Here is a 141691-nt window from a genome sequence, read left to right on the forward strand (position 1 = left end):
ATACCTGGGAGTTAACATCCAATTCCCTCTGACTCATATGAACAAGGTCTTGAGAATGGGCATTCTCAACCCAAGAGATGGCAGCATGGCGGTCATGGTGGTGGATGGAGTTTCTGTAGAACATGGCCCAAGAGGGGAGTTCATGAACAAGCCTGTTCTTGTTTGGCCTTCCATGACATCAGGGAGATGATGCCATGATGTGTAAGTAAATTGGATTTTAAATGAGGGAGGGCCGTGCAGAGTCACCAACCTCACCTCCTTCATCTGGGTCCAGTGGGCAGATATTAGATCTGGATGACTGTACATGGCCCTAGGTGCAGTGGGAGACTGGCCTTTTTATGACAACCATGCATTTAATGATTAAGGATGGGTAAGAAATGAGGCAAAGAATGGCCTTTTTTACCTACTCAAAAATACATGAGGAAGGAATCTAGTCCTTGAACCCCAAGGTATCAAGGAAGACCACCGTGTTGCCTAGTCCTCAAGGGGGCCGCTTCATTCACAGAGGTGGTTGTTTGTTCTGTGTTCTCAAAGATCAGGGAGGTGATATTGTGACAAGAAAGGGAATTGGATGTGAGGGAGGAAGGGCTATAAAAGGTCCCCAGCCTCACTGACTCCTCTGTAGCCAGTTAGGTCCAATGGCCAGATATAGATCAGGATGACTGGAAAAGGTCCATTCCTCTAGCTTTCTAAGGAGCAGCCTTGGGAGTTTTCCTGAAAGTGATACCATGTTCGAAAGTTGAAAGAGTTTTTAATCAACCAATCAATCCATTGAAAAGCCTCTGTCCAGTACCTCCCATGTACTAAAGAGAAAGGGGCACTTGCTGAGCTGTAGACCATTTGGAGAATTATGATTGCTGTAAACAGCAAAGGACTAAAGCCAGAAAATCGGGGAGCAGAACACCTGTACTTCCTGATAGTACCATGATTTCAATAGCATATTGAAAGGGATTCCCTGTCTAGCTGTTCCAAAATTTGTTTGGTGGGAGACAGGGGAGGTAAATAAATCCCAGGGCCCACTACCACTCTGAAAGGATCATATGGGGAGTATCGAGTGGGAAAGATTCACCAGAAGGTCAGTTCAAATCCTTCCCAAGGGAACTACTTTTTGCAAAGAGTTTACATGTTTTCTGTATCTACGTTGGGGCTTCTGTGAGTTTTCTTATGTTTTCCAAATTTTCTGTGGCATAAAATATTGTCGGGTACTCAAGATGCCTTTGTTACCTCCAAGACTTATCTAGGAGATCAGGTTCACACCCGTCCCTTTTACTTACATCCGTGGAAGTTTAGTCATTCATTTCTAGCCCCTTGGAGAACCATGGCTGGGCCCACAGCAGAACACTTCTATACCCTGTGATTTTACAGAGGGCTGGGGGCCTTTATTATTTTGGGGCAAGGTCCTATCTATGAGTTGATTTCAATTTCACTGAATTCAGCAAGCACTTAATACTTTGTGCTACGAAGTAGGGACCCAAAGACAAAACAGTAAAAGACTGGGGGAGAGGGAAATTACATATCACACTCACAGGGGATCCCATTTCAACCCACCAACTCCAACATATTTCCTCCTCTACTATCCCTGCTCTCCCACCTGTTTTCAATCTCTTTGCCCACTCCCCCTCTCCCTATCCAGTGGCCCCTAATACCTCTAAGATCAAATAGAAAGCCCTCTGTTGGGCCTTCAAAGCCTTTTCTAGGCTTCTTACACTACATCCCTTCCCCCACCCCAACTAGGATTCTCCTTGTTCGTCCCACATCACACTTTGTCTCCAGACTCTAGGCCTTTGCAGTGGCTGTGACCCCAGTCTGGAATGCTCTCCCTTCATCTCTATCTCCTATCTTTCAAGCCCAGATAATGTCCTGTCTTCTATGAGAAGCCTTTTCCTTAGCCCTCTGAATGCCAGTGCCTTCTCTCTGTTGAATCTCCCATTTATTTCTGTCTCTTTCTTGTAACACATAATTTATGTGTTACCTCCCCAGTGGGCTGTGAGTTCTCCGAAAGCAGGGATGGTTTTCACCTTTCTTTGTATTCTTAGCAATCAGTAGGCACTTAATAAATGTTCATTGGCTTCCAGATAAACACATACGAAGTGATGTAAATTTTTGTCATGGAGACAATACTAATGAATGAAGGGGAAGCAGAAAAGGTGGCTTTTGACTTGAAGCTTGGAAAGGAACAAAAACTTCCAAGAGGAAAGGTAAGAAGAGGCTGGGAAATGTTTAACCATCAGCTCTAGGGATGAAGACAAAGGAAGCTTAATTGGCTTATGTGAACATTTCCTCCTTCACTTTTTTTCAGTCAAGACACACAACAGTAAATCAGGCACTGAATTCTGCTGGGTAAATGCTCACAATGAATTGAACAATGCGGGGCTCTGGCTCACCCTTGAGCGCAGTCTTTGCAAAGGTAGGGAGATGGGGTAAGAAATTGTGTGTGAGTCTGAGTGGGGGTGGGGTAAGACTAAGGCTCTCTACAGCTTTCAGTCTTGAATTCTGACTCTTGGTATCTATTGGGATCTCTCTGGGATCCCATTTGGGGTTTTCTTGGCAAAGATTTGTCATTTCCTTGTCCAGCTCATTTGGCAAATGAGGGAACTGAGGCAAACAGCATCACAAACTAGAGTGTCTGAAGCCACATTGGAACTCTTCTTCCTGATTCCAGAGCTCTATCCACTGTGCTACCCAGCTGTCTCTCCTTAAATACCTATCACCATTTAATTGCCTAACACCATTTTATAGGATTTCCCATAATTCCATTCACTCATTAATTCCATGAATATTTTTTAAATGTCTATTATGTGCAAAGCCCCTTACTCCAGTCTGATCTAAAAGGGCAGATATTTGAAATATTCCCCTGCTTTGGATGTGAGACAGCTAACAGGGGCCAGTCCTATTATTTTCATCCTACAGAGAAGTGTCCAAGCAGACCCAGTGGTGAGTATTGGGGGTAGAGTTCATTACTCCGTAGTCCCTGGGCTATTGCTAAATGCTAACCTGGAGGGTGGCCAGGCTTCGTGCTGACCATCTGGACTATGGCCCCGACTTTCCAGTTTGCAAGAAAAGAATGGGGAGGGTGGACATTTTCTCTTTCTCTGGCTCTGAAGAACCAGTCATGTAGAAAATGGGCCCAGGAATCCAGAATTACAGGACCTGAGTTCAAATCTCATTCCAGATGGTATTACCAGTATAACTCACTCTCCGGACCTCAGTTTCCTTATTTGTAAGAAAAGGAAGCTAGACTCAAAAATCTTTCTCTAGAACCTTTCGAACGAAAAACAAAATACTCTTTTGTGAACAGTTTAACTGAGTAAAGGAGTTAATAATAAAGTGAGTCAGGGTCCTGAGCTGGGGAACACAGCGGCCTTGGGGTGCAAATTCTTCCGTGGCCCAACTTCTGCGTCATGAGAACTTACCAAACTGCTTGGCCCAGGGGAGGGCATTCCTACAGCACCTACTATGGGCTAGGCTGCATTCAAATATTTTCTCATTTGATCCTCACAGGAATCCAGAGAAAGAGACACTCTTGTAATCTCCATTTGACAGTTGAGGAAATTGAGGCTGATTATCAGTGAACTTGCCCAGAATCACACAGGTAGGAAGTGAACCAGGCCATTTTCTGACTTGTGGCAGCTGTGTGATAGACTGCCTGGCCTGGGTCAGGAACACGAGTTAAAATCCAGCCTCAGGTGTTTTTATAAGCTCTCCCAAGTCTGTTTCTTATTTTCCTCTTTATTTTGCTGTAACCTCCTCTCCTAAATAAATGTCCCTTTGGCGAAGAGAACGGTCACTGTGAATTTGTCTCGCATGGATTTCGAACTTGGGATTGCTCCTCTGGCGGCCTCACTTTGCAGTGAAGTTAGTGAGATCGGGCCTGACCTTGGCCCAGACTGGAGCCTTTCCAGTTTGCTAGCACTTGCCCCAGCTTGAGCTTTGCTGGCGCTGCCTGTGAGAACCCCAGGTCGCCCATGAGCCGATGATTCACGGGAGGAAGCCTTCAATGGAGGAAAGGTTAATGGGACAGTAAAGGACCCATGTGCTCCTTCCCTGTGGGTGGGGGGTGGGGGAGCCTGCCCAGAGGATTAGTGTCCTATGGCTTCTCCACCCTGCCTGGGCACATTCCAGCTGCTGCTGCAGGTGCCTCTGATTGGCCAGTCCTAGGCCACTGAACGCCTGCGATCTGTGCGCGAGAGTTTGTGTACGTCCGAGGGGATATGAGAATGGATTGTAGTGTTCCAGTATATACGGGAGAGCAGGGATGTGTTTGTGTGTGAGGGTGAGTGTCTGTCCCCTCTCAGACTGACCAAGCACCCAGACACTCCTGCTTGCTGCTGACCTCTGAACCTTCCCAGCCTGCCACGCATGACCCTGAGGCTCTGGACAGAAAGAATTTGTCAAATTCTTTCCCTCTCTGGGTCTCAGTGGGGTCATCTGTGCAATGGGGGCAATAGTGGGAGGATCTCCAGGGACAGAAGCCTTGGGTCTCAGGAGGAGCCGGCTGATGGTTTTTCATGAAAGATTTTGCCCACAGAAAAGGAAGGCCCAAAACCTCCTCCCTGCCCCGCCCCACTTTTCCATTGGTCCATGCTTTGTATTCTTTTCAATAGCTCCATCATTTCCTAGACAGGTGTGAAGCTGGATGGGTTCTTTTTGATCCTTGAGTGATACCTAACGAGTAGTAGGTGCTTAATGCCTGTAGATAGATTGATTCACTATCAGCAGGAGCGGCTTCTCTTCTAGAAATCATTCTTACTGAGGGACATGGGACAGGTCACTGACCGTGTCTCAAATTCCTCATCTGTAAAATGGGTATGATAGTATCTGTCACTTCTTAAGCAGTAATTTGGAGGATCAACAGAGATAACATCTATAAATACATTACATCCAAGGCAGTTCCGATAAACTTTGGGCAGAAAATGCCATCTGCATCCTGAAAAAGAACTATGGGGACTGAAAATAAATCAGCAAATGTTCTGTTCACTTCTTTTATCTGTTTTTTTCCCCCTTTCCCTTGATTTTTTCCCTTTGTTCTGATTTTTCTCTCCCAACATGATTTATAAAGCAAAGAATGTATTTATACATTCATAAATGTATTTTAAAAATACATTATAAACTTTTGCTGTTGTCCAGTTGACTCTTCCTGACCCCATTTGGGTTTTTGGAGGGAGAAGATCCTGCTATTGCTATTTTCTTCTCCTCATTTGATAGATGAGGAAACTGAGGCAAGCAGGATTAAATGACTTGGCCAAAGCCACACAGCTAGTAAGTGTCTGAAGCCAGATTAAACTCGGAAGAGGAATCTTCATGATTTCCAGGCCAGTACTCCAACCATTGTACCACCCAGATGCCCGTGGTAAATTTTAAAGGTTATAAAAATGCCAGTTCTAGGGGCAGCTAGATGGCACATTGGAAAAAGTACAAGCTCCAAAATCAGGAGAACCTGAATTCAAATCTGGCCTCAGATACTTACACTAGCTGTGTGATCCTGGGCAACTCACTTAACCCCAACTGCCTCTAACACACACAAAAAAGCCAGTTCTTCTCATGATGTATTTTGTGTTTGTGGAATTCAATACATGCTTGCCAGTATTTATAAAGGCACATTGTGTTGTGCTCTGTATACCACTTCATAGTATATAGTACATATATGTATAGGATGGCAGGCAGGGTGGCAAGGTGCAAAGGGATTAGTGCTTAGAGTTGGGAAAAACCTGCATTTGAATCTTGCTTGCTAGCCTTTACACACAGAGAGACATTGGTCGAGTCATTCAACAGCAAAAAACTTTAGTGTTCCCCTCTGTAAAATGGGAACAGGAATACAGAGGATGTCACCTCCACTGGAAGATTGCTACCAACATTGAATGAGATGATATATTTAGAGAATTCTAAGCATCAGTTATTATAGTGTCCTGTGACCCTAATACTCCCCAGCATAATAAGATCCACAATAATAAAACACATGTAAAGTGCTTTTCCTCATGACAGTCCCTTGAAGCAGCACGTGCAGCTCTCATTAAAACCCTGATGAGAAGCTGCTGCTCAAGACCACAAAACTGCCCAGTGGCAGGCAGGATCAGAACTCATACCCAGGGCTCCCGACTCCTTTAAGCCTCCAGTTGCCTTTGGAAGAAGCCACTTGGGCCAATATCAACCATATGATATCACTTGGCAGAAGATTCTTTCCTGAACGCTTACTTTATACAAAGCACTTCTGAATCCTGACTGGATGAGGAAGGGCCTCGGTGCTCACTGAGCTGGACAAGAAGAGGCAGCTGGGCCCAGAGTTCCAGGGTTAAGGCCCATCTTGGCCACTCCATGCCCGGTGCAGGTTATTTGGGCTCTGAGCCTTTCTCCTGATCGACAATCAAAAGGCTGAACTAAATGACCTCTGAGGTGCATTCCAGCTCTAGGGTCATTTATTTTCACCTCATTCCCTGGGCAGGTTGCTCTGAGGCTCCTGGGAAGAAAAGCTAATTAACAGATTGGGCAAGATCCAAAAGGTGATCTGGAGGGTATGTGTGTGTAGGGGGGGAGATAGACAAAGACTGTGCCTTGTTCTCCTCCCTCCTCCGCTCCCCCACAGCACTCAAGGTCCAGAATGAAAGGCGCCCTCTTGAGGAAGCTGGGCCCCAGGCAGAGGTAAATGACCTGCCCAAAGTCCCACAATGCAGTTGGAATTCTTATCTAGATTTCCCAACTGGATCCAAGGCTATTACCCTGACATAAAGGCAGCTTGGCCTGGGCCTCTCGGGTCTGGCCGTAAGTGCTCAAGGGCTTCTGAATGACCCAGGGGATGGATGGTGATTGATAAACAAAGCTGGCCAGATAAACAAAGCAGGCTCCTTTCTAGGGTGGCTGAGAGCCAGTGATGACACAGCAATTATCCTGGAGACAGTCTGGACCGTGACATGCTGCAGGAAGTGAGGACATCCTATTTATCCCTTGGTTCACAACACGTCCACCCCTTCCTCTGTGGGGGTCCATGCAACTTGTAAAATACAGTGACTGCTCACTTGTAGGCTCATGGGAAAGGCCCTTGGAGATCATCAGGTCTTCCCCTCCTCTTTTTACAGAGGAGAAAATAGAGGGCAGGGAAAGGGAAGGGATTTGGCCAAAGCCACCCAGTGAATTGGGGACCGTGGAGATCAGAAACCAGGTTCCACAATTAACTCCAATGCTATATAAACTATTTGAAAAAATAGGGATTGAAGAAGTCCTACCAAATTCCTTTTACGACACAGACATGGTACTGATACCTAAACCAGGTAGGTTGAAAACAGAGAAAGAAAATTATAGACCAATCTCCCTAATGAATATTGATGCTAAAATCTTAAATAAAATATTAGCAAGAAGATTACAGAAAATCATCCCCAGGATAATACACCATGACCAAGTAGGATTTATACCAGGAATGCAGGGATGGTTCAATATTAGGAAAATTATTAGCATAACTGACTATATTAATAACCAAATTAACAAAAACCATATGATCATCTCAATAGATGCAGAAAAAGCATTAGATAAAATCCAACAGCCATTCCTAATAAAAACACGTGAGAGGATAGGAATAAATGGACTTTTCCTTAAAATAGTCAGGAACATATATTTAAAACCGTCAGTAAGCATCATATGCAATGGGGGAAAACTGGAACCTTTCCCAGTAAGATCAGGAGTGAAGCAAGGTTGCTAACTATCACCAGTATTATTCAATATTATATTAGAAACGCTAGCCTCGGCAATAAGAGTTGAGAAAGAGATTAAGGGAATTAGAGTAGGCAATGAGGAAACCAAACTATCACTCTTTGCAGATGATATGATGATATACTTAGAGAACCCCAGAGATTCTACTAAAAAGCTATTAGAAATAATTCATAACTTTAACAAAGTTGCAGGATACAAAATAAATCCCCATAAATCCTCAGTATTTTTATACATCACCAACAAAATCCAACAGCAAGAGATACAAAGAGAAATTCCATTCAAAATAACTGTCGACAGCATAAAATATTTGGGAATCTATCTACCAAAGAAACATCAGGAATTATATGAGCAAAATTACAAAAAACTTTCCACACAAATAAAGTCAGATTTAAATAATTGGAAAAATATTAAGTGCTCTTGGATAGACCTAGCGAATATAATAAAGATGACAATACTCCCTAAACTAATCTATTTATTTAGTGCTATACCAATCAGACTTAGAAAATATTTTAATGATCTAGAAAAAATAACAAAATTCATACGGAAGAACAAAAAGTCGAGAATCTCAAGGGAATTAATGAAAAAAAATCAAATGAAGGTGGTCTAGCTATACCTGATATAAAACTATATTATAAAGCAGCAGTCACCAAAACCATTTGGTATTGGCTAAGAAATTAGTTGATCAGTGGAATAGGCTAGGTTCACAAGACAAAATAGTCAACTATAGCAATCTAGTGTTTGACTAACCCAAAGATCCTAACTTTGGGGATAAGAATTCATTATTTGACAAGAACTGCTGGGATAACTAGAAATTAGTATGGTAGAAATTAGGCATTGACCTACACTCAACACCATATACCAAGATAAGATCAAAATGGGTCCATGATTTAGGCATAAAGAATGAGATTATAAATAAATTAGAGGAATATAGGATAGTTTATCTCTCAGATTTGTGGAGGAGGAAGAAATTTGTGGCCAAAGATGAACTAGAGACCATTACTGATCACAAAATAGAAAATTTTGATTATATCAAGTTAAAAAGCCTTTGTACAAACAAAACTAATGCAAGCAAAATTAGAAGGGAAGCAACAAATTGGGAAAACATCTTCATAGTTAAAGATTTTGATAAAGTCCTCAATTCCAAAATATATAGAGAATTGACTCTAATTTGTAAGAAATCAAGCCATTCTCCAATTGATAAATGGTCAAAGAATATGAACAGACCATTTTCAGGTTATGAAATTGAAACTATTTCCACTCATATGAAAGAGTGTTCCAAATCATTATTGATCAGAGAAATGCAAATTAAGACAACTCTGAGATACCACTACACACTTGTCAGATTGGCTAAGATGACAGGAAAAAATAATGATGAATGTTGAAGGGGATGCGGGAAAACTGGGACACTGATGCATTGTTGGTAGAGTTGTGAACAAATCCAACCATTCTGGAGAGCAATCTGGAATTATGCCCAAAAAGGTATCAAACTGTGCATACCCTTTGTTCCAGCAGTGCTACTACTGGGCTTATACCCCAAAGAGATACTAAAGAAGGGAAAGGGACCAGTATGTGCCAAAATGTTTGTGGCAATCCTGTTTGTAGTGGCTAGAAACTGGAAAATGAATGGATGCCCATCAGTTGGAGAATGATTGGGTAAATTGTGGTATATGAATGTTATGGAATATTATTGTTCTGTAAGAAATGACCAGCAGGATGAATACAGAGAGGCTTGGAGAGACTTACATGAACTGATGCCGAGTGAAATGAGCAGAACCAGGAGATCATTATATACTTCCACAAGGATACTTATGAGGATGTATTCTGATGGAAGTGGATTTCCTTGACAAAGAGAAGATCTAACTCAGTTTCTATTGATCAAGGATGGAGAGAAGCAGCTACACCCAAAGAAAGAACACAAGGAAATGAATGTAAACTTCTTGCATTTTTGTTTTTCTTCCGGGTTATTTTTACCTTCTGAATCCAATTCTTCCTGGGCAATAAGAGAACTGTTCAGTTTAGCAAACATATATTGTATCTAGAATATGCTGCATGTATAGGACTGTTTGCCATCTGGGGGAGGGGGTGGAGAGTGGGAGGGAAAAATCGGAACAGAAGTGAGTGCAAGGGATAATGTAAAAAATTACCCTGGCATGGGTTCTGTCAATAAAAAAGTATAATTATTAAAAAAAAAGAAATTAAGAAAGGAAGAAACCAGGTTCCAGTGCAGAGGGGCAGGAACTGCTTTTTCTGTGGCCTCTGAGCATTTGAGGAGCAGAAGTCTCTCAGGCAGAAGTGATGGTTGTCATTTTTCTTTGATCGCTGGTTCTAGACCCTCCGTCAATGCTTGTTAAGTTTAATGGAACTGAACGTGGGGGGATGACCGCGTTCTTGGCACATAGCTGGCTCTTCATGTTTGTTGACCAGCCCTGAAGGTGCTCCAAGTTTAGCTCAGGCTTGAGCTGGGCTCTGCCACCTTTTAACCTTGTGATCTTGGGCACCGCCTAAGCCATTCGTGGGCTTCAGCTTATTACTCTGTGAAAGTGAGAGTTTGGAAGGGACGCGCTCCAAGGCTGGTTCCAGCGTGCCCCAGAGTCGGGATTATTAGTCCTGGGTTCGAGCACTTCCTCGCTGTGGGAAAGTCACTGAATTCCTTGGGGTCTCAAGCACAAGAAAGGGGGAAATGCTCCTGGAAACGCCCATTCCCTTCTCGGGCCTCAGTTTCTCCAGTTATAAAGTTAGCTGGACGGTCTGGGCAGGCCGGGCTCTCAGGCCGAGCTCTCCGGCCTCGCCACAGCTCTGGGCTCCCACCCCCCCCCCCCCCCCCTTCCCCCCCCTGGCCCGGCTTCCACGTGGCCCGCTGGGAGGTGCAGTTGGGGGAACAAGCTCTGGCCCCGGGGCCTGGGGATCCCCCCTAGAGTGGATGCGGCCGGCCCTAGCCCTCCCAGCAGCGGCCTCCTCCGCACCGACCCTCGCCCCTCGCAGCTTCGCACACGCGGTTCAGCCCGCGGGAAGTCGGTAGGCGGGCCTCCGCTGAGCGCCAGCGTCGCCGCTCAGCCTCCCGGGATTTAGGGTTCCGCGGCCGACTAAGCGCCTAAGAGTCGCGCTTCCCCTCGCAGCGCCCGCTGGGAGTTGTGGTTTCATGGGATGCTCAGAACCCGAGTGGCCGCGAGAACGAGACTACGCTTCCCAGGAGGCCGTGGCGGGCGAGGATGCCCACGGGCCCCGCCCCCGGCCCGGGTGCGCGTGCGCAGCCCGTTTCTCCTCGCACCCGAGTCCCCGCCCGTTTCCCGCCCAGATCCGCCTGCCCGCCCGCTCGCCTGCCCGCCCTCCGGCCAGCCCGGTCCCGGCCCTCCCTCCTTCTGCCGCCCGGGCTGGTGAGGAGGCGGCTCCATGTTTTCTTTCCTGCGAGCGGCGGCGGCGGCGGCCTCAACAGAAAGCGGGGAGAAGGCAGGTAACCCCGCGCCCCCCGAGCCCGGGCCTTTCCTGCCTCAGTTTCTGCCCCTGTAAAACGGCCGGGCGGAGGGGTCTCTGGGTCCCCGCCCCTTCCCGCCCCCGCACCCTTCGTCTGGGAAGGGCGGGGCTTAGTCCCGGTGGTACCCAGGCCCCCTCCCGGCCTCGGTGTCCCGGTCCGTGCGACCAGGTCGTTGGACCCGGTGCTCCCCAGGGCCCCGCCCTTCCGCGGGCCTCAGTTTCCCCATCGGCAAAAGTTACCCTCGTTAGGGCCCGTCCCCACCCCGGACCTCGGATTACCCATCTGTTGAAAAGAGGCAAGATGAGGTGACCCTTATCCTCTCCGCTCCTCAGTTTACCCCGGCGTAAAATGACGGTTCGGCCGAGAAGGCACCTCTTGCCTCTGTCTCGGGGTTGGGGGAGTCGGGGGTCTTATGTACCAGGTGGTGGGAAAGCCTCCAGGGACACCCCTTTCTCCCCTCCGCGTGCCTCCGCACGTGCCCGGGACCGTGGGGGAGGGGCGCCTCCCCTGTGCCGCCTCCCCAGAGCACGGGGCAAGGAGACCCTCCCCCTGAAGGAGATTCCCTACCCTTGTCCCTCCCCATCCCCAAGAATTGGAATAAGGAGACCCTTTTTCTATGCCCTCTTGCCCAGAGCAGAGGGGTATGGAGACCCCTCCCCTGTGCCCCCTCCCATCAGAGCAGAGGGGTAAGGAGACCCCTCCCCTGTGCCCCCTGCCTGGAGCAGTGGGGTAAGAAGACCCCTTCCCTGTGCCCCCTCCCATCAGAGCAGAGGAATAAGGAGACCCTTCCCCTGTGCCCCCTGCCTGGATCAGTGGATAAGAAGACCCCTTCCCATCAGAGCAGAGGGGTAAGGAGACCCCTCCCCTGTGCCCCCTGCCTGGAGCAGTGGGGTAAGAAGACCCCTCCCCTGTGCCCCCTGCCTGGAGCAGTGGGGTAAGGAGACCCCTCCCCTGTGCCCCCCCCTTCCCATCAGAGCAGAGGGGTAAGGAGACCCCTCCCCTGTGCCTCCTGCCTGGATCAGTGGATAAGAAGACCCCTTCCCTGTGCCCCCTCCCATCAGAGCAGAGGAATAAGGAGACCCTTCCCCTGTGCCCCCTGCCTGGATCAGTGGATAAGAAGACCCCTTCCCATCAGAGCAGAGGGATAAGGAGACCCCTCCCCTGTGCCTCTTCCTGGTGCCCAGGAGTCAGCCCTCCTTGCAGCGGGGTGGGGTGGAGTTTCCCGTCCAGGCTTGATTTCTGCGGTCCCGCCTGCCCCACCCTGTTGGGCACCAAGACTGTGGTAGTGAGTGACCCCCCACGAGCTGATCCAGGAGAGGTCCTCCTTCCTCTGCAGACATTCCCACTCCTATTGGAGCGGAAAGTTTGCAGCAGAAGCTTTTTGCCTTATTAGGCTGGGAAGATGGAGAGGGGGAGATGCTGAGGCCCGGGGCTGGTTAGTGGTTACAGGCAGAACCCGTCTGGGAGGAGGGCAGGGTTTGGAATCCGGGCTCTGACCAGCTTCCTACCTGTGTGGCACCCGGCTCCCCAGGAGGGCTGATTGAACAGAGGCCTTCTCCGTGGCCGCCCGCGGTCCTGCCCCCACAGCCTGCTAGCTGTTACTCACTTTTTATTAAACCTGCCCTGGGAGCCGTGAAACTTAAATTATTTTTAACCTGGATCTCTCTGCCTCAAGGGATCAAAAATGTGGTAGGGATTTTGTTCTGTCAGGCTTTTCTCACACGACCCAAATAGAGGATGAACTTCAGCTGGAGAAAATTTTCAAAAGGGTTTCTTTTTTTGAAAAAAGAGCTGGAGGATTGTAGAAGTACCACCCATAACCCCTCCTGCCCCTCCCTTTTGCCTGTACCACGTGGAAGCTTCTCCAAGTTCCATTTGTGAACTTGCTGGACAGTGAGGAACTTGGTTGGACCAAGTTCAAGTCCCTGTTTGGTCCAAGGAGTTAAACTGTAGGAGAAAGAGAAACCGTGAGTGGGGGTACTCCAGGACAGGCCTTCTGCTTCTACTAGGGAACACATTGCTGAGGGAGTCCTTTTTAATGCATGAAATTAAAAAAGGAAGACTGTGGTTTTTAAAATGTTTCAAAATGTTATCTGTGTTCCCAAGCTGTGATTTAGAGAGTTGCCTGCAGAGCTGAGAGGTTAGTTAAGTCATTTGCTCAAGTTCTCAGGTCCACTGTCTGTGAGAGGTGAGGTCTGAACTGAGGTTTTCTTGACTCCATGTGCCACATGGCCTTTTCCTGTAAATATATGATAATGGAGAAAAAAGTTCCATAGGAAGGACGGACTATGGCATATAGTACGTAGTGCAGTGGTGGCAGACTCCAGCAGAAAGGGGGCTGGCAGATATTGACTTAGCAAGCCACATAGTAACACTTTCGTGTTTCATTGTATTTTTGTTTTGTTAAATATCTCCCAGTGACATTTTGGTCTGGTTTGGCAGCTGTGCCTCAGGCCCAGTCCTATTGTAGTGGGCTTGCAGCTGGGAAGAGCTGGATTCAAGTCCTGATTCTGATTCATCCTGGCTGTATCACCTTGTGCAAGTCACTTATCTGAGTACTCTAGGAGACACTTCAGTCACAGAGGAATCGCTATCTGTTGAGAGAGTTTTCTCATTTTGGAGGACTATAGACTTCATTTCATTAAATCATAGGCTCACTCCTTTATAATTCCAGATTGGATTCCATATTCACACTTTGTTTTATAAAATCAGCTTTGTCCTATGATGGATGTCTCTTACCAGGAGTCCAGAGGAAAGGAAACATTTCCTCACTTGGCATTTCTTTCCATGTTTTTGACATCATAACCTCAGGCTGCCTTCTGCGATCACACCGAGAAAGAAAGCACTTTGTAGAGCCTTCTATTATTAATGTTGGCTACTCTTATTTTAAAAGAATTAGACCAGGGCAAGTACTTGATGTTTTCAAAAGTCAATAAAAATAAGAAATAGAAACTGTGTTGGTTATAAAAAAAAAAAAAAGACAAACTCACCAAACAATAATTTATCTTTTAGAAAAGAGGGTGCATCAGCTGTGGAGACAGAGGGTTCAAGTTCAAAACTCAGCTCCTGATGTTAACTTATATGAATGACATGTAGCCTCCCTGGGCCTCCGTTTCTTTATCTGTTAAATAAGGGTTTAGGTTATATGACTTCTGAGGTTTCTTGGAGCGTTAGAGTGAGGATCCTGTTTTAAAGACATTTTATGCTAGTGGGAGCCTCATTTATTGGATTTTTTTTCTTTGGTGGAGAGGATGATGGGTGATGTAAAAAAATGACACATTGCTTCACTTTTTCAGAAGGCTCATTATGGACTTTCTAGAAACCATAGGGTCAGAGGGAGTGATTTGTACTCCTCATACTGATACAGAGTATATATATTTTGGCAAGTGTGTAAAGAGTTTATAGCCTTTGGGGATTTCTTAATATTATTAATCCCATTTTTAAATTTAATTTAAAAAATTTTCCCAGTTACTTTTAAATCAATTTTTTAACATTTGTTTTTAAAACTTTTGAGTTCTAGATTTCCTTATCTCCATCCTGAACCCTCATTAAGAAAGCACATGTGAAACTATGCAAAACATTTCTATAAAAGTCATTTTGTAAAAGAAAACATCTCCTTCGCTTGAAAAAAAAAACCCTTGAGAAAAATAAAGTTAAAAAAAAAAAGAGTATGCTTCAATCTATATATAGTCAGACCTAGTCAGTTCTTTCTGTGGTTATAGGCAGGATTTTTCACTATAAGTCCTTCACAGCAGTTGTGCGTCATTGTATTGCTTAGAATAGCAAAGTCATTCACAGCTGACTGATGGAATATGGTTTTTTTAAAAAAAGTTATGTATTTTCAAAACATATGCAAGGATAATTTTTCAGCATTGATCCTTGGAAAACCTTGTGTTGTCATTTTCCCCTTCTTCCCCCCATTCCCTCCCCAGATGGCATGTAATCCAATATATGTTAAATAGAGTAAAAATATATGTTAAATCCAATACAGGCATACATATTTATATAATTATCTTGCTACACAAGAAAAATAAGATCAAAAAGTTAAAAAAATGACAGAAAATAAAATTCAAGCAAACCAAACAAAAAGAGTGAAAAGGCTATGTTGTGATCCAGCCTCAGTTTTCATAGTCCCTCTCTCTGGGTGCAGGTGGATCTCTCCATCACAGATCTATTGGAACTGGCCTGAATGAATCATCTTGTTGAAATGAGCCACGTCCATCAGAATTGATCAATGGGATATGTTTTTAAAATGTTCTAAGTTATTCTAAAAATGTTCACTCCAGCCTCACTTTACCAAATGGTCCTTTGAAAAGAGATTCTGAGCCGTGATTTCATTTAGGGAGGTCCCCTTGGTGCAGATCTGTGATTGTCCACAGAGCTATTTGGGGGGCCTGGCCAGACTCCCACTGCCCTGTGTCAGCCCGGGCATTCGAATCCAGTGCATCTGCCCTAGGAAGTAGTTCTCCTGTCCCTAAGCCAGGCTTCTTCCTGGTCTCCATCGGAAAGCAGTTCTTTGAACTCTCTGGACACCTCACAGAAGTTAAGCAAAGAGCTTGGGCCACTTTTCAGGTTAATTGCTCCTGCCTCCACAGAGGGCCTGGGGTCAGCACACAGGCAGCTCTCTGAAATGTGGGAGGGTCTGTGCTCTTACAGAGGAGGAAATCATTGGCCACATCAGGCCATTGGGAGCAGAGCCAGGGTTTGAGCCCAGGTGTTTCTCTTGGTCCAGTCAGTCAGCAAGATTTAGGACCTGCCAGTGATGTGCCAGGCCCTGTACCAGCATCCACAGCCCCGAGATAGTGCCACCCCATGCACATTTTGGGGTTATCAAAGCATTTCCAAAGTATTGGTGGTGCAATTGTGAGTGAAATGCTTGTGAAATGGCATGGGTGTAGTTGTCTCTAGCCAGTTCCCAGATCTGTACCAGAGTTCCTGGAGCCCATCCTGTTCTGACCTGCTGTGTGTGGCAAGCCTGTGGCCACCTCAGGGTCAATTGCCTCCTTGGAGAGCTGGTGCGAGGACAGCCTCCAGAATGGCCCCATGGGTTCTAGGCCTTGGCACCTCATGTTCCTGCCTCCGTGTCCTCTCCAAATCAGTCTGTCCTCAGTAGAGCTGCCTACCTGATTTTCTTAAAGCGCACATCTGACCACGTCCTTCTCCCTTTCGAAACCTTCTGTATTTTTAGGAACAGACTAGTCTGTTTGACATCTGAAATCCTTCCCAGTCTGGCTCTCAGCATACTGGTTATTGGTTCCTCTTCATGAACTTCATGGTCCAGCCAAGCTTCCATCTTTTATCTCTCGTTCATTGCTTTCCCTGGGCCCTTGAGCCATCCCCCATGCCTGGAACCTTCCCATTCTCACCTTTTCCTTTGGAATGAGAATCGGAGCTCCCGAGGGCCCAGGCTGTTCTGTAGCCCAGTGCTTGGCGCACTGGAAGTACTCACGGAATGCTTTTCCATTCCATTTTCTTGCCCATACTTGGTGCCTTCCTTTTGGGTGAGCCAAAATATTCCTACAAGAGAAGAAGGTGCTTTGGGTGTCACTGGTTGCTCTAGTTTCTTGAATGACTTAGCCCAAGCGTCGCCATCCATTCAAGGCCTTTCTGGACTATCTGACCTCACCTCTAGCCAAGTCCCTTGCATTCATCTGGATATGTTTCTATATGTCCACATCTCCTTGGTGGAAGATGAGCTTGTAGAGGACAAGAACTGGCTTCGTTTCTTCCTTTGTTGTTTTCACTACCGAAGTACAAGAAGAATAAATTTGTGCCAAGTAGGGCAGCATCAGCATCATGGTGATTACCCTGATAAGTCTCATGTCTAAGACACTTTAAAGTTTATAAAGCATATTCCTTTTGCCAACCTTAGGAGGTAGGGAGTACAGGAATTTCCCGATTTTACAGGTGAGGAAACAGATTTAGAATAGTTCAGTGACTTCTTTTTTTTAAAAAGTAAGCTTATTATTTTTTCTTTTCAAGCAACAGGTATTTCAAACATTAACTTATCACTTCCACTATCCCTCTCTGCTGCGCAAATTAAAAAACAAAATGTAATGATGAAACCGCAAAAATTTCCTCCGGCACACATCTACATAGTTAAACAAAGCAAGTTCCCACGTTAGCCATGTCTGAACATGTATCGCTTTATTCCTCTCTGCCTCTGTCTCTCCATTTTAAGTTTGTCATTTCCTGTCAGGAGGTGAGGCCTGTTTCAACTTTATTCTCTTGGAATATTGGTTTTACTGAAAAAATTTGAAAGTTTTCAAAGTTAATTTTCGTCTACAATGTTGTCATTGTTCTAGGTTCTTGTCATTCTGCCTTAGCTCATCAAGAACTCTCAAGTTTTTTTCTGAAATTATCTTTTTCATTATTTCTTATGATACAGTAATATTCCATAATACTCACACATCACCATTGGTTTAGTCATTCCTTAATAGGATAATTTCCAAGTTTCCAATTTTGGGTTATCATGAAAGAGTTGGGGTGTGTGTGTGTGTGTGTGTGTGTGTATTCTTTTCCTCTTCCTTTGATTTCTTTGAAGTATAAGCCTAATGGTAGTTTAGTTGTATTCACTGTTTGATAACCTGGGACAGAATTCTAAATTGCTTTCCTGAATACTTTAATCAAGTCATAGTCCTACCAACAATACACCATTCTACCCGTTTACCTGTATTCCCTTGTAACACTGGTCATTTATTTCCTCTTTTGTCCATATGTTAGGGGTGAGATGAAACCTCAAAGTTGCTCTAATTTTTATTTGTCTAATTAGTGATAAAGAACATTTTTTCATTGATTGTTAGTAACATGAATTTTTTTTCCCCTTTAATAATTGCCTGGTCACCAAAAGAAAAAGAAAGAAAATTGCCTGGTCATATCTTTTGGCCTTTTGTTGGTTGCAGAATGGCTCTTAGTTTAATAATTTGAATCAGTTTCTCACCTATTTTCAATGAGACCTTTGGCAGAAACTTGTTGCAAAGATTTTTTTTCCCAAGTTACCGCTTTCTCTTCTAATCTTTTTTTTTTTTTTTGCTGAGGCAATTGGGGTTAAGTGACATGGCCCAGATCAGGTCCTCCTGACTTTAGGACTGGTGCTCTATCCACTGCGCCACCTAGCTGTCCCTCTTCTAATCTTTATGATAATTGATTTGTACAAAAGTTTGTATATTTTATGTCTAATTTATGTTGGTTAGAATTCTCTATCACTTCTTTATCACAGTCAGGAAGCCTTGACCTTTCTGTCGATCTGAAAGTTAATTTCCATCTTGCTCTTCTAACTTGTTGTGATCTGACTTTTTATTTCTAAGTCATATATTTATCTGGAGCTTATCTTGGTGTGTGGTGTGAGTACTGGTCTAAAACGAATTTCTGCCAGGCTGCTGTCCAATTTTCCCAGCAGTTTTGATCAAGTGGTTTCATTAGTGACTGGAATCAAACACCATGTTTCTGTGTTTTCTGCTGTGTGTGGTATATTTAATCTGTTCCACAAATCATTCTCTCTACTTTTTTTTTTTAAACCTGATTATTTTAATGATTACTATTACTTTGCAATATTTTTCAGATTTGGTACTGAGGGCCTCCTTTCTTTTCCCTCTTTTTTTCAGTAGTACCTTTAAGATTCTTGACTTTTTGTTCCTCCATGGGATTTGGGGATTATTTTTTTCTAGCCCTACAAAATAGTATTTTGTGGTATTTAGGTAGTATTGTCATTCTTAGTATATCAGCCCAACCAGGGTAAATGACTTGTCCAGATCTACAGAATTCATAGCTGGGACTTGAAAACCCAAGTATCCAGACTCTAAGATCTTGACTTTTAGTTTATGTAGCTGAATGAGAAAACCCATCCAAAGAGCATGTGGAAATTGCAGTAAAAGCCTTCATTAAGTAAGCAAAGTCTTAAATTCATGAGTATTTTACCTTATTTAGGAAACATGGATGAAATGGAAACAAGCAGTCAGATGTTCATTTTTCTTCTCAAAATTTCTGAACATTTCTTGGGGTTCATTTCTCCCGTCTCCTCTGGGTAGCATCATTAGTCTTTCTCTCTTGAATTGGAAGACCTCAGACATTTAGTCAGATCCCATCTTTTTTACTGAGACCTTTGGAGGGTTCTGATTCTAGGTTTATTCCAAAAGTTTGTGGCAGACCTAGATTCAGAAATCCAGATTTTCTGATGTCCAGGTTTCTACTTGCTTTCACCTTTACATAGTCATAATTCATCCTAAGGATGACTTTGCAAAGTTCTCAATCAACAGAAAAAGGAGTGTTGCTCTCTATAATGCAAAGGCAGGAAAACAGACTACTCCCTTTTGGAAAGATTTTCAAGTAATTGAAAGAAAAAGACTATTTTGCTCACTCTTCATTTTCTGAAATACTTGCTTTACCCTGACCGTTCAGATTTCTTGATGTTTCCTGTAGTGCTTTATTTTTACTGGAATCATTTTAAAATGTAAGTGTAACTATGAACATATAGGCCAGTAACAGATGTGAAAATATTTTTAACATTGAATATTTTTATTTTCTCCAGTTACACGGAAAACAGTTTTTTATATGTATTTTTTAAAACTTTGAGTTCTAGATTTCTTCCCTTTCTCCCTCCCTTCCCCCTCTCCCCCCATTAAGGAAACACATGTGAAAGTATGCAAAATACTCCTATAAAAGTCATGTTGTGAACAAAAACAGATCTTTCCCCGCCCCCCTCCCCTCCCAAAAAAACACTCAAGAAAAATAGCTTAAAAAAAAAGTATACGTCAATCTTTATTCAGACACAATTAGTTCTTTTTCTGTGATTTTTTTTTTATCACAAGACCTTCAGAGTAGTCTTGGATCGCTGTATTGCTGAGAAGAGCAAAGCCATCCACAGCTGATCATCCCACAGCATTGCTGGGACTTTGTGTGTAATATGTTTCACTTAGCTCGAGCTCATGGACGACTTTGCAGGTTTTTCTGAGAGCATCCTGCACAATCACATGCCACAATTTATTCAGCCACTTCCCCACCACTGGGCATTCCCTCGATTTCCAATTCTTTGTCCTGAGAAAAGAGCTGCTATAAATATTTTTATACCTATAGGTCCCTTACATTTTTTTTTTTAGTAAATCATTAAGTAAATTGTTAGGTCCAAGCATATGCATGATTTTATAGAAATATGCTATTTCAAAAGATCATTTCGAAAGTATTTTGAATCTGGCTTAGCCTCTCAGTTCCTGGGCTTAATTGTGTAACTCTGTTTTTTTTTTTTTTTTTATTTAATAGCCTTTTATTTACAGGTTATATGCATGGGTAACTTTACAGCATTAATAATTGCCAAACCTCTTGTTCCAATTTTTCACCTCTTACCCCCCACCCCCTCCCCCAGATGGCAGGATGACCAGTGTAACTCTGTTTTTGAATAATGTTTAAAGATTGTGAGCAGGCCTGTGTGGGGTATGTGTGGGAGTGTGTGGGTGTGGGTGTTTTCCTTGCCTCTTAAAAAAATATGGCATTTTAAAAAAGAATGGAAAATCTTGGATCATAATTTAGCCCTGAGTCACACACACACACACACACACACACACACACACCATGGTTGTGTTCATTAACATGTAGGAGCTTAGAATGAGAAGCTTTACAAAAGTTGTAGCAAAAGGCCAGTGAATGGTTTAATTCTGATCATGTGAGTTAGGGGGGTATCCATGGCAAGATATCCTCGAGTGGCTTGATTAGCCTCAGTCCACAGACCTGGGTGAATTCAGGAAAAAAGACTGTTAATAGTTGTCCATGATCCCTGCTTTTCTCCTTAGATACAAACCAACCTCTCATGTCCTGTGGATAGTTTTGCTGTTTTGACTTTTTACAGATGCTTTTTACCGACAGCTGATGTCTTTTGATTTCAGTCCTAGTTTTGTGCTTTCTTGTAGAACCAACTGAAAGAGCGGGCCGGGATTTAGCAGGCGTGTCCACTCCTCGGATCTGGCCTTTCTCCAGCAGCAGTGCAACAACACAGTTTGTATTATTTATTCATTTAAATATATTCACAATACTGAAGTAACCTTTCCCCCCTTGTTTCCAAATTGGATTAGAAATATTTTTTTTAGGCTCTGAAAAGCTAGAGGCCAATGACAATATGGGGCCGGCAAACGGGTTGGTTTTTGCCAGATGCCAGCAGGGCGGAGGAGGGAGTGCTGGATTCGGCAGTCAGAGGACATGGCTTCCAAGCTCTTCACGGGTTCCTAGTTACAGCTCCACGGGACCCTAGAAGCCGCCTAGCTCCCCCTGGAAACTGAGGCTCGGGGATCAGTCAGTCAGCAGGCCTTTATTAGACAGTGAGAGTGCACCGGGGGCAGCAAGGGCGCCGGGGTCGCTGCCGTAGACAGCTGAAGGTTTGTGTGTGGGGGGTGTAGTTGGAGCTTTGGGGGGTGGCGTGGGGATACCTTTGTGCCCCAGAGACCAGCCAGCAGGGGCGTAGGAGCACAGGCTGGGAGGTGGTCCCAAGGAGAAGTAGGTGTGCTTGAGAGAGGAAAACCAGCAAGGCTTGGCAGCAGGTGGGGGATGGGAGAGGGGAGGGTGAGAACTTGGAGGCGGCTCCCACGCTGCCAGCCTGGGTGAGTAGGAAGGCGCCATGCTCCCACCTGTAATAGTGAAGTTGGGAGAGCAGTGGGCTTCAGAGAGACACTGAGCTCTGTTTGGGGCGTGTGGCGTTGGAGCTGTCTAGGAGAGAGGTTAGGGCTGGAAAAATAAACTGAGTCTGAAGAGGAGAGTCGAAGCCCATGGGAGCTGTGCATGGTGGGGCCATCTTGCTGCTGCCCTTGTGGTCTCAGAGGGGGTAGAATGTGGTGCTAGAATTAATAGGGAACCTTTGGAGTTACAGGCGTATAAAAAACTTTACCATGATGTGACCTTGTGTTCCCTCCAGTCATTGCTAACACCCTGGTGCAGACCCTCATTGCCTCATCCCCAGACTTGTAATGGGAGGCCGGAGGGATGGCATATCAGGCGTGGGGCACAGCAAGGGCCGAGACAGGAGACAGGGTCTTATGGGCCATCACCGGTATAAGGAGCAGAGCGGGGATTTGGATCTGAGCCATGAAATAGGGGGTCTGTCTGCCCCAAGTCCCTCCCCACCCTGTCCGTTCTGCTCTCAGCTGTCCCATCTACTGTTACCCTCCCTACGTGGTAAACTCCAGCGGCTCCTTGTGGCCCCTCAGGATCAGATAGAAAATCCCTGGCCTTTGCTGCTTTTCTGGCCTTCTTAATCTTTAGATACTCATCTTGACTCTCTTACCTGCACTCTTCTAAGACCCAGCAGCCTCCCCACTTTAGCCCCCTCATTATTCCCCCCTTGTCCATTGTCTCTCTGTTCAGATGCCCCTGTTTTGGCCATTCCTTGTTAGCGTGGGCAGTGCCAGGCGTGGGGCAGTGCTGGTGGGGTAAGAGGCCGGGCAGCTTGCCTGTTGGCGCCCCCCACTGGCAATTAGAAGGTTGGCATCCATCTTTCAATCCCATGCCTCGCCCATGTGAGTCCTTACATGGCAGGGGACCATCAGAAAGCTAGTGGATGCCCCCTGGGTTTTGGAGGGCTAGAGAGTTGTCTTCTATGCTCAGGAGCAGCCAGCAGACCCTCATGATGAGCTCCAGGGAGAGTCTGGCCTTCTTGGGCCAGTCCAGTTAGAGTGGCTCAGCAGGGAGTCCTTAGTTGGCCCCAAGGTCTCCGGCTGCCACTTGCTTACTCAAACCTGTGTTCTCATCCTCAGGCGCATGCGGCCTCTGCTGTCCGTCGGCTCTTTGGGCTGGTGTGCACCATGGCATGGTCCAGTTACTTTATAAGAGGTTTTCTAGGTAACCCTGGAAGTTAGCCCTCCCTCACTGAGGTGGGTGGGTGAGGCAGGGACCACCAGGTTGAGGTACCTGCCAGTCCGGGGTGAGACCGCCGGGCCGAGGCACCTGCCAGTCTGGAAGGCTGCTGGGGCCTCTCCTTAGTGTCCTCATTAGAGCAGCCCTCTTGAGGAGGTGTGAGTGAAGCCCCAGGTTGGTCAGCAGCCCAGCAGGGGGGAGAGGCAAGAGTGTCAGGAGGCCCCAGGCACCGGCTAGCTGTGGGAGTTGTGGTTTCCTCAACTGGTCAGTGAGTCTTTCGTGCCCGCCTCGCTCTCTGTGGGAGTTGCTGGAAGGCTCTGAGGGTCAAAGGCACAGAGGGATCCCGTTGAGGGAGGAGCACCTGCCCCAGCCGGCGGCGATTACTCTCATCCAGGCTTTTAGGGCACAGGTCTTTACCGCCTACCTTGGGGCCTCTCCTCATCTGGAGATGCTGGTGTGAGAAAAGTGCCCCTTGCTGGTCCGGCCCAGGAGGAGAGCTTTCTGGCTTTTCCGTTCTGCCTCCCGGGCTGTGGGCCGCCCGTGGGGTCTTTCCTTCCCCAGCTTGTTGCCATGGCCCTCCCCGTCTCTCCCTGCCCCCACGAGTCATGGCTGAGCCGGATGAGCGGCCTCAGGGTGTCCAAAGTCTTGGGGCTGTAGCTACCCAGCCTGTGCTCCCAGTGTTCCCGTAGTCCCTAGGCGTGCGCTGGTGGGTCAATGGATGAGGCCTCCGGAGCCAGGCTCCCAACTTGGTTCCTGAATGCTGAGCATGGTTGGTGGTGATTCCAGCTCCTTGGCGCCAGGAAATGGAGGCTGCTTCCTCCCTCTGAAGAGCCCGGAGCCTCCTCAGAGCTTCCTCGAAGGCCCCTTGGACACCTGCTCTCCCACCTCTGGCGCCAAAGGACTCTCTCAGGGCTCTTGTTGTCTCTGCCCCACACAGGTGGTAACACCATGGAGCGCCCGGCCCCCTGCCCTGTGCAGATCGTCGTGGTGAACAAGGATCAGCACTCCTTCATGTTGGACGAGAAGGCCTTGACTCGGGTCCTCTTACAAGAGCACATCAGGGACCTAGACGCGGTCGTGGTGTCAGTGGCCGGAGCCTTCCGCAAGGGCAAATCTTTCTTCCTGGACTTCTTGCTTCGCTTCCTGTATAACCAGGTGGGCCATGATCCCTGGAGGTCGGGAGTCCTTGTGCTTGTTTTTCTGGCTTCCTGTTTAAGGGAGACTGCTTTCCCGTCTTGCAGAAGGAGCGTGACCATCCACAGTGGCTGGGTGACGAGGATGAGCCTCTCACAGGATTTTCGTGGCGGGGGGGTTCTGACCCTGAAACGACTGGAATTCAGATCTGGAGTGAAATTTTCATTATGGAAAAGCCTGATGGGAAAAAGGTGAGGGCTAAGGAGCATTTCCTGATACACACAGAACGCTGCCTTTTTGATCATTGTCTGAATCAATTCACACAAAACCTCTCTGTGTTGGGTAAATAAACTCCTTCTTTTAAAGTTGGATTTTTACTTCTGGGCCCTTCAGAGCACAGGTCATTTCCCCCTCCCTCCTATATCCCCTTTTCTTCTCTTCTTGGTCATGTTTTTCTATTTGTGGTTACATTTTTATTTATTCCAGTTCAGTTTTATTTATTTGCCTCCTTTCTCGTACAGACTATTTTGATTTTGATTTGATTTGAGTTACTTTACAAGAGTCTTTGCAGATTTCTTCCTATTCCTTATTTACTACTACATTATATCAATATGCCATGGTTTATTTAGTGATTCGTGTTTTTAAAATATAATCGTCAAACATTCTCTACTCTCTGTCCCTTCCACTCCTTCTCGAAATGAAAGGAAAAACGAGACCCTCGTTACAGAACAGCATAAATCAGCAAAGCAGATTCCTACGTCTCCTCCTGCGGTGGATTTCCTCCTGGTGATTACTTGTCCCGAGAAGTCGTCCCCGGTTGGTGCTGGCTTTAGGGGACGGCAAGCTGAAAGCTCCTTGGTTTTTCACCCGTTGAGCTGAAAGTGTGGACATAAAAAGCGATCGAGTCTGATAGAGACTTTAGGGACCGCATGGGCAGCACTGTAGAAATGGTAAAAAGGAGAGTGGCTCAGCTGAGCCTTCCTCGAGCTTCCCTGACTGTTCTGACTTTGATCTGTTTACATCTTTCCGTGTACAGTCAGTCGGTGCCTGGTGGTGTGCGGATGGTATTTGGCACACAGGTGCTCCAGGAGAAAGGGAGTGATCAGGAGACCTCCCCACCCCTGAGCTGACTGACATGTTTGCATCCCATGCTGGGGAGTTAAGGCAGGCACTGCCAGTCAGTGCCGGGCTGAGAAAGTGCTTGGGGCGCTGGGAGATAAGACTTTCCTATCCTCATGATTTAGCGGTTCCCAAGGGAAACAAAGGCAACTTTGGGGGGAAGGGCTTGCTCCACCCCTTCCACTTTTGTCCTTTTCCTGCACCTTTCCCCTTTCACGCCAAGTCCTTTTATCTACTTTCAGGCAGACTTTTGTAAAGTGGGAACTGTTGGGGTTCCACATTCATATTCATTTCTCTTGTTAAAAAACCCTAGATTTCACCTAAGTTTTGGGGTGTTGTGATCGTCATTGACAGGCTCCAGGTCATCCAGAGTGATGTAGAGCTTAGAATGAGGGCAGAGCTTCCTGCTTCCTGGCCTTTGCCAGTTCCTTTTGGATCTTCTGGGATCTGGTGCCCCTATGGACTATTTTTTCTTTTTTTTTTTTAATTAAATTTGATTACACATTGCTTTCTGAATCATGTTGGGAGAGAAAGTCCAGAACAAAAGGGAACAACCACAGGAGAGAAATAAATAGAAAAAAGAAGTAAACATAGCCTATGTTGATTTAGATTTAGTCTCCTTAGTTCTTTCTGTGGTTGCAGATGGCATTTTCTGTCCAAAATCTCTTGGGGTTCCTTTGGATCACTGAACCACTGAGAAGAACCGAGCCTTTCATAGTTGATCCTCTCACCTTGGTTCTGCTTGATTCACTGAGCATCAGTTCATATAAATCCTCTCAGGCTTTTCTATAATCAGTTTGTTCATTTTTTGTAGAATAATATTCCATTACCTTCATGTACCACAACTTGTTCAGCCATTCCCCAATTAATGGGCATCCACTCGTTTTCCAATTCTTTGCTACCACAAAAAGAGCTGCCATAAACATTTTTGCACGTGTGGGTCCTTTTCCCTCCTTTATGATTTCCTTGGGATACAGACCCAGTAATGGCACTTCTGGGTCAAAGGGTATGCACAGTTTCATGGCCCGTTGGGCATAGTTCCAAATTGCTCCGCACAATGGTTGGATCAGTTCACATCTCTCCCAACTCCATAGTGTCTCAATTTTCCCACATCCCCTCCAACATTTATCATTATCTTTTCCTGTCATCTTAGCCAATCTGAGAGATGTGAGGTGATACCTCAGCGTTGTTTTAATGTGCATTTTTTTAGTCAATAGTGATTTAGAGCCTTTTTCATGTCACTATAGATGACTTTAATTTCATCATCTGAAAATTGTTCATATCCTTTGACAACTTATCAATTGGGAAATGACTTGTATTCTTATAAATTTGACACAATTCTTTATATATATAAATGAGAAACATATATATTTATAGCCAGAAACACTGGCTATCAAATTTTTTCCCCATCTTTGTACTTGTTGGTTTGTGCAAAAGCTTTAATGTAATCAAAATTGTCCATTTTGCCTTTCATAATGTTCTCTAGTTCCTCCCTTCTCCAAAGATCTGATAGGTAAATTATCTTTCATTCTCCTAATCTGCCTATGGTCTCATCCTCTATACCCAACTCATGCACTCATTTTGACCTTATTTTGCTATGGATGTGAGATGTAGGTCTATGCCAAGTTTCTGACACATTATTTTCCAGTTTCCCCAGTAATTTGTCAAAGAGTGAGTTCTTATTCCAGAAGCTGGAGTTTGGAGGGGTTTATCAAATGCTAGGTTGCTATAGGCCGTGCTTATTGTGCTGTGTGTGTCTAATATATTCTACTGATCCATCACTCTTAGCCAGTGCCAAATGGTTTTGATGACTACTGCTTTATTAAGAGAGTTTTAGGTCCGGTACTGCTAAACCACCCTCCTTTGTATTTCTTTTCATTAATTCCCTTGATATTCTTGACCTTTTTTTCCAGATGAATTTTGTTATTTTTTAATAGTTCTATAAAATAATTTTTGGCAGTTTGATTGGTATGACACTGAACAAGTAAACCAATTTAGGCAGAACTGTCGTTTTTATTAGCTCGTCCTACCCATGAACAATTGATATTTTTCTAATTGTTTAAATCTGACTTTATTTGTGTGAGGGCTCTCCATTTTGTAAGGCGTGCTTGTATAAAATTATGTCATGCTGTTACAAATGAGAATAATGCTACCTGAAAAACCCTACAAATGAGAATGATGAAGACAATACTGCAAGTAATTACCTACCTTTAACATATATAATGTATGTGTGGTTTTATTACTGTGTTTGTAGGATTAAGAGAAATTATGTTAAGTTAATTAAATTAAGTCTGTAGGATTAAGAGAAATTAAATGAAACTTCTTGGTTTCCTGTCCAAGCACAATAAGAATTCTGGCTCTGAGTCTGATCAGAAGATTGTAGTGGCTGCCTTTGGGGTACCTTTGATGTCACGTCCTTGACGGAGGGGCAGGCGCCCCCTTCCTCCATGTTGCTCCATGTGCTTTCTTTCTCAAGCCGCCCTTGGGCAGTGAGTCAGAGAGGACTGGATCTTGCAGGGCTAGAACTGCCCGGCAGGTTTGTTCACAAGGTCTCTTTGTAGGATAGTTGGCTTTTCAGAGCAGCTTCTTTACCCCCAGGCCTTCATTTTTCACGTCCTTTTTGCATCTTGTTCAGGTTGCAGTAATTTTGATGGATACTCAAGGAGCTTTTGACAGCCATTCGACGGTGAAGGACTGTGCAACCATATTTGCCCTCAGCACCATGACCAGCTCCATCCAGGTGAGCCTGCCACCGGACGTTGCTGAATGGGACGCTCTGGTTGGGGGTGTCCTGAGGTCCCTCCGGTCTTTGGGACGACTCGTCTTCCTGGAGAGGGTCGCCTGCCTAGGTGGGAGGTATTGAGGAAGGATTTCCTTCGAAGAAGCTCCTTGGGCCTCTGTGCCGTGAGCCAGGCTTGGGCTCCAGGACGCGGCCCTGCAGTGGCTCAGACTTGGGCGGGGGGAAGGGGTGTTCTTCAGCTTAATTGTTCCTCTCTGGAGGGTGTAAATATGAAACTGCTTTCATTACAGATTTATAATTTGTCCCAAAACATTCAGGAGGACGACCTACAGCAGCTGCAGGTAACATGGCTCACAAGGTTTTGCTATGGGATTGTCTCACCTCTTTTTAGTCAATCAGAGCGTGGTTTTCTATGTGAGGCTCAAGGGTGGGAGGAGGTTGCTGCCCCGAGGCCTGCCCAGGTCCCATATTTGGGCTTTTCCACCTGGATCCTCTTCAGAAAACCCTGAACAGCCGGGCTCATCCCCTCCTAGGCTCCTTTCCCCGGTGCCCCAGAGTCCTTGGCAGCATATCCCCTCCTGCTTCCCTGTACCTGACCTTGCTTGGATACTGCTCTCCTATATCCAGTCCATGACCCGGCTTGTCATCCTCCTCTGTGTCCCCCATCCTTCCCCTTTGGGGACTAGAACACTACAGTAGCCACCAGTGCCTCCAGCTATTGGCACCTTGAGAATTCCTGGCATGGTGTGGAACCAGGATCCTGATATTCCTCTTGGCAGGAATTTGGGAGTGCAGCTCAAGGCTTGTCTATCCCCGGCAAGGCCTGGCCATGTGCCTTGGGTGCTGCTGGGCCCACAGGTGGATGGCTCTCAGGAAGGCTGAGAGTTCTCCGGGCCAGGGAGTGGTTTGGGACAGAATTTGAGCGTCATCCCCAAGCGTTGTCGACCTTGGTCTGAGTCGGTCTTTTCTTGCCTTATTTCTCAGCTCTCGAAGGACTGGCCAGGTAGTTGTTTGAGCTGAGTACCAGAGTGCATGACAGGGCTAGTCCCCTGAGCGTAACGGGAGCACCCCCTCCCATGTGATATGGATAACTTGGCTCCCTCAGCTCTCAGGGTCCCTAGCTGTGATCGCTCCCTCCCACGGGCTCACCGACCCAGAGTTTGAGAGAGTGGGCAGCTGTGTCAGCCAGGCTGGTGGGGGTGTGGGAAGGGCATATCCCAGAGGAGTATCTGCCCCTGGGGCCCAGCGCTGCCCACCTCTGGACTTCCACACCAGGCAGGGGGGAGCAGAGGGTAGAAAGGTCAGGAACTCCTGGAGCTTCTGGAAACATTTCAAAATGGAAAATTTGAGCAAACACCTCGGGAAGGAGGCGGGAGGTTCCTTAGAAGCAGTCGAGATCGCTTTCTGGAGAACAGGTTAGGTCGGACTCTCCTTTCTTTTTTGGACAGGGCTGTGAAAAGAGGAGATCAGAGGAATGAGGTAGATGTGCCTGGCACAGATTTTTAGCAACATTTTGGATTGATTATCTGCTCTTGTTCTTGTGGAGGAGATAGTAAAATGGGGACTGGGTGTTGAGGTCATTGTTGAGGTGGGAGAGATGATTGCAGAGTCGTTGTTGAGGACCCGACTTTCCCGTGATGGGAGACCTTGGGTGGGTCACCGCGACACCTGCTTGTCCCCTCTCACATTTTCACTAATGGCTTGGACTAAGGTTCAGATGAAATGTTCACCAGGGCGGGGAGAGTGGTCAGTGTCCCGGCTGGCAGCCCAATGGGCACAGGGAGCTGAGCCACTCAGGTGGGCCCCGTCACGGTCAGGGTTGGGTCTCTGTCTCAACCCCGGGCTCAGTAAATCCTCACAAGCCTATGTTGGACAATGAGAGGCTGATGGCAGTCACGGGGCTGGATGAGCTCTCTGAGAGGAGGAAGGAGGAAGGGGGGTGGGAATCTGAGGCACAAGGCCATGGCTGAGAGAGCCGCACCTGAGACCTGGCAGAGTGCTGGGGACCCCGGAGGGGCCTGAGCTCAGGCCAAGGGGTTCCTCAGGAAGTTGTCGCCATAGGTTACTCTTTAGTCCATTGGGAGTTGGGAAGGAAGCAGGGGCCGTGGCCCTCTCCGACTGTCTCCTGCTTCAGTTCTCCCCTCCAGTGATTGGCCACAGGTTGTTTAAGTCCCTGCTGGGGTCGGATACACAAAGGAAACATTTTCTCGTTGCAAGGAATTCCCATTCTGTCAGAGGAGACGACTGTGGTCAGACACGCAGGGAGTTAATACAGATGTTGGTGGAGGAGCTAAACTGTTAGGGGAGGAGGGCGTGATGGGGCCGGGACAGGGCAAAGGTAGGGGAGTGGGAGGACAGAGGAAGTCAGGTTGTTGGAAGCCGCTGGGGCAGGACCGGAGGCAGAGGCCGGGCTGTGGGAGCTGAGGAGCAGGGCGATGCTTTCTGGAGGCAAGGGAAAGGGCGGGCACTCAGTCCGAGCTTCTCTGGAAGGAAAAGGGGGCTGGGAGTGTGCTGGAGGTGGGTGTTGGCAGGGGAAGGGAGCTGAAGGGTGGTCCGAGGCAGGGTGTGCCTTTGAGTTTAGGTGTCCCACAGGTCTCATGGGAGGGCAGAGGGGAAGGATGGGATGGTGAGAAGTTCTGACTGGGGAGAGGTTGTGGGGAGTGGGCGTCATCCCCGAGCATCCCTCTAGAAATGACTGGGAGGCCTCGGATGGGCAGCCCTGAGACAGACCCACTGATGTAGAAATGGGATGACCCCTAGTGGGGTCACCCCGAGCCCCTCAGGCATGGGCCAGAGTATGGGACCCCCCTCCTCACCCGCGGCCAGTTTTTCTCCTTTTAGTAGCCCTGTGTGCCCGGCTGGCTAGCGTATCATTTTCTCGTGGGACAGACTGCGCCCAGGCGGGCCTGGCCTGGCACGCGCTGCTCCCCTCAGGGTCTCCTTTGTCTCTAGGTGTGGCTCAAGCCCAGCCCTCAGCTTGGAGCCTCTTCTGATGCTCTCGCAGACATTTATTTTGCGTGTCTTAAGGCAGTCTGGGTTGTTTCTGCTTGTGTCTCACACTGGGCCAGGGCCATTCTCTTCTCTGTTTGCTGGGGCTTCTGGGCCCTGGGTCCCCAGCGCCGCCCTCTCGGGCTCCAGACCAGCACCCTCCCCGGGAACCCTGGGAAGCCATGTGCGTCCTGCCCTCCCCAGCACCAAATGGGAGGAAAACTTTATGGAAGCAGCAGCGAGCCAGGGCCACTCCTGGAGGCCAGGGGGAGACGTGTCGCTGGGGCATGCTAGGCTGAGGGATCTGCACCGGGGTCACAGGGGTTCGCACTGGGCTCACGGGTCCGCACTGGGCTCACGGGTCCACACTGGGCTCACAGGGGTCTGCACCGGAGACATGTTTTCCACTGCTGTGTTTTCACCTCTTGTCCTTTACGTCTGTCTGTTTTTCAAAGTTATTCACGGAATATGGTCGGCTGGCAATGGATGAAGTTTCCCAGAAGCCCTTTCAGGTGCGTCCCTCCCTCTGGCTGGCATTGGCTGGTGATAGCTCTGTGCCACATGTCCTCAGCTCCCAGGGGGAGGTGACAGTTCCCAGGGATCACACTTGCCAGAGGCCTTGTCAGCGAGACCCTTGCCCCAGGGCCTTGGGATGAGTCCCATTTTATAGACGGGGAAGCTGAGGCAGAGTCTTGCCAACTTGAGACCCTGCTCCTTCTCTCCCTGCACAGACGCTGATGTTTCTGATCCGAGACTGGAGCTTTCCTTATGAGTACAGCTACGGACTTGAGGGAGGCATGGCATTTCTGGAGAAGCGCTTGCAGGTAACTGGGGGCCAGGGGCGTTTGTCAGTCGCCCTCACTCCACACAGGTTATTGGCGTGGAAGCGCAGGGACCAGCGAGGGCGGCCTCGGCTTTTGGCCCAGACTGAAAGAACTCCATTTAGAGCGTTCTTGGTCGGCCAGTGCACCTTGTGGAGCCTCTCTCTTCTGGTGGCTTGGCCGCCTGCGTGGGCCCCGGGCCTCCCCTCATTCTCACCAGGGACCGGCAAGCTCTGCGCTTGTGTGCGCGGGGGCTTCTCTGTGTCACGATGGCATCTGGGGGGGCGGTTCTGGTGGCTCCCCAGCTCCCCAAGGTCCTGGCTTCAGGGGGCCTGTGCTGTCTCTCCGGTCGCAGGAGCTGAGTTCCAGTTTTTGGGTCTTCCTTGGCAGGTTAAGGAGCAGCAGCACGAGGAAATTCAGAACGTCCGAAATCACATTCGCTCATGTTTCACCAGTGTCAACTGCTTCCTCCTCCCACACCCGGGGCTTCAGGTGGCCACGAGCTCGTCCTTTGACGGAAAACTGAAAGGTTTGTGCAGAAGACAAGCGCGTGATCAGGAATGTGCTTGGCTTCTGGTGGCCCCTTTGTGAGAGGCCGCGTGGCTCCAGACCCCCTGTAAGGAAGCCCCTAGATTGGGCTGGGCCTTGCACCAGGGCCTGCGGGCTCGGCCACTGTTTCCCCTTCAATGAAATGGTGAAAATGGGGTCTTTTCAGGGGGCATGCCATGCCTGCAGTCTTTCCCAGCAGTGAAAGGACCCAGGAGAGGGAGCCCATGCTCCTCAAGCCCACTTGGTCCTGGGGAACCGGGGGCAGCCGGGGACGCTGCTTCTGTTTTTGACCTGATTTGCTGACAGTAGCACGATGGCATCATTGTGCCTCAGTTTATCCATCTGTAAAAGTGGCAAGGCTTTGTTTCCGACCTGCCTTGTGACCCTGTTAGTAACATTGGGCCACGCTCGCGGGTGAGCTCAGAGCTGGCTGTTGTCACCCGCGTGGCGGCCATTTGGGGGAAGAGGCTGACCTGGTGTCCAAGCTGGTCCGAACGGAGCCAGAGAAAAGGAGGTTGCTAGAACGACCTTTGCCCCCCACTTACCCAGCAGAGGCAGCTTTTCACCCAGTTGGCAGACAGGCCCAGAGCTGCTGGCGTGCTGATTCAGTGAGCTCTGGGGCTCTCTGTGGGCAGATGGGATTGTGCCCGCCGTCTGTCTCCCACCCCCCCAGTGCAAGCTGTTAAACATGACTTCTCCTAATTGGATGAGGCTGGGAACCGGCAGTTGGCGTCTTCTGCATGTTGGTGCATGTGCAGAGGCGGCTTCCTTCTGGGGCCCCAGGCCCCCCTCCTCAGAATCACGCTGTCACTGATTTTTAAAATTCATAATTGAAGGAAAAAGCCAGATTTTCAAGCATTACGTAAAGATGCAGCTTTTCTCCCCAGCCCCTCCCCCGCCTGGAATAACGTTGCCCCCAACACAATGTGGTTGGGGGCCACGGGCCTGGCCTGGTGTCTCCTGGGAAGGGAGACGCTCGAGTTACAGGGGTCGGGCGATCACTGTTCTAGCACCATTGGTTGCCTTGGCAACCACGTAGCTGATTTAATGCCCTTGAAAGTGAGTTTCTGAGGAGGTGAGGTGGGCAGCTCAGGCTGAGGCTCCTCCTCCCTGGAAAGGGGGGGGGGGGGAACTCCTGCTGGGAGTCCCGGAGAACTAGAGCCATCATGTGACAGATCCAGAGAGAGCAGCAATGTCCCCCGGTACTCTCCCGGACGGCCAGCCACCATATGTGTCCCGAGGGAGCAGGGTCATCTGCTCGGGCTCTGCTGCTCCTTCTGTGACTGGGCACGTGGCTTAATGCCCTTTTTTCAGACTGGGAATTGGGGATGAGGGTGATGTTTGTGTTAATAACCCCTGTTGGCTACTAGCTCTGCCACTCTCTGCCTGCCTCGGTTTCCTTAGCTGTAAAATGGGATCATAATAACCCCTACCTCCCAGGCTTATTGTGACAGTCAAATGAGCTAATATTTGTATAGTGCTTAACACAGTGTCTGGTACATAGTAGGTGCTTAGTAAGTAGGTACTTGTTCCCTCCCTCCCTCCTCTTTCCCTCCTTTTCCCTCTCTCTCCTTTTTTCCTTCTCTTTCTCTCCCTCCCTCCTCCTCCTTTTTCTCTTCCTCCCTCCTCCTTTGCTCCTTCCCTCCTTTCTTCTTTTTTCCTCTCCCTTCCTCTTTTTCTCCCTCCTTTCATCCCTGTCTTCCCTCTTTCTTTCTCCCTTCCCCCCTTTCATTCTCTCTTTCCCTTCTCCCTCCCTCCTTCCTTCTCTCCTCCTACCTTATGAGACAATGGTGTGAAACTAAGCTTAGGGATGGGTCTGGGTCATGGATCCGTTGGTGGAGGGCGGAAGCTCCCCCCACGCGGGTCAGCACCTCTCGGCTCCACCACGGGCTGCCACCGGAGGGAGCGGCCAGAAGGAGCCTTCCTTATGCGGGGAGAGTCTGAAGGGGCCTCTCCCTCTCCAGAAGTCTCCTGGGGCTGTGCCCCCGCAGCGCCTGCCCCCATCTGCCCCGGTCCCAGAAGTCACTGGGGCCTTGGCGGTAGCCTGACACATCTTGCAGAGATCTAGACTCGCTGGTTTTGTCACTTTCTGAAAGGGACCCCCTTGGGTCCCAGGATCCTTACGTCGGGTGTGGGGGTGCGGGGGTTGGGGGTGGGGAGGATGGGGGCTGGAACAGCCTCAGGCTCTGTCCTGGGCCTCTGGGGGCTGAGTCCGGCCCACGGCTCACTCTCTGTTCCCCTCTGCTCCCCCGGACAGACATCTCTCCTGAATTCAAAGAACAGTTACAGACGCTGATACCATTTTTGTTAGAACCAAGCAAGTTAATGGAAAAGGAGATCAACGGCTCCAAAGTCAACTGTCGGGGCCTGCTGGAGTATTTTAAGGTGAGCGCCCGCCACCGGCCTGGCCCCGAGAGCCAGCAGGGGCAGTGCCGCTCCGGGAGAGGGGTCTGCCAGGCTGGGAGGGCCGGGCCGGTGTCGGGGGCTTCTCCCCAGGCAGGAAGGGCCCTCCTGGGGGTGCTCCTGGCACTGCGCTGCGCCTTTGCGTCATCGCCTCGTGTTTCTCTTCCAGGCCTACATTAAGATTTACCAAGGAGAAGGGCTGCCTCATCCCAAGTCAATGCTTCAGGTGAGCCATTTGCCCCACGCGAAGGATGGGAGTCACAGCTTCCTGCTCCCCTTCCCCACAGTGCCCCGGGGTGGGGGGAGGCTGAGCCCCATTCATTTGGAGGCCACTTCCCAGAATGTTCCATGGAGACTTTGGGACTGCCTAGAAATAGGTGGCCTTGGAGTAGGAGCCCAGGGGTGGCTCCCTGGTGGGATCCCAGGGCGGCCGGGGACTGGGGATTTTGGAGTCCATTGGAAAGTCCCCCATGCGCCCCTGTGGGGCCTCCCTGGGCAGGCAGCTCCTTCCGGCCCTGATTTCCTTTTCTTCCCTTCTCTTGGCCTTGCTGCCACCTGCCCCCCTACCCTCCACCCCCCTGTCCCCCCGTCCCCAGACGAAGCATCCCTAGGGCCCTCAGCTGGCTGCCCTGCCCCGGGGTCCCCCACCGGGTGCTCCCCAGCTTGGAGGTGTCAGCAGTGGGTGTGGGCTGCCCCCGCCCCCCTCGTAGGCACGCTGACCAGTGAGGGCTGGTGTCGGGGCCACCTCATTCCCGGGCTCTGTGATGTCACTGAGGGGGTTCCCTGTGACCATGCTGCTCTTCCTGGGTGCTGCAGCCCCTCAGTCATTGGGCTGGCAAGAGGCTCCCCGCCCCAAGGGACACACGGCGGACTGAAGAGCCAGGGAGGGAGGGAGGCTGAGTGTGCCTCGCATCGGGCCTGGTGGCACCGGGTGTGACCGCAGGGCCGGAGCAACTTTGCTCCAGGGGCTGGGACGCCTCTGGGGCACTCGTGGACCTCAGAGATAACCCGTGGGTTATACTCTCATGGGATCTACCCATCTTGTTTCCTTGGGGCCTCCCCCGTGGCCCGCCATAGCCTGCCCCCTGCGGCGTTTTCCTCTTCGGTTCCTGGGGACTCATCTTGTAACCTCAAGGACACGGGAAAATCAGCATGAAAATGATGGGCCTTTGGGTGAAGACAGAAGCTGCCACCCCTAATCCGAGCAGTTAGCTTGGCTTGGTCCTTGACTAGGCCCTGGCCTTGAGGCCTAGGCCAGGGAGCTTGGGGTGGTCGGCACAATGTCCTGTGCAGGGCCCATCCCCGGGAGCCCTTACCTGGGCCTGGTGGGGCCAGGACCTTCCGAGGAAGCTTTGCCATAAGGAGCCCTCCCAAGGGCACTGTGCCGGCCAGGCCGGATGCCAACGCCACGCCCACTGGGGGCCTTCTTGTGACTTCTCGTGTGATGGTGAAGGTGGGTCTTTTTGTGGCCAGTCAGCAGGCGCTCACGTGCCCCATGGTAGCCAAAGCCCGGCACCCTCGGCAGGACCGTGTGTGGCGTGGAAGCCGAGAGCTCGGCCCGACTTTGGGCTCCAAGGGGTGCGGACCTGCTGCTGCCAGCCCCCTCCTCCCTTAGGGTGGCGGTCGGAGCTCCCCTCTAGCCCTCCTTGTAGGAAGAGCGCCTCCCACTGGAGGTGCCAGTAGGGCACGAGCTGGCCGTGCCCGTGGACTGAAGAGGAAGCTGGGAAGAGGGTCGGGGGATGGCCTGCAAGGGGAGCGGAAGTCGAGGCCTGTTTGTCGAGGGGCGGCTCAGGAAGATGGACGAGTCTGCCCCCGTGACGGGGGAGCGCGGCGGCCCTGGGCCCTTTGGGGACGAGGCCTCGGGGGGCTGGTTGCACTTGGCTCACAAATGGGAGGGAGAGAAGAAAGCTCCTTGCAGTCACTCGAGGGTGGGGCCGAGTAAAGCTTCTGTCCCTTTCTTCAAAGGCCACTGCGGAAGCCAACAACCTAGCCGCGGCGGCGTCTGCCAAGGACATGTACTACAACAACATGGAGAAGGTAGCCAGGAGCAGGGAGGGTGGGAGGGAGCCCTTCTTGGCAGAGGCCCCGGGGCCCTCCGGCCTGATCCACAGCTGCGGGGGGGACGCATGATGGCCCCCGGCCTGGCGGGGTATGTGCTGGTGATGGGGTCTCCCCGTGGCTCAGGGGCCCGTCTGGTCCGCGCAGGTCTGCGGAGGGGAGAAGCCCTACCTAGCGTCGGACGCCCTGCAGCAGAAGCACGACGAGTTCCGGAAGCAGGCCATAGAACATTTCAAGAAGAGCAAGAAGATGGGGGGCAAGGACTTCAGCCTGCGCTACCAGAACGAGCTGGAGAGGGAGATCCAGGAGCTGTACGGCCACTTCATCAAGCACAACAGCAGCAAGAATGTGTTCAGCTCTTTCCGCACGCCGGCCGTGCTCTTCAGCTTCATCCTGGTGCTCTACCTGAGCTCGGGCCTCTCCAGCTTCCTGGGCCTCGAGATGATCACCCAGCTCTGCAACTGCCTGCTGGGGCTGCTCTTCATCTCCCTGCTGACCTGGGGCTATGTCCGCTACTCGGGCCAGTACCGTGAGCTGGGCGGCGCCATCGACTCCAGTACGGCCTTCGTCCTCGAGCAGGTGAGGGGGCACCGACGCCTTCGTCCTCGGGGGCTTCTTAACGCCCAAACACGGGGGCTACGGAGGAAACCGGGGGGAGCGAAACCGGGGCCTCCTTTTTCCCATCCCTGTTTGCAGAGCCTGACCTCTGCCCCCAATCTCCGTCTCCCTTGAGCATTGCTTTAAAAGAGATGGCCAGCGGATGTCCCTGGGCGGCGTCCCCGTCGGGCTCAGCTGTGGGATGGGGAGGGAGGAGGCTCCTCGGCTGCCTTGTCCCCACAAGTCCTAACCCCTGGACCATCCCCAAGAAGTCCCAGGCAGTGGGGGGCTCTGGGCTTAGTGGGGGTCCCCTGCTTCTCCCTGCCCCCCCTCCTCCACTGGCTTCAGGAGGCCTTTCTTAAGGTGGGCTACTAGCTGCCTCCACAGGTGTGGGGGGGCCCACAGGGGATGTGTATGTGTACGTGCTCCCCACTCCCCCCCCCAGCTTCCAGGCGAGGGGGGAGCCAAGCACAGATGGAGCACTCCCTTGCCAACTCCATGGGAGCACTCCCAGCCATCCATGAAAATCACTTGTGGCCCAGTGTCATTGTCCTGTGTGCCTGGGTGATCGGGGGCTCCAGAGCCTCCCTGCCCGCATCGCCCTCGCCCAGCAGACTCACCCTGTGCCCATGGGCTTTTGCAGGCTACCTCCTGCATGAGTAATTCCACTCCTGAGACCGTCGGGGAAGCCGAGTGCAGGAGACCGCTGGTGGATAAAAAGTGCCAATAAAGTGGGGCCTTGGCCCGGGCAGACCGCGTCCCGCTGCGGCCGCCCCGGACCTCCAGCAGCAGCCAGAGCTCACCTGTGAGGGGGACGCCATCCTGCAAGACTCGAAATACAATGCTGTAATAAATGGAGCAGACGTTTGCCTGTGGCTTAAACCCACCTCCAGGACTGTCGGGAGCCTTTCTTTCCTTTCCGGTAGAGGTCCAAGCCCTTGTCTTGTTCTTGTATTATTTCGCTTTTCCTTTTTTTGCACTTTATATAGGGGAGGGGGGAGGCTGGAGGCCAAAAGCAAAAGCAGCTTGAAAAGTCCTTTTTGTACCACAGAGTGCCTTTTGATCTGGACTCGTGCTAGCCATGGATATGCTGGGGAGGAAAGAGGACCTAGGGAAGGAATGGGCAGGTTGTGTTGCCACATGTCACCTCTGGCAGGCGTCCCGAGGCGCCGGGCCGAAGACTTCTGTCCGGGAGAGTTGGAAAGCAGGCTCCTCGTGCCCCTGTAGCCTCCTGTGTGCCTCTGCCCTGTGGCCACGGCCAGCCTCCTTGGGGAAGGGGAGGCAGGGACACTGGCCCCGGGTGCCCGTGCTCTTCTGCCTTCCCGGCTCTCACCATGGCTTCCTTTTAGCCCAGAACGTCGGAGGGAAATGGCCGGCGGAGGACAAAGTGCACGGGCTCAAACCAAGAAATAAACTGAGTGACCCCTGACAAGTCACTTGATCCTGTGCCTTGGTCCAATTCACTGTGTCTCCTGTACTCAAAATCTGAGCTTTAGTTTCAGATTTTTAATTTTGTCTTAAAATAGCCTCGTTCTCCCAGAAGCTGCGTCAGGGCAGACCTTTCTGGAGGACCAGGGAAGTCTTAACCGAATAGAACTGCCTTCCTTCCGATGGTGCCTTGGGGGCCAGAGGCTCAGCAGGTGTTATTCCACTGTCTGGGGGACCCCAGGAGCAGCTGCCACCCTCTCCCCTGCCCCCCAATCCCTCCTGGGTGCGTGGAGGAATGTAACCAAGTGAGATCCCGGCTCCGGGGCCGCCTCTCCCTTTTGGGGAGATTCTGGGCCATGGCCGGCAGGGCCGATCTGGCCATGATTTCGATGGGACTGGTTCTGATCTGATCCGCTGGCCGCTTCTCTGCTTCATTCTGCCAGATTTTAACTCTTTGTTTTCTCTGAGGTGTCTCTCTGTCCTTGGACCCTGTCTGTGTGCGAGATGGAGTTTCCAAAGTGAATGAGTGTTGCATTTTGGGAAGGTTGGGAAAGCAAGATAGCGTTTGATCATGTGACTTCTAAACGGCCAGTTCAGGCCCCTTGAGTCTGGCCACCGAGGCCTCCTGTCTGGATTGCCCGATCGTCCCTCTCAGGGTTTTGTATCCTCTTAAGTCCAAGAATAATTCCAAATGTATTGTCTTACTAGTCGTTTCTCTTTCTTCCAAAATCCAACATGGTGACTCACAGATGGCACTTTGTAAATGGGAGCTGTTACTGTAGCAGTTGCATGAAATGGGGCGCCTCTTTTACTGGCCTCCTCAAACCTCTGCTTTGAGGGGACTTCTGGTGGGCGGCTTTCCCAGGAGCCCCCGTTTGGGGAAGTTGCCCTTCTATGGTTTGTTAGAGCCGGAGAGCAGCTTTCCCCCTCGATGTCATCCAGAATCAGATGGGTGGGTCCCGGGCCCTTGGCCGGCTCCTGGCTCTGAGGTAAATGCCAGGTCTTTGGTCGCTTGGTATTTGGCGCAGCCTTTATTCAGTGGCTGATGGGCTTGGGGCCTCCGGCTTTCCCCTGGTGCTGCCTTTCCTCGTGGAGCCAAGTCTTGTCTTGGCCGGCTTGGCTGGAGTCTGCCCGGTCTAGTCTCAGCCAGGACCGGGGGCCGCCTCAGTTTACATTTGAGCCTTTTTGCACCCTCCCAGCTGGACGTGGAGGCCGGCGCTGTGGTTCCCAGGTGGCTGGTCTCCTCTGGTCGCCCTTGTGCTCGTCTCCCTTGGCACATTCCCTTGATAGTTTTTCAAGCACAAATGGCAAACTCGGGGTCCTGAGATGCGTCTCTCCTAGATGCTGACTTCATCTCTGGTTTAGAGAGGACCCGGAGCCCCCAGAGGGGACTTGCACTCGGGTCCCGAGGACTAGCAATTGACGGCTCTCCGTTGTGCCAGGGGCCTGAGAGAGCCCGTTTGTCCACCGCAGAGTGAGAGGTGGCCGGGCCGATGGTCCGCTGTGTCTTTGGAGCGCCGTGCGTGTGGTTGGCATCTGCAGAGGGGCCGGCCCAGCTGCTGTGGCTTCCCCTCGGACGCCCCCGTTGACACGGGTTCGGAGAGTCTCATTTGGGCAGAAGCAGCTTGGATTTTTAAGTGTTTTTTAAAAGAATCTTTGGATTAATGTGATTTGTAGCACATCTAGGGCTTGGACCTTCAGTTCTCTGCTGGCAGAAAAACCATGGCTTGCTATAGCCAGAAGCGCCCCGGGTGGTTCTGGGCCATGGCTACTCGCCTCCGGCCCTGGGCCCCCCGCCCCCACATTCCACTAGGTCACGCACACAGCCTCAGTTTCACCATTTGAAACGGGATCCGTGTGTTTGACCTTTGAGTAACTTAGTCCGTAAGATAATGGATGCAGTCGGGAGCCGAGAGTAGGGTAAGACACCCCAGCGTCTCGTCCGCGGGCCTGGGGATCAGGGAACTTGGACCAGCGTGGCCGTGGGTGACCAGGTTTCGTTTGTCCCTACTGGGACGGATGGTGGCTCCCCACCCTCCCGGGGTGTCCCGGGCTGGCCTGGGAGGGGGTCGTGGCACCTTTTGCCAAGTGGAGCTGGAAAGTCAGCGGAACCCACTTGGGCCGCTGGGTTGGTTTCGTGTTTTTTAATTAGAAAACGAGCTGGATCCTTTTATCCGGCTGCTTAAATAGGGAAGATGCTCCTCCGGCTCCAAAAAGAATCAGTCAGGGATGGGGAGGCCTGCGACGTGGGGTCCTGGCTGGGGAAGCGGGGCTCCCCCTGGCCCCGGAGCCAAGGGCAGTGAGCCTTGGAAAAGCCGCCTCACCTTTCTCTCCCACATGGGGATTCCAAGTGCCAAAGCAAAGAATGGCCTTCGTCTGGTTCCCAAAGATTCCCACGCTCGGCCGCCGCGGGCCCCCCTCAGCGGGCCTCTGCTGGGTCTGTCCCGGTGAACTCTGGCGGGGTCCGCGGGTGCCCCCCCCCCCCAGCCGTTGTTTAGTTTGTGCAATCCGATGAGCCTGTACCCATCCGCCTGTACTCTGGACTCTTACCAGAAGCCTGCATGTCTCTGTATCACATTCCCCCAGAGTTGTGAGATTGTGTAATGGAATAAAGACCACAACCTGTTTTCATATGCATCCCGCCTCTTCTTCACTCTGGGAGACTTATCAAGAAACTGGGCCTCCCACCATGGTGCTGGAGCTTCAGGACTAGCATGCCCCAGGGTGGGGAGGTCCGTGGTGAAAGGCCCTGGTCTCAGTTTCCTCATCTGTAAAACCTGATGCTGAGGTGGAGGGTTTCTTAGGTCCTTTCTAGCTGTTGTCTAGGAAATGGGGAAATGGCCCATCCTCCTCCTACCTGGCCCTCATGGCTGAGCTGCAGTGCTCACGCAGGCTGTTGGGTGTTTCCCTGGCAGTTTCTGGGGGTCCTGGAGAAAAGGGGCAGTCGGGATTCTCCCTGAGAGCAAAGCCCATGGAGCTGCTTGTTGGCTGGGGGGGCTTTAGTGGTGGTTGAAGGGTTGTGTGGGGACATCGAGCTTGAGCCCAAAGTGGGAGGGCCAATAACTCGCCTCCATTTTTCTGTCCCTAAACTTTCGGGCCAGGCTCAGGATCCCAGGAGCCTTTGTGCTTGCAGGGGCTTGGGCAGTGATCATGGAACCCCCCACCCGTAGAAACAGGTCCCCTAAAGTCCAGCTGCTTAAACACTGATTTGCGACCTCCCGTGAGGTCGCAAAATTACAATTATCTAGAAAGGTTTGGTTGGTACATCCATTGGACGTGCCTGAGGCCACGGAAAAAGAGTGGGAAAAGTTTAAGAAGCTCTGCCCTAAAAAATGGCCCCCCAACCTCTCTGACCGGCCCTCTGGTCGCCAGGGAGGAAAGGGCCGCTGGCTGTCTGGTCACCGCTCTTTTCTTGTGGCTGTAAGGTGAGAGGCCCTGAGAAAGACCCACGCCCCGGGCGGAGGCTTTGGGGGCCCCTGCTCCAGGAAGACCCAGGGACTGCTGAGGGACAAAGGGCACCGAGCTGCAGAGTCGGCACAGGAAGCCTTTTTCTCTGGGCTCGGTTTCCTCCTGGTGAACTAGCAGGGTCAGAGGAGACATGACCTTTGTGCCCCTAAATCCCACATTTCTGGGTGGCTCCCGGCTTGGATGTGAGGATTTTGTGCTGTCCCTAAAGGATGGCCGTTGGCTTCTCTCCACTGCTCAAGAAGCTCTGTGGCTCCCTGCTGCTTCCAACATCAAATGCAGACTCTGGTCTTGCATTTCAAAGCCTTTATGGCAATTCCGACCTATCTCAGACATTAATTTGTGGCAATTTTCTACCCTCCCCCCACGCCTTTGTGGAGGCCCTGTCAGGCCTCCCTCCAAGCCCAGAGTTTTTATCAGGGACCCATCTGGCTTCCTGGCGGATGTTGGAGGGAGGACCGGCCTTCAGTGTTAAGGGTGGGGATAATTATGGCCTTTGTATTGGATTGGAGCAGGCACTGGGAGAGGGAGGCGGCACAGCATCCAGAACAACCCTTGTCTGGAGCTACCCTGCAGAGGGGGAAGTGGGTGGGGGGTGATGAGGACATCTTAAAAGTAGAGAATGGCCATGAGGAAGGCAAGGAGACTTGGGTCTCCTACACCAGACCCTCTCTATCGCTCTAGAGACCATCTTGGAGCCATCCTTTGTCTGGAAAATTGGCCTGAGGCTAACTGAGGTGAACCTGGTCCTCCGGCCTGTCCAGCTTGGGCCCCCTGGCCAGAGCTTCCTGCCAACACGGCCATGGGGCCCCCAGGGGCCCCTCTCCCCTCAAGGAGGGGTTGCTGCCCAGCCTCCGCTGAAAGGCCTTGGGAGGCCCCACCAGCTGCGGAGCGAGGCAGCTCACACCACCCTGGAGGAGCTCAGAGTGTGAGCAAGATCTCCCCGGCACCCGGCTACTCTGCCTTCTGCTGCTCTCCTGAAGCCGGCTGTCCCAGGTGCTCCCCACCTGGCCTTCTGATCCCCAGATCCTCCCGTTATTAGGTGTAGAGACTTCAGGCGGGACCTTTGAGGTCACCCAGTCTGACCCGTTCATTTTACAAATGGAGGGACCAAGGGCCTGGGAAAGGGTAACGTCCGAGGTCACACAGGTGGCGAGAGTTTAGCCCGAGCCCCTGCTTCCGAGTCCAGCATTTTCATCCTGAAAAGATGCGAGAAGATTTGGGTCAAATCTTGTTAGATGAGACGGATTAGGAGTAAATGTAAAATCTTCCACTTGGGCTCAAGAAATCAACCTTCCAAGTACAAGAAGGGGGAGTTTTTGATTAGCCATCCGTTTTCTTGAAAAAGATCCAGGGATGTGCTTAAAAGAATCCTACGTTTTTAACTTCTATCAGATGATGAAGGGGGAGGGGAGGGAGGGAGGGAGGGAGGAAAACTTGGAACACAAAGTCTTACAAAAAGGAATGTTGAAAACCGTCTTTACATATGTTTAGAAAAATAAAATACTATTGGAAATAATAAATAAAAAAGACCCAGGGGTCATAGTGGACTACACATGCAGAATGTGTCTATAGTTGGGTAAGAGGGACCTGCCAAGGAAAACTCGAGCAGTGTTAGGTTGCTTTAAGTGGGGGAGTCAGAAGGGGAGTGTCCTCCCTTCTGGGCTGGGCACATCGGGAATACTGTCTTGGAAGACCCTGAGCGGCAGATTTTCCAGAGGAGGGCGAGATAGATGCCTTGGGACCACCTGACTGAAAGAACAGTTGGGATACAAAATGGCCCAGAGGTTAGACTTAGAACCAAGTTCAAGTTCAAGTTCTCTTTCAGACTTACTGTTAACCTTGGATGGGTTATTTAGCCACTCTGAGCCTCAGTTTTGGGCGGAGGGACCCTTTCAAGAAGTTTAAAAGTGCTGGGGGGAGGGGGCTGTCAGACTGGGGGGGCTGTCAGACGGGGGGGGCTGTCAGACGGGGGAGCTGTCAGACTGGGGGGGCTGTCAGACTGGGGGGGCTGTCAGACGGGGGAGGCTGTCAGACTGGGGGGGCTGTCAGACTGGGGGGGGGCTGTCAGACGGGGGGCTGCGACTGGGGGGCTGCGACGGGGGCTGTAAGACTGAGGGGGGGTCTGCGCTCGGAGCCCCCTGGCGGCTCGCGGGCGGATGCTTTCCCCTCCACGGGAGCGGCCCGGGAGCAGAAGGGCTGCAGGACCACTGGGGGCGCCGGGCGGGCCGCGCGGGGCCCCCGGGATGGGGCCCGGCCCAGAACGCGAACATCACGCGGGCGGCCCCGCCGGGCCGATCCCCCCAGCTCCGGCCCCGGGGGCCCCCGGGAAGTTTCCAGCCTCCCGACTCCCCCAGCCCCCTGCGGGGCTGGGGCGGGGGCTCCCGGGGGGCCGGGGGGAGATGGGAGAGGCGCCGGGTTTCGGGACAGTTTCTTTTCTCAGCCCGAGCGCAGGCTGGGATCTGGGCGGAGTCGGGATGACCTCACTTTCAGCTGTTTGCTGGAGCCTTCTCTGGCCTCGCTGACTTCCTGCCCGTCCCAGCGCTTCTCGCTGCCGGCAGATCATCAGTCAGGGCCCAGAAAGGCAGGTGCGCTGGCCCAGAAGGGCCGTGTGAGGGGTGAGTGCGTGCGTGAGTGTGAGTGTGAGTGAGTGTCAGGGTCCTCTCGGTACGGGGGGGGGGGGGTGTTGTCCCCTGCCATCCATCCCCTACGGCCACTCCCTCTTCTCCCTGCCTGCTGCCAGGAGGTGCCCTTGACAAGGAGCCCTTTCCGGGAATGGGCCATTTCCCGGGGGCTCACTATGGTCCCGAGCTCCTCTCTCCTCAGGGTCCACCCGGGTCCCCTCAAGGACTAAGGGTCATTTGCTCCCTGTCCGATGGGACCAGAAGGGGGAGGGATGGAAGAGCTTGCCCTACGTGTCCCCTGGGGGCCTTGCCAGGCCTGAGCCTTCCCTGTGGCAGGCGCCCACCCCCTGCCCGTGCCCGCTTCCCAGCACTTGCCATCTCTGTTCTAGGAAGCCCCCAGCTGCCCAGCGGTGACATCCCGAGCCGAGGATCCTGCCCTGGAAAGGACAGAGATGCAGGTAGGTGCTTCTGAAGTGTCTGTGGGCACCGGGGGGCCGGCGCTTGGCACTTTTCGCTGGAGACTCGAGGGCAGGGGGGCTGAGGGCGCTCTTTGGGGTCCCTGGGCCCCACTGGGAGAGCCAGCCTGGCCCGGCTCTGCTTTGTTTACGGGCCGGACTCCCTGGTGGCTTCCCAACAAGACACACACTTTGTCTATTATTCAGAGGAAGAATCTGGAACTGGTTTGTGGGTCGCTTTGGAGAACAATGGGGGAACATAGAAAGAAACTGGATATAAAGACAATGCTGGCAGGGAAATAGAACTTTCCTTTAGGAGGGTCACAGAATGGGCCCCAGGAGCCAGAACGAGGTCCGGGCTTCATGGGCTTTAGAGAACGACCGGTCGGGGACAGACAAGCCTCAGACCAAAGGTCTCCAGGTTTATTTTGGCCGCTCTTGGGGACCTCCTCGGGGACAGAACTTCAGAAACCTTTCAGGTTTCACTTTTGCTTTGCTTTTCCTGAGGTGTAAAAGAAAGTTTGCAACTTAAACTTAGAAAAAAGATTCATTTTCACAAATACCACAGAGGATATGAGAGCTCCAGGGGTGGTGTCTGGCTGAGACTTAGAACAAGGCAGAAGTGGGGGGTCTTGGAGTCCAGGATGTCGGGATTGGGGGTCTTAGAGCCCAGGATGTCGGAATTGGGAGTCTTGGAGCACGGGATGTTGGAGATGTGGATCTTGGAACATGGATGTCAGCATTTCCATCACATCCATAGGTCTTCTGCTATAGAGAAGGGAGGGTGGAGGACTTTCTCCTCTCTCCTTCTCATTTCTGATTTGTGAGGATGAGGTTACTGGGCCAATGACAGAAGCAAAGTGCAGATGCTTTATAATGGGTGTGATGGCTCTGCCCGAGTTCTCTAGAGATAAGACTGCCTGCCATGCCGCCGGGGCAGCAGCCACAATGGTGGGAGGTGGGCTGGACTTGGCCCACATTGGGGGGAATTCGAGGGGAAAGTACCTTGACTTAAGCCTATGTGCCCTGGAGAGAACACCAGGAAGCTAGAGACTTCAGTAACTGGATGTTCCCCTCGTCCTTAAGGGCCTATTTGTGTTTTGCTGGTCACAACAGTGCCCCTAATAAGCCTTTCTTAGGAAAGGGATGAGAATTTCCGCCACTATTAGTTGGGACACCTTGCTAAAACGTAGTTGAATTCGTTTGTCTTCCTGTTGGGGATGAGTTTATCTCTATGAGTTATTAGTTATTAGTTTATCCCCTGTACGAGTTACATAGCAGAGGGAATATTTTTTGACTAAGGGAAGGAGAGAAAGATGCCAGTTGAGGGTTTGGGTCACTTTCTGGGAAATGGCAGGAATTGGGCAAGCGCTGCATCATGTCCCAGAAGACAGCATAGAGTCTAAGATGAACTTTGCCCCTTTTCCAATTTGGCTTCGTGCTGATCAGGCCGACCTTTGGTTTCTTTCTCCATGGTCTCCACGGAGACCTTCCAGGCCTGTGCCTGCATTACCATGGCAGTAAGGGAAGGGCGGTACCCTGAGTCAGAGACAAGATAGCACCAAAAAAGTCACCTTCTGGATAACAAGGCTTTTGCGCTGTCTCCCTGCGTTAGCATCACCTACAGGGCGGAGGTTGGGCCCATGCCCTTATAGAAGAGCGCTGGGTGTCAGAGGACAGAACTCTGGTTTTCGCTCCAAGGGAGCTGCCCCAAACTTGGAGCCGATGCCACGTGACTGTCTTAGCTTTACTCTCCCCAAATGGGTTGATTTAAACTACAGCTTCTCCAACCCTTTGAGTTTCATAACTGCCCATATCTACACCATCTTTCAACTTCTGGAACGGCCAGAAACAGGTTTCCCAGAAAGTTGGAAGTCATGAGAATAGAGAAGTGGAGCAAGACCTTACCTCGTTAACATTCCAGTCAATGAAACAGTGTTTTTCTGGAAGCCTAGAACAGCAACATTTTCCACTTTAATTTACCTTAATTGGATGCTCAAGAAATGCATCATCAGTCAGACAGTAAGCATTTATCATGTACTTATTATGTGCACTGTGGCACGGGGGGGAAACAAAGGAAGGCAGAACCAGAGTCTCTGACCTCAAGGAGCTGACAGTCGAATGGGGGAGACAGAGGGCAAACAGCTTTGTACCCACGAGACAGGAAAAGGGGAAATAATTATGAAGGGAACCTCTCCCTGCATTGTTCTGGGTAATTCAATTTTCTGGATAACTGATTAGTCAGAAACCATTTCTTGGTTTCATCTCCAATTGTTGAAACCTATTAGAGATAGCACAGTCAGGGACGGGGTTAGGATAAGGCCTCTGACCTCTGTACCAACTCCGTACCAAACCCAAGTCACATCTTGTCCAGGTCTGTTTCCTCACCTCTTAAATTGAGGGGTTGGACCCAGTGGCCTCTGAGGCTCCTTCCAGGTGGAAGCTGCTCAGAGGAAGCTATGATGCTTAACACTGACAAGGATAACTCACATTTACATAATGTTTTGTGATTATAGAACTTTAAAGAAACTGAAAAATAGCTGCCATATTGCTTTTTCTCCTTCCTCTTCTTCATTTTCTTTTTTTCTCCTCTTTTTCTCTTCTTCCTCCTCTTCTTCTTTTTCTCTTTCTTCCTCTTCTTTTTCTTCTTCTCTTTCTCCTCCTGAGCTGCCTCCAACTGGGAGGACCTGGTACATGGCTCCTACTGTTATCAATTTTACTCTCCCCACATGGGTTGAGTTAAACTCCAGCTTCTTCTCCCCCTCCTTTTCTTCCCTTCCTCCTCCTCTCTGTATTTTAATGTCTTCATCTCTTGGTCAGATGGTGAATGCCCTGTTCTATCTTCATCCCTTTGGACTCATAGTTTTTCAATGCATCAGTAAGAATTTAGATTTTTAAAGTTTTTTTTTTTTTAGTATTGTTATCATTGTACAAATTCTTTTTCCTGCTTCTGTTCATTTTGCTCTATATCAATACCTTGAAGTCTTCCCAATTTCCTCTACAACTGTCCATTTTAATTTTATTTTTAAAAAATTAATATTTAGATTATACATTTATAACCTATTACTTTCTGTCTTGAAGAGGGGGGAGGTAAGAGAATGAGGGAGAAAAATTTTGGAACTCAAAATCTTACTAAAATGAATATTGAAAGCATCTAATTGGAAAAATAAAATCATATTGAGGAAAAATTCATTATTTATTTCTTTTACATAGTCTTTTTTTTTTATTTTAAGTTTCGGTTTCCCTTCTATCCATTTTATGATATCCATCATATCCCTTACCAGTGAGAAGACAAACAATATGCTATCAATTTTACATGTGAAATAATACAAAACATATTTCCATATCAGCCATGTTGCAAAAAAAAAAAAAAAAAAAAAAGTGAAAAAATGACATTTTGGTACTCAGAATTCTCGGGAGAGAGAGAAGAGCAATTTTTCCATCATGAGGCCTTGGGAATTGTCTTGGATCATTATATTGATGAGAGTAGCTACATCAGTTGATTATCATTCTAAGATTGCTGTTACTGTGCACAACGATTTAATTGTCCTCCCTTCATTTTGCATCAGTTCATGTCTTGCCATGTTTTTCTGAAAGTACCGCTCTCTTCGGTTGTTATAATATAATAATCCACCACAATCCTATGCCCTGGCTTGTTTAGCAATTCCCAGATGGATGAGCATCCCCCAGAACTTCCAATTTTCTGCCGCCACAGAAAGCTGCTCTAAATATTTTTTTTGCATATAGGACCTTTTACTTTTTCTTTGCTGTCTTTGGGATACAAAACTAATAATGGCATTGCTGGGTCAAAGTGATAGGCCATTTTCAGATTGGAAACCTGGTTTCAGATTCTTGTCCAGAATAGTTGGGTCATTTCCATCAACTGTACCTATGGATACATATATACCCGTTTTCCCTCATTTCCTCTAATGGAAATGGGCGTTTCTGATCGGTGTGAGGTGGTACCTCACAATTCCTTTAATTTAACTTTCTCTAAAAAATAGGGTTTAAAGCATTTTTTATATGATGATAGATAGATTTGATTTTTTCTTCTGAAAACTGCCTATTCATAGCCTTTGATCATTTATCAATTTGGGAATGATTCTTATTTTTTTATATAAATTTGACTCACTCCCCCATGTTGAAGAAAAATTAGACTTTTATCAGAGAAACTTGCTATACAGTTTTTTGATGACCTTATTGCTTAGGATAGCTTTTATCAAAAAGTAATTTTCCCTGATTATCTTTTAATTAGTCTGGTTTTACTTTTGCTTTTTCTGAGCTCATGATTGCTACACCTGTCTTTCTTTTTCTTTTTTTAATAGCCTTTTATTTACAGGTTATATGTATGGGTAACTTTACAACATTAACAGTTGCCAAACCTCTTGTTCCAATTTTTCACCTCTTACCCCCATCCCCTCCCCCAGATGGCAGGATGACCAGTAGATGTTAAATATATTAAAATATAAATTAAATACACAATAAGTATACATGACCAAACCGTTATTTTGCTGTACAAAAAGAATCGGACTCTGAAATATTGTACAATTAGCTTGTGAAGGAAATCAAAAATGCAGGTGGGCATAAATATGGGGATTGGGAATTCAATGTAATGGTTTTTAGTCATCTCCCAGAGTTCTTTTTCTGGGTATAGCTGGTTCAGTTCATTATTGCTCCATTGGAACCGATTTGGTTGATCTCATTGCTGAGGATGGCCAGGTCCATCAGAACTGGTCATCATATAGTATTGTTGTTGAAGTATATAATGATCTCCTGGTCCTACTCATTTCACTCAGCATCAGTTCGTGTAAGTCTCTCCAGGCCTTTCTGAAATCATCCTGTTGGTCATTTCTTACAGAACAATAATATTCCATAATATTCATATACCACAATTTATTCAGCCATTCTCCAACTGATGGGCATCCACTCAGTTTCCAGTTTCTAGCCACTACAAACAGGGCTGCCACAAACATTCGTGCACATACAGGTCCCTTTCTCTTCTTTATGATCTCTTTGGGATATAAGCCCAGTAGTAACACTGCTGGTCAAAGGGTATGGACAGTTTGATAACTTTTTGAGCATAGTTCCAAACTCCTCTCCAGAATGGTTGGATTCGTTCACAACTCCACCAACAATGAATCAATGTCCCAGTTTTCCCGCATCCCCTCCAACAATCATCATTAATTTTTCCTGTCATCTTAGCCAATCTGACAGTACACCTGTCTTTCAACCAAAGCATAATAAATTCTGCTCCAATCCTTTATTTTAACTCTGTGTGTGTCTTCTGTTCTTTTGTTCAGTGAGTTTTTGTACCTTGTTTTCCATTTGTCCTATTATATCTTTTAAAGACATTTTTCCTTTTTTTGCTGAGGCAAATGGGGTTAAGTGACTTGCCCAGGGTCACAAAGCTAGGAAGTGTTAAAAGTCTGAGATCCAGATTTGAACTCAGGTCGTCTTGACTTCAGAGCTGGTACTCTATCCACTGAGCCACCTAGTTGCCCCAGAGATTTTTCTTCAGTGAATTTCTGTGTGTGTGCATTTTACCAAGTTCTTACTAATGTACTTTTCATAATTTTCTTGCATCACTCTTCTTTTTCCCCCAATTTTTTCCTATGACATCTCTTTTTTAAACTCTTTCAGGAATTCTTGCTGGTCTTGGGTCCAATTAGTATTTTTTTGAGGCTTTGTTTTTAGCTGTTTTCATATTTTTGTCTTCTTTTAAGTTTACATCTTGGACTTCCCTCCCCCTATAGTAAATTTTTTGTGTTCAAGTTCTATTTTGTTATTGTTCTTTGCTCATTTTTTCAGCCTATATTTTTTCTACTTTGAACTTTATGTTAAAGTTAGGTTTTGTTTATGTGGGAATAAAGGGGCATTGTATCAAACTTTAGGGTTTTTTTGTGCCACTGTTTTCAGAGTTAGTTCTGAGGGGGTCTGCAAGCTTTTGGTGCTTCCAAGGGGGAGTTATCATGAGAGAGGTGTAGTGACTGTGCTCCTGGTCTTTTCTGGTCTTTACCCCATTCCCCTGCAGTCACAAATACTAGCGCTCCTCTTAACCCTGGAACTATGACCAGGGCATTTGCGCTTTTGTGACCAATCACAAGTGCTCTTCTCCATCTTGGAATTGCAATCTGGAATTGATCATGGGCATCAGAGTTGCCAACCAGTGCCAGCTTTGCCCAGTGCACTATAAACTCTTTCTGCCCAATTTTCTGAACTCCTCTTGCTGTCTCTAGGCTCATGAAACAGCTACCCACCAATACCCACTGCTGGTGCTCCTGCTCACTCCAATGTCACAAATCTCCCATGTTGTCTTGGGCTGGACCTCTGACCTTTTATTGCTTGTTACTATAAAATTTGATTTGAGACCTTATTTAAACTTGTTTGGAAGGGAATGTGGAGAGCTGAATCCTGGCTCTGCCAACTTGGTTCTCAATCTGTTATATCTCTTCTAAGCCTTTTCTTCTATGGGATCAACATCCCCAGTTCCTTCAAGGGCCTATTCCAAATCCCTTGGAACATAGTCTCTCATCTTTCTCCATTTTCAAATGCAGCTCCTAACCTGGCCTTGGTTTGTGATTTTGTAGCCAGAGCCCAAACCTGGAGACCTGATTGAGATTTTCCGATGGGGCTACCGTCATTGGGCTGTCTATGTGGGGGATGGCTTTGTCGTCCACCTAGCACCTCCAAGTAAGAAGCACCCCTGCCGTGTGAGGTCGTAAGTGTTGGGGAGGGGGCAGACCCTGGAAGGTTAGCTGTTCGGTTGATAAAGCTACTTGGGGGACCCGGAGTTTGATTTTGGGGATAGGTAAATCATCCCACAACTGGCCCCTTTGGGACAACGGTATCAGAGCAATGGGACTAGAAGAACCATAGGTTCTAAACTGAGGGGAGGACATCTCTGGGGGTGCCTTTGTTACTCTCTTTTTTTGTCTGAAAGGTGAATATGCTGGGGCTGGTGCATCCAGCGTCATGTCGGCCCTGACGGACAAAGCCACGGTCAAGAAGGAGTTGCTGAGTGAAGTGGTCGGGAGGGACAGGTACCGGGTGAACAACAAACATGATGACAAGTACCCACCACTGCCCCCCGGCAAGATTGTCCAGAGGGCCTTGCAGGAGGTGGGGAAGGATGTCCTCTACAAACTGAGCAGTGAGAACTGTGAGCACTTTGTGAATGAACTGAGATACGGAATCCCTCGCAGTGACCAGGTGCGTCCAGCCCTCTCCCACCCCACGGTGGTTTATGTGGGAAAGACCCCCGTGGGACGTCCCTAGTTAGAACTGGGAGCCCGGAGCCTGGAGGGTGGTGTGCCTTTCCTTGGGCAAAGCCTTCTTACTTCAAGCTCAGCTTTTCTTAGGACATTGGGTTTATTCCCTATAATGGAAAGGCTGCCTTTAAAACTCTGGGAGTTCCTTTGACTGAAACAAGTGTAGTCCATCACTGAGCATTTATGAAGCACTTGCTGTATACCAGGCAATGTTAAAAGTGTTAAAGTGTTAAAAGAAAGGCAAAAACAGGGTCCCTTGCCTCAAGAAGCTCACAATACTGAGGAGACAACATATAAATAAATTGGTATAGACAAGACATATTCACAGTAGATAACTGGCAGTTTGAGTAGGGAAGCTGGCAGCTGGGGGGAGGGGAAGGCTGGGAAAAGACTCCGGCAGAAGGTGGGACTGCAGCACTCTCTAGGGTCACATCCCCTCCATTCTAGTCTCTATATGCACGTTTCCAACATCTGCCCTGGCTTCCCCCTTGTCTGTGACTCAACCTACCAAAATTGACATGTGGATTCTAGCCAAAGGGTGGCAAGTAATGAATTCCCTAATTTTCTTTGTTGGATTGATTACCCTGAATATAGTGCTTGTGGGAGAGAGGTCCCCTGTGTTGTGCAGGTCCTTGAGAACCTTCAAAGGCTATTGATTTTCATCAACCTTGCTTATCATGTCATTTACAAAAATAACTGCAAGTCTATTTTTTTTGGTTGCATTTAAATTTTTTTTTTGGGAGGGGCAACATCGCTAATGTGGAAATGTTTTCTCGAATTTGATATATATTTATATATATATATATATATATATCAAATATATATATCTGATATCATATTGCTTGGCTTCTTGATTGGTGGAGAAGGTCTGGAGGGAAGGGGAGAACTCCTTCACAGCCCCTCTTCTGGTTTAGCCGTTCCCCTCCTCCCTTTCTGGAGGACTGAAATGTGCCTGGCAGTTACCGATTCTTTACTTTCACCAAGGGATCCAAGAACCAAATCCAAGCTTGCCAGAGCGAAATATTTGGTGGGAAAGGAGGAGAGCAGGCTTCCCGTGTGACCGTGATCTTCCTCTCTGTTCACAGGTCACAGATGCCATCACGGCCGTCGGAGTAGCCAGTTTAGCCATTGCCGGCGTCAGCCTCATTAGCTACATAGTGTCAAGAAACAGACGGCAAAACCAATAAGCCAGCTGCTCCAAGTTATGGCCGCCCCAAGTTAGGGCCGCTTAGCTACACATTGTGCAATGTGGTTTTCAGTGCCTTACCGCTTTTGATAAATTAAAGATGGTTTTATTATTAAAAAAAAAAAAATCCACTGCGAAATGACCCAGGAAGAGTCTGCGCCAAGCTCTCCTTTCCCTCCTGGTTTAGAGTGAAAACAGAATTTTCCTCCTTAGATTTTTCCTAGTTCCTCGGTCGCCATACGTGGAAGAAAAGATCGATATCTAGTCCAACACTGTACCTCATCCTCCTTAATCACAGCATTTGGAGCTGGATGGGCCCTTAATGATAGATTGTGTTGTCCTAACCCCTCATTGGAGAGAGGAAAGGAGAGAGGGATCATGATTTCTCCAAGAATTCACAGCAGGAGAGCTGATTTCATTGGGGGGTCTCCTGATAGTAAATCCAGTGCCTTTTCACAATTCCCAGCTAGTCTCCTGACGTAAATCCAGTGCCTTTTCACAATTCCCAGCTAGTCTCCTGAAGTAAATCCAGTGCCTTTTCACAATTCCCAGCTAGTCTCCTGAAGTAAATCCAGTGCCTTTTCACAATTCCCAGCTACCTCTTGGTGTGCTAGGAGACAGCACAATGACATTATTATCTTTCTTGCTATGAGAACCAGAATTCTCTGCTTCCCACAGCAATTTTTGGAACAAGCCAGCCCCCACAAAGAAACACATCACATCCAAATGCTCGTTATACCAAACAATCTGTGAAAATACCAAAAAAATAGTGGTAAATCTGGCTTGATGGAATTACTTTAGTGGGGAAAGGCAGGAAGAAAATGTCAACCGTTCTGTTTTTCAGCAGCACAAAGGGGAGCTTGAGACAAGACACTTCTCGATGGTGAGAGTTTAGAAGTCCTCTTTATTCACAGCCATTGGCCATAGCCAGTGTAACAGCTCCCCATAGTCTCCCTATGACTAGTTACTGAGGGAAGCTGCATCCTGAAGACCCTCATGGCGGGGTGTGCCAGTCTCTCTATCCACCTGCTCAGTCTCCATTCAACTGTCCAATGGCCTTTGGGCTTGGGACGGGGGATTTCAGTGGGACCACACTCAGCCAGAGAGGGAGTAAAGCTGGAAAAAACCTCTTTTTTTTCACTGCCGTGGATTTTGAGGGGTTTCAGGGAAGGATGCTGTTATGTCCGAGAGCCAATATGGCTGAAATACATCAGGAGAGATTGACTGCTTTAAGTACAACAGGTGGCCTTCAGCAATTCTCCTCTGTCTCCCTCCCCCAAAGTGTAAAGCTACAGGTAATATTGGTTTTGAAAGTTCTCACCCACTTTGTCTCAGATTCTGCCCAGGTAATCTGCCACCAGAGAGCTGAGGAAATGGTGCACAGTGTGGGCAAGTGTGGGTGGTGCTCCCAGGCAGGGAGGTAGAGAGCGGGGAGCAGGGATTGCTTCTCGGGAAGGCTGGAGCCGAGCAGAGGGCAGCTGGTAGAGAGATGCTGAAGAACGGGTCTGGGGGAGAAAGGAGACATTGCTTTATAAATGTGGTATTATTGGAGGGGTTTTTAAACCCCTATTGATCATCCGCCATTTATTAAATCATTAGGCCCCCATGGTGCTGAATGCTGGAGATTTATCCTGGGCCTGTAAGTCAAATATCTAAAGACAAAAGTGAAAAAAAAGGTCACTGCCCTTGCAGTTTTGATCACTGATTCTACCAGTGGAGGAGGGAACTCTTCCAGCACACATTTTGGCTGGACTGTGGCTCCCCTTCAGTGGAAGTTTGGGCACCTGAGGCACCGAATGGTGACAGAGAGGGGGGACTGATATGCTCATGATCTAGCGAGCATGTGTCTGAGGCAGAACTTGAACCCAAGACTCCCTAACTCCATAACTGTCTTCTCCCCTTTGCTTTGGCCATTATTATTTGAGGAAAATGTACGCTAGTTTGGAGGACACATCAGGCAGAAGTCTGTCCTTCATGGAAGCACCCTCTCTGGGCAATCCTGTGCTCCTGTTTCCTCCTTTATGGTTCTGGGATTAACCCATAAGAGGTGAGGAAGGTTTTCTAGGACTGTCATTCATGAGCTTGCTACTGATTTTCAGGCAGAATTAATTACCTTTAGAAATGGTATTTAAAGGGGTATAGTAAGAAATTTGGTTTCATCTCTCCCCCTCCAGTCTCCCAAACCAGGCCACACTCCCTACATACACAGGAGACCTGGGGAGAGGGGGTTCAAGCAGTCTATCAGTAAACATTTAACAAGCGGCTCCTATGTGCCAGTCACTGTGCTAAATGCTGGGGATCCAAAGAAAGGCAAAAGATATAAATTCCTTCTCTTGAAGAGCTCGCAGTCTAATGAAGAAGACAAACATGATATATACAGGATCAACTGGAAATAATCAACATTGGGAAGGTCCCAGTGGGGTTTTAATTGGGACTTGAAGCCAGGGAAGCAGAGATGAGAAGGGGGAGCATTCTGGGTCGAGATTCAGACTTAGAGCTCGAGGGAAGCGAGGGAGGGAACATGTGGTCCAACCCAGCTTGCGGTTCCTGGGAGTCCTGCTCCCCAGTCCCAGAGTACTCCCGACGGCCCCAATTTAATCGGAACAGCTGGAGAGGGCGTATATGGACCCAGGCTACAGCTGATGCTTCTCTCTGTCCCAGAAGTGGTGGGCATTCTCTGTGGAATATCTTTCCATATCTTTCCACAGGTGCTTCCCCTGCTGTTGGCCAGTACCTCGGGTTACCTGGGCAGCAGGAAAGGGGGAGGGGAGAAGAGGGAGAGAAAGTCGTCCCAAGCTGGCAATATCACAAACATTTTAAATTGAAGTTACCCACTGAAAGACATCTACAGAGAAACCAAATAAACATTAAAAGATACTAAATGGAAGAAACTTTAAAGCATTTTTTCCAACACAAATAATGCTTTGTACCACTAAATGAATAAATTCCCTTCTCTAGACAGCTCAGTCATCTGAGGGAACAGTGACCAGGAGAGATCAAATAACAATAAAGAACAATAAGGAGCAGAGAGGAAGAAAAAATAGGGGGGAAGGAGCTGCAAAAAGAAATGGTTTTCCTTTTAACTGTCTAATTGAGGGTTTTGAAAAATTGAGAATGTTATAATTTTTTTCTTTTGGTGCAACATGAAAAATGTTTAAAAGGATTGCACATATTTAACCTATATCATATTGTTTGCTGTCTTAGAGATGGGGGGAGTAAGGGGTAGAGGGAGAAAAATTTAGAATACAGAATTTTACATTAATATATGTTGAAAACTATATATACATGTATTTGGAAAAATAAAATATCATTGAAAAAAAGAGAAATTTGAGAATCTTTTCATGAGATAAATGTAATCCTGATACCTAAACCTGGTAGAGATAAAACAGGGAAAGAAAACTAGAAGTAATTATTGATGGAATTTTAGCTGTTGCCCCAGTCCAATATCCTGACTAGAAAAGAACCTTCTGCCTTGCATATGTAGCTACTATAGCCTGACATTCTCTCTCTAGAATAAAAACAATTTTTTCCATGCATTTCCTACATAAAATATATCTAATCAGATTGCTCAATTTCCCTGCTTTGCCCAATTCTCTTCTTTTTTAATCTCCCTTTTCTATATAATTCCTTCAGTTACTCTGTTGGGGTGCTTGTCTCCCTTAAGGAGGAGGCCTACAGCACGTCACCCCTTCCCCAAGTAAATACCCAAATAAATGCTCATGCTTGATTTGGAGATAATTTGAGCCTGAATTCTTTCAGAGATGATACTTTGGCATATCCCAATAATTATCATTAACATTATTAAACAAAATATTATCAAACAAATTACAACTGATACAAGAAATCATTTATTCCTTATGACCAAGTGGGATTTATACCCAAGATGCACGAATGGTTCAACATTAGGAAAACAATCAACCTAATTAATTATAATGAAAATCAATGTATTTCACATCCACAATCATCTGAATAGATTCAGTAAAAGCTTCTAATGAAGTACAATTCTCCTTTATGATAAAAAGCAAAACCCAAAACCCCACCTCTACAAAAGATAGTCATAGAAAAAAGTAAATATCATATACGATGAGGATATCCTAGAACCTTTTCCAATAAATACAGAAGTGAAGCAAAAAATGTCTGTTGTTCCCAAAATCTGTGAAAATGATGAAAAGAAATGTGAAGTAAGGGGGAATAGCAGGTCCATATCTAAAATTGTATTATAAAGCACTAGTCATCAAATCATTGGGTATTGCTATTTGGACAAGACCCTCTGCGATGCTCAGGTTCCAGCTGCAGTGTCTGCTCTTGAGGAATTTACAACCTAATGATGGGCTGGGCTAGGCACCCTTTAAGCTCCTGTTCCTGATTGGCCTCCAGGACATGTTGTTAGGAAGGAAGGAAAGAAGAAAAAGAGGGAGGGAAGAAGGAAAAGAGGGAGGGAAGAAGGGAGGAAGAAAGGAAGAGAGGAAAGGAGGAAGGAAGGAAGGGAAGGAAAGAAGGAAGTACATGTCATGACATTGAGGAGGTAATGCCATAACATGCACCTAAACTGGATTTGAGGGAGGGAGGATTGTGCAAGGTTACCAGCCTCACTTTCTCCTTCAGAATCATCTGACTCCAGTGGCCAGACATAGATCAAGATGATTCAAGTTGGCCCTGGATGCAGTGGGAGACAGAGGCCTTTTTAAACTAAGGTCTTTAACAGGTCTCAGTTTGACTGAGGCAAAGCCCAATCAATGATTAATGGTCTCTTTTACCTAGTTTAAAACAAAGGGATCATATAATAGGATCAAATGATGTATAAATAAAGTAATCTCAGATACAGGAAGCAGAGTGAATGTAAAAAAAAAATTGTTTGGCCAGAAATACTGAGGATCTTCCCAGATTGATTCCTTTTTCATTTTAATTTATTGCCCCAGTCCAAAGATAAATTTGATTAAAGGAAACCAAGATGAGAAGAGAAACAGAAGGAATTTAACATGTGACAGATTGAATTCCAAGACATTCTCTTGGTCAAAACATCTGAAACTGTGGGTCCTCCCCAGATGGGGTCAAGTAACTGAATGTAGGGGTGGCAAAAATGTGGCAACCTTGAAAGGTTTCTGAATGCAATGACCGAAAATGAATTCAAAATCAAATGTGTAGGAATGAATCCAGGCTGTCTCTGGCAGGGCTTGCTCAGATTGCATAGAACAGCTTCACTGCAGCCTTGGTTCTGAACATACAACACACACACCTCGCACTACACATGCCCAGATCGATGCACACAATGCCAATGAATGAATTGCATTGTTGTTGTTGTTGTTGTTTTTACTGTATTTACAAAGTTTTCTGCTCTTACAAAAACATAATAGTTTCATCACAGGAAATAAAAACTTTTAATATTTTACTATCCTCATTCTTCAGCATTCCTTAGATCAGTGGATTGTATTGTGTTAGAATGTTTGATTTTTAAAATTGCTATTCTCTGGGCAACTGGATGGTGTAGTAGTAGAGCACCAACCCTGAAAACAGGAGAACTGAGTTCAAATTTGACCTCAGACACTTAACTCTTCCCAGCTGTGTCATCCTAGGCAAGTCACTTAACCCCAATTGCCTTGCAAAAATAAATTGCTATTCTCTTTTACAGAAACATAAGTATTTTACTTGCAGCAAGTAAAGACAAATGCTCTTTAATATTTCTCCACCATCACCACTATAATGTGAATATCAATTTTTAAAATTAAGCACAAATGTAATTTCATAAACCAAATCTAGTATTTATTTGAGAATTTATTAGCAATATTTATTGATATTTTAGACAAACATATTTTCAGTTATGGGTGACTAAATTTAGACAAAAAGTAAAAATACTGATGACAATGCAACAGAGTCTTCACTACCAGGTTGTATTTCACCTAAATTGATAAGAAAAAGAAAATATGGAAAATAAGTCAAATCATTTTTGCAATATGGATTTACTTCTAATAATGCATGATGATAAAGAGAACAAATCTCTTTGCCTAATTTGTAATGAAGTTTTGACTGGGGGAGCATGAAATCGGCCAAACTAAAATGTGTCTTAATACCAACCATGCAGCATACAACAATAAACCAAAGGAATATTTTGAATGATTTTTTTAAATAATAGCTTTTTATTTTTCCAAATATATGCAAAGATAGCTTTCAGCATTCACCTTTGCAAAACCTTGTGTTCCAAATTTTTCATTCTCCCTCCCTTGCCTCTTCCCTAGTAACAAGCAATCCATGATAGGTTAAACTATAGTTTAAATTCTTCTAAACATATTTCCATTATAAGTCATGTTGATTAAGAAAAAAAATCAGATCAAAAGGAAAAAAAAATGCCAGAAAGAGAAAAAAAAAAAAAACACCATGCAAACAAACACTACCACCACTCAAAGAAGGTGAAAATACTATGCTTTGATCACATCCAATCCCCATAGTGCAGATGGCTCTCGCCATCACAAGTCTATTGGAATTGTCTTGAGTCACCTTATTGTTGAAAAGATCCACATCCATCATAGCTGATCATCGCCTAATCTTGTTGCTGTGTACCATATTCTCTTGGTTCTGCTCGCTTCACTTTGCAGCAGTTCATGTAAGTCTTTCCAAGCTTTTCCGAAATCAGCCTGCTTGTTGATTCTTATAGAACAATAATATCTCATTACATTCATATACCATATCTTCTTCAGCCGTTCCTCAACTGATGGGTATCCACTCAGTTTCCAGTTGAATGACTTTTAAAGTCTTCAAGTAAAGAAAACCAATGTTTTGAGAAATTTGTTACTATCGATGAAAAATATTTTACTTGTATCTTACAAAACTTGTTTAATGGCAAAAACTAAAAAGCCCTATGAGACAAAAGTGAAATAGTTCATGGGAAAAAGTATGGGGAAGAAATTAATACAATTTCTTTATTTCCAAAATAATTTGTGAAATTAGGAATAACTAATTCCCGCAGTTTACTAGTAGGCTTAAGGGAAGCCCAAAGTTTATAATTCAATTAAATGAAACAATTGATATTTCTGGCATAGTACAGTTGTTACTTTATATAATATTATTAATATATAATATATGATTATATCAATATATAATAATATGTAATTATATATTATATATAATATTATACAATACAATATAATACATTTATAAAAGAAGTATACATGAGGAATTATTGTTTTTTTTGCCCTTTGAAAGGGCACACGAGGAGATATAAAATTGATGAATTTTTCACAAATAGAAATTTAGTGAAAAAATTGCTTTGGAGTCTGTATAGATGGTGTTGGAACAATGATGAGCAAACAATGATGGACAAGAATGTAGGCTTTGTAGCAAAAATTACATTTGACAATGAACATAGCCCATTTGATCACTGCTGTGATCCAGTGGAGGCGCTCAACAGTGAAAAAACAAATCACCTGAGTTAGATATATTTCTTGATGTTATCAAAATGGTTAACTTCATTAAAAGTTCTACTCTTAATTGAATGTGGATCACAACATAGTATTTTCACTTTTTGTTGTTTGCTTGCATTTTTTCTTATTTTTTCTTTTTTGATTCGATTTTTCTTGTGCAACATGATATCTGTGGAAATGTGTATAGAAGAATTGCCTATATTTAACATATATTGGATTCCTCGCCCTTTAGGGGAGGGAGTGAGGGGGAAGGGAAAAAATCTGGAACACAAGGTTTTGCAAGGGTGAATGTTGAAAATTATCCATCTATATTCTTTGAAAATAAAAGACATATATATTTTTTATAAATAAATATATAAATTATTATTATATATAAATATATTAATTTATATAATTAATTAAATTATTATATATTAATTAAATATATTAATATATTAATTGTATATATATATAAAGCCCTACCCTTAACAGTCATCTGTTTTAAAACCTTCTCAGATTACAAGAGCTTATTACTACATGCAGAGTTAAGATGTTTTTTTCAAGAGGGGGAAGTTTAAACAGGCTATTGACACTGAAAGATGAATGTTATTTGACGCACCGATTTTGTAAATTTTTTTCATAATGACTTAAAGTTTTCAAAACTATTATTTGTCAGATTTTTAAAAAGCGTATTTAAACATACTGCTTTAAGCAAAAAATGGCAATACTTCTGTTAAAAGATAATTGAAAGTTTTACTACAATAGTTAACAAGGAAGAATAGGGTGCAGAATGGTTCTTTAGAAATGTTTACAGATACAGATGATTTTATAACTGAAAATAATCTTCCCAAAGGTTTAGTTTTAAGCTCAGAATATTTTAATGCTTTATGTATAAATGTATATAAAAATTTATATTTAATATTTAAATGCTGAACCACGTAGAGGATGCTCTACATCCTGGAGTATCAAATGTTTTCGAGATTTTTTTTTTTGATTCGCAACCGTGGTATTCTTAAGCAAATTGGTCTTTACGTTAATAAACGGTATAATCGTATGTATACCGAGGAATTGGTTTCAAATAAATTTCTCTCGGATTTATTCTCAGTAAATGGATGTGTATCTTTTATATACCTACACACCTGGGGTCCCATCATGTAGAACCTACTCCGGCCAGAAGGGGTCGCCCGTGGGAAAAGTTTAAGAAGCCCTGGGATGGAGGGCCCACGGGTGCCACCTTCTGGGCCAGTAGAAGAGCGTGAAGACTTCGACTGGCGCCGCCGCAGAGGGCAGAGGCCCCTTCCCGGGCCTAGTATCCACTGCGCAAGTCTTTTAGTACTTTTCCACTGACGTCATTCCCGGCACCCCGCTGTAGGGTAGAGGGACGGGAGCTCGGCTCCACCCACGTTTGCTGAGAAGTTTCTTTCGGTTCTAGGCCAGAAAACGACAGCTCTGGGCGTGGGCGGGGAGCAGTGGGAAAGAAATGGGAAAGGGAGGGAAAGCACCGGGGAAGGGGGACGGCGGCGGCGGCGCAGCCGCAATGAGGCTTTTGAAGCCAGGGGGAGGAGCGCAAGGCCTACCGCTGACTCTTAAAGGGCCACGCACACGCTGCTCTGATCTCGGTTCGCGGCCCGGTGAGAGTGATCCTCACTTAGTCCAAATCCCGCTCCTTACAGATCGGGAGACTGAGGTTCCGGTCCCTTCCCACAGAGCTTAGCTGCGACTCCCGCCGCTCTAGGGGTCGGAGGCAGCAGAAATCGGGCGTCCTTGGGGGCCACGGGGAGCTGGGGGGTCCCTTGCTCCGCTCTGGGAGACAAGCCCGAGGGAGGCAGCTGAGGGGCCGGTCTTTGCAAAATCGGAGTCCATCGGAATTGATCCTCCTATAATGTTGATGTTGCGGGTATAATGTTCTCCTGGTCCTGCTCCCTTCCCTCAGCATCACTTCATGTCAGTCTCTCCGGCCTCTCTGAACTCCTCCTGCTGGTCATTTCTTACAGAGCGATAACATTCCATAACCCTCGTATCCCATGACTTATTCAGCCGTTCCCCCACTGATGGGCTCCCTCTCCGTTTCCAGTTTCGTTCACTGCAACAAGGGCTGCCACAAACACTTTTGCACCTGTGGGTCCCTTTCCCTCCTTAAAGATCTCTTTAGGATCCAAGCCCAGTAGAGGCTCTGCTGGGTCAAAGGGGATGCAGTTTGTAAATCATAATTTCTCAGCCTCCACATTCAGTTCCGAGACCCCGTGGGATCAAGAGCCACAGTTTGAGAAGCTGGGCTCTCGGTCATTTGAAACCGAGGAGGGGATGCCATGGAGAGGTTAGGCAGGAACGGGTGAAGTTCCTTTTCTCCAAGCCCGAGTTCTGAGCAAGAGAATTCGCTAAACCCAGAGACTATGGTCAAAAGGCTTTGTTATTAAAGAAACACCAGGAGGGATTCTCTTGGCCGGTATATCTTTCTCACAGGAGAGATCTGCAAAGGGTCATTTTTTGAAGATCTGTTTTATGTATGAGTCTGGGGGAAGTTTGATAATTCTCAATCGCACGTGGGAATCTGGGATTGTGACTTCCCGACAAGAAAGCGCATCTTGCTCTGAGAGGATTCGAGGCCATTTGGGTTTGTAGATCAAAGGGGACATGGTTTTTGGTGATTTTACATAATTTTACAGGGTTCACTCAGGGCAAAACCCCTCTTCAGAGGTCGCTTCCTTGTCAAAAGGCTGAAAAGGCTTGGAAGATGTTCACAGAGCACATGGTAAAAAGGTTGAAAATATGCATAAATGCTTCTGGAAAAAAAATGGACTTCGTTCACCAGGCAACGGAGAAGGCTAAAAACAGGTGCATCCCACGGGATTTGTTGACACTAGGATTTGTTCGTAGAAAAATAAAGGTTTATGCCTGATAAGTCATGGTGGGCCACCACGGTACCAGGACCAGCTTTATCCTAAAGGAGCCCATACTTATCGATCAGTGCAAATTAGGCAAGGAAACAGACTCTGCAACAGCACATCACAGTGGGCAGCAAAAATTTAGCACCTACTGAATATCTATCAAGATATAATCTGGTGGTTACAATTATACATCAGAAACTAGATGTCCTTCACATACAGATGACAAAGGCCTCCATATTGCAAATATAACCCCGTTACTATTCTTGAGAACTTGACAAATAAACTTTTGCCAAACCAAGTAACCTCTTAAGCTCAAAAGTACACATAGAAAATATTCAAAACAAATTAGCAAAAGAAATCAAAATGACGGGAGAACAGATGAGGTACCAATTATCTCTGTCATCCTCTCTCCTCCTGGAATTGTCTGATGAATGCCTTTGTGGAGTCTAAATTTGGGATTACATCTCAAAATTTTATTCGATTACAAACAGGATTTAATCCACTTGTGCAAAACATACAGAACATAAATATAAACAAAAAGATTTAAATCCTGGGAAAACTTGTCCCAGGATTCTATCTTAACTAAGTTGAAAAAGATACTAGCAACAGGCTATGGGGATTATGATGACAGTAATAAGTAGTAACATATCAGTGGAAGCTGAGGAAATTGAGCGAAATACCCAGGACCACACAATCAGGTGACCAGAATTCAACGTCAGAAACATGTTAGCCTCCTAAACAGATGATGAATCTGAGACTCTCAAACATTTTTGGAAATCTGACCAAAAAACAGCCCTGGAACTTGTGTACTATCCTAGATCACTCTGGGACCATTTGTCCACAACAGCCCAGACATAAAACTGCCTCCCAAATTGGAGAATCATGTTTTGAATAGACATCTGTTGGTGGTGGCTGTCAAACAGTGTTAGGAGGTTGGGGAAGGGTGACATTTCCTAAGTCTTGAGAACAGCAGCATCTATAGAAAGGAAGTCAAATTTCTTCCAAAAAAAGAAATGTGCCCCAATCCATTTCTCTCTCTCTCCCCACTAGAATCCACATATTCTTGTGCATCATTGACAGATGAGGACTTAGTTCTAATAAAGAGAATGCCAGAGAGCCAGGATTCTCTAATCAAGCACAAAGATGCCCCGAGTGAGTACTTAGGGCAGTCACTGTCTGGAGCTGATCAGATGCCCTATTGTACTGAAACCAACCATCTACACATAGTTCCCCTCCATGCTGGGAGTCCCCTGTGTGTGTGTCCAGTGTGATCCTCTGCTGAAAGCACGTTTCTTCCTACTCCCATTGCAAAGCTGGCCGGAGGGCCTTTGGGCTGCTCACCCATGGCTGGCTGTATTTGCTTAGGCACAAATAGGATAGGGTAAGGGTCTGCTTAGTTAACAGTTTCTTAAGGACAGTTCCTGCATTCAGTCACAAGAGAAGTCTGGAAACCTCCTGTAGGTTTATTGAAGCTGTCTGGGGGCATCCTAATGTATGGGACACATTTGATGTCAGGGAGGACAGCTGGACTCTCCCATAATGAGTCCTTTGTGACTCTGCCAGAGACACAGGGCTGGAGAGACCAGCTGCTGCCAGTTGGTCAGATCATCCAGAAGGCCGTGAGGGCCTCCAAGTGGTTGGGCATGAAGTGTGTTCTATGCTGACCCAGGCCTACTTGGTGTCCTATCTGAGATACAGGATTGCTGGACGTAAGCAGGTTAGTTCTCACGGGCCCTTCAGAAGTGGTGGCTGAATGGAAGGCATTTCAGCACCTCAGAAGGCTGGGTTTTGTATGGCTGGCATTATAACGAGCAGAATGCTTCCTAGGCTTAGAACTGAAAGGAGGGGGAGTTGTGGGAGGTTAGGATTTCTGCCTTTTTTCAACCCAACCTTGAGCATGGCCCTCCTAGTCAGACTCAGATCTCTCTCACCTGGGGATAACTTCTTGACTTGATGAGAAGGGACTTATAAAACTCCAGAGAGTTTCGGGAATGAAACAGGTAAGGTCACCGTTCTGTGACTTTCAGGGCAGAGCCAGTTTCTAAAGTGGGGAGACAACATTCCAGGGTCACTCTGATGACCTTGTTTGCAGCAGCTGACCATCTGCCGAGGTTTCAGGTTAGCTCATGAACAAGGTTGGGCAGGATCTGGCTTCTCTCAAAGACAACCAGACCCTCTGGCTGAAGTTGACATGGAGTAGAACATTGGCTGGTTATAGCATGCTCCTGAATCAAGACTTCCCATATTTTCCTCTTGTTTCAAGAGCTGTACAAAACCGAAGCTCTCCCAGGTCAAGCCTGGATCCTGCTGATCTAGGTTCTCCTTGCAATGCTTCTCCTCTCCTTCTTGTGTACTTCAGTGAATTCCCGTTACTCAAGACCTGATGACTTTCTATAGATAGATTGTAACCAATCAAGTTTCCTACTCTTGATTCCCATTTTGGTTTACGTGAATTCTTCTTACTCATTCCTTTTCTTCATGATCTTTTACCCCAGGGACCTAGCTCTTCCTCTTAATTGCTGCGTCTTCTTTTCCTAGGGAGGAGACTTTCTCTAAAACCAAGAACACAAAGCAGAATTGGAAGAGTTAAGGGCTCAGGTGGAATGGAAGGTCATCATCTTTCACAGTGACCTGCCTTGCTCTCTTGTGTACAGCCCAGAGAGATCTTCCTAGGATTCTGGGTCATATGGTTTTTGCACTCTTTGATCTGGATGACTATTGTTGCTGTTCGTGATGGGTTGTTATTTTGAGAAACTAAAATCAAGATGAATAAGATGAATTAGAGAAGATTTTATAAGAAAAGTAATTCATAAAATATGTTTAGGATTGCATATGTTTAACCTTTTCTGGATTGCTTGCTGTCCTAGAGAGGAGGGAAGGGGGGAAAGAGAGATAAAAATTTGATACACAAGGTTTGGCAAAGATGAATGTTAAAAACTCTCTTTACATGTAGTAGGAAAAATAAAATTCTATTTAAAATGTTAAAAAAGAAAAGCAATCAATATTTCAATATCACAAATACTACTAGACCCAACAAAATCTATAGAATTATTCTAATAAATGCAGAAAAGACCTTCAAAATTAGAGAACATTATATAAAATTTAAAATGGATAATTCTGATCACATTAAGTTAAAATCTTGTACAAACAAAATTAATGCAGCCAAAATTAGGAGGAAAGCAGAAAATTGGAAAACAATTTTACAGCCAGTATTTCTGAAAAAGGCCTTATTTCTAAACTATAGAGAGAACTGAGTCAAATTTATAAGAATACAAGGCATTCCCTAATTGGTAAATGGTCAAAGGATATGAACAGACAATTTTTAGAAGAAGAAATTAAAGTCATTTATAGATGTGAAAATTGCTCTAAATCACTATTGATTAGAGAAATGCATATTAAAATAATGTGAAATGCCATATACCACCTCTCAGATTGGCTAAGATGACAAGAAAAGATAATGATAAATGTTAAGAGAGGATGTGGGAAAACTGGAACATTAACACATTGTTGGTGGAGTTGTGAACTGACCCAATCATTTTGGAGAGCAATTTGGAAACTATGGCCAAAGTGGTAAAAAAAAAAACAACAAAAAACCCTGCATATTTTTGATCCAGGAGTGTCACTATTGGGTCTTATCCCAAAGAGATCATTAAAGAGGGAAAAGGACCCACATGTGCAAATATGTTTGTAGCAGCCCTTTTTGTAGTGGCAAGGAATTGGAAATTGAGTGGATACCCATCAACTGGGGAAAGGCTGAATAAGATATTGTATATTAATGTAATGGAATACTATTGTTCTATAAGAAATGATGAGCAGACTGATTTCAGGAAAGCCTGGAAAGACTTATATGAACTGATGTTAAATGAAGTGAGCAGAACCAGAGGAACATTGTATGCAGTTACAACAAAATTATCTGATGATCTACTATGATAGACTTAGTTCTTCTAAGCAACACAGTGAAGCAAGATAATTCTAATAGACTTGGGATAGAAAAATGCCACTTGCATTTAGGGAGAGAACTATGGAGACTAAATATGAGTCAAAGTCTAGTATTTTCACCTTTTCTTGTTTATTTGTTTGCTTTTTCTTATGTTTTTTCCCCTTTGGTCTGATTTTTATTGTATAACATATCAAATATGGAAATATGTGGAAAGTAAAAAAAAGACCTTCAATAGTATATAGCACTCAATTATTTTTAGATCTCTATCTAAAAGTATGGGTGCAGGATCCTTTAAAGTATGGTGTGTGCGTATGTGTGTGTGTGTGTGTGTGTGTGTGTGTGTGTAAAACTTAGAATTTATTCATAATGGGGAAAGAATGGATGCTTTTGATGGAAGTAAAGGGGTTAAGCAAGGATCTTGACTTTTCCTATAATCCTTCATCTATGGCAACTATAAACAGGTATCCAAAAAACTGAAGAGGACTGGTAGATATTCTCAGAGCATAGACACAATAGGTTTACAGAACTTACAGAACTTACAGAAATACTTTTTTTGGGGAAAAAAATCAATCAATAATTATACATTTGTTGAATTTAACCAAAAGTGTTTTAGCTTTGGATGAAGCCAGTGAAATATTTAGAAACCAACCATGGGAATTAAAAGGCCCTCCATGGGCAGTATCCACATCACCTCAGTTAATGATATGTCGAAAAAGCAGGATTAAACAAATATTTGTATCATATGGATTCATTTATATGAAAGAGATTTATAATGACATTTCTTGTTCAGGTCTTAAATTATAAAAGGCTGTCCTTTAGGAACTTGCACTGTTAAATATACTGTTAAATATAAATTAGATCAGGAAATGTTTGAAATGTGGTGTAATAAAATAAATAAGATGAAAATCTTTAGCAACTACTAAATACCTTGCAAGATACCACCTGCTGTCTAGAATTATATATCAAAAAGCAAACACACAAACAAGAAAAGGTGAACTGAGTCATTACAGATCTGAGTTGGGGGGACAACAAGGCTCTCTCACAATTTACCCATCTGTGGCACTATAAGAAACGTGAGATTGACCTTTGGGACTGTTGAATCTAATCTGGGAAAGGACTATTTAAGAAAGAACTCACTGTTAACTGTCTTTGTTTTTTTGGACTAAAAGGTCAATATGATGGTTCTGATGAATATCTATCAAGATGTCAGCTGTAAAGGACAAAGCTCTGGTGAAGATGGAATTGCTCTCCATGGTGATTGGCCTAGACAAGCTACAGAATAAAAACGAAAATGATGACAGATACCAGCTACCCTCAAATAATAAGTCTGTTCAGCAGACCCTGACAACCTTAAAGGAGGTAGGCAATGAAGTTCTGTACAAGCTGATGGAAGACTACTTTTTGAATTACATGAGAAATGAGATCCCTGGCGGCATTCAGGTGGGTCAAGAGTAACGTTCACTGTATAAATGGTGGTTGGGATAATGTTGTAGGCCACAACTCTGAACTGAACTTGAAACAAAGGATTCTTACAAGGTGGTAAGTCAGTGGAATTGATAGAGACAATGGTTATCTAGTTTAGCATGGTTCAGTATGATTGATTTAATCTTATGACAAATAATGGTTTCCTAGTGATATGATTGGTTTATACTCAGTGTGGAACATATAAGCAGGGACTGAGAGCCACAGAGGAGAAACTTTCAGAGGGCTCAAGCTCTGGAACCAATGACAGACATTCATTCAATCTTCAGTCAAGCCACTGGTGGCAGGCTCTCCTCCTGCACTTCCCCCACTGAGACCAAGGCAGGTTTGAAAGGCTCTCCAGAAAGCTACCCAGCCTCAGGAAGGAGATAATAAAGGATTTGGACTTTAACTCCGGCTATTCTTGTTGTGATTCCTGAGCTGAAAAGAAGGCTGCCCCCAGAGACCTCCAAGGAAACTGAACCAGAGAACATTACATTACAGAAAAATAAACGAATGGATACACAAAAGCTGAGGATGCTTACAAGGGGTGAAATAAAATTGAGCTGGTGCCCAGGAGATGAGATTCGATCCACAATTTCAGTTTGACCCTAGGTTCAGATCTTCTTAGGTACACTCGGTTTTCCCATGAGGGACAGAGGGGGAATTCTTTGAATGAGAGTGGTCAGAAATTATGCTTGGTGAGTCCAATGGCTGAGCTCTCACCAGTACCTACTCAGGCCCACCCCTTGTGTAACCATGAATAATATTTTCCTGGCTCCAGTTTTTGATTTTTTACACTTGTTACTAATTAATCCATAAGCTTGTTTGATGATATAGGACTTAAGTGTTAATCCCTAATTTGTTTATTATCATGGATAGAATGCTGATTAGTTAGTACATTCACATGTCCCAAGATATAATAAGATTTTAGGTCTTGCTTTCAATCACAGCACTGTGGACTAAATAGGCAAAGATAAAATTGTGGAATTATATATAATATATAGTATGTTGGATAACTCTAATATAGATTTTCCTAGCCATGTTTCTCGTTGGTTACCAGATTTCATATGCCATTTGAAATGTTGCTATGGTACCTTATTCCTTCTCCCTTAGTGAGTCAGCCACCTAAATTACACAGCAGCACACAAAGGGGGATGCTCCCAGTCTGATGGAGTTCACTGTAAGAAAGGCCCACATTCATATTTATTCTTCTCTGAGATTTTGGTTATGAAACATAGTAATATTTTGTGATTATGCCCCCCATGGGCGAGATATACACTAACAGGAGATTGAGAGCCTGGGATCTTAGCCTTCTACTAGAAAAAATCACTATCTCCTGAGTAATTTCTAAAGATGTCATTGAATCGTGATGCTGGGAACCAAGAGACACAAGGAAAATGTCTGAGGTTGACTATAATAGTTTGTGAGAAACAAGAGCAAGTTGGTAACAACACTGTACTCTGCATATACAAACTGTTACTCCAGTGAAATATAAAAATTCATACCAAAAAAATTAGAAGAGGATAGAAGGAAGTCTCTTGAATCTATGGATAGGTAGAAAATTTATAGCTAACAAGATAGAAGAAATCATGAAAAAATATAGCCTTGGTGATTTAATAATTTTTCAAAGGCATGGAGAAAATCGACAGCATTAGAATAAGAAAAGAAATTGAGCCAAGCCATTGGATCTCCACGAACCAAACTTTCTTTACTAACTTTGAATCTTGGAGGCTCCACTGGATCTTTTTGAATTAGGAACTCCTTGTACTATTGTCTTGACAGTCCTGTGCTAATTAAGGGAGGTATTCTAAAAACCCTAAAAAGGGCCATTGAAATTTCATTTTTATTAATAAAATCAAAATCTGACTGGTCATCAGAATGAGTGAGAAGGATGGTATTGCTTTTGAGAAAGAAATCAAAAGGCCATAAGTCAATAATGCAGGTCTGGAGTGAGTGAGGACACTTCTCATAAAGATGAGGATTGAATAATTGATAAGTAGCTATACTTCCCTGTATATTATTAATTTCAAAAATTCCTAATGGAAATCTAAAAAATTCTCAGAACAGAAGGGACCTCAGATTCAATCAATTGTAGTTTGTAACTGAGCAGGAGTTAATTCCACAATAAATGAATGATTCTCCAGTGGCTTAAAGACTGCCAATGATGGCAACCTCACTACTCCACAAGATAGCTCCTTTTATTTTGGATAAGGACTCATTATTAGGAAGTTTTTCTTTCCATCAAGACTTAATCTGCTCCTGATGCTTCTACCCCTTTGCACCCAGTTCTGGTCTCCATGGCTGAGCAGAACAAAGTTAACCCTTGTTTCTCACAGCAGCCCTTCAGAAGTTTCTCATTCATGTTCTTTGGGAAAGTTCTTCCTAAACTAAACATCTCTAGTTCTTATGGTCTCGTTTCTAGTCCCCTCATCACCCTAGCCACCTTCCTTTGGTGTGGACCGGCTCGTCAAGTGTATCCCTTCTCTCCCTCCAGATGGCTTCTAACCTAGTGTTATTTTTGGTTTTACAGCAAGAGCCCAAGCCTGGAGACCTGCTGGAGATTTTCCGAACCAACTATTCTTACTGGGTTGTTTACGTGGGTTATGGTTGTGTTGTCCACCTGGTACATCCACGTAAGAAGTTTCTCCTTTACTTCTCAGACATGGCTTGGTTATGTACAAGAAAGGCACTGGGTGTCAAGGTGGAGTGGTGCATGATACCTATTAGCAATGACCAACACCGACAAGGTTTTCTGATTATAGATCTTTAAATGAGTCAAGTAACTCACTGGGTAATGAATTTAGACAGCACTGAATGTATTCTCAGTGGTATGGTTTTGTCATCCCTGACACTAAATCAACACCTACTGTCTACTGGTCTCTGCCACAGAGAGACAAGGGATTTCGACCCATATCACAGCATTGCAGGAAGGCTGGGGCTGGGGAAGGCAATAAGATTATTATAGAACATCAACTAGGACCTGATATCATTAGTTCTGGGTGGGCAAGAATAGTACCATTATTGAAGGAAGGTAAAATTCCCCTAACAACCCAGCACCCATCAGAACTTTTGAGTCCTTCTCTATTCTTTGCATTGATAGGGAATGAGGGCCCAGTCCAGGAAGAGAATAGAAATGGGGAAGGATCCTCTACCAAGGTAGAAAGGCTATGGTGTTGGTGTTTATAGCATCATCCCTGATTCTGGTTGACTTGATACCTACAACAGATGGGAGAAGGAACTGGAACCATTGTGTGTCAGTCTCTGGGGGTGGGGTAGAGTGGGAGCTGTCTTCCAGGCTGATGAGCTCCCTCTTTAAAAGTTGGTCTGAGAGCCTTTGTGGCATTTGTTTATGATGTCACTGTTTGTATTCCCCTAGCAAAAAATAATGTTCTCTCAAGATTTCCCAAGTTTGTTCATAGCAAGAGTTTGAATAATTTCATAATTGATTTGGTTACTGAAGCTGTTTGGGGAATATTTCTATGTATTTGATTTTGATGTTAGGATAGCCTGGCTGTCCCTCACGGATCTCTTTCTGACTCTGTCAGAAACGTGGGACTGACTGAAGGGACCTGACCCATACATGGACTGCTTTTGGATTCACTGCAATTATCCTTTTTTTCCTCCCTTATTAAATCTAAAAGACCAACATGCTATAGGTGCCAAGAAGCCAGCCTGGAAGGATATAGCCCTGGTGAAGATGGAGCGGCTCTCTGTGGTGGCTGGGAATGACAAATACCAGGTCAATAACAAACATGATGACAAATATGAGCCCCTACCACCCAATAAGATTGTCCAAAGAGCTTTCAAAGAGGTGGGCAATGAAGTCTTTTACAAACTGATCCAGGAGTACTTCCTGACCTACCTGAGATATGGAATACCTGGTAGCAATCAGGTAAGTGGTCTTCAAAAATAGGCACTTAACAAATGGTGCTTAAATGAATGAATGGATGATGATGATGACTAGAACTTATGTGATGCTATAAGATTTACAAAACACTTCATTATCTCATTCGATTCTTACAAGAATCTTTGTAAGTGGGTACTATTATTGTTCCCATTGAACAGATGAAGAGGTTGAGTGACTTGCCAAGGTGTTCACAGTGAGGAAGTGGATTCAGACTCAGGTGGTCTTCCTGACTTCTAGTCTGGTGCTCTATCACTTCACCACCTAGCTTTCTGGAAGAATAAATGAATTTCAGGAAATGAAATTCAGGAAATTATGTGTCTAGCATGACCTAGGGGCTATTTTTAACTGGTTTGAATTGACTGGAGCCAGTTCATAGTAGATGAGGTTTGGTCTATTTTCTCAGCCTAGCCCCGGGTATTACTTTAGATTTCTGGAACCCTCTTCTTCCCTTCTTGGATTGAACAAATGAAACTCGTAAAGCTCCAATAAGTTTTCCGAATGAAACAAATGTAGTTTAATTTTGAGTGACTTCCTAAGTTGAAGCTTTCACTAAACCCCTAAAGAGAGACCACCCCATCACCACTCCTGGGTGCCTGGTTAAAAGAGCCCACCTGTACTGACTGATTCAGCCTATGAATTTTGCACTTCCTACAGTTCATCCTCAAATACTAATTTCCAATGAATCTCTAATTACCATGGATATAATGCAGGTTGGTTTGAGCATCTTCATGTGTCCTAAAATATAATGTGATTTTAATGATTCTGAAAGATCACTGCTTTCATTAGCATATCTATCCTGTTCCCAAAATTAGAAAGATATGTATAGATTTCAAAAACTTCCTTTCAAGAGTTGCAAGAAATCTTCTGGCTCCAAGTTGGATACCTCTCATCTGGATTTTCCTCATCATGTTTCTCCTATTCTTTCTCTCGTTAGTCATTCACCTGTCATACACAGAGTCTATCAGGGGTCTTCAAACTTTTTAAATAGGGGTCCAGTTCACTGTCCCTCAGACTGTTGGAGGGCCAGACTGTAGTAAAAACAAAACCTTTGTTTTGTGGGCCTTTAACTAAAGAAACTTCATAGCCCTGGGTGAGGGGGGGGGAATAATCGTCCTCAGCTGCCGCATGTGGCCCGCCGGCTGTAGTTTGAGGACCTCTGAGACACTAAATCATCTTCCCTATCTCCAGTTCCCATCTGGACTTAAGTATTTTTCCCTCATGTCAATGAATTGGTAAAGAGACTAAGTTTTAAATGTGTAAAGATGATGGTTTACAATACTCATAGTAATCTGTGGGTTTCTTTGACTGGGTTTAGAAAGAAAGCAGTATGATAGGCTGAGAGGATCAGCCATACCTATTGAGCAATCAGTCTATGGGTGAATTTAGGCCAGAGGAATCCAGCATAGAAGTAGAAAATTTCAGTTCTGGCCCTGAGGATTCCAATTGGAACCAAGCCTCAGCTCTTGAAGGGAAGAGAATTTTTCTTTCTCCCCTTATTTCCATTGACCATGCCATTAGGGAGAAGGGAAAGACTCTGGAGCAAAGATATACAAAAAAGAAATATAGACTAAATATAGACAGTGAGGGGGAAAAAAAGATAGCCATCTGAGGGTTAGGTGGCTTCAAGGTGCGTGGTTCTCTGAACCAGAAAAGAAATCTGGTGATGGACTCAAGAAAAGACTCCAGTAAGCCAGAGCTGTAAGTTGATCCTCTGGGCACCCATAAAACTGATTACATCCAACCATTTTTGAGTTTGCTTGTCAGAGAAGGACGATCATACTCTCCCACAAAAAGATACATTTTTACCATTGTCAGAAACTTGGGACTGAAGGGACCATTTGGCCTGACCCAGGATGGGATCCATATCATCAATTTCCCATTGGATGTCCTGCTTAAGATGGAGTAGACATCTCCTTTTTGGAGTGAAATGTAGATATGTTGCTAGAGTCTCCTATAACTTCTAAGGTCGCTTATCAGCTCTAAATCTCTAATTCTATAGTTCTTGGCTTGTCATTGCCATACTGCGTGCATTCCACATCGCCATCATATTCCAAGTTTAAGCCCAAACTCTTTGGAAATATGTCTCATATTTGTGGGACAGTTATCCCAGACTCTGGGGGGAAATGCAGTATATACCAATTGCTCTTCCTATACCACCTTAGTAAATATTCTTTCTAAAAGGTAATTCACTCTAACTCAGGGGATCAAATCCTCCCAAAGACTTTGCTACTTTCCACTTCAGTCTCTTCCACTTTGGAAGAGTTTTCATTGTTAGGAGTCTTTCTTTACATCCAGTCTCCATCTACCTCTGTCTTTTACCCAGTTCTGTGGCCAAGTAGAACAAGACTAACTTCTCTTTCTCATGGCAGTCCTTCAGATATTAGATGTGATTGTGTCTCAACCACATATCTCTTTCCTGATGCTATTTACCAAGCTCTATGGTTTCAAATCCAGTCCCCCTCATCTCCTGGGCCACCTTCCTTTAGATGTGGCCTAGCTTGTCAAGTCTCTCCCTCCTTCTTCCCAAAAGCTGCTTCTCTAACCTGGCTCTATTTTTGGTTTTGCAGCAAGAACCCACGCCTGGAGACCTGATTGAAATATTCCGAAGAGGCTACTCTCATTGGGCTGTTTATGTGGGTTATGGTTGTGTTGTCCACCTGGCACCTCCACGTAAGAAGTTTCTCCCCTTTACTTTTTAGACATGGTTTGGCTGTGTGTACGCAAGGAGCTAGGTGTCAAGGTGGGGTGGTACATGATATCTTGCAGCAAGCTTTTCTTATGAGAGATCCTTAATTGGATGAGTTTGGGTGATTAGGGATTTACACAAAGCACAGGTAAGAGAGGGCACTGGATACACCTGCAGGCCTTAACAGGGCAGGAACTGCATAGCCTAGAGCTCTCCTTTCCATCTCTTCCCCTACCCGTCTTCCACATCAGCATGGACTATTCCATGGTTTTTGCTATGAGGGAGAACAGGTTGGACTGAGTGGTTATTGCTGACTTGAGCTAATTATTCTTCTGAAGATCTGATTGGTCTTCTGTTAACAGTTATATTTCATTAAACCACACATTCTCATTCCTCATAGCCACCTTCTCCCTGATGTACCTCTCTACTAGTAAATTAAGACCCACACTACTGTTTTTAAGGAAGTGCTCTGCTAAAATTTTTGGAGAAGAGGTTGCATATTGCTTGTTCCCTGGACTGGTTTGTGCTACTCCAAGCACAGATATTAATTCTCACATTTCTGCATAAGAATTTTAATAGATTATGGATGGCAAAATCATATTGGGTTATTGAAACATTCATTACATCCAATCATTTTTAAGTTTGCTCAAAACTCAGGGAGTGGTCAGGGAGCATAGTCATACAAAAGTTAATTTTGTGCCATTGTCAGAAACTTGAGGCTGGGGGGACCACTGGGTTTAAGCCAGGGTGGGACCCATATCAGCAGCTTCCTAAGATGGAATCCAATGTAGGCATCTTCTTTGTGGATACTGGTAGTCTTCTCATTTGCAAATGAGGGGGTTGGCGCTCTATAACCTGTAAGGTCACTTATCAGCTCTACATCTTTGATCCTATGGTCCTCTGTCAGTTGTTGCCGACATTGCACCACTTAAGAGAGAACTGCTCTATGTGATGGTTGGAAGCAACAGGTATCAAGTCAATAACAAGTATGACGACAGTGACCCGCCACTGCCACCCACCCAGATCGTGCATCGAGCTTTGAAATTGGTGGGGAAACTGGTTCCCTACAACCTCCTCAACAATAACTGTGAACACTTTGCAACACAACTGAGATCTGGAGTCCCTCGGAGTGATCAGGTGTGTTCTAAAGTAGCAGGCTCCCTCATAAAGGATGGTGGTTGAATGAGTGAATGAATGACTGCTAAGATCAAATTCAATTCAATCTGTATTAAGTGCACACTTCATGCAAGGCATTGTGCTAGGCGATGGTGGAGATAAAAAAAAAAAAAAACAAACCCGAAACCCTCAAGCTCTACATGCCACTGAGGTAAGTATGTACAACTTACTAAAAATGTAAATACTTGAAGGAAACTGACCCAACCATCCAACTGGCTGCCTACCTAGATCGTTCTTCCCTCTTGTAGCAATGCTCCTAGAAAAAACTGTTGTTTGTGCTCATTACAATTTCCTCTTCTCTAATTTAATTCTCAATCTCTTGCAACTGGATTTCAGAGTCATTCAACTGAAAGTCTCCAGTGATCACCAAATTGCTAATAGTTTTAATTCTCCTCCTTCCCTATCTCTCTGCTATTAGCTAGCTGATCAGTCTCTCCCTGGGTATTTTCTCTGATTTTGTGATAATTGTTTTTTCTTGGTCCTCCTCCTACCTATCTGTCTATCTGTTCTTCCTTACTTCCATATCATTATCCATATTCCACCTACTAACTGTGGGAGTACCTTAAAATGCTTTGTTCACCAGTCTCTCCTCTTCCCCCCCCCTTAATCAGTTCCCAAGAGTTGTTATTATCTTTATACAGATGACTCCTCAAAATGAATATCCAGCCCTGGTGCCACATTGCCAACTTTCCAATGGGCATTTTAAGTTGGATTTCTTGTAGGCATCTTAAAATCAACATGTCCAAAAACAGAACTCATAATCCTTTACATACTTTGGCATATTTTGTCAAGGGCTCCACTATTCTTTTTTTTTATGTTTTCCAATTAGAGGTAAAAAAAACTTTTTTATTATAATAACTTTTTACTGCCAGAATCCATGCCAGGATAATTTTTTATAACATTATCCTCTTGCACTCACTTCTGTTCCAATTTTTCCCCTCTCTCCCTCCACCCCCTCCCTTAGATGGCAAGCAGTCCTATATATATTGAATATGTCGCAGTATGTCCTAGATACAATATATATGTGCAGAACCAAACAGTTCTCTTGTTGCACAGGGAGAATTGGATTCAGAAGGTAAAAATAACCTGGGAAGAAAAACAAAAATGCAAACAGTTTACATTCATTTCCCAGTGTTCTTTCTTTGGGTGTAGCTGCTTCTGCCCATCATCGATCAATTGAAACTGAATTAGGTCTCTTTGTCAAAGAAATCCACTTCCATCAGAATACAGCTTCATACAGTATCGTTGTTGAAGTATATAATGATGTCCTGGTTCTGCTCATTTCACTTAGCATCAGTTCATGTAAGTCTCTCCAAGCCTCTCTGTATTCATCCTGCTGGTCATTTCTTACAGAACAATAATATTCCATAACATTCATATACCACAATTTACCCAACCATTCTCCAATTGAAGGGCATCCATTTTCCAGTTTCTAGCCACTACAAACAGGGCTGCCATAAACATTTTGGCACATACTGGTCCCTTTCCCTTCTTTAGTATCTCCTTGGGGTATAAGCCCAGTAGCAGCACTGCTGAGTCAAAAGGTATGCACAGTTTGATGGGCTCCACTATTCTTATAATTATCCAGGTTTGCTACCTTAGACAATTCTCATCTCCCTTGCTCCCCTGCTTACCGCCACCCACTCCCCCAATCCAATCAATTGCCAGATCTTGTTAATTCATCCTCCATAACCTCTCTTGCACAATCTCACACAATGACACTTTAGTTCAGGGCTTCATCACCTCTAATTTAGATCATATAGTAGCCTTTTGTTGGTCTCCCTGCCTTGTTTTTCCCTTCTTAAGTGCAACCTCCATCTAACTACCAAAGAGATATTCCTAAAGCAGAAGCCTAACCATGTTACTTCTCTGCTCAAGAAGCTCCCGTGGCTTCCTACTATACACAGGATCAAATTCAAACTCCATAACCAGGCTGGCTACAGCATACCTGATGATCACTTGGCAGAAGTGTTGTGGTAGGGATAGAGGGGAGAGGGAGTATGAACTGAATTAGAAGATAACACTTGAGGTACCATACCTTTCCCAATTTTGGGGTTCCTTTTCCCTGCTATTTCTCTATAAGATGAGATAAATTTGTATACCAAACTAAAGTATTGATATTCCCTCTTTGAGGCAACTCTAATGAGATTAAAGTTCAAAGAATGCTCATCCCCATTCATTTTTTCTCTCAACTGTAATAGGTCTTTTGTGCCTCTTCATGTGACATTATTTACCCCATTTTACCTCCCCTTTCCTCTTCTCCCAGTACAATACCTTTTCCACCCCAATTTCTTTTTTATATCATGACATTCAAGTCAACTTATACCTATACCCTCTTAGTAAACCCCTTCCAATGCTTTGACAAAAGTAGAGTTCTCAAGAGTTACACATATCATTTTCCCATGTAGAAAGGTAAACATTTTAACCTTTAAAAACATTTTTTCTTCCTCTTTTATCTTCTTCTATTTCTCTTGAGTCTTGTATTTGAAGATCAAATTTTCTGTTCAGCTCTGGTCTTTTCATCAAAAGTGACTGAAAATCCCATCCCCTATTTCATTGAATGTCCATCTTTTCCCCTGAAAGATTAAATGTTTAGTTTTGCTGGGAAAGTTGATTCTTTCCAACGTCCTTTCTCGAAGGAATATATCATATTTCTGGCCCTTTGATTTTTTAAAGTAGAAGCTGCTAGGTACTGGACAATCCTGATTGTGACTTCTCGATACCTGAATTGTTTCTTTTTGCCTGCTTGCAGTATTTTCTCCTTAATCTGATAATTCTAGAATTTAGCTACAATATTCCTTGGAGTTTTCATTTGAAGGTCTCTTTCAGGAGTTAGTCAGTGGAGTCTTTCAATAAATATTTAATTTCTGACTATTAAAATATCAGGGCAGTTTTCCTTATTGACTTCTTGAAAGATGTTATCCAGATTCTTTGTTTTTCAATGTGGCTTTCGGGTAGTCCACTAATTCTTAGATTGTCTTTCCTGGATCAATTTTCCAGGTCAGCTATTCTTCCAATAATATGTTTTATAATTTTTCTATTTTTAAATTTTGTTTGATTTTTGATGTTTCATTGAGATAGTCACTTTCATTTGTCCAACTCTAATTTTTATTATAGAGTCCAACTTCTAATTATTAAATAATTATTTATAGATAATAACATCTAATTTTATTTTCTTCATTTAGCTTTTTAACCTCATTTTGCATTTGGATAATTGTACTTTTAAAGGAGTTACTTTGTCCTTTGGATTTTATTTTTCATTTCACCAATTTTAATTTTTAAGGACTTGTTTTCTTTTTCCTTTTCAACAATTCTATTTTTCAAGGAGTTTTTTCCCTCCATTTCACCAAATCTATTTAAAAAGTTTTCTTCAGTATATATTTCCATTTCAGAATTTTTTTAAAGAATTTTTTCCAGTCAATTTCTGTGCTTTCTTTTCCAAACTTTCTTGTAAAGCTCTCATTTCCTTTCCCAATTTTTCTTTCAACTCTCTTTTAAGATCCTTTTTGAACTCTTCCAAGAGAGCTTTTTGAGCTAGTGACAAGTTCATATCCCATTTTGAGGCTTCCTCTGAGGGGAGTTTGTCTTTGTTGTCCTCTTCTGCATTTATGTGGTTTATGTTCTGGTTTTTTCCTGTCTCCATAGTAGCTCTCTTATGGTTAGAGCTTTGTGTGTGTGTGTGTGCGTGCTTTTTTTTGCTCATTTTTAAAGGTTGAGGTCTGCCTCTAAGGCAAAGGGGAGAGATAGATTTTCCTGAGGTTTCTCTATGGAGCGCAACTCACTGTGTGCTGGAGTTGGTGTAGGCTTTCCCACTGTGCTGGGGAGGTCTGGTAAAATCCCACTTGTTATGCTGGGGTTCATGGGCTCACTATTTGCCTTCTGTAGTTGCATTGGAAGTCTCACAGCTAGTCTGCTAATTCACTGGCCTTCTGAACCAGGACAGAGTAGCCACACTGTTTTATGTTGGCTAAGAGCCTCCTACTAGATTCCCCATATCAGGCCTCTCTGGTCTGGGCCTCCCTGTACAGTGCTAAGCTGTGGTTTCCCCTGCCCAGTTGAAACAGACCTTTCTTGAAGTCATTCCAAGATATCTTATGCTGGAAAATTATTATACTTCAAATGTTTGTGGGTTCTATCACTCCAAAATCCATTCAGAGATTTTATCTGGTGTTGATTCTGAGAGAAGCCATTTTGGCTCCACCCTTTGTCAACCCGTTTTGTTTATCCCAGGTTTTCTCAAAAATTCTATTTTTTTTTTTACTCCTTGGAAAACTAAGAGGCAAATACTGACCTAAGTGCTCAGGAGAATGGGGGGGGGGGGGAGGCTTCCACAATGACAATCTTTCTCTCTATGTTCACAGATCAGAAACGCTCTCTTGAAATTACCTGGTTTGGCTGTCAACCTCATGGAACTCATGAATTGAGAAACTAACTTCAAGAAAGAGGAAAACCAAATGATGAAAATAAAATTCATGAACAAAGTGAACACACACACCAGAGAGAAAAGAAAAAGAATTAGCAGAACCTACTATCCCCAGTTATGTTCTAGCAAAGCCAAGAATTTTAAGGAAATGTGGATGATAACCTACAAAAATCTAAAATACCCACATTAACCAAACAAGAACTAGAGATATTAAACAGCCCAATATCACACAATGAAACTGAAGAAATCATAAAGGAATTACCAAAGGGAAAAAGCCCCCAAACAAACCCTGGTCCAGACAGCTTTATGAGTGAAATTTATCAAATGGTTTGTATTTTTTTTTGGTAAGACAATTGGGGTTAAATGACTTGCCCAGGGTATAGCAAGTGTAAAGTACCTAAGGCCAAATTTGAACTCAGGTTTTTCTGACTTCAGTGCCAGTGCTCTATCCACTATTCCAGCGAGCTTCCCCTATCAAATGTTTAAAGAGAAATTAATATAAATTAATACAAAAATTATTTTCAATAATTGTCAAAAAATGGAAAAAGTAACCTAACTTCTCAGAGATAAATATGATCCTAGTATTGAAACCAGGGAAAGCTTAAGCAAGAGAAAGAGGGTGCAATATAAAAAAAAGTAATAGTATAATGGGGGGAAAGTGATTGGGGGTAGGGGGTAAACCATCCCAAATAGTTAGGTGCCATAGTGGATAGAGTTCTGGACCTGGAATCAGGAACACAAGAGTTCAAATCCAGACTCAGACATATGTGCTGTGTGTCTGTCGGTCTCAGTCTCTTCTGTATAATGGGAATAATAGCACTTACCTTCCAGAGGTGTGAGGATCAAATGAGATAATATTTGTAAAGCCCTTAAAAACATTAAAACCAGATAATACTAATTATTTTAAGTTTTATTATTAGATAAGCCCCTCTCAACCAACTTGATGAGAAGAAAGGGTATGGATATTGGTCAGGTGCCTTTTTATGAAAATTCAGCTCTATTTCCTTGTTGAGAGGACACAGGGAGCTTCACTCTTCTCCTGAACTTTCTCTCTCTGATTTCCAAATGCAAGTACCCAGTTACTGGTGTGGGTAAGGGCTACTTCCCTCTTTCTTCCTGACCATCTTTCCCCTCCCTGGATCCCTCAACAGAAACCTGTGTTTGTCTTGGGGAGCCCAAGAGGAGGGACCTTTGCAGGTCGCCAGGTCTTAATGGTTACCTTCTTTGTTTTCCCCCTGAGAAGAGGTGGATGATTGGCCATCCTAGGAATGAATATTTCCAGGCTTTTCATGGGTAATCTGAAGTTTGAGAGTTCTCAAGTTAGAGAAACTGACTTCAACAATCAGGCACTAGCTTCCCTGAGGCAGAAGGAGGGGATCTGGAAAAGAAGCCATGGCTGAGGGCCAGATCATCTGGACCTTGACAAAACCTTCTCGTTACTGAGTCACACTAATAGTGCAGATAGAAAGTGAATGGGGCATGTTTGCTATGTAGCCTCAGACCTTCTGGATGGATCCCCAAAGCCGAGGGGACAACAATGAAGCAGACTCAACTCACTTGGATCTGGATGTTTCCTTCTGGGAGGGATGGGTGTGTGTGTGTGGGGAGAGCTAGACCGAGTCCAAAGATGACCAGAGTCTCTCTCTGGGGGTCTTCCACTTGTACCCTTAACAGGTAAGTTTCTAAAACAATGATTAAATATGACTCATAATTAAGATTTTCCTTTAAAAGTGGGTATTGGGGACCATTCACATAAAAGGTACTCAATGTTTAATATAGGTACTAGGTATGGGATAGTCTTTATTTCACCTTACAAAGTGAATCCTTACAAAGTGATAAGATGTAAAAGACCTAAAGGTCTTTTGTGTACAGAAAACAAATCATCTCTAGTAAGCCACTTCTCAAGGAACTACTGAATTTGGGGCTCTTTTATCCTCAATTTAGATCCCCAAGTAACACATGAGGCCCATGCTTTAGGAATATCACTATGGCAACTGAGAGGATGGCTTAGAGAATGGAGAGACTTGAGACCAATTTAAAGGATACTGTATTAGTCAGGCATGAGGTGATGAGGACTCGGATGGAGCTGGGTCAATACTGAGACAGCAGAAACAAGATCTGGCTGGTCATGTGGGCCGAATGGGAGTGAGGAGTTGAGGACGACAATTTTTTGAGCCTGGTCTGATGCTTGAATCCTGCACTGAATCATGAGCCACAAATGTCTGTTCTTTAGAATCACCAGTAGCTGACCTTGGAAAAGAAACTAAAAGGCAAAAGGAGGAAACTATGGATTCAAGGTCCAGGTTACGGCTGTGTACTAGCTTTCTATTGCAAGTTTCTGTTGCCTTAGGGAAATTAGAGAATTGGAAGGGTGGGGAAAGTCCCAGAAAGTCTCTAAGTCTGAGGGAAATAGCAAGTCAAGAAGTCACTTAGCATTTTTTAAAGTGCCACCAACGTGTGTCCCCAGTACACTGCTAGGCATTGTGGTACAAAGAAACATCAACAAACCAACTTCAATCCTTGCTCTTAAGGAGTTCACAATATGAGGTAGACCAAAGGGAAACTAAGTTCAAACAAGATTTATAGAGGATAAATTAAGGTTAGTCCCTCTGGGAAGGCACTAAGATTATTGAGGACTGGGACAGACTTCTTCCAGAAGTTGGGATTTAAAGCTGGGAAGGAAGCCAGGATGAGGATGGAGAGAGTTCCAGGCTTGAGGGTAAAAATGTTCAGTTGGAAGATGGACTGTTCTATATGAGGGACAGTAAACAGGCTTGCATTTTTTAGAACAAACACATGAAAGATAGTAAAATGTAAGAGGATGCTAAAAAAATAGGTAGGTTATGAATTTTATATTTGATTTTGGAGATAATAGGGAGCCACTGGAATTCACTGAATGGGGGTGTCTGACATCACATCTGGGTTTTTGGAAAATCATTTTAATAGCTGAATGGAAGATGCATTGGAGAGAGATGAGGTAGGCTGACTCAACCAGCAGCTGTTATAGCAGTCCAGATAAGAGGTGATGAACGCCTGCAACAGGGGATGACAGTCAAAGGAGAAAAGGAAGAGTATTCAAAATGGGTTACAATGATAAAAGCACAGACCTTTTTTTATAGAATAACATAGTGGGGGTTTTTCCCCCCTAACTCCCTATCAAGAATCACCTTCAGCATGCCCTAGTCTGTGAGGGACTCGCTGCAGCTGGTACCACCCTCCATGACAGGCTCAGCATTCAGATCTAACTCCCAGGGACAGATTCCAATCTACAAAGGTCCATGTCCTCTAATCAAGAAAACTGGGGGAATCACCAAGTCAGTTGCAGTTCACTGTTGAACTTTATTGCCTTCTTCCCTAATCAGATATTCCAACAGATCAGTTAAGGTGCTTTGGACACAGTTGTCCATCCATCCAGTTACGGATAGTCTTCTGGGGACCTGGAGAGACTCCCACATTGTCTTTTGAAAAGCATTTCCCCAGAATCTTGACTAATGAATATTGACACAATCCATGCAGCATGGTGATTTTTAGTAGGTTTTTCATGTTTTTTCATTTTTTACATTAACATCATTTTGAATAAATGGTCTCATAGCTGTCATTCAAAGAGTACAGATAAAGTCTACTTAGTCCTTAGATTAAATATATATATATATATATATATGCAAATTCAAAACATTTTAAGGTTGTCCTGGGCTACTTCCTGCCAGTTGCTTATAAGGGTTTGACCAAACCCAAAACAACTAGAACAAAATTAAAACTAGCAATGCAAAAAATCAGGTTTCTCCACTCAGGTGTAAGCATAATCCCAGATAAGATCCCAAGGTGGGGTTTTATCAACACAAATGTGAGACCAGGTATGTCACCTCTCACAGTCAGGTGAGAAGCTAGCCATCCTGCATTTTCTAATTGGTCCCTTCGACCACATATCAACCTATATGGATCCCTGCAAATGCACAGGGCAATCCAGATAAAGGTGGGCCCCCAAATTTCCATATGGGTTCCCTGAAATACTTAGAGAAATGAAAGCATTTCTCTAATACATCTTTGCAGGGTATTCAAATGAACTCATTTCATCCTAAGACAAGAAAGTGAACTCAAAAAGAAACTGAAAAATCTTACATAAGGCCCAAGATGTACTTGGCTTTCAAAAAGAGATTACCTGGAAATCAATCCCTCATGTCCCAAAGTCCTCCTAAAATGTATTTTCATCAATCCTGATTAAAGATTTAAGTTATTAAGGAGTTATTCCATAGAATAAAACACAGTATTAGAGGAACAAAAGGTTTAGAATTTTCGGAGAATAATGAAAATATGAAGGGTGCATTATATAATCGCATTATAATTAGCAGTAATCCTTAAAATTGTTTGGTATTGATTAAATGTATTTTTTAAGAGCTCAATTCTGTGCAATTATAATGATCAAGCTTGACTCTAGAGAATAATTGAGAAAATGCATCTCCCTGCTTTCTCTGCAAAGGTTGGGAGGCAGCTATGGAGATGGAATACTGTTAGGTCTCTGGATGTGATGGAGATATTTTGAATTTTTTTCTTTTAAAAATTTATGAGGTGGCTCCCTTAGTGGGAATAGAAGATGTCCTGAAACAAATTTGATATATAATCTAATGACATCAATAAAAGAAGCATTTAAGAATAATTGGTTAGAATAGGAAAGTACTTGATAAGTAAGGCCCGAAGCAATTGAACTTTATAGTTTGGTGTTTGTTTGATAAACTTAAGAACACAAACTGGTATTTGTTTGATAAACTTAAGACTGTAAATCAGTTCAGCAGAAATTAGGTTTCAATCAATAAATACTTTAGACCATATGCCACCAGCTTCATATGAGTGTTTAAATATAAGTCACATCACACACACACGCACAAAATAAGGGATAGATCATAAAAATAATAAATTTAAAAGTATATGCCCTATGATTTCTAATGTATAATCTATATTAAATAGCTTGCTATATTGGTAGAAGGAGACAGGGGAGTCGTGGGAGGGGAAAAGAACTTGGAACTCAAAATTTTAAAAATGTTAAAAATTGTTTCTATAATTAGGGAAAATAAAATGTTATTTTTCTTTTTTTTCTTTTTTTTTTATTTAATAGCCTTTTATTTACAGGATATATACATGGGTAACTTTACAGCATTAACAATTGCCAAACCTCTTGTTCCAATTTTTCACCTCTTACCCCCCCCCACCCCCTCCCCTAGATGGCAGGATGACCAGTAGATGTTAAATATATTAAAATATAAATTAGATACACAATAAGTATACCTGACCCAAAACGTTATTTTGCTGTACAAAAAGAATCAGACTCTGAAATATTGTACAATTAGCTTGTGAAGGCAATCAAAAATGCAGGTGTGCATAAATATAGGGATTGGGAATTCAATGTAATGGTTTTTAGTCATCTCCCAGAGTTCTTTTTCTGGGCACAGCTAGTTCAGTTCATTACTGCTCCATTAGAAATGATTTGGTTGATCTCGTTGCTGAGGATGGCTTGGTCCATCAGAACTGGTCATCATATAGTATTGTTGTTGAAGTATATAATGATCTCCTGGTCCTGCTCATTTCACTCAGCATCAGTTCGTGTAAGTCTCTCCAGGCCTTACTGAAATTATCCTGTTGGTCATTTCTTACAGAACAGTAATATTCCATAATTTTCATATACCACAATTTATTCAGCCATTCTCCAACTGATGGACATCCATTCAGTTTCCAGTTTTTAGCCACTACGAAAAGGGCTGCCACAAAAAATGTTATTTTTAAAAGTATACACATGAAAAAATAAATGCTACTAGAATAAGAAACGAAACTAGTGATGGTAAAAATCAAAACCAAAAACTCTTGCCTTATCCCTTATAGAAGTTTGGTATCTAATATATAAGGTATCTCAAAAGTCTTTGTACAGTTTTAAGCTTTAATAACTTCAGAAGTATAAATGCTACAAACTTACAAAAAATTTTGAAAGTTTATTTTATATTGTTTTGAATTTTGAACACATTTTAAAAATTTTAATAAGATGGAATATCCAATTAAGCATTGTATATCCTAGACAATGGAAAGTTCTCTTGCCCTGCAGGATCATCTGTCACCTAAGAAAAAGTCAACTTTTTCTTATTGGGTAATATCAAAACTGTTGTGGATGTGACAATTGTGTGAGTGTAAGACTAGTATTACAGATGCAGTACTTAAAATCACAGAGCAGAAGCTGATAAAGGTTTTGCAAAATCCAAAAATCTATATCACTAGAGTGATATAGAGCACAAGAGGAGGTTATTCTGAATTTTAATAAGAAATATCAATATTTTATTATGTCACTAGTCTTTCAAGTATTTTTTGTAAGTTCATAGTTTTTGAAGTTATTAAAGCACTAAGCCTTTTGGGCTTTTGGGATACCATATACAGGTGTATGAAACTGATCAAAGTATTTAAAATCAAGAGCTATTCTTGATTAAGTGGTGAAAAAATAGGAACAATAAATTTTCTGGAAATAAATTGCAAACTATCAATATCTGTTAAAAAATGTATTTTCACTGATAGAAAAAAAAAGCAAATGAAAGCAACCCAGAGGGTTTACCTCCTACAAAGCCTAAAAGCCATACTGCACCTGGTAGAGAACCTTAGCCCTGCCCAGAGTCTAAAAGGTAACCTTGACCTTCTGCTCACCAGCCTTCATCCTTCATTGAATGAAAGGAGCAAAATGGTGTTCCTCCTATCCACTGATACTCAACAGGGTATCATCCTCTCCCCCCTCCCCCACCTCCTTGCTGCTGCTCTCCCAGAGTTAAGATTCTGAATTTCCCAATCCCTATTGCCTGTTCTTTCCTGGTTCTTGCCTGGATTCTCCTGAATCACCTCAACCTCCACAAAATGACCTATTTCACACCTGCCTGGCCCATCTAATATGGCCTTTGAGACTCCCTCTCTATAAGGAACAATTGCTTTAGCACTCTATTTCTCCTGCTCTTCCCATACTGTATGTCACTGAAACCTGCCTTCCTTCTCAGTAGTGGCTGAACCTTCTCTTATACTTCTAAACCATAGATCCTAAAGGAGGAAATAATCTTGGTTCCCCCATTGCCCACTCCACCCTTTTCCTCTATCATTATCATTAACACTTTCTCCTCTTTGGGGTTCACATCATTTAAATGCTTTCACCCAATCCAGATGCAGGTGGCTATTCGATGTTATATGGCCCTAGGACATTCTTCCTCCTTTCTCAAGTTCAATGCCTGGCTCACAAATCTTTTCACTCACACAAGGAGACTTCAACATACATGCTGATGTTCTTTTAAATATCCTGACTTTCCGTTCTTCGATTACTGAGCTTTTAGGCCATACTAAGGTGCTACATCTGGGGAATGGGGATAGTCGCTTTTGATCTGTGTTCTCTTCCATGATCAAGAACTTTGACATTTACCTATAATCTCCTATTACCCAATCTCCTATTATTCCACCCTTCCCTTTATTCTTCTACCCTCAGTCCTTTTCTATGCTCCCACTTCTGCTTTGGAGGCACTCTTCTCCCTTTCTAAGCTCAACTGCTTAGGCAATCAGTCCACCCATATGTTATGTACTCCAAACCTTATCTTGTGCTTGGACCTTTGAATCCCCAATCATGGACCACTTCCACCAGTCACCTCCTCCACCCCTATTTAGGTGCTGCCAAACAGAGGAAGTCATGAAACCCTCTGAACTGGGCCCACTACAAATTTATGTTATTTAATCTCAAATGGGATTTTGCTATAGCAAGAAAATCCTTTTACTCTTTTAATTGATTCTCTATCTTGCCAAATACTTTCTCTCCCTCCCTCCATCTGCCCATCTGTCACTTACAAAACAGACACACTCTCATTCTCTGCTGAGGACTTCAGTCTTATACCTTACATTTCAAGTTCCCTCTGTATCTTCCTTTCACAACCCTCCTCCTCATCTATTCTTGATATCTTCTCTTTCTATCTTCTCTTTTACTGTAGACTCTGATTAGGAGGAGGAGTCCTTTTCCTCAAGGTCAGATGGCCTTTGATTTCATCTCCAACAGACTGCTCCCACCATCATCCCCACTTATCTTCAGCTTCTCATCTACTGGTTCCTTCCCTGCTTCTTACAAACATGCCCAAGTGTCTACCATCCTTAAAAAGCATCCCATTAGACCCCACTATCCCCACTAGTCATCAAACTTCCTCTTTCCTTTCTCAAACCCCTTGAAAAAAGTAATTACTTGTACTGAGTCTATGGTCCTTTCTCCCCAGTCCCTTCTAAAGTCTTTTCAACCTATCTTCATCTTTTCCTAAAACTACTGATGGCCTTTTAACTGCTAAACCTGATCTTCTCTTTTCAAATCATCTCCATGCCTGAAATGCCCTTATTCCTCCCTCTTGTCTTTTTGAATTCTTGACTGCCTATAAAACTAAGCCTTACACTTTTTACATGAAGCATTTCTAGCTACCAGTGCCCTCCTTTCCCAAACTACCCTATATTCATCTTGTATATAATCTGCCCATATTTACACAAGTACATGCTATTAGAATGCAAGTTCGTTGTGGAAAGGAGCTATTTGATTTTTTGCCTTTTGTTTTTGTATCCTTAGTATTTAGCAAAATGGCCAGTACTAAGTGCTTTGGGACTGATTCTTATTTGAATTCTATCGACATCTCTTGCATTGACTGAAAGTAACATTTTGATGAGTTTTGTTTCTTGATTCATTTTCCCCCTTTTTAAGGAGTTTTTAATATCTTTTGTTTACATCCCCATAATTTTCCCCAGTACCATTGCTTTCTCAGTCATTTTATATAAGAAAGGATATTTTCTAAAGAAAAAACAAATAGGAAATCATCATGACATCAATATATTGAAAAAGCCTGAAAATACATTCAATGTACAATATTTTGTGGACTTTCTACTTCTACAAAGGGGTGTCTCTTCATTTATCTTCTTTCAAGCTCTGCCTATTTACACTTTTGCAACATTTGCTTCTTTATTTCCTTTATATTCCTTGTTGCTTTCCTTTATTTCCTTAGAACTTGTGGCTGTTCTTTCCAACGACACTGTTGCAGTTATTGTTACACTGTTTTCTCGGCTCTTGGTTTACTTCACCTTTCCTCATATCATGGATGGGCACTTTTTTGTTTCAGTATATTTCAGGTCACTGACATAATTTTGGCCCTGTTGATTTCCTCAGTGTGGGAAAGTACTGAAGCAATGAAGTTTGACAACTTATCTTTAGCTTAAACTTTCCAACAGTTTGGTTAATCATTTTACACCCAAAGGAAAAGTTACTAAGAAGGCAAATGATACTAGCAAGACTTGGGACTTGAAGCCAGATGCTCCTTAGTCAAGGGCTGGCCCTTTACCCACCCCCCTCTACTGCTTCTCATATTTCCTGTTGCCTTGTTTGTTTTGATGCTCTCAATACTGTCCAGAGGAAGGGAAGTATATCAATCTTCTATAACTTTCTCAGCATTAAAACATTCAAATTTCTATTTCAAATGATTAATTCATGTTTCCTAGAGCTTTAAATACCTAAAAAGACATAAAGGGTCTCTTCCTTTGGAACCGTTGGCCCCTTTTCTTTCCCTCCCTTTGGGGGGTTACTAGTGTTTCTCACAAAATCTTACCCCGAGGCCTCCTGCATCTGATAAGAGCATTTTAGAGCTACCTAAGCGACTCATTCCTAAACCCGGGACAAAAGGGACTCCTCTGTGGGCCCTCCCCTGCCCCTCCGCTCTGGGCCCTGACAAAGTGGCTTTCTCTTGGGCCCAGTGTCCGGCCATCCTGACCTCTCGGGCCCCTCTCCCCCACGCTGCTGCACCTCTTAGTGGGGAGGGGGGCTTCGCCCCGTCTCTCCCCCAACGCCAGCTCCTCGAGTGCCCCCAGCCTCCTCCTACCCTTCGGGGAGTCCCTCCTTAAGGCCAGACTCTTCCTCGGGGGCGGGGCTCTTGGGGCAGCGTCCTTCTCTCCTCCCCCAAGAGGGGAGCCTTTACGCCCCTCCCCCTTGGATTCAGTCCGTGCTGTTCCACCGTGAGGGTGGGGGCGGGATCCTGAGGCCTGGGCCTGGAAAGAGCGGGAAGGCTCCACCAGCACGTGCTACAACGGCTATTGCGCAGGCGCCCTTTTCAGCTGTAAAGCTTTGGGTTTTGCTCTGCTGTAAGAGGATTGGTCCTTCTTTAGCGCCAGCCCCGCCCCCGCCCCCTGCGCAGGCGCAAATGCCGGGATGTGGGGAGGGGTGGAGCTCCCGTTTAGTACCTCCTCCTGTGGTCCCCAGTGAGGAGCTTCGGATCTAGGAGCGGCTTCTTAAAGGGCCAGGCAGGTAGATTTCCCAGCAAGATATTGCAGTAGTCCTGCTGGGAGGTGATGAGCATCTACACCAGGTGGGGGAAGTCAGAAGAAAGAAAGGTGCAAGTTCAAGAGATATTGCAAAGGTGAGGACTCTGCAGGCCTTGGCCAGAGCCCAAGGGACAGTGAGGAATCCGCGATGCCTCCGGGTTGTGAACCTCAGGGGCTGGGAGAATGGAGCTGCCCTTGAGAGTAATAGGGAAGCTGGTACATTTAGGGAAAGATCCTGAGTTCCCTTCTGGGCGGGTCTGAAAGGGAGCCCGAAGTGTGAGACTGGAGGACGACGGAGGCACTGGGGCAAGATTTAAGAATCGACCCATCATGGAGCATAGAGAGGGTAATTAAAGCCATGGGATCTGTTGAGATCACCTAGTGAACTTGCATTTAAGGAGAAATGAAAAGGGGCCAGGACAGAGCCCTGGGGACACCTCCAGTTAGAAGGTGTGATCTAGAGAAGGATGCGACTAAGGAAATGGAGGCGTGGTCAGAGAGGTAGGGGGGAAAGCAGGAGGGGGAGGAGGTGGCCCGAAAAGCTGGAGAGAAAAGAGTATGGAGGAGGAGAGAGTGATCCACGGTGTCAGAAGCTGCTGAGAAGTCTAGAGGGAGGAGGACTAGGAAAACTGCACAGATCTACCTCATCCTCAGGCTCTGGGTCAGGGATGTTGGATGAGGAGGGGTGAAGGGTTAACATGTTTTTAGCTTTTTATACCTAATTTTTAAACTTCAGCCCTCTTTTTTTAATAATAGCTTTCTATTTTCAAAATATATGCAAAGAGAGTTTTCAACATTCACCCTTCAGCACTTTTTCTGTTTTCTTTGAATCCTTTATCAGTCAAATGACGCATCTCATCTAAAGTGAGAACCAGAATGTGAACCTAAGAACTTTAACTGATTGAGAACAAGTCACTATGTATGTGTGTGTGTTTATATCCCACATAGATCCTGAAGTATACATGTAGATATTACAATGTAATCATGCACATATGTTGATATTTACGTGTATACATATGTATTTGTACATGCATACTTTAGATAAGTGCAAAAAATCTTTGCTGAGCTGGAGCCACTGGGCAAGACTAGCTGGGGAATATCTGCCAGTTTTAGAAGAGATTTTTATGGCTTAACAGCTAAGAAGGGGAGATCACAAGTTAAACCAAAAATAAACCAGTATCACTGGGGAAAAGTTGGACTGAAGTGAGGACAGGAACCGCTGGCTTACCATTGGCTTATGCTTTTAAGCTTTCTAGAGCCACCACTTGTACTCACTTCCTCAAGGACCAAGGAAAGGTCCAAGAAAAGGTCTGATCTTTCTGCATTTCCTCTCTTAGTGTCAGTCTGTTACCACACTGTTTAGCAAATTCCAGCAATGGTAGTCTAAAACCTGTTAATGATTTTTTATCCTCTATATAACTTGTATATATTTATTACATGTTGTCTCCCCCTTAAGAACATCGCATAAACTCTTTTTTGCTTCTTTTTGTATCATTAGCCTTTAGCACAGAGGAAATTGAGGTCAAGGGGTTCTTGTTTTCCAAATGTTTAGGCAGGAAATTCTTGTAGAAGGTAGGATTGTCTTGAAAGAAGCCAAAGTAGCCAATGGGTAGAAATGAGATGGTAAAGTTTGCTAGGCATGAAGGGCGGCCAAAGACACCTGAAATAGAGAGGCCCAAATGTCACTGGATTCTAACATATGCTTGTTAAGGAAGCCTTGAAGGGCAGACTGTGCTCTTCATCAACTAAAACTGTAAGAACTTTGTGGCTGATCTGAGATAGAGGAAATTTCAGACCAAGAGGTTTTTCAGGAGGAGCACTTTGGGTGTGATGAGCACTTTCAAAGCTCAAAGAGCAGGGAATCCTATCAGAGTGATTGGTACTATCAGAGCGATGAGATTTTCAGAATGATGGGAACTCTAAGAGCAATGTGGTATATTCTGGAGGATAGCTCACTAGTAAATGGTGGTTAAGTGAATGAATGTAAATGACAAAGCAGGGGCATGATATGTTTCCTCAGCTTAGCCCTGGGTTTTCTCATTTTAAATTCAGTGTTTTCATTTAGGGATGTCAACATTCCCTCCTCGGTAAAGGAATTATTTGCTTTTAAAGCTATGGGAAGGTTTTTTTTTTTTTTTGTAAAATTCATTTTATTAAAATAAATATTATTGTGTATCATTATTATAAATATTATCATAAAAATACATGAATAAAAAAATAGCTGTTTCCAAGTGTGGAGCTGTAACAGTGCAGCTTCTGTCAATGCAGCATTTCCTTTTTTTAAAATTATAACTTTTTATTGACAGTACATATGCATGGGCAATTTTTTACAACATTATCCCTTGCACTCACATGGCAAGCAGTCTTATACATGTTAAATACGTCACAGTATATCCTAAATACAATATATATGTGCAGAACCAAACAGTTCTCTTGTTGCTCGGGGAGAATTGGATTCAGAAGGTAGAAATAACCTGGGAAGAAAAACAAAAATGCAAACAATTTACACTCATTTCCCAATGTTTATGGGAAAGTTTTTAACTGAAAGAGGTGAAATCTCATGTTCATTGATTCCCCCAGGGCCAAGTTTTCTTTTTCACTTCCCCCCCCCCCCCATGACTATGATGATATTTGAGAATAATTTGGCTTGGTTTCATTCCACTCTATGATACCAGATTTATTCTTTTGAATATAATGCTGGTGGGTTAGAGCTCCCTCTTGTGTCCCTAGAGAACATGAAAACCCTGTGACTTTTCATCAGACACCATGTATCATTGCGGGATTTTAAACATTTCCCATTTGATTCAATAATGGGTATAAAAACCAGGAGAAATTCGTGGGCTCTCAAGGACTCTCTTCTGACTTAGATTGTCCTGGAAAAGTTCCTTTTGACTCTCCTCTTCCCACCTCCTCCTGCTCCTGCTCTCCTATCAGCTTTAAGTCCCCATAGGTTATAGATATATTTGGTCTCCATTTTGCTTTATCCCAATTTGATTCCCTCAGTCTCCTCCCATCTCTATAGTGTGACTGTTCCTTTCTTTTTCTAAGGCAGCAACCAGAGTAGAATACCCTACTGGAGTGCAGGGAAGCAGGGTTGAACACTGACCAGCCTTCCCTTCTATTCACAGGTCCCTTATGAGATTTTCATTATGATTTTTGGTGTTATGCTTCTTTTTTGCCTTTGCAGTTATGTAATGACTCACGTCAAAAATCATCATGACTGCCTGTATTACAATAGCATAACTGGGCTGCAGTTTGGAGTTAGTCATTTAGCTTGTAGTTAAAATAAAAAAAAAAGACCTTCTCAGGTTTTCTTTTTTTTTTTCCCTCAAGGTGTGGCTGAAACGTATACTTCACCCCAAGCACTAAAAGCCAGGCTCTTTAGAACCCAAAGCAGGGTCACTTCAAGCTGAATGTTATAGTTCTGGCAAAGCTTGGGCAGGATATCTTACTAAAGACTCTGGGACATGTTCTTCTCAGATTGGGAACAGAGGAATCTAACACAGCAAGACTGGAGACCATAGAGTTTGATTTAGGATGGGAATTGTGAGGATGTCTCTGATAGGGCTCTCAGAAAGAAAGGTGGGACCATGCAGGTAGAAAACATGATGAAACCCAAGACTTTTGACTCTAGAACCAGTACTCCTTTCTCTGAACCAGGCTGTTAACAGCCACATCCTGCTATGTACCAAGCATTGTATTGAACCATGGGGGAAACATCAACATGAAAGACCTTGCCCTCAAGGAGCTCACATTTTCCTGGGGGAGACAACACGTGCACATTTAACTGTGTTCAAATCTTTACTGGAGAAATACCAGGTCATCGTATAGGGCAGAAGTTAGCAACTGAGAGGTCCTGGAATATTCCTGGAGTAGGAGAGCCAAGCAGGCACTGGGGTAGGTTAGGATTGCTAGAGCTAAAAAGCAATAGCAAGGACATTCGCTTGGCTTCTAATCCTCAGGACCACCTAAAGAGATCATTTTTATTTTCATTTTTTGGCTCTCTACTCCAATTTACCTGTCTCAAAGTCCCCCACACAGTTTCATGGGTAGGTTTCCACAAATATTGGTAACAAGGTACCCTGTTCTATGCAGGTACCCAGAGCAATACATCCCTGAGAGCAGCCCACAGAAAATATAAAGAGACCATAAAACTGAGTTGAAACATTCAAAATCCTCAAATAATCCATAAACTTCCTTGAATTTAGGGTGGTCAGTGGGTTAACTGCTTGGCATTCTGTTGAGTCCCTTCTTCTCAAGGGGAAAATCCCTCTGGAGAATTATAGTAACATTTGGGCACCCTCCAGGAGGAAAACACCCTTGGGGCTGCTGAACAGGCTCCCCTTTCGGCTAGACATGTGCTGACCAAATCAGTGACAGAGTAGGGAGTAAAGCACCAGTCTTCTGCTACCTTATCCCATGTGGTTATCCTCCTCTGGCTTCAGGGCTCCATGGGTAATCCTATTCTTTCTCCAAGTACATGCATTGACAGGAATTTCCCCTCTCTTCTAGAAGCGAAGTCCTACTTACATAATCTCTCCCTCTTTGGTCCATCCCCCCTTTCTTTTGTTCCCCCGTGTGTGGTATCTTCATTCCTTCTTTATTCAGGGACATAAATCAAATACACTTTAATTAATTTGTACTAATAGATGCAAAGTAAAAGCAGAAGCTTAGAAATAAAATTTAGAAATGCTCAGAGAAGTAAGGATTGAACAGGGGAAGGGGATGGTTAACAATGTTTAAAACTCTGAATTCCTTCCTTGTGCTTCCTTTGGGTTTCTGGGAACTGTAGCCTCTTTTCCTGATGTTGGTGGACCTGGAGGTCAAAGGTGGGCTTGGATATCTCCAAAGCCTTACTGGGGAAGAAGGGGACATCATAGATCATAATCTTAAGTGTGGGCTTATTCACAACACAATCGCCACGTTATGGTGCTGCCCTTTTCAGACAAGAAGGCTAGATTCTCAGATCACAATGCCTAGGAAATCAAACTCCCCTTTCATGACACAGGAATTTGGGGTTTAAGGACATCATTTATGAATGCCCTCCTTGAGTTGAGTGGGAAACCCATGAATGCTTTTGCCAAGTGCTGCAGGAACTCAATACATCAACGGCTGCCAGCTCTTTGGTTGGAAGAATCCATTATTCTCAGGTCTCCAATCTGACCAAGATCAGAAAGCTGTGGGCAAGCACATCTGCCCCAAAGCCACCATTAATGGTTTCTAGAAAGAAGCGGAAGAGTGTGTATAAAAGTCTCAGGCTTTGTTTCCCTCAGAGCTCCGTTCTACTCTGCTGCACTTGGAACTCTCCCCTGAAGAGGGAAAGACAAAATAAGGCTGAGAGGGGCTGTTTTTTTCTACATGGAGGACAGCTTCTTAAACAAGTGGGGTGGAGGGAGGGTAGCTTTAGTCATGTCTGAAATCTACTCAGGAGTTGTTAATTTTCCCTTTAACAAGATGCTAATTGACATCATACTGTTTGAAAGGAGTATGCTCATGTGCCCATCTAAGAGAAGGAGTATGCTTGTCAAAATGATTAAATCTTCCTGGTAGATCTACTTTTATAAAAATAAAAATATAAATGATCAAAACTTTTAAAAAGCTTTTTAATTTTCAAAACATATGTATGGATAATTTTTCAACATTGACTCTTATATAGCCTTGTGTTTCAGATTTTCCCCTCCTTTCCTCTACCTCCTCCCCTAGATGGCAAATAATCCATTATGTTATGCATGTTAAAATATATATTAAATCCGATCTGTGTAAACATATTTATACAATTCTCTTGCTGCACAAGAAAAATTAGGTCAAAAAGGAAAGTAAATGAGTAAGAAAACAAAATGCAAGCAAACAACAACAAAAAGAGTGAGAATGCTATGTTGTGTCCCACATTCAGTTCCCAGAGTCCTCTCTCTGGGTTATATGGCTCTTTTCATTATAAGATCATTGCAACTGGCATCAATCACCTGATTGTTGGGAAGAGTCAAATTCATCAGAATTGATCATCTTATAATATTGATGTTGTTGTGTACAATGATCTCCTGGTTCTACTCATTTTACTCAGCATCAGTTCATGTAAGTCTTTCCAGGCCTCTCTAAAAATCCCCCTGCTGGTCATTTTTTACAGAACAATAATATTCCATAACATTCATACGCCATAACTTATTCAGCCATTCTCCCATTGATGGGCATCCAACTCAGTTTCCAGTTTCTTGCCACAAGAAACACAAGAAAATGGCTGCCACAAACATTTTTGCACATGTGGGTCCCTTTCCCTCCTTTAAGATCTCTTTGGGACACAAACCAAGTAGAGACACTGCTGGATCAAAGGGTATGTACAGGTTGATAATTTTTTGAACATAGTTCCAAAATGCTCTCCAGAATGGTTGGATCCATTCACAGTTCCACCAACAATGTCTTAGTGTCCCTAGTTTTACCATATCCCCTCCAACATTCGTCATTATGATCAAAACTCTTATAAAAACTTTCTCCTAATCACTAAAATTAGATAAATGCAAAGGAAAACAATTCTGAAATCAAATTGACAAAAACTATAAAAGAGAAATGGCCCATGGTTTAAAGTTCGAAGAGAAACACACTAACACACTCCTGACAGAGCTGTGAATTTGGTCCAGCTATTCTGAAAAACAGTTTAGGCTTAAGTGAGAAAGTCAATGAACAGTTTATATTCAACATCATCACTAATGAGCATATAGGTCAAAGATAGAAAAGTCCTATCTATATCAAAATATTCATAGAGGCAATTTCTGGTAGTAAAGCACAGGAACTAAAGTTTATGTCTATTGATTGGGAACTGGCTGAACTGTGATTTATAAATTTAATAGAACATTATTGTGTTGTTAAGTAATAAAAGCTGGGAAGAACCCCTGGAATCTGTCACAACCTGGAATCATGATGATGTTTTAAGTGCACTTTTAGGAGAATTTTCTCTGTAACTCTCCTTCCCCTCCTATAAAATGTGCTTTAGTAAAAAAAAAAAAAAAAAAAAAAAAATTGATGACCATTCCTTCCTCCTGTTCTCTTCCTATATGTCTGTTCAGTTCTAAGTTACTTTTCATTAATGGTTTTACTTTTACTGTATATCTACCAATGCATTTTAATTAATGTTTGCATGATGACCTTGAATGCAGAGGAATGAATAAATCACGTATTGGGAAGAAAAAGAAAGGGTTGAGCCACAATAGGTAGTGAGCAGATCAGAATCTTGACAGACACGAATTCCTAGACAAGAGTCTCAGGCAGATAAGAGGCAGACCTGCCCTCATCCAGAGTCACACAGGAAGTAGGTAGGGGAACCAAAGAATCTCAGAGTGGGAAGAGACTTTAGGGGCTTCCCTCCTTCTCCAGTCCTCCTGACAGCTGGGGCTGTTGCTGCTTAGAGGACATTGGGATCAGCTCAGTATCACTCCAGACCCATCTGCAGAGATGGAGGAAGCAGAGGTTGGAGAGTCTCGGGTGCTCTTGACCCCAAGTCCTGGTTACTGCACCCCCAGAATACTTTTCTGGAGGGGGAAGTCACTCAATCTCTGCAGTTACATACTCTCTACACCTTTGAGGGGATCCCTAGGCCTCCCTGGAGGGTTTGTGGGGATCCAGAGATACCCCAGACTTCCCAAGGGAGTCCTTTTCTAAAAACCCTTTGGAGGGGCTCCTAGGCTGCTTCGGAGTCCCCAGTCTCTGTGAGGACCCCTAGGCCTTGAGCGGTCTCTGGGTATCCAGAGGGGTCCCCAGCCTTCAGAGGCGGTTCATGGGGAACTGGAGGGCCCCAGACTCCTAGAATGCCACCTCCGCTATTCTCGCCTCCTGATCTGCAAAGGGCCCCAGGGTTTCTGGAGGGGGGTTCCAGGGCCTTTGGGGGGCCTCAAAAAGGGGTCCCCACGTCTCTCAAATGCCCCCCCTGCTCCCACCCCTCATTTGGCACAGGAGAGAACCAGCCCTGTGAGTCCCGGGCCTTCCTTTGGCTCAGGAGAGAGCAGCCGGGCCTGGGGGGGGGCTGAGCCAGAGCCCCCCTGACATTCAGGACTGCAGGCGCCACGGCTCTGGCTCCGCGGCTCTGGCTCCGCCCCCAACTACTGTGTAGGCTCCGAAAATGTCCTGGCTCCTGCTCCCTCTTCTCTGCAGGCGCCGGAGAGGATGCTCCGGAGCTGGCCGTGCCGTTGCACCGCAGCGCCACCGTGTGGCCCAGGTGGGCCGCGCCGCGCTGCCGGCTTCGGCTTTCCCACCAGGGGCACTCCCGGGCGGGCTCTGTCTCCGGCCAGGTAGGGAGAGCTGGGAGAGGGAGCCTGTGCAGGTTAGGGGGGCGGCCGTTCTCTGCCTCCCAGACCAGGCGCGGGCACTGTGGGCCTGATGGGAAGGAGCCGGAGTGCTCCGGAGCATCCCGGCAGAGGCCTCCCAGCAGCCAGCGCCTCGGCTCGCGCTGACAAGCGGTCATCTCCCTCCTGGTGACCCTCCCGGCCCCGCCTCCGAGCCTGCCCGGCCTCTGGGGTCGGCCTTCACTGATAGAATCCCCGCAATGAAAGTAAGCGGGTCGGTAGCGCTCCCTAGTCCTCCCCTCCCTCCTCTGCTCCCACTCCTCCCTCCGGGTTCAAACAAGACCAGTCCTGTCCCATGAGGCCGTTCTTCGGGGGTGTGAAGGGCGCTTCTCATCTCCAGGCTGAGCGTCCCCGGGGTCTCCGCGGAACCCGGACCAAGGCCCTCACCAGGCTCTCCAGCCTCTCCGGCTTCCCAGTGGGGACTCTTAGCTCTGCTCCCCACGGTGAGCACAATACCCAGACAGGGCCCGACCAGGCCAGGGAGAATCCCCCACACACACCCAGGCTCTTCTCCCTTCTTCCCATTGACAGAATTATAATCGACATTTAGAGCTTTAAAAACCGAAATCCCTTTTGTCGTCTCCCCTCAGCTCCTTCCTCAGCTCCAGCTCATGAGGTTCAGCTTTCCCAACCTGGGTTTTATCTTCCTCTGCCCCCACCTCACTGGCTGGTACCTCTAGACCCTTTCCTTCCCCAATGGCAGCCGTTGGCTTCCATTGCCCTTCCTCTTCCCCTGCGGTCAGGGAGCTGGAATTCTCGGACCACGTTCCGTGGTTGCCAAGACACCGGCCAGGTTGGTCCTACGGGTGCCCGGAGTAGGAAGCAGGGAGACTGTTCAGGGAGTGGCTGTCGGTTGGAGTGGGAGGTCTAGGTTTCTAAGGGACTGGTAGAAAGTGTGAGGTTTCTTAGACCCAAACTTGTGGATGGAAAAGGAGACAGAAGACTCAAAGGTCAAAGAGGCTGAATTGTTCCCAGGGAACAAGGAGACAATTTATGGTAAGGAAGACCAGAGAGGGAGACTTTCCCTCTTTCCGGAAAGCACTGGGAAGGAAGGAAGGAAGGAAGGGAAGGAGGGAGGGAGGAAAGGAAGGAAAGGAGAGAGGGAGGGAGGGAAAGAAGGAGGAATAGAAAGCTCAGAACCAAAGTGACCGGAGTTTGCTGCCGCTGCTTATTAACTAACTCTGCAATGGGGGAGTCCCTCCTCATCTCTGAGTAGTAGTGCCCCCCTCTGCAAAATTCAGGGTTTGGGCCAAATGCTTTGGTTGGGCCTGACGATCTTGCTCTAAATCCGTAATTCCGTGTTCAGCAAACATAAAGGGGGGAGGAGAGCCCTTCCTCAGGTGGCCGTGGCCCTGGAGGGAGGAGAGGTGGCTGCTTGAGGCTGGGGACAAGGAGACAGGCTCATGGATGCTCCTCTATCTCAGTGACAACAGCCCTAGGTGAGGAGAACACTATTCAGAATGCTGGGGAAGCCCTTGAGCGCCTCCCAGTTATCCCCCTGCTGAAAGAGCGCTGGACCGCCCGCTCCCCTCCTGGCTTGGGCAACTAACAGTTATTGGGCCTCTAGTGATTTCTGAGGAAGGAAAGCTTCAGTTTGCTCATCTGCTAAGGCGGGGAGGAGAACTAATGAATAACTCATCCTGCCCGTGGCTGTTCAGAGGGAAAAGACTGAAAACTTTCTAAGAACAAGCACGTACCCCCCAAAAAACCTTTGGGTGCTGTTCAGTCATTTTCAGTCTTGTCTAACTCTTCACGGCCCCATTTGGGATTTTCTTGGTAAAGATACTAACGGTAGGTTGCCAGTTCCTTTTCTAGCTCACTTTACAGCTGGGGAAACTGAGGCAAACAGAGTTAAGGGACTTTCCCAAGATCACACAGCGACTGAGTGTCTGAGACCAGATCTGAACCTAGGGATCTGAGTATTTTTTATGGAATACTGGGATTGTGATGGAAGCTACCTGTGACGCTCCGTCTTTATGGTTTACAGTCAAAGAATCATGAACTAGAAGGGACCTCAGAGGCTATCGGTGCTTTCCCTTGACAGATAAGGAAAATGAGGCACACCCTGAAGGGTTTGTCCAGTGTTCATTGCTGTTGCCCCGAGTTTTGTGACTGTCCAGTGTGAGGCTTTCCCCCTTTTCTAATCTCTTCCCCTACAGTCCCACCTTCCATGTCCAGGGAGCAAATCGATTCAGTGGCGAAATCCGTGGAGACGCTGCTGACGGAGGCCAAGCAGATCCGGAATCGGTGCAAGCAGCAGAACGCGGATGCCCGTGTCCTGATGGAGGAGCTGCGCCAGGAAAACTGTGAGCTAGTGCAGCGCTACCAGCAGGCAGAGCAGGAGATGGAGCAGGTGAAGAAGGCTCTGGGAGAGCTCATGGCAACGAAGGCAGCCTTTGATGCCCGTGAGAGGCAGCTGCGAGAGGCAGCCTGAGGAGGCCTGGGAGGGGCCCTGGCGGCGGCGAGTCCGCTCTTCCGGGGGGCAGAGAGGGGCCTGCCTGTGGCCCCTGCCCCAGCTAGGCCCGCTCACAGGCCTCCCTTAAGAGTTGCAGAACAAACCTTCAAATAGAACCATTAAAGCAGATTCCTAATGAAAACCGCCTTTGTTCAGTGAGCCCCAGTCCCCAGCCATGGCCCGGAGGAGGGATGCTCAGGATTGCAGAGTTAGAGCTGAAAGGGACCTTAGGGGGTACCCTGTCCTGCTTCCTCAATTTTACAGATGAGGCCACTGAGGCTGAGAGGCACATCAGCATCTCAGGCTGGATTTGAACTCACTCCTCGAATCGTGCTCTACTAGGATGGGTCTCATGGGTGGGGGTGGAGGGTCTTCTACAGATGCCTTCAGTGTAGGGGAGAGGGGGAAGAATGGAGTGTCAGAGGTTCAAGGTCACCCAGTCTGTGGGAAGGTTTCAGTTGATCCCAAGCTGGACCAGCAAAGCATCAGGGATCATGGCAGCTGAGAAAACCAACACCAAAAGCAGTGAGATTTTGGGAAGCACAAAGTGGGCAGAGCACTGAAACTGAGTCAAGAAGCTTTTATTAAGCACCTACTGTGTGCCAGGCATTGCACTGAAGGCTGCTGGGATACTAAGACAAACACAGAGTTAGCTCTCCTGTCACCAAGTGCTGTCAGGTCCCCAGATGATAGGCAGAGAATTCCTTCTGTCGGTGCCCTGGCCTGGCAGGGCCTTACCCAGAATTCCTTCTGTCGGTACCCTGGCCTGGCAGGGCCTTACCCAGAATTCCTTCTGTCGGTGCCCTGGACTGGCAGAGCCTTACCCCAGACTGCCAGGAACTTGCCAACCCTTCTCCGTTCTGCTCTGAAAAATCATGCCAGTTTTCTCCCTACCCATTTAACGGGCATGCATCCCTGGGGAAATGTGGGTAGTTTGATCGGGGTGCCCCTAGGGGGAAGGGCAGCATCCCTGTGCCTCTGAAGCCAGGCCGGGGAACAAAGGCAGCGTGAGATTGGGGAATCCGTTGGGGTTAGCTGACGGAGGCCCAGGCACCCCATGATGGGCCCCCGGGGTGGCCTAGGGCTAGGATGCTCCAGTGGGCCTCTAGCAGTGGACGCAGTACAGCTCCACACTGCCGCTGATCCGAAGCTCCCGGAGGCGCCCCAAAGTCTGCTGTCCCAGGCTGGCTGCCCCCACTGCATTCCCATTCAGGGCTAGCATGAAGCCGTTGCCCCTGCACAGGAGCAGGACCTAGGGAACAAGGAGACACTCATGGGCTTGCTCAGGGAGCCAAGGGGAGCATCCTGGCCCGGGGAGCTGGCACGTGGCCTGTTGGGATAGCGGAACCCTGGGCTCGAGGGCTGGAAGGGGCTCCCAAAGCCGTCCAGTCCTCATCTCACACATGAACCGGATCCAGGCAGGATCCCTCCCATCCCATCACAGTTGGCAAATGTCAGGACCTGACTTTAAACCCAACTCTCCCAACTCCCCTCCACTTGGCCATATTCCTAATAATTAACTGGCAGAAGTTTCAGATTTCCCCCTGTGCTGCTGTGGCCCCATGCCGACTGCAGCCCTCCCTGGCTTGGGAGGATTGTGGCTGAAAAGTTCCTCCTGTGACACTCTTGGGGACGCGCTCCGTGCCACATGGAGCCAGTCAGCTCTTCAGGCAACAGATACACGGCCTGAGCGGCTCCACCTTTTCAGTTCATTCCATCGGCCGGCCTTCGAGAATCCCACCTCAGCTTCACCAGGAAGTTTCAGTGGGAGTCATGGGGATATTTTTTCTCTTTGGGAATAGTGATTTCTTTGGTATGGGAAACTCCCAGAGAGGGGAGCCTTTTCCCAAGCTGGGCCCGCACCTAGTTGGCAACTTGCAGCCTTGGGGAGCTGCCCAGGGCACAGAAATATTAAGTCCCTCGCCCAGGATGGCCCAGACCAATTATGTGCCAGTCTTCCCCACTTGGAGGGAACTTCCCCACTCTCCAGAGCTAACTGTTCGCTTCCTCATGGGAATATGGGAGTCCTGGCTAGTTCTGTCTCACCAAAAACTTGCTGTCCCCATGTGTAAAATGAGGGTGTTGGAGTTGACGCTGGCTGTGCTTCCCCCCGCCTCCCATCCGTCCTTAGAGACTAAGGTTTGGGGGAAATGGAACCCCTGCCTCCTGTAACTCCTCACCTCAAAGAAGCGCCGAGGGTGAAAGAGGAAAGGGGCCGAGATGGGCTCCTTGCGGCCCCACCGGGAGATCCAAGCCAACGTTCTCTTCCTGAAGCAAGCCTCGAGCTTCACGGCGGGGTGGCTGGAATCATCCAGGAGGCTCAGAGTGAATCTGGATACAGAAGACGGGAGGAAAGGCGGGGAGATTGGGATGGAGCACTTTAACTGGGATGGACTGGGAGGGTCTGGTGGGTACTTTCCCACCCATCTGAGAGCGGACTAGTGCCCTCCAGGGGTCCCCACTCAAGGCATTTCAGCCAGAAGCAGACTCATAGGGCATGATGTCTCCACCACGTGTAGGTCCTAAGAGACTGGCTGTCTCATTAAAAAAAGAAAATGACATGCCCAAGATCACACAGAAATAGTGCCAAACCTGGTGCCCTATCTGTGGCAACACACTGATTTAGGTAGCAATAGTTAGCTAAGGGAGGCTATAGCTCCCAAGTACCCTTCCTCCCACACAAAGAAGGGAAGAATGGATTTCCCATAAGATCTCATCCACCGTAGGCACCAAAAGGTTAAGCTCTCCCAGCTCTTGGCAGCTGCGTGTCTGCTTGCAGCCTTGCCACAGTCCGGGGCACTCTCTCCTGTGCCAACTAGGGCTAAAGTAAAGTAGGGGAGAGGGGAAGGGACTGCAACTTGGTTTCTTAAGGCAGAGGGGTTTGCAACCAAATTCTGACTCTGAAGCTTCCTGACTGTGATCTTAAGCAAGTGACATCTACCTCTGAATCTCAGTTTACCTCCTAGAGGAGGAAAAGTAAGGTCCCATCAGATCCCATGAATGGGATCCTGGGAAGTTCCTTCCCTGTTTCTCACTGTTTCTCCTTGCGAAATGAGGGGTGAGGAGGAGAGGATCTCGAAGGCTCCCCTTGACTCTAGAACTTCATGGGATTTGGGGGCTGCTCCCCAGGCAGACCACAGATGCCGAGCTGAGGTATGATAAATATAAACACAGCTCCCTCCTTTCTCCCTGAAGGGCCTCTGAGGGTGGACAGGAGCAGATCGGATGCTAGACTTGGACTCAGGAAGTCCCGAATTCCAATTCTACTTCAGAATCCTTTTACCAGCTGTGTGATGCTGGGCAGGTCACCTGGCCTCCCCGTCCCATCCCCCTGACCTCAGTGTCCTCATCTATAAAATGGGAATAGCAGCAACTACCAGTACGAGTTGTGAGGATCACATGAGTTAGAGGAATGACAGCTGTCATACTCATGGTTAGTGGAGAACGTGACACAACTATTCATTTCATTTCATTATTCGTTCTCTCTCCCTGCCTAGTTGGTTGCTTTTGTACAGGACAAAGGCAGACTGCAGAGGCACAAGCTGGGAGCTCCTGGGATTATAGATCTGATGCTGGGAGGGACCTCATGGGCTTCCCTCTCCTTCTCCAGCTGACGGTGCAAGAACCGAAGCCTTTGGGAGATGCTGTAACTTGGTCAAAGTCACATGGGCAGTACAGTTTGGAGGTGGGATTTGAACTCGGGGCCTTTGACTCCAGAGATAGCAAGCCCTCCACCATACTGCCCTGCAGGGAGAGCACGGGGCACATGTCGGCAGCTGGGCTGGTTCCTCAAGATCATCCCAGTGGGGCATCTCAGGAGTTGTGGTGGCCCACGATCCCATCCCCTTGTAGCCAGGGATGAGCAGAGATGGGCCTGGTTCATACCAAAAGCTCGATCCTCCTGGTCTGGCCCGGGGAGCCCAGGGTCACCCCTGAGCAGAGAGGATGCAGCACATATGATCCCCATCCGAGTTTCTTGGTCGAGGGCCGAGAGGTGGCGATTGTGGATCAAATCAGAGTATGGGGGTTTGGGAGAAAGTAGGGTTTGTGTTTGGCCTGTGGATGGCCTTCCTTTCCAAAAGGCAGCAGGGGGCTCAGCCCTCCTGGGCCGGGCTGCTTGGTGGGGATCCGGGAAGCTGCCTGCCTGCCTGCTTTGGTACCTGCTGAGTCTGGAGGCTTGGAGACCCTGGCTTTCGGACCTTTGCTCTGAGAGCAGAACCAGGCCAGGAAGAAGCGCTGGCCTGGGAAGTCCCATCCGGCCTTATGCATTTACTTAGCTGTGTGACTTTGGCCCCTTTTCTCAGCTCTAAAATGGGGAGTGTCCCAGCATCTGCTACACCTGAGTTCCTTAGCATCCTTATCCTTGACTCGGGTGCCCGAGGAGAGGCCCTTGGGTGGCTGGTGTCTTGCCCCAGCCCTGCAGCGAGAGCTTCCCCCGACTTCTGCCCTCCACCCTGGATCCGTACAATGAACTCGGACCCCCTTGGACCACTCACTTCCTGCATCCTGCAGGTACCTACTCCTGAGGGTTGGGACAGATGAGACCTCGAACCACAATGACCTGTCCTGGCCACAGACCTCTGGGAAGAGGCCAAGTGCAGGGAACTGCCTGAAAGGACAAGGGAGGGTTACTGAGATCCTAGGAGGCCCCGGCCCAGAGGGGGTCCCCCAAGAGACGAGCCTGAGCCAAAGGGGGATGGGAGGCTCCCCCTCACTCCACACAGACAGCTTCTGTCTGCACACTCTCCGCTCACAGAGCCCTTGGCAAGAGCAGCAAAGGCCTCTTCGGGCCCCAGAACCGGCTGCCTGTCCCTGGGCCCACCTCACAGAACTCCTCCTGGCTCCTCCAAATTCAGCCACATCGACACCTGCCAGGCACTGGGCTGGGGCTATGGACACCCCCTTAGTCCAAGCCTCAGGGAGCTTCAGTCCCACCGGGCCCTCCACCCAGCCGCAGGCAGCATCTTGCAAAGAAACTTAGCTCTTCCCCTTAAAACCCCAATCTGGGAGGAAGTCTTTCGGCCCCCACCCATCTGCCCCCCAGGAATATTGGGTCCCCAAAGCCGGGAGGAAAGGCTCACTCACCAGTCTGGAGCTTTTCAGTAAAAAAGGCTGCCAAGGGAAAAGGAGTTGGTGAGAGCACGCCCCTCCCCCCATCTGACCAGCACCCCCCCCCCATACCCCCGGCCTCAAGATGGGCAACTCTTGCTGACTTGACAGGGTCTGGCCCTGTGCAGGCTCAGAAGCAATTCTCTACTGGGTCAAAGAGAAGAGACTTTGGTGTGGAAAAGGCAAAGTTCAAGAGCAAGCCTCGGGGAGCTGGAGAGCCCCTGGAGCCACGGCAGTAAGGGAAGGGGCAGCCGGGCACTTGGGCAAGCTGAGGATGGCGGGGGAAGGAAGGGGCTGGCATCTGGCCACCCTTGGCATGCAGCAAGCCCTTCTTCAGGGCTCTGTGCCCGGTCCCTCCCCATCCTGCACAGGGGGCAGAGGGAGCCCAGCCCAGCTTCTCAAGGGCCCTTGCCAAAGAACAGCGGGAGCCTGGGCCAAGCCGGGAAGCCCCTTGGTACTCACATGTCCCTCTGGGTACTCTGTTCCACCTTCTACAAAGGGCTGTGCAAGAAAGACAAGGTGGGGGCTGTGGCAAGCAGGGCCAGCAAACAGCCTTAATTGGCCACGTCAGAGAGTCTGGGGGTTTTCCCCATGAATGGGGTTTATACTTTGTTATATAGTCTAAGTACTATATGTATATATACACATACATACATATATATAAACATATATATACATAGGACTTATACTACATATATTATATATACAGGACTTATACAATATATATAAAATATATATATGACTTATACTATATATGTAATAGATATGGTATATATTATATAGATAGATAGACTTATACTATATATGCTATATATATATATATAGAACTTATACTATATATGTAACATATAGTATATAGATAGGACTTATACTATATATATAATATATAGAGAGGATTTATACTGTATATATTTAATATATATAGTATATATTATATAGATAGGACTTATGCTATATATAATATATATATAGGATTTATACTAAATATATAATATATAGTATGTATTATATAGATAGTTCTTATACTAAACATGAAAAATATATGGGACTTATACTATATATGTAATATATATATAGTTTATGTTATATAGATAGGACTTATACTAGATATATAAAATATATATATGACTTATACTAAATATATAGTATATATTATATAGATAGTCCTTATACTAAATATGAAAAATATATAGGACTTATACTATATATGTTATATATATATATATAGTTTATGTTATATAGATAGGACTTATACTAGATATGTAATATATATAGTTTATGTTATATAGATAGATAGGACATACTATATATATGAGACTTTGTTATCTGAGACAAAGTGGGGGGGTCTAGTCTTTTTAAATTTGTGCCCACAGAGCTCATCAATGCCCAAGAAGCCACGTGCTCCATCAGGGAAGAGCTCACCCCTTTCCTTTAGCCTTTCCCTTCTTCCCCTGTAAATCACCCTTGCCTTGGCCTCTTCTCTCCCTGTATCCCTCCCAACTAGAAGCAGAAAGCCCCTGTGCCCACCCAGGTCCGTATGACAGACAGTCCCACCACAGACAAATTACATTGCTATTCAGGAATCCGACAGCTTTCACAAAAACGTGGCCATAAATGCCCAGGGTGTCCACGCGTGACAGCGGGAGCCGGTAGGGATAGTGGAGGAAGTGTTGGCCATTCACGCTCACCTGGAGAAAAAGATGGCTGGTCCCCCTGGTGTCCAGGCCCTGCCGGCTCCCACCCACCTCTTCACTTTCAGGACAAGGAATGAGCTGATCAGGAACCCCTGGTCTTCTGGGAAGGTCAACTGCCAGTGGTGGGTATCAAATGATTCCTGCCTCCCTAGTCTATGCGAGCCTTCCCTCTGCCTCCTTCTCTTCCCTCTTTCCTCCTCCCTCTTCTTCTCCTTCGTGCCTTCCTCTTCTTCTTCTCTCACTTTTTCTCTTCCCTCCTTCTCTCTCTCCTTTTTCTAGGCATTCTAACCTCCTTCTATTTTTTCTCCTCCTCCCTCCTTTTTTTATTCCTTCTCCTTTGCTTCTTCCTCCTTTTCTTCTCTTCCTTTTTCTCTTCCCTCCTTCTTCTCCTTTCTCTTTTCCTCTTCCTCTTTTTTCTAGACATACTGGCCTCCTTTCCTTTCCTTTCTCCTCCTCTTCTTCCCTCCTCCCTCCTTTTTTCTTCCTTCTCCTTTGCTCCTTCTTCTTCTTCTTTCTCTTTTTCTCTTCCCTCCTTCTCCTTTTTCTCCTCTCTTTCCTTTTTCTAAACATCCTGACCTTCTTTCCCTTTCTTTTCACTCCTCTTCCTCAATTTCTTCCCTCCTCCCTCCTCTTCTCTTCTTTCTCTTTCACTCCTTCCTTCTCTTCTTCTCTCCCTTTTGCTCTTCCCTCCTTCTCCCCCTCTCCCTTCTCCTTCTCCCTCTTCTTCTCTCCCTTCTTCTTTCCCTCCTCTTTTTCTCTTCTCACCTCCTCCCAGATGAGCCCATGACTCTCCATCCCCTCCTTCACCTATTACCTTTACATCCTCGTTTCCAAAGAGGAAGAGGATCAGGAAAGCGTCCCCCTTGCCCAGGGGAAGCTCCGGCCAGCGAGCCTCCCGCTGCCATTGTCCCCAGTGCAGGGTGTTGCAGATGACATGGGGCTTATTGGTGTAGAATCGAGGGTTAAAGTGAAAGGCGATGTCCGGCCGGGGCTGCAGGCTACAGCCACACTGGAAGTCGATCTGGAACCTGGCAGGGCCAGGGCAGGGAGGGATGGGACACGATGAGCCCAGAGCCCTGGAGCCCCACCTGGGAAGTCTGGTGCTCGCTGCAGAGCATCTTGGCTGGAGGGTAATAGGGCTGACTATGGGCACCTGGGCTGGCCCCAGTATCCTGTTCAGCCTCAGGTGGTTATTGTTCTGGGGTCTATGGAGCGAAGCAAGTAACCTCGCCCCCTTCCCCATCATTACCTTTTGGGAGGCGGTGCTGAGGAGGTTGGGGCCCTCTCGATACCAGGATTGAGCCACTTACCTCTGAGCATCAGGTGGGACCACTCCCTGGACCATGACCATCTTCCTGGCGTGAAGGCCACCAAAAATTGTTGTGACATAGGGGATTATCTGGAAAACAAAGGCGTGGGCAAGGTGATGTGACAAGGCAGGAGGGGGCAGCTAGGTGGTGCAATGGAGAGAGCACTAGCCCTGAAGTCAGGAGGACCTGAGTTCAAATCTAATCTCAGACACTTAACACTTCCTAGCAGTGGGACCCTGGGCAAGTCACTTAACCCCAATTACCTCAGCAAAAAGAAAAAAAAAAAGGCAGGAGGCAGGGGACCCACATAGAGATGGAAAGACTAGAGAGGGCACACCTTGCAGATAAGGGTCAGGAGGGTGAGGTTCAACTAAGAGCTTCACTGTAAAGAGCTTTGCAAACTCTGGTGCACAATTAAGTGCTGGATGTGGCCATTGCCGTGGATAGAGGGCATTTGTGATTTTGGAAAAATCAGAGTCCATATGTGGAAAAAAAGGGGGATTCTTCTGAATTTTGTCTCTCTCCTCAGCGCCCCTATCTTTCACATCTGGAGTGACGTCGATGTGCATCATCTGCATGGGAGTACCATGGTTGGGGAAGCCCAGTTCCCTGAGCCTGATCTCTTCAGTCTCCTCCCCTTTATATCCCAGTAGAATGTAAGCTCAGTGGAGGGCAGGGACGGTTTCATTTTGGTCTGTTCCCTAAGGCCTAGTAAATCAACACTTTAGGTTGGATTGATCCCTGAGGGAGACAATATGATAACAGCTCTGAACCAGGAGGTAGAGTTTCAATTCTGTCTCAGACATTTATTGATTGTGTGATGCTGGGCAAGCTGCTCAGTATCTCACAGCCTGGGTTTCCACATCTGTAAAATGGGGATAATAACACCTACCTGATCAAGTTGTTGTGAGAGGTAAAAATAACAACAGCTAACATATATATATATATATAATATATATATACATAGCTTTAGTTTATTATTTAATAATTAATTCACTTATTCACAATTCACTCATTAATAAATATTATTATTTATTATTATTAAATAATAATATATAAAATTCTTTACACACAGGTCTTCTCTCTCCTATTTCTCTGTAGTCACCATTTCTTACAGGAGCAAAACATTCTATTTTATTTATGTGCCATATTTATATGCATACATTTGTTTATTTATGGATAGCACTTTGTAAAACCTCAAAACACTGTAGAAATGCTACTTATTTTATAGCTCTTTAAAGTATGTAAAGCATTTTACATCGGATTTCATTTGATCGTTACAACCACGCTAGAAGGTTGGTACCATTATCCCCATTATATAGAAACCGGAGCTCACAAATTACTGCCCTTAGTAAGTATCTGAGGCTGCAATCCAACTCAAGTAGTCTTCTGATTACAAATGTAGCATTCTACTCCTTGTGCTACCTTATTGCTATAATAAAACCTTAATGTTTCCTGATTAATTGAGCTGAAACTTTCTCTGTGGATTTTTCTACTTTCTGGCTTTAAAAGGCAGCCTGCCCCACTGTTTCAAACAGGTTAACATCCTTGGTGGGGAGGGGGGGGGAGATAAATGGAGGTGAAAAGGTCAGTTGGTCTAGCAGACCCTTATGAGTCAGCCTAAGGAAGGTCTTAGCATGAGAGTCAGAGCCTTAATGCAAACAGCTATCTGATTCAGTCATTACCCAGCATGCCCTTGTGGCCTCTGATGAACCAAAGTTCTAGGGAGGAGGTAGTGACCATATGAGGAATAAGAACTAATTAGGGAACCCTGGGATTTCATTGCTCTCATTAATTCTTCCTTATACCCTATGGGAAAGGAGCTCAGTCCTTTCAAAGGCTTAATTTAGTCTTGGATGATAAAGGATAAATTCAGCCTTTGACTTTCCTTGGCCAATAGAACAGCCAGACTTTCCTTGAAAGATTAGGAGCAAGATAGAGAACGGATTTAGGTTTATGAAAATAAGAGCCATTTCCCAATTGATAAATGATCAAGGGAGATGAACAGGCAGTTGTCAGAGGAAGAAATCTAAGTCATCAATAGCCATATGGAAAAAACAGCCCAAATCATTAATGAAAGCAATTCCTTAGTTCACATTTACACACCTCATATTAATAAAGATGATGAAAAAAGGAAAATGACAAATGCTGGCAAATTTGGTGGAAAAACTTTGATGCTCTGTTGGTGAAGCTGTGAGTCAGTCCGGGAACTGGAACTATACCCACAATGTCACTAAATTGGGCATGTTCTTTGACCCAGCTATACTTTAAAGAGATCAAAGAAAGAAGAAAAAGACTTATGTATGCCTTAAACCAATCCAAACGTCTTGAAATAATGCCATAAAAACAATTCCTGGAACAGCGGAACGCACGAAAGGACGGGGGTAAAATAATTTTCTAACCAAAGACAATTTAGAAGATCGGTAGGAAAGGTCTGTCCCACCGGGTGAGAGTGGAGTACTGTCCAGTACAGGCTGCACCAGCAAACCAGGAAGAGACCTGGGGGGCTATTGAATCATCATCATCATCAGTGATGGTTTCCAGAGCTTTCAATCCACAGATAATAAGGGGATTGAACAATTGGTCAGAAGATTACAGGGATGTCTTTGCCGGTACTGAGGCAGGACCCTGTTTTTTGGTCTATACTCAGATTTATATCACAGTCCTGGGTGGCAGTCTCAGGGTGAGGAGAAGCATTAACACACCAGAGCTTGTGGCTACAATGGAGTGGGGACCCTCCTCACAGTTCCAGGGCAGAAAAGAATGCTTGTGGTCACTCACAGACCACGAGCACAGGCCACAAGAGTGGTAAACACAACAGTCTTTAGGTCATACCAATCTTGGAAGAACTGAAAACTTCCAGGTTCTTAGAAATAACTCTGAAAATAGCTGCACAAAACCTCTGAAGTTTAGGGATCCTCCCTCTATTGGTCCCAGGATGTGAAAGACTTCAAAAAGGATTTTGAAAATCAAGGAAGAGAAGTACAGGGGGAATTGGGAAGAGAAATGTGTCTAATGCAAGAAAATCATGAAAAAAATGAGTCAATGCTTGGTAAAGAAGGCACACACACACACACACACACACACACACAAATAGTAAAGAAAATAACACTGTAAAAAAAAAACAGAACAGGTAAAAGAGGTACAAAAAGTTACTGAAGTAAAAAAACTGCCTTAAAAAATGGGATTGGCCAAATAGAAAAAAAAGGCATAAAAATTCACTGAAGGAAAAAAAAAACTCCTTAAGAAGTAAAATTGGCCAAGTGAAAAGGAGATACAAAAAAATTTCTTAAAAATTAGAAGCAAATGGAAACTAATGACCTTTTGGAAAATCAAGAAACAATAAATAAAAATCAAAAGAATAAAAAATAGAAGTATCTCATTGGAAAAAGAAGTGACCTGAAAAATAGATCCAATAGAGATAATTTAAAAATTATTGAACTGCTTGCCAAAAGAAGAAAACCTGGACATCATTTTTCAAGAAATGATCTTTTTTTTTCTTTTTTATTATATCTTTTTATTTACAAAATATATGTATGGGTAATTTTTCAATACTGATCCTTGGAAAATCTTCTGTTCCAACTTTTTCCCCCTTTCCTCCCACTCCTCCCCTAGATGGCAGGTAGTCCAATACATGTTAAATATGTTAAAGTATATGTTAAATCCAAGATATGAGTATATACATTTTCTATATCTATTATCTATTTAACTGAAAAAAGTATGAGGTAAACAAAGTATCTAGAAACCAGGGGTGAGAAAATAGTCCTCATTGTTAAGAATTCACAGGAGCCATTTATACAGGCACAGAGGATGCCACTTATTGATCTGAAATGGTCAAGAAATGATCAAGGAAAACTTCTCTGATATTCTAGAACCAGAGAGTAAAATAGTCATTGAAAGAATCCACTGATCACCTCCTGAAAGAGATCCTAAAATGAAAATTCTGAGGAACATTATAACAAAATTCCACAGTTCCCAGTTGTTGGAATCTTTACAAAGTGTTAAGCCATTAGAGTTGATAGAGACAATAATTATCTAATTTAGCATGGTTCAATATGATTGATTTGATCTTAGAAGGAGATATTTTGGGCCAGAACTTGAAACAAGGGACTAAGTACAACTGATAGAAAGGATGCTTGTGTTCACACCTTTAGAGAGCTCATAGAAGCAAGAAATATTTAAGTACTCATTGGAGTTCACATGTTTGGGAGATTTCAGAGAGCATGCTGGGAGATATCCCTCAATCCCACTCTTAGAGAAATAGCATAAATACAGCTTCAGTGAGCCACTCGAGAGAGTTTCTTGGGAACATTCCCAGGGGTCGGAAAGGAGCACTCTGGGAGGAAGCCCACAAGCCATCTATCTTCGAGACAAGAGAAATGCATTGCATCTTCCAACTTGGTGCTGGCTGGAGGCTGAAGAAAGCAGAGGCAGAAGCCAAGGACAAAGCTGCAAGACCTCTTGGAACCAAACGGAGAGATAGGCCTGAGCTAACCGGGCTATATTGAAGGACACAATAAAAGGTCTGAACTTTTATCAGCTGGGTGCGATTTTGGATCTTATTATTATATTATTATTTAAAGGAGAAAAAACACCAACACCAGGTCAAGCAGAAAATATTGCAAGCAGCCAGAAAGAAACAATTCGAATATTGTGAAGCCACAGTCAGGATAACACGAGATTTAGCAGCTTCTACATTAAAGGATTAGATTGCTTGGAATATGATATTCTGGAGGGCAAAGGAGTTAGGATTACAACCAAGAATCACCTACTCAGCAAAACTGAGTAGAATTTTTCAGTGGAAAAAAATGGACATTCAATGAAATACAAAACTTTCTAGCATTCTTGATGAAAGACCAGAGACAAATAGAAAATTTGACTTTCAAGTATAAGAGAAACATAAAAAGGTTAAATAGGAAAGGGAAATCCTAAGGGATTTAATGGGGTTAAACTGTTGACATTCCTACATGGAAGATGACACTTCTAAGTCATAAGAATTTTCTCATTATTAGAGCAGTTAGAAGGAGTATACACAGAGGACAAAGGTAAGAATTGAGGATGAAGGGATGATATCTTAAAAAATAAAATTAAGAGGTAAGAGCAGAATGTACTGGGAGAAAGGGGAAGGAAGAGGTAGAATGGGGGAAACTATCACACATGAAAGACACAAGAAAAAGTATTTATAGTGGAGGGGGAGAAAGGGGAGATGAGACACAGTGATTGAACCTTACCTCTTATCAGAATTGGCTCAAAAAGGGAATAACACACACTCCAATGGGTATAGAAATCTTACCCTACAGGAAAGTAGGAGAGGAAGGGGAAAAAGTATGTGTGTGGGGGGCAGTGATAAAAAATTTGGGCAGATTTGGGGGAGAATGTAATCAGAAAGAGGGACAGGATAAAAGGAGAGAGAGAATAGAATAAATGAGGGGCAAATAGGATGGGAAAATATAGTTAGCAATAATAACTGTAAAACAATTTTGAAGCAATTTTCTCTGATAAAGACCTAATTTTTCAAGCATATAGAGAGCAGAGTCAAACTTATAAAACTAAGAGCCATTCTCCGGTTGACAAATGATCAAAAGATATGAACAGTTTTCCAATAAATTAAATCCAAACTATCTATATCCATATGAAAAATGCTCTATATCATCATTGATTGGAAAAATGCAAATTAAAACAATTCTGAGGTACTACCTCATATCTAATGACAAATTGATAAATGTTGGAGGGAATGTGGGAAAAATGAGACATTAATGCTCTGTTGGTAGAGCTGTGAACTGATTTAATCATTCTGTAGAATAATTTGGAAGTAGGCCCAAAGGGGCATAAAACCTTTGACCTAGCAATATTAGGACTATATCCCAAAAGAGATTAAAAAACAAAAAGGAAGAGAACCTATAAGTACAAAAATATTTATAGCAACTCTTTTCTGGGGGCAAAGAATTGGAAACTGAGGGGACGCCCGTCAATCGGGGAATAGCTGAACAAATTGTTTTATGTGATTGTGATGGAATACTCTTGTACTAGAAGAAATGATGAGCAAGATGCTCTTAGAAAAACCTGGAAAGACTTACAGAAGCTGAAGCAAAGTGGCATATACTGTGTACAAAGTAACTAACAGTAATGATGTAGAACAATTGGCTGTAAACGACTTAATGATTTTCAAGAATGCAATGATCCAAGACAACTCTGAAGGACTTATGATGAAAAATGCTATCCATCCCCAAAGAAAGAACTGCTGATGTCTGATTCCAGATTGAAGTGGACTTTTTTTAAACTTAATTATTCTTGAGGGGTTTTTTTGGTCTATATTTTCTTTCACATATGACTAATATGGAAATGTTTTGCATGACTACACATAACTAACCTATAACGAATTGCTTGTCCTTTCAATGGAGGGGTGGGGGAAGAAGGGAGAGAATTTGGAATCCAAAGTTTTAAAAATGAATGTTGGAAATAATTTTATACATAACTGGAGGAAAATAAAATACTAAATAAATTCAGAAAAAAATAAAAGAGACTTATATGTATACAAATATTTGTAGAAACTCTTTGTAGTAGCAAAGTACTGGATATTAAGAATTAATATCAATTAGGAAATGGTAGAAGAAATAATAGCATATGTATATGATGAAATATTATAGTGTTATAAAAACGCTATTATATCTTAAGTAATAAGAAACAAATTTCTACAAAAACAACAACACTGAGGACAACCAAGTTTGAAAGAGTTAACAAACAAACAAACAAACAAACAAAAAGAGTTAAGGACTCTGAGCAATGTAGTTACCAACTATAATCTCAGAGACCTGATAAGGAAGAACATGTTCCCATCTGGATGGGGAGATGATGGACTTATTAGGCAGAATGAGGCACATTTTGGGGGGAATGGCTAATATGGGAATTTGTTTTGCTCAACTATATGCATATATCTTATATATGTATGTATGTATGTATGTATGTACACACACAGATTACAAGAGGTTTGCTTTCCTTTTTCAAGGTGGGAGAATGGCTAGAAGAGAAATAAATGCTTGATAATTGAAAAATAATTTTTAAAAAGATTGGGAGCAAATCCTGGCAGAGGAGGAAAACTGCCTTTTTCTCACAAAAATATGGAATCACAGAATGTTAAACTGAAAGGAAGCTTAGAGATCATTTCATTTAATCTCTTCTGCTTTCATATGGATAATTAAGACCTCTCTAGGAGAGGAAGAATAATAGAATAGTTGGGATCGTTGGCTTTGAAGTCAGAAAGTTTTGAGTTCAAACTTTATTTTTGACACTTACTAACTCTCAGTGACTGATCCATAAGCTGCTGCATCTCCCCCTTAACCCAGTGGGAAAATGTAAATGGTCACTTTACCTCTTTAAGGCTCACTCTCTTTGTCAGCAAAATAAGGTAGATGGGCCAGATGATATTAGGGGTGTCCCTTTTTACTCCAAACCTATAATTCCATAGATTATAGGAGTCTGAAATGCTTCTAGGAAGGAGGAACACATAAGTCACTAATACTTGAGTAAGAATTAGAATGACAGACATCATCTGTTTAGAGCCAAAGGGGGCCTCAGAGATTATTTAGTCCACTGCTATTTAGCACATAGTCATCAATAACCTTTCAGCTTGAAAGATCCCAAATGATGGGGAGATTTATCTCTTGGACTTGCTCAAGGTCACACAGATAGCAATAGCAATAATAATAACTTAATTAGCTGCAAGGATTGCAAAACATTTTGCCAAGGTCTCTTAGGAGCCTCAGAACAACCTACTGGGGACAGGAACTGAACTCATTATTATCTCCATTTTATAGAGAATACTGAGGCTCAGTGGCTAAGTCTCTTCTCTACAATCTACATAAAGAATTTAAGGGTCAGGATTCAAATTTCTGTTTTGTTATAATATGAGGAACTCTTGAGAACTGGATCTTTGTTAGGGCAGTTAGAAGGGTGTACATAGAGCACGGGTTCAAGGTAGTTTTTGATGTAATGACATAAAAAAGAAATTAAGAGGTGAAATAAGGATCATACTGGGAGAAGAGGAAAGGGGAGGCAAAATGGGGTAAATTAGATCACATTGTGGAGAATAGATAAGGTGAAGAACTTACAGGAATGTATGAATTCTTTTTCTGTATTTTATTATTTCTGTGTTTCCCCTCTGACCTGTATAATATGTGCAGGCTCATATCTACTTGAGCCTTGGCCATCTAGAAACATATTTACTTAACCTGAGCTGATGACATTTATCGGTATTTGACATGTATCAATATTTAGTCTATTAGTTGGATCACTGTCTGCTTGATTAAGCCTGAAGGCCTGACTTTCTGTTTCCCTAAGATTTCAGGGAAACAGAAACCTTCCATTTCAATCTCCCCAAATAGCAACAACCAATTAGATGCCTCCCCCTCCCCTTCTCAGTGCTCTCTTACCTGTGATGTAATTTCTTGTATAAAAGCTGTGTATCTTTACTACTTCTTTAGCCCTCCTACCGCGAGCTTTCTCTTTCTTATCTCGCGATGGGCCGGCTCATCCTCCAGAGGTTTTCAATAAACAACTTTTCTGCCTTCTACTGAGTGATCTCTGAGGAGTCATTTTGGATAAGGGTCTTCTACATCCCTCACAACATGAAGAGGCACAAAAAATTACTATTACTCATTACTATTACACAAAAATAATTATTATTATTGTAGAGGGAAAGAAGGGAGGGGAATGAGCTTTTTTGAATCCTAATCTCATCAGATTTGGCTCAAAAAGGGAATAACATACACCCCTTGTTGGGTATAGAAATTTCTCTTATCCTGTGGGGAAGTAGAAGGAGAAAAGGGAAAGAAAAGGTAAGAGGGAAGGCTGATAGAAGAAAGGGCAGAAGTAGACGGAGCATGGGGTGAAAAAAGGGAAGGGAGGACAGATTGAAGGAATCAGAAGCAAATTTCTCTCTTCCTGCTTTCAAAACAAGCACTCTCCTTACCCTGCCTTGTGATTTGAGTCAAGAGTTGAGATGGTAACCCAAGATCCTGCCCCTCAACTCCAGATTCAAGGTGCTTTCCACTCCACTGAATACAAGGTCTGCTTAGAGCAGGACAATCCTCCACAGCCAGACACCACTGATGGTGGGAAGAGGATGAAGTTGTCCTGCTTCCCAGCATTCATTACTAGAATTTGGGAGGTTAGAGAGCCTGCCACCAAGAGTTCCCTGGCCAGGGAAACTACTCACCGGGAAAAAGATTGGTGGCTGCAAGATGAAGCTGTCAGGAAGGGGGTCCAGACCTCCTTCTCCTCGCCACATGGAGGGTGAGTGAGTGAGGAGCCAGGTAGCTCTCTCTCTCTGACGCTGCTCTGAGTCTGGGAGCTGTTGGGGCCAAGGTCAGCCCCGCCAACCTGATTGACTCTCGTCTCCAGGGACTGGCTCTGAATGTATCCAAAGCCCTTTCTCCCAGCTCTTGGGTTAGCCCATTCCCTTCAGGGTCCTAATGCCCTTTATAGCCTCTGGCAAGAGCTGTGATAGCTGTTTGACTTGGAAGGCCTTTCACAAATCAGCCAAGCTCCTCTATCCCCTCCTGGATCCTTCCTCCACCCCCCATCTGGCAAGCCAACTTGGAGAACAGAGAATCCCAGATTTAGTCCTTAATGCCCTACTCTCTCATTTTACAGATGGGTAAATGGAGGCCCAGAGATTTCGATTCAAATCTAGATTTCTTAAGTGACTACCATGTGTTTCTCTTAAATAGAGAGCTGAGTAAAATTTATAATACAAGTAATTCCCTAATTGATAAATGGTCAAAGTATACAAACAAGCAGCTTTCAGGTGAAGAAATCAAAGCTATTTTTAAAAATTCACACTATTGATTAGAAAAAGGCATATTAAACTAATTCTGAGGTACTACCTCATCTCTATCAAATGATGAATGTTTGAGGGGAGGTGGAAAAATCGGAACACTGCCACGTTGTTGGTGGAACTGTGAGCTGATCAACCATTCTGGAAAAATAATTTGGAACTATGTGCAGAGGGCTATAAAACTGTGTATACTCTTTGATCCAGCAATACCACTACTAGTTCTGTATTCTAAAAAAAAAAAAACACAAAAAACCAAAAGGGAAAATGACCTATGTGAACAAAAACATTTATAGCAGCTCTCTTTGTGGTGTTGACGAATCGGAAATTGCGAGGGTACCCATCAGTTGGGGAATGGCTGATCAAGCTGGGGTAGTACAAGAAAAGTAGGATATTTTCAGAAAACCTGGAATGACTTTCACGAACTGATGCGAGTATCGTCAAAGTGAAGTAAGCAGAAGCAGAGAACATGGTACATAATAACAGTAAAATACAATGACCAACTGGGAATGATTTAGGTTTTTTCAGTGACACGATGATCCAAGACAATTTCAAAGGACTTATGATGAAAATCGTTATCTACTTCCAGAGAAAAGATTAATGGACTCTGAATGAAGGTCAAAGCATACCTTTTTTTAACCTTTTATTTTCAAAACATGCATAGATAATTTTCAACATTTACCTTTGCAAAACCTTGTTTTCCAATTTTTTCCCTCTCTTTACCCTATATCCTTCCCTAGACAGTAAGTAATGTAATATATGTTAAACATATGTTAAATAAATGCAATTCTTCTATACGTATTTCCACAATTATCATGCTGTATATGCTGAAAAATCAAACCAAAAAGGAAAAAAAGAGAAAGAAAACACATTGCTGTGTAGAACGTTCTCTTGGTTCTACTCACTTCACTTAGTATCAGTTCCTGCAAGTCCTTCCAGGCTTCTCTGAAATCAGCCTGCTGATCTTTTGTTATAGAACAATAATATTCCATAACATTCATATGCCATAACTTATTCAGCCATTCTCCAACTCATGGGAAACCATTCACTTTCCATTTTTTGCCACTACAAAAGGGCTGCCACAAACATTTTTGCACATGTGCTTTCCCCTCTTTTATGATCTCTTTGGGATAGAGACCCAGTAGAGACACTGCTGGATCAGAGGGTATACACAATCAAAGCATATTTTAAAACTTTATTTTTCTTTATATTTTCACATATTTTATTTATTCTTTTCCAATATGACTAATATGAAAATATATTTTGCATGATTGTAAATAATATAACATACACCAAATTACTTATCTTTTCAATTGGGGAGGGCAGAGTTGAGGAAGATAGAGATTTGGAATACAAAATTTTAAAAAAGTTAAAGATTTTTATATATAATTGGGAAAAATATGAAAAAAGAAAAAATAGTCAAGCAGTAGAAACTCACATAAAGTCCATCTATGCAATTTTTTGTGTGAATACATCCTTCATCTTTTTATTTAAAAAAAAAAAAAGAATGGAGACTTTGAACTAGAAAAGGAAGAAGGTGTTCTGTTTTGGGAGCCAGACTCATCTCTCCTGGTTGCTGTTTATGGATTATAGCTCCCCTCAGAGAAAATGACCAAACTCCCTGCACCAAGGGAGTGCCTTAAGGACTGTGGGGTGAGTAGTTCATAAAGATCATTAATCTGTCTTTGGTCTCAGAGCCTTGATCTTGTGGCCACCTGACTTATTGCCAGCTGCTCAATGAAGGGTGAACTTTGCCCCTGGGAGCCGATAGCACCTGTACCCTTTTAACAGGGCAGAAACAACTGAACTAGGCACAGAGTTGGCACTAATTGTTAACATGATTGATTGTTAACTACCCAACTCAGGAGCTCCCCAGCTGGAGCTGTTCCCCAGCCCACCCCTGCTTGGATCTCTCCTTTGGGACCACCTTCCCTTGCAGCTTTTCTTGAAGGTTTTCTCAGGTTCCCCAAGGTTTGAGATCCCTTCTTTGGCCTTTTAGCCCTAAAAGGTTTCATCTACTTCTTCAATCTTCTGGCCTGGAAGCCAGAGTATATGTATGTAAGGCCATGCTCCATCCTTCTGCTGTCCCAGCTGGCTGAAGAGCTGGTGGACTGCTTCTTCCTCCTCTGGCCCCTGCCACTTCTCCCTTTCCCCCTTCTCCAAAAGTACATTGATGTATTGTTTTCAGAGAACCTTACACTTGTCATTTTTATTTCTTGGTCATCTTTGTCAATCAGCTGGGCTTGATCTGGAATCTCAGAGTCATTATTTCACATTTTTCTAATTATTAGGATTGGGATCATTTTTCTATCTGAGGGCATCTGGGAACTGCAGTAGATAAAACACAACATCCAGAATCAGGAAAACCTGAGTTGCAATTCTATTCAGATACTGGGTATGTGACCCTGGGCACAGAGTTGGCGTGAGAATAAAATAACATTTGTAAAGTCACACTTTACAAATCTTAAGGCTCTTTAGAAATTCTACTTATTATTATCACCATTTTATTATTAATAGCATCTTGATACCTTGGATGTTTTTCCTTTGAAAATTGCTTCTTCAGGTATTTTTTCTATATTTCTCTAATTAATGTGATTTTTAAAGATCTAGGACATGTTCCCCATTGGAATTTATCTTTCAATAAGGTGTAAGGTGATGATCTATACGTAATTTCTTCCATATTTCTGTCCAATTTCTAGTTTTTTTTTTCAGGAAGTTAATTTGTATCCCAGTAGCTGAGGTCTTCGTTTTTATTCGGTCCTGGGGTATTAAATACATTTGCTTCTGTATATTGTTTGCCTGACCTTCACTTTGCATCAGTTTAAATAATGTTTCCACACTTTTCTGCAGCAAAAAGAAAAAAAAAAGAAAAGAAAAATAAAATTGCTTCTTCATATCTTTAAACGTTTATCAATTGGAGAATTAGCCACCTGGATTTCTTCTTTCTCCTTCCCAGATCATTTTGTTACAAACAGAAATCTCATTTACTCTATACATGGAAATATGAAACTCTGAGGTTTTCCACGGAGAATTCTGCCTATTTCATGCCAACTGCCGAGGTTGGTTTTTAATAATTTATTTTAATAATTCATTTCTTTATTGAATTAACTTTAACTCCACCAATATTTATGAAGTCCCTGATGCGGGTTGTGGTCCCTTTAAGAAACTAGTTCTTTCAGAATGATTTATTCCTTTCTGATTCCCAACCCCTCCTAGCCGATGTGTCATCAACTCAGGAAGCTAGGACCTTTGCTTCACAAATCCTGGTCAAAAGCATCCCTTTGAATTCCAATAGGAGATCTGGGCTTGTCCCAGCCCCCATCAGATCTGAGCCAACTTGGCTCTCCCCGCCCCCATTCTTTTTTTTTTAATAGCTTTTTATTTACAAGATATATGTATGGGTAATTTTCCAGCATTGACAGTTGCAAATCCTTTTGTTCCAACTTTTTCCCTCCTTCCTCCCTCCCCTTCCCCCAGATGGTAGGCTGACCAATACATGTTAAATATGTTAAAGTATAAATTAAATACAATATTAGTAAACATGTCCAAATAGTTATTTTGCTGTACAAAAAGAGTCAGACTTGGAAATATTGTACAATTAGCCTGTGAAGGAAATCAAAAATGCAGGCAGACAAAAATAGAGGGATCGGGAATTCTATGTAGTGGTTCAGAGTCATCTCCCAGAGTTCTTTTGCTGGGTGTAGCTGGTTCAGTTCATTACTGCTCTATTGGAACTGATTTGGTTCATCTCATTGTTGAAAGGGCCACGTCCATCAGAATTGATCAGCATATAGTATTGTTGTTAAAGTATATAATGATCTTCTGGTCCTGCTCATTTCACTCACCATCAGTTCCTGTCAGTCTCTCCAGGCCTTTCTGAAATCCTCCTGCTGGTCATTTCTTACAGGACAATAATATTCCATAACATTCATAGACCACAATTTAGTCAGCCATTCTCCAATTGAGGGGCATCCACTCAGTTTCCAGTTTCTGCAATTACAAAGGGGCTGCCACAAACATTCTTGCACATACGGGTCCCTTTCCCTTCTTTAAAATCTCTTTGGAATATAAGCCCAGTAGTAACCCTGCTCTCTCAGTCCCCATTCTAATGATCTGCTCAGGTTTCCCAACCCCCACCAAGCAAATTCAAGCTCCCACTGAAACCCAGAAAGGAGCCAACTTGGGACTCCACCCATGGGCCCCTTTAGCTAAATCTCTCATTATAAAAGAGTCAAGCTGGAGTCCTCTCTTTGCAGAGGGTCAAAACATGCCAGCACCATGCCTGGCACCCCAAGGACTCTCTGCCCACTGGAATCTTGTTTCCGGTGTCCTCTTCTCTCTACCTTCACCTATTTCCTTAACTAAACTTTAACCTTACTTCCAAACCCCATAATAAATCTCTTTTATCAATCTAAGTTTTCGGGTCTGTAAATTCCTTTACAAGGCACTCTTGCACCGCTACTAGACCTCATTTAACTCTCCACCCTTGCGTTGAATCCAATGGGGTTGCAGGGGAGCTCTACTTGACTCCCTGTACCCTGAACCTGCCACTAGACCTCAATTAAACCCTAATTTCATTTAGGTGCCCCAAATCTAGACCTCATCATCCCCACTAGACCAGGCACCATTCTGGGTGATGAAGACATGAAACGAAAACAAAGAAACAAAGAAACAAACAATAATCCCTACCTTTCAGGGATTTGCATTCTATAGGGTGAATGGCAAACATAATATATATAGAAGAATAAATATAAAAGGCAATTGGAGGAAGGAAAAGGTTATTGATAACTAGGAGAATGAGGAACTTTTCCCCTGACAACTAGGAGAATGAGGAAATTTTTTCTTTTTGGAGTTGGCACAATAGGATTTTCAGAGGAAAGGTAAGTTTGGAAAATTATAGGGACACAGCTTGGGCAAAGGTGTGTAAGTGAGAGATTGGATGACAAGTTCAAGTAGAAGAGAGGTTTAACAAGGAGAATCGAGAGAATTAAGTTTAGTGAGAACCAATTTGTGGAGGACTTGAAAGGACTGATAGAAGAGTTTGTCTTTGATTCTAAAGCATCAAACACTAGAGAGTTTTAAGGAGGCTAAGCTGGGAAAATCGAACTAACTTTTGAGTCCCCTTTCCAGGCTGGAGGTCTTGAAACAGGGGCAGTTAGGAAATCCAGATTCTGCTCAAGGGGGTGTCTCTTAAAGCAGGGATTGTTAAAGGGCAGGTCTTCAAACCACTGATTTCTGCTTGTGGATACTCCTTGGAGTGAGGGCTGTGTCAAGTTTTCTGAGGAGGTTTCTCTGGGATGCTTTATTTTACATATATTTTGTATTTATTTATCTGGGTTTGTACTATCTCCCCAAATAGGATGTAATCTTATGAGCAAAGCTTGCTGGATTTTTGCCTTTATATCTCTAGGGATTAGCATTTAGTAAGTGTTTAATGTTTTAAATAGTACTTTATTTTTTCCAATTACATGTAAAGACAAATTTAAACATTCATTTAAAATTTTGGAGTTCTCTCTGTCTCATCTCCCCCTTCCCTAAATCAGTGAGTGAGCAATTTGATATAGGCTATTTTTGTGCAATTGTGAAAAGCAGATTTCCATATTAGTCATGTTGTGAAAGAAGAGATGGGCCACAAGGGAAAAAAAACATGAAAAAATAAAGTGAAAATTGTATACTTTGTTCTGCATATGGACTCCATCAGTTCTTTCTCTGAAGGTGGATAGCATTTTTTCACACGACACCTTTGGATTGTCTTGGATCATTTTATTGCTGGGAATAGCTAGGTCATTCATGATTGATCATACATGATCATACAATGATGCTGTTGTCGTGTATAAGGTTCTGATTTTGCTCACTTCACTTTCCATCAGTTCATGTGTGTTTCCAAGCTTTTAGAAAGCACTTTGCTTATCATTTCTTATAGCACAATAATATTCCATCATAATCATATACCACAACTTTTCAGCTACTCTTCAATTGATTGACATCTCCTCAGTTTCCTATTTTTTTTTGCCACCATTAAAAGAGCTGCTATAAATATTTTTGTACAAATAGTCTTTTTCCCATTTTAAAAAAGCACACAACAAAACCTCTTTGAGATGTAGATTTAGTACGGGTGTTACTGAATCAGAAAGTATAAACAGTTTGATTGACCTTCAGGCACAGTTCCAAATTGCTCTCCAGAATGGATGGATCCACTCCACCAATAGTGTATTAGTGTCCCACTTTTCCCACATCCCCCCTTTTTTTGTCATATTAGCCATTGTGAGGTGGTACAGAGATGATTAGCAAGTGTTTAATTAAGGCTTAGTGATTGATTTGCACTACTAAAACCTCTTGGAAACCTGAAATCCAAACAGGATCACTGGTGCTGTAAAGGCTGGATGCGTCTCCTCCCCACCAGGAGAAGAGGAAACTCTGGGTTAGACTAGCATCATTTTCTTCTTAATTAGATTCCTGGGAGTAATCCTAAAATTGGCTTACTTTCGCCATGGGGTCACCCTCAGCTCTTGCTTCTTCTCTTGAATGTCTGTTCATGAATGAATGTAAAATAAAGAAACATGAGTGTATTCGATAAAGGAAAAGGATTAAGTATTTTTGAAATACCCATTACATACCAAGTACTGCCATAATTGCTTTTACAAATATTCCTTCATTTGATTGGGGGAAGAAACTTATCTGAGATGGGGACCAGGAATATCCTAATAGGAATGGGTGCTGTATTTTGCCAAAAGCTTTTTCTCATCTATTGCAATTATCAGATAATTTCTGTGAGTTTTGTTGTTGATATGGTCAGTTATCGTAATAGTTTTCCTGATATTGAACTAACCCTGCATTCTTAGTATACATCTCACTTGGTCGAAGTGTATTATCCTGCTAAGTTGTCGTAATATCTTTGATAATATTTTATTTAAAATTTTTGCATCAATATTCATTAGGGAGATGGGTCCATAATTTTCTTTCTCTGTTTTGGCTCTTCCTGGTTTAGGTATCAGCACCATATTTATATCATAGAAGGAATTTAGGCAGGACTCCTTCTTTACCTATTTTTCCAAATAGTTTACATAGTATTGGAATTAGTTGTTCTTTAAATGTTTGGTAGAATTTACCTGTAAATCCAATTGCCAGGAGAATCTCGATGGTGATTTGATGACTTGAATGTCTTTTTGTACAAAGAATCTATGTCTTTGAGCGCCATCTGGTGGCAGTTCTGACATTTGTCCCTCCATATTCCACCCCTCTTTCAGTCCCTTTCCAAATCTTGAAAAGTTCTGAAAACAATATTGCCAGTGCTCCTGAAAAGGCCTTGTCAATAGACTCCCCTGGGGCTCCATTGACCCTCCCTGTGACTCTCCAGACCAAAATATTGTTCCAGGCCCGTGATGCTCTCATATAAATGTTCTTCCCCTAGTGGAATATAAACTCCTTCAGGATAGAGACTGTTTGTTTATATGTTTCCCAAGTGCTTAGCATAAAGCTTTTCAAAGCATACAGTAAGTGTCAAGTAAAGTAAATCTATCTGGTCCAATTGTTGGACGAGAAATGAAGAAATGAAGCTTGGGCAAGTTAAGGGACTTTTCCAAGACCCCCCAGGCAGTACTCACCCACATTCTAGGTCTTGGATGGTGTCAGGCATTGGTTTATTTTGGGTTTCAGGGAGGAAGAAGACCGCAAAGCTGGCAGTGATGCTTAGGAGTGCAAAGATGATCAATGGCAGGGCTGGAATATAGTGCTTGAGTATACTAACCACTGGGGCCAGCATTGCCCCCATCCGATCTATGGTGAGAACGATTCCCTTGTACCTGTTCCTGTCAGGACAAAGGAGAGCTTATTGTCACAGTCTCAAGAAGTGGCAAGGTCCTCCTCCTTGGAGGCCTTCAAACAGTCGCTGGACAATCACCTGCTGAGTGTGTTATAAGGAAGATCCCATCATGCATGAGTTGGATTAGGTAGCTGTTGAGGTCCTGTCCAACTCTCAGATTCTGGGATTCTATAGAAGTCCTAGGCTCAGCCCCTGTTAAAGATACCCTTCCCTTCGGTTAGCAGTGTGGGTGGTGTATATTCATGGAGGGGTGAAATTCTTAAAAACTATGGGAAACTCAGGGGCTCTTGGAATTTATTCATTTAAAGAGAAAGAAAATCCTGTTCCTTAAATGAGCTCAATTGGTAAGCAAATATGTTAAATCCAAATTGCCCCAGAAGCTTTAATTCTCTTGGTTGTCTTTGATACCTAAAGCTGAAGGGGTAAAGAACCAACTTCCTTCATCTCTTGTGAAGATGGCACTCCTCCCTTGGTGGCAACCTGGGCCATATCTCTTTCTGGAAGAACATAAACTCCTTTAAGAGAGGAACTGTTGATTAGAAAAGCTAGGATAGTTTTGAGGACTACAATATTTTTTTTCCTGAGGCAATTGGGTTAACATGTGATAATGATGGTGAAGATGAGGAAGCCCCCCTTATTTTTCTTAGGGACAGCCAGTGGCATTGTTTAGCAAGAATCTAAATTTTATGGAGTCTTTTGTTTATACACCAACTGTTGGATTGATGGCGATCCTATGGAGAGCTGTTTGGACAGTCCCAGAATGCCCATCCATGCTCTCACATTCAACATGTGTGGGTTTCACCAGGCTGAGAATCCTTTTTTTTTTTTTTGCTTAAGTGACTTGGCCTGTCCCCTGGGACATCGCTGAGACAAGGAAGGGACCCTGGGTCTCCAAAGGCCACATGGGGCAGAGGCCATGGCAGCCCCAGTGAAGCTGGAAACATTTCCTCTCTGGGTCCAGGGAGGTTCACTATCTCTTTGATGGAAAAGGAAAGTCTGAGAGAATGATCTAAGTTTGAGAGAAGATGTTATTTGGTGTGGGTGGGTGGTGGCTGGGGAGCGGGATCAGGCTCTCTGGATCTTGAAGGTGGGAGCCTGGGAGCCTGGTTATGTCAGGGAGAGCTCTAGATGCAGACAATCGCCCTGACACGTCTCCTGGGAAATCTAGTCTAGATTTTCATTCCCATTCCCCCGGAAATGGCAATGGCCGCTACTTTGTCCCCAAATTCTCTGTCCTACCTGACTATAGTGGGGAGGAGCTCAGTGTGATAGACAGAATTACACGAAATGCAGATCACGAGACAGTTGATTCCTAGCATTGTCAAAGTCGCCCGCAAAATTCCTATAAGGCAGAACACCAAAAAATCTCATTAAACCAGAATTCCACACATCTTGGACCCACTTATTTGTTCACTCACTCATTCATTCATTCATTTATTCACACTTATCAATTGACATATTTTCCCATGGAATCATCCCTCAACTTATTCTTCTATTTAACCATTCCTGTCATCTACCTACCCATCTATCCATCCCTTTATTTTTAATTAGAGGCATATAGAGGGTGGTATATATTATATATTAGGTATATGTATTAAAGATATATAAGTGATATGGGGATAAAAATGGTAGATTTAAAATCAGGAAAATCTATGATCAAATCCTGCCTTAAAATTCACAAGCTGGATGACTCCAGGCAAGTCATTTAATTTTCCTCAGCCCAGTTTCCTCATCTGTAAAATGGGGATCTTGGCATTTACCTCCCAGGATTGTGAGGAACATATGAGATAATACATGAAATACATGAGAAAATACATGAAAAGCAATTTGCAAACCTTAAGACGTTCTGGAAATGGCCACTATTACTGATTTGTCTCATCTGGTAGACAATCATTACTCAATGTGTTGAAGGCCAGTACTCAATGGCCTTCCTGTGTATCAGGCGCTCTACTAAGTGCTGAGGGAGTAGCATAAAGATAAATTCCCCAATCCCTTCCTTTAAGGAGTTCAGCAAAGCTGAATTCCAAGCACATGACAGCCATTTATTCCTCATTCATTCCTTCACTTGTTCATCCTATCCATCCATCTCTTTGTCTCTTACTCTACCTCTATGCCTCTCAATCCTTCCTTTCATCTATCTATCCAACCATCCTTCCATGCATCCATCTACTCATATACCTAGCCACTCATTCATCTTTGAATAATATCTATCTATCCATCTACATCTACCTATCAATGTATCAATCTATCCATCCATCTATCTATTTCTCCATTCATCCAACTATCTATACATCTATCTATCTACTCACGCATCCATCCATCAATCTATCCTGTCTCTCTAGTTATCTGTCCTGGCCTGAGTGCAAGTCCTAGTTATGCCATTTATTAGCTCTGCATCTCTGGGCAAGTTCATTCTCCTTTCTGAGTCTATTTCCTCATCTTTAAAATGAGAAAGTTGAGGAGGCATCATAGCATAGTGGAAAGACTGATGCCATTGGAACCAAAGGACCCGAGTTCAAATTCCATCTCTGAGACTCATTACTTTATGATCTTGAGAAAATCAGTTCAATTCCCTGGGCCTCAGTTTCTTCCTCTGTTAAAAATGGGATTTGGATTAGATGGCCTCTGAGGTCCCTTCCAGCTTAGATCTAGGATACTATGAGTCAGGGGTCTCAAACTTCTAGTCGTAATAATCATTGGGGATAGGGATTAGATCTGTGATTTTATCCTTTTATAGGTGTACAGGGGACATACAGGTAAAGAAATGTTACTCTACTAACTCAGATTGGTCTTTTCTCTACAATCTACAATTTATGAGTTGCTTAGTCCATTGAAGAGTTCAGGTAAAAAATCCTAACAGGATTTTGCCTGCTAAGAAAGTTGTTTTCTTAGTGTAATAAACCTACTTTTTTGCCTCAAAAAAAAAGAGTTCAAAAAGGTTTAGCAATTGTCAATGCTGAAAAATTACCCATGCATGTATCTTGTAAATAAAAAATAAATAAAAAAACAATAAATGAAAAAAAAAAAAGAGTTCAGTGACCTGCTCAGGATCACACAGCATGAGATGAGACTTAAACTCAGTCACTGATGAGCATCCATTAAGCACTTACTACATGTCAAGCACTGTGCTAAGTGCTGGGGATTCAAAGAAGGTTAAAAACAAGATCCTGGTCCATAAGGAGCTCACATTCTAACAAGGGAGGCAGCATACAAACAACCATATGGGTACAAGAGCTATCCAGTGTAAATGGGAAGTACTTCTCAGCTTTGAGATCAGATCTCCGTTTCCTTGGTAGGGTCCTAACATTCAAGGAGCCCATTGTGAGCATTCATTCCTGACCGAAGAAGACCTTTGTATTCTAAATTATAGGGAATTATGAAGACAACCAGAAGGATATCCTTGCCCTGATAGTCCCTTGGCAGAATCAAGATCCTAAGTTCCAGATTCATTTCAATGTCCCTATGCTCCAAAGTGGGAGGTAGAGGGGAGGTCTGACCAGCTCAGGAAGACACATTAAATCCAGCCTTAAGAATGGCCAAGATGCTCCTCATAGATGACAATAATAACGTAGCTGATATTGTTCTAATGCCCATCATGTGCCAGGCAATGGACTGAGAACATTACAAATATTATCTGACAAAACTCCTTGAGGTAGGTACTAGTATTATCCCCATTTTATAGATGAGAAAATGGAAGCAGGCAGAGGGTAAATAATTTGCTCAGGGTCATCTAGCTGAGGCTGGTTTTGAACTCAAGTCATACTGACTCCAGCACCAATACTCTTGTCTATTGGGCTTTCTAGCTGCCTTTGCTCTCTCCCCTGGGCCACCTAACTGCCTCTGATCCTATGCTACTCTTACTTCCCCTGTTCCCTTTTCCTCAAGACCCATTCTCTTACCTTGAGGCATAAATGTACAGAGAAGCGTGAACAGTCCAGCAAAGAAGAGGCAAGGTATTGTTATCGTTCGACGGCCAAAGTAATTCATTATGAAAATGGTTCCACACCTGGATAGGAAGCTGGAAAATCCTAAAGTAATCTGGAGGATTTTAACATTGTACCCCAACTCCTGAAGATTTAGTGTGAGTCCATAAAAAAGTATTCCTATTGAGAAACTGCAGCAGACAGTGGGGAAAGCAGAGAAAATACATCACACTTGTGGCCCAGAGTTCATTATTAGATGCAGTTCAGGTCAATAAGCTTTCATTAAATACCTTTTGGGTTCCAGGGTCTGTACTCAGTGCTAGGGACACAAACCCTCAAGGAGTTCATATTCTGCTGGGGAGGCAATGCTCCATGAATACAGTTAAATCCAGGAGGACAAGGGGATCACTAAGTAGAGTGATCAGAAAAGGCTCCAGTAGGAGCTGAGTCTTGAAGACAGCCAAAGGTTCCAGAAGGGAAAGGTGAGATGTCTTAGTTATGAACAACTGCACATACAAAGACACAGAAAGTGGGAGGTGGTCTCCCTAGTTCAGGAAACACAGATTTGTAATGTAGAGAGGGTGGAGAGCTGTATTTTTTCCTTTAATAATATTTAATATTTTCCAATTACATTTAAAAACATTATTAAAGTTCATTGTTATTTTTAATTTTGAGTTTTGAATTCTATCTCTCCCTTCCTCTCCTCCCTTTCCCTGAGATGGTAAACAATCTGATATAAGTTGTATATGTGCAGTCAAGTAAAACATTCCCATTGCCATTTTGTGGGGGGGGGGTGAATCTGAAAAAGAAAGAAACAGAAAAAAAGCAGGGAGAGACAGGCAGACATAGAGAGACAGAGATACAGAGAGAGACAGAAAGGGAGGGAGAGAGAGAGAGAGAGAGAGAGAGAGAGAGAGAGAGAGAGAGAGAGAGAGAGAAAGAGAGAGGAGGAAGAATTATGCTCTGCCTTCAGACTCCATCAATTCTTTCTCTGGAGGTAGATAGCATTTCCCATCAAGAAGTCTTAGGAATTATCTTGGATCATTGTATTACTGAGAATAGGGAAGTCACCTACAATTCCTCATTGTACAATATTGCAGTTACTTTGTACAATGTACTCTTGGTTTTCTTCATTTCACTTTATATTCATTTTTGTAACTTTTCCCAAGTTTTTTTCTGAAAGCATCCTGCTTATCATTTCTTATAACATAATAATATTTCAGTACAATCATAGAAGATAACTTGCTCGGTCATTCCCCCATTGAACACCCCCTCAATTTTCAGTTCTTAGCCACCAAAAAAAGGTACGTTGTACAGATAGACTCTTTTCCCTTAAAAAAATGTTTTTGGGATACAGACCTAGAAATGATATTGCTGGATCAAAATGTATGCATATTTTTATAGCCCTTGAGTTTGGTTCCAAATTATTTTCCAGAATGGCTAGAGCAGTTAACAGCTATACCAAGATTACTTTAATATCCTACTTCCCCCACTAAATCCCATGCAAAATTTATTTTGTTCTTTTTTTTTTATCATATTTGCCAATCTGATAGATGTGACTTGGTATCTCAGAATTGTTTTAATTTGTATTTCTCTCTTCGTGTGATTTAGAGCATTTTCCATATGCCTGTAGGCAGATGATTTCTTTGAAAAAACTTCATATTCTGTGATTTTTTTATCAATTGGGGAATGCCTGTAATCATAAATTTGATTCAGGTCTCCAGATACTTGAGAAATGAAACCTTTTTCAGAGAAATTTGCTGTAAATCACCTCTCTCATGTTCTGCTTTTCTTCTAATTTTGGCTGCATTGGTTTTGTTTGTGTAAAAGCTTTTTCATTTTATGTAATCAAAATTATCCATTTTATATTTTGTGATGCTTTCTATGTCTTATTTGGTCCTAAAGTCTTTCTTTATTCATAGATCTGACAATAACACTTCCATGTTCTCCTAATTTGTTTATGGCATCACCTTCTTTGTGAAAATCATGTAGCTATTTTGACCTTATCTTGGTATACAGTATGAGATTTTGGTCTATACTTAGTTTCTGCAATACCAACTTCCAGTTTTTCTAATAATTTTTAATGAAATAATGACTTTTTTGTCCCAAAGCTTTGATCTTTGGATTTATCAAATGCTAAATAACTGATCATTGACTACGATGTATTGGATACCTAATCTATCCTACTGATCCATCACTTATTTCTTAGTCAATACCAGATTGGTTTAATGATCATCCTTCTAAAATACAGTTTGAGGTTTGGTATGGCAAGGCCACCTTTCTTCATATATTTTTTCATTGATTTCTTTGACATACTTGAATTTTGGTGTTATTTTTTCTAGTTTAATAAAATAATTTTTGGTGATACATTAGTAGGAATTGAATAATTGAGTTAATTTATGTTAAATGGTAATTTTCATTATATTGGTTTAGCATAATCTTGCTCAATTAGTTTTATTTTTTTATTTTTTGCTGAGGCAATTGGGATTTAAGTCACTTGCCCAGGGTCACACAGCTAGCAAGTGTTAAATGCCTGAGGCCAGATTTGAACTCAGGTCCTCCTGACTTCAGGGCTGGTGCTCTATCTACTGTGCCAATTACCTGCCCCTCAATTAATATTTTTTACAATTGTATAAATCTGTCTTTATTTGTGTGAGACATGCTTATAAGAGTGTTCATATTGTTCTTGGGTTTGTCCTGGCAAATGGTCTCAATAGAACTTTAGATTGTATACACTTATTTTGAACAGAATTATCTCTCTATCGGGAAACGAGTACAGGCGGCAGCAAAAGCGGAGCCGGAGCACCGAGGCAGCCGCCGCGTGAGGAAGGCCGGAGTGCAAAGGACCGAGGGGCCACCGCCACCATGAGTCTCCTAAACAAGCCCAAGAGTGAGATGACCCCCGAGGAGCTGCAGAAGCGGGAAGAGGAGGAGTTCAACACTGGCCCCCTGTCGGTGCTCACACAGTCGGTGAAGAACAACACCCAGGTTCTCATCAACTGCCGCAACAACAAGAAGCTGCTAGGCCGCGTGAAGGCCTTTGACAGGCACTGCAACATGGTTTTGGAGAACGTGAAGGAGATGTGGACAGAGGTACCCAAAAGCGGCAAAGGCAAGAAAAAGTCGAAACCAGTGAACAAAGATCATTACATTTCCAAGATGTTCCTGAGGGGGGATTCGGTCATCGTGGTCCTCAGGAACCCCCTCATCGCTGGCAAGTAGTGGAGCCAGAGCCTCTCCTTTTCACCCTAACGATCAGCACCCCACTCTAACCCTCAGCTCAGCCCAGTAAGACTGAGGGGGTCTCTTATGTTTTACCTCTTGTGAATAAAAACTTGTTGATTTAAAAAAAAAAAAAAAAAAAGAATTATCTCTCTATCTCTTGCTGGTGAACTTTGTTGGTAATATACAGAAATACAGATGATTCACATGCATTTGTCTTATATCCTGAAACTTTGCTAAAACTATTAAATTTTTTTTACTAGTTTTTTAGTTGATTCTCTAGGATTTTCTAAGTATATCATCATATCTGCAAATCATCATCATAGCTAATATATAGTATTTTAAGAACACATAGAGGGAGGGAGGGGAACAGGGGCATAGAGGAGAGTCTGTGAGGCTTTAGGGTTTAATCTAGCTATGAGGAAATACTTCCTTTCTGGTCTCACTCAAAAAAAGAGCTTACTGTGGAGTAGGTGAAGCATATGAGAAAAAGACTGAAGTGGGAAGGAGGAAAAAAAAAAGAAGGCTTTACTCTGGAGATAGGAGAGGATTCCTTTCATGAGTGCTAATATGAAGATATAGTTGAACTGAGATATAAGGACCTTACACTGGATGAAACCTGGGTGTTTGGTCCTTGAAAAGATAACATGCTGAGAGGAGCCTGAAGGCATGGAAAAGCAGGAATACAGGGAGAAAATTTCCAGGTCAATGTAGAAAAAAAGATAAACAAGAGAGAGTATAGCTCAATAGTATAGGAGGGTCCCTATCATGGGGCAATGTACTCTCTGACACCTGAAATAAGGGCATGATTCTGGAAGGAAGGCTTAATGGAAAGTGCAACTATATGGGGTAAGCCCTACCAGGTAGTGGTAGAAAACACCTAGAGAGAAAAGTCATTAAAATGGATCCCTTAGAAGCTTCAGTTGCAAAACAAATACAAACAAAAATGAGAAACCATATATTTAGGAGGGGTTATGGATCAGAGGAGGAGAATTTTTTTAAAGTAATGAAAAGAACTAGTTGGAGGGGAAGAGAGGAAGGGGAAAACTACTGGGCTTAGATGGAAAAAGAGGAGGAAGAAATATAGAATGAGATAAAAATGAAGAGGAAAAAAGAACACAAAAGTCTGAAGAGAAAGGAGTAACAAACAATGAGAAGAAAGTCAGTGAAAACAGGGCTACCTTTAGAAAGATTAAAGGAAAGTAACTGAAGGAACATAATGTGTTTACAATAGAATGGGGAGCAGGGAGGGAGGAATTCTTAACTTGACAAAAATATTCTCAATTTTAGAGACAGAGAGTAAAAAATAAACCTAACTCATAACCATAAATGGGTTAAACAATCCAATAAAATGAAAGAGTGACAGATTAGGTAAGAAAACAAAGTCCTACAACTATTTGCTTGCAAGAAACACATTTTTAAAATCCCTAAGACATGCACAAATTAACTAAGGGGATGGAAAAGATTTACTAGATATCAAGTGAATACCCTAAAGCAGAAATTACAATCATTTTTTCAGACAAAGCAAAATTTTAAAAAGGATAAACAAGGAAATTATGTTATACTGAAAGGAAACAAAGAAATATCAGTAATAAACTTACAGGTTACAAATTCCTTAGCTCCCAAATTCCACCTCAGCTTTAAGAATATGTAGACAGGCATGGACCCACACTTAACACCGTATACCAAGATAAGATCAAAATGGGTCCATGATTTAGACATAAAGAATGAGATTATAAACAAATTGGAGGAACATAGGATAGTTTATCTCTCAGACTTGTGGAAGAGGAAGAAATTTGTGACTAAAGACGAACTAGAGACCATTATTGATCACAAAATAGAAAATTTTGATTACATCAAATTAAAAAGCTTCTGTACAAACAAAACTAATGTAAACAAGATTAGAAGGGAAGCAACAAACTGGGAAAACATCTTCACAGTTAAAGGTTCTGATAAAGGCCTCATTTCCAAAATATATAGAGAATTGACTCTAATTTATAAGAAACCAAGCCATTCTCCAATTGATAAATGGTCAAAGGATATGAACAGACAATTTTCAGATGATGAAATTGAAATCATTACCACTCATATGAAAGAGTGTTCCAAATCATTATTAATCAGAGAAATGCAAATTAAGACAACTCTGAGATACCACTACACACCTGTCAGATTGGCTAAGATGACAGGAAAAAATAATGATGAGTGTTGGAGGGGATGCGGGAAAACTGGGACACTGATACATTGTTGGTGGAGCTGTGAACAAATCCAACCATTCTGGAGAGCAATCTGGAATTATGCCCCAAAAGTTATCAAACTGTGCATCCCCTTTGATCCAGCAGTGTTTCTACTGGGCTTATACCCCAAAGAGATACTAAAGAAGGGAAAGGGACCAGTATGTGCCAAAATGTTTGTGGCAGCCCTATTTGTAGTGGCTAGAAGCTGGAAACTGAGCGGATGCCCATCAATTGGAGAATGGTTGGGTAAATTGTGGTATATGAATGTTATGGAATATTATTGTTCTGTAAGAAACGACCAGCAAGATGAATACAGAGAAGCTTGGAGAGAATTACATGAACTGATGCTAAGTGAAATGAGCAGAACCAAGAGATCATTATATACGTCAACAACGATACTGTATGAAGATGTAATCTGATGGAAGTGGATTTCTTTGACAAAGAGACCTAATTCAATTTCAATTGATCAATGATGGACAGAAGCAGCTACACCCAAAGAAAAAAACACTGGGAAATGAATGTAAACTGTTTGCATTTTTGTTTTTCTTCCCGGGTTATTTCTACCTTCTGAATCCAATTCTCCCTGTGCAACAAGAAAACTGTTTGGATCTGCACACGTACATTGTATCTAGGATATACTAGGACATATTCAACATATATAGGACTGCTTGCCATCTAGGGGAGGGGGTGGAGGGTGGGAGGGAAAAATCGGAACAGAAGTGAGTGCAAGGGATAATGTTGTAAAAAAAATTACCCTGGCATGGATTCTGTCAATAAAAAGTTACTATAATAAAAAAAAAAAGAATATGTAGACAGTAATACAATAGTGATAGGAGACTTTAATATAACCTTATCAGTTTTGAGGGGTCTTTAAAAATTATAAACAATAGAAGAATGTGAAATTCAAGTTTCTGGAGAGAGAGTTGAAAGACATGACATCTTCTAAATAGTAGAGGAAAAGAATATTTCTCTGGACTACATGCAACTTTTTAAAAGTTGATCATGTATTAGGGCAGAGAGATATTGTAAACAAATATAAACAGGTAGAAATAATTAATATTTCCTATGCAGACCATAATGCAATAACAATATAGTTTGGTTCAGAAACCCATAAATAAAGGATGCAGACCCAAATGGAAACAATCTTAAATAATAAGTTGGACATGGAATAATTATTATCTATATAAAAGAAGATGATAATGACGAACCAATATGCCAAACTTTCTGAAATGTAGCTAAGACAGTCATCAAATGGAAAAATCATATACTTTTAACCATAAATTAACAAAATAGGCAGAGAAAAGATCAATGAACTGAATATATCTTTTTTAAAAGAAGAAAATTTAAAAAACCTTAAAAGAAGCACAAAATAAATATCAAAAATTAGTGGAGAAGTAAATTGGAAACAAAGAAGAATCTTGTTTTAATATAAGTGGACTCAGGAGGTGCTGACATTGAGTCTGCATGATTCTAGAATTTAGCCATTTATTCAATCTATCATTTGAGAAAGGATGGAGGAAGAAAGCCCTGACACAGAGAACAATGTAGAGGAGTGCTTGAGATGACCATCACATCAACTGTCTCGAGAAAAGATTAAGGATTTTTTTGTTTGTTCTGTTCTGGGGTTGTCCTTTTTTTAATGGGATCTGTGGTTTCACTGATGAATCAAACTAGTAGGTAAGGAAACAAACTCTCATGACCTTGTCTGGAAGCCTGACAAGTTAAGAGACTTGTTGAGAGCCACAGGATGTGCCTCAGATGTGGGAGAGCTGTGCCTTAATCTGAAGCAAGCTCTAAATCCACCAGACACTATGTAGGAGTAAAATAAATTTAACTACAAAATAAACAAGAAAGAAGCTAAGGTGATGAATATACTTTTTAAAAAGTTAGATACAAAATACTTCTGGAGAAAACTGAATGGGATTAGAAAGAAATATACCATTTTTCAGCTGAACATGGCACCTACACAAAAACTGACTATATATTAGGGCATAAAAGCCTCACAATCATATGCAAGAAGGCAGAAATATTAAATGCATCCTTTTTAGATCCTGAGCCAGCTTTGCAGTCTTTTGACGGCAACCCAGCCTTCAGCTCCTCCTATTAGTTTCTTGGTTCAACACATTGGTCACATGTACTCCCTCTTCAAGAAGGTTAGATCACACATGGAAAAGAGCAAAAAAAAAAGTTGCATCAAAAGGAAACATTTAAATATGAAAAATAAGAGGCATAGGAAGGATGCCGGGGGTCCATAGAGAAAAAGGGAGAGATTTTATGGATTAAAGAGGGGAAAGAAATTCTGCATCCTTCACACAAAACAAGCCCTACAGGTTGAATCTGAGTTTTTCTTTTTAAGTATCTTCAGAATGATGGATGATTGCACCTGGGAAGTAGGGAGAATGAGGGATAAACAGCTGGGCTGCCCAATTGCCAACCTGATATCAAGTAAATGGGAAGAGATCTACAGGAAGATTGATGATGGGGTGACACAGAGGGAAGGGTGCAAGACCTAGCATCAGGAAGACCTGAATTCAAATCTAGCCTCAAATACTTACCATTTATACAACTCTGGGCAAGTCATTGATCCTCAGTCTGCCAGAGTTTCCTCCTTTGTTAAATGATAGAAATAGCACATATATCAAAGGGTTGTTATGAGGAGCAAATGGAAAAATATTTGTCACATATTTTGCAAACCTTAAGGCAGCATTAGCGATCAATCATCATCACCTTTATCACTCTCTCACATTAGATAAACCCTTCATGGAAGATTTATGGAATGACATGGACCAAAAAATTATACAAGATGAGAAGGGTGACAACTGGTTTCGATGTCCACCAGTGCATATCCTTGAGGTCTTGGATCCATGGAAGCATGATGCTAATTTTAGAGTTCCTTGACATAGATTTCCATTATCACTTAAGGAAGCTCTGGAGGCTGTTCTTGATTTGAGTTTTCTTCTCTGAAACAACTCAGATGAGTGTCCAGAGGAGGGGAGCCAGGATGCTCCTGCCACTTGAAGAACCTAGGGATGCTTCGTTTGGAGAAGAGAAGACTTGGGGAAGGGGAACATGTGCCTTGCCTTAAAGGGCCCGAAGGGGTGACATACGGAAGAGCAAACACTTGGTCTGGATGGCCCCAGAGGTAGAAATCGGAGCCAGGATGGAAGTTGCAGAGAAGCAGGTTGAGGCTCCAAGTAAAGAACAACCTCATATTAATTAGAATGATCCGAGGGCAGAATGACTGGGCCAAGAGATAGTGGATTCCCTCTCACTAGAAGTTTTTAGGCAAAGGCTAGTTATGTATTAATGAGGCTCAGGTGAGGAATACTGGTAGGCAAATTATTTAAATTCAGATTGAATTGGATAACCTAGGAAGCTTTTCCAACTCCTTGTTGTTGAGTCATTTCCGCCATCTTTGAATATTTATGAGCCCATTGAGGGTTTTCTTGACAAAGGTTCTCCAGGGGTTTGCCATTTCCTTTTCCAGATCATTTTACAAATGAGGAAACTGAAGGAAACATGGTAAAATGACTTGCTCGAGATCACACAGCTATTAAGTATTTCAGGTCAGATTTGAACTTAGAAATAGAAGTCTTTCTGATTCCAGGGCTGGCACTCTATCTACTGGGCCACCTAACTCTAAGATTCTACAGTTCTATGGATCATTGAGAGAAAATGCTGCTCAGCCTGTCCTGTTCTAGTACCTATTT

At 44.3% G+C, this 141691-nt stretch overlaps 6 protein-coding genes and 1 long non-coding RNA gene across 13 annotated transcripts in view; 4 read left to right on the plus strand and 3 right to left on the minus strand.

Moving 5' to 3' along the window:
- The first annotated feature begins 10924 nt into the window (after nucleotides 1-10924).
- Nucleotides 10925-41474, plus strand: ATL3 (atlastin GTPase 3). Of its 4 annotated transcripts, none has more exons than XM_031943475.1 (15): nucleotides 10925-11149; nucleotides 21070-21154; nucleotides 22903-22987; nucleotides 23940-24157; nucleotides 24244-24387; nucleotides 27891-27995; nucleotides 28286-28336; nucleotides 31439-31495; nucleotides 31715-31807; nucleotides 32195-32333; nucleotides 34611-34738; nucleotides 34926-34982; nucleotides 36722-36793; nucleotides 36962-37393; nucleotides 38055-41474. In XM_031943475.1, the coding sequence occupies exons 3-15, from the start codon at nucleotides 22951-22953 to the stop codon at nucleotides 38139-38141; spliced, it is 1620 nt and encodes a 539-aa protein (XP_031799335.1). In that variant the 5' UTR covers nucleotides 10925-11149; nucleotides 21070-21154; nucleotides 22903-22950; the 3' UTR covers nucleotides 38142-41474. The 4 variants fall into 4 exon arrangements, with proteins under 4 accessions (XP_031799335.1, XP_003774526.1, XP_031799336.1 ...); XM_031943476.1 differs by having other exon boundaries at nucleotides 10977-11149; nucleotides 21052-21154; XM_003774478.4 differs by lacking the exon at nucleotides 22903-22987.
- LOC116420038 lies at nucleotides 27914-30653 on the minus strand. Its single transcript, XR_004230365.1, has 2 exons — nucleotides 29977-30653; nucleotides 27914-29445 (listed from the first exon to the last, which is right to left on the minus strand). It is a non-coding gene; the product is annotated as an uncharacterized LOC116420038 (long non-coding RNA).
- A 2530-nt stretch (nucleotides 41475-44004) lies between the features above and the next one.
- Nucleotides 44005-56744, plus strand: LOC100932477 (phospholipase A and acyltransferase 3). 3 transcript variants are annotated; one of them, XM_031941347.1, is made up of 5 exons: nucleotides 44005-44091; nucleotides 45318-45386; nucleotides 51971-52073; nucleotides 52324-52592; nucleotides 53737-56744. In XM_031941347.1, exons 1-5 carry the CDS (start codon nucleotides 44038-44040, stop codon nucleotides 53836-53838), a joined length of 597 nt encoding a protein of 198 aa, XP_031797207.1. In that variant the 5' UTR covers nucleotides 44005-44037; the 3' UTR covers nucleotides 53839-56744. The 3 variants fall into 3 exon arrangements, with proteins under 3 accessions (XP_031797207.1, XP_012408521.1, XP_012408520.1); XM_012553067.3 differs by lacking the exon at nucleotides 44005-44091 and adding an exon at nucleotides 44778-44922; XM_012553066.3 differs by lacking the exon at nucleotides 44005-44091 and adding an exon at nucleotides 44778-44892.
- An 8957-nt stretch (nucleotides 56745-65701) lies between these two features.
- Nucleotides 65702-82032, plus strand: LOC100932220. The gene is made up of 7 exons (XM_003774479.4): nucleotides 65702-65836; nucleotides 69229-69499; nucleotides 72054-72156; nucleotides 73165-73415; nucleotides 75998-76100; nucleotides 77024-77253; nucleotides 81654-82032. The coding sequence occupies exons 2-7, from the start codon at nucleotides 69263-69265 to the stop codon at nucleotides 81714-81716; spliced, it is 987 nt and encodes a 328-aa protein (XP_003774527.1). The 5' UTR covers nucleotides 65702-65836; nucleotides 69229-69262; the 3' UTR covers nucleotides 81717-82032.
- Nucleotides 82033-103590: 21558 nt separating this feature from the next.
- Nucleotides 103591-120371, minus strand: LGALS12 (galectin 12). Of its 2 annotated transcripts, none has more exons than XM_023506772.2 (9): nucleotides 120163-120371; nucleotides 110949-111037; nucleotides 110453-110666; nucleotides 109513-109632; nucleotides 108407-108445; nucleotides 107921-107947; nucleotides 107356-107444; nucleotides 105016-105166; nucleotides 103591-104087 (listed from the first exon to the last, which is right to left on the minus strand). In XM_023506772.2, exons 1-9 carry the CDS (start codon nucleotides 120232-120234, stop codon nucleotides 103941-103943), a joined length of 948 nt encoding a protein of 315 aa, XP_023362540.1. In that variant the 5' UTR covers nucleotides 120235-120371; the 3' UTR covers nucleotides 103591-103940. The 2 variants fall into 2 exon arrangements, with proteins under 2 accessions (XP_023362540.1, XP_012408522.1); XM_012553068.3 differs by lacking the exon at nucleotides 120163-120371 and adding an exon at nucleotides 119378-119413.
- Nucleotides 120372-126504: 6133 nt separating this feature from the next.
- The window catches only part of LOC100933259 (solute carrier family 22 member 11-like), a 28022-nt gene continuing 12835 nt past the window's right edge, over nucleotides 126505-141691 (minus strand). Inside the window, exons 7-10 of the mRNA XM_003774483.3 lie at nucleotides 132502-132716; nucleotides 129842-129944; nucleotides 128385-128588; nucleotides 126505-127309 (exon numbers count right to left, since the gene is read on the minus strand). Coding sequence (XP_003774531.2) covers nucleotides 127249-127309; nucleotides 128385-128588; nucleotides 129842-129944; nucleotides 132502-132716 — 583 coding nt within the window. The 3' untranslated portion in view covers nucleotides 126505-127248. The remainder of the gene's footprint in view (nucleotides 127310-128384; nucleotides 128589-129841; nucleotides 129945-132501; nucleotides 132717-141691) is intronic.
- On the plus strand, nucleotides 135284-135870 carry LOC100930002 (small nuclear ribonucleoprotein Sm D2). Its single transcript, XM_012547227.3, has one exon. The coding sequence runs from the start codon at nucleotides 135391-135393 to the stop codon at nucleotides 135745-135747; it is 357 nt and encodes a 118-aa protein (XP_012402681.2). The 5' UTR covers nucleotides 135284-135390; the 3' UTR covers nucleotides 135748-135870.

Source organism: Sarcophilus harrisii, chromosome 6, assembly GCF_902635505.1.
Source record: "Sarcophilus harrisii chromosome 6, mSarHar1.11, whole genome shotgun sequence".
Taxonomy (NCBI): Eukaryota; Metazoa; Chordata; class Mammalia; order Dasyuromorphia; family Dasyuridae; genus Sarcophilus; species Sarcophilus harrisii.

Bases quoted from the DNA above. Each gene is read 5' to 3' on its own strand.
- ATL3 (XM_031943475.1), top strand. From the start codon at position 22,951: ATGGCATGGTCCAGTTACTTTATAAGAGGTTTTCTAG. The intron at 31,496-31,714 runs GTGCGTCCCTCC...CTCCCTGCACAG, and splicing joins TTTCCCAGAAGCCCTTTCAG to ACGCTGATGTTTCTGATCCG. The intron at 32,334-34,610 runs GTTTGTGCAGAA...TCCCCCGGACAG, and splicing joins CTTTGACGGAAAACTGAAAG to ACATCTCTCCTGAATTCAAA.
- LOC100932477 (XM_031941347.1), top strand. From the start codon at position 44,038: ATGCCTTGGGACCACCTGACTGAAAGAACAGTTGGGATACAAAATGGC. The intron at 45,387-51,970 runs GTAGGTGCTTCT...GTGATTTTGTAG, and splicing joins TGGAAAGGACAGAGATGCAG to CCAGAGCCCAAACCTGGAGA. The intron at 52,074-52,323 runs GTAAGAAGCACC...TTTGTCTGAAAG, and splicing joins CGTCCACCTAGCACCTCCAA to GTGAATATGCTGGGGCTGGT.
- LOC100932220 (XM_003774479.4), top strand. From the start codon at position 69,263: ATGTCAGCTGTAAAGGACAAAGCTCTGGTGAAGATGGAATTGCTCTCC. The intron at 73,416-75,997 runs GTAAGTGGTCTT...TTGGTTTTGCAG, and splicing joins GAATACCTGGTAGCAATCAG to CAAGAACCCACGCCTGGAGA. The intron at 76,101-77,023 runs GTAAGAAGTTTC...GTCCTCTGTCAG, and splicing joins TGTCCACCTGGCACCTCCAC to TTGTTGCCGACATTGCACCA.
- LGALS12 (XM_023506772.2), bottom strand. From the start codon at position 120,234: ATGTGGCGAGGAGAAGGAGGTCTGGACCCCCTTCCTGACAGCTTCATC. The intron at 110,667-110,948 runs GTAAGTGGCTCA...TGGCCCTGCCAG, and splicing joins GTCCCACCTGATGCTCAGAG to GTTCCAGATCGACTTCCAGT. The intron at 109,633-110,452 runs GTAATAGGTGAA...CTTTTTCTCCAG, and splicing joins TTGGAAACGAGGATGTAAAG to GTGAGCGTGAATGGCCAACA.
- LOC100930002 (XM_012547227.3), top strand. From the start codon at position 135,391: ATGAGTCTCCTAAACAAGCCCAAGAGTGAGATGACCCCCGAGGAGCTG.